The sequence below is a fragment of the Leiobunum rupestre genome, chromosome 6 (assembly GCF_980474605.1).
Source record: "Leiobunum rupestre chromosome 6, qqLeiRupe1.1.hap1, whole genome shotgun sequence".
In the NCBI taxonomy this organism is placed as follows: domain Eukaryota; kingdom Metazoa; phylum Arthropoda; class Arachnida; order Opiliones; family Sclerosomatidae; genus Leiobunum; species Leiobunum rupestre.
In genome coordinates, this window is record NC_143389.1 from 47,407,676 (window position 1) to 47,550,616 (window position 142,941).

Below are 142,941 nucleotides of genomic sequence, written 5' to 3' on the forward strand. Positions count from 1 at the left end.
CGGGTCCCAGGACTTATACAGTGGATGGCCTCCACCCGTCCCGCCCGCACCGCCCGTCCCGCCCGCGAGTACAGTGGTGGTGAACAGCCAAACGTAGGGTGAACTAGCAAAGTTATGTTTAACGAAAGAGTGACGTAATACTTAGGTGGTGAACGTACAAAGGCAGAGCGGTGTCGGCAGTGAACAGCCAAAGCTACAGTTGAGTGGTGAACGTGTAAAGGCAGCAGCCTTTTGTGTATTAATGGTTGACGCTCATCCCTTTACCCCCTCGTCGAAAAGAAGGGTTATAATCCTGACTGACAGACTCCGCTTGCGTTGGGTGGTGAACTTGTAACGCTATAGAGAGTGGTGCATAAGAAAACGTACAGACTGTACCCCGCTAAAATGAAAGGTTTATAGAAGGTAGCAGCCTTTCTCTGTATTATTGAATTCCTACCGAAAAGAAGGGTTTTAATCCTGATTGACAGTCCCCGCTTTTCGTTGGGTGGAGAACGAGTAAAGATAAGACATCAGAGGTGGTGAACGTGTAAAGCTATAGAGAGTCCCAAAGTGTCTGGAAGAAACCCATTATCCTAACTGGACACCTTAATTTGGAATACCTCACTTTCAGCCAATAGGGAAAAAGAGAGATGCTCCTCAAAAATTGCTCAATATTGTGTTTGGGGTAAACATAGAATTCACCGCCCTCTCGGACACCGTTTAGGCATACGTCATTTTTAACTAATGAGAATCTTGGTGGCGAACTGGTGGTGAACGCGCAAAGGCGGGGTGAGGGTGAAGTTTTCAAATCTAAAAAGGGTATAAAAAGTCCTGGTACGAGGTGAAAAAGGTATATTCAAGATGTATTCGTGTAGTATCTGTTCAACCGTTTTCTCCCAAAAGGGTAAAATCAACCCTCATATGATATCAGTTCATGGTAATACCAGGTTAAAATGTCCCGTGTATGATAAGTCATTTTCGAGACGAGACGTTTTAAATCGTCACCAACGTAATTTTAATCACGGGGCGGTCCCCGTTACGGTACCGAATTCTCCGCATCCACCGCCGCCGATGACGTTTCTCCAACCCGGACCGAGATCCGAAACGTTTTCCCGGCTCGAGCCGCCCCCGAAGCTAGAGACGTTTTTACGGTCCGATCTGACACCTCGTATCGTTGCCAGCCCATCATTCACTCGTTCAGGCGCACCACATGAATTACCACCACCAAACTCGCCTGTAAAAAGGGTCTCATCACCAGACTCTTTTTATCGTAAACGAGTTAAAAATGGTAAGTTTCTTCAAGAAAATTTTATTATTTGTTACATAAAGTTTTTTTTTCTATAAATGGTCAAGAAGACAAAGTGATTCAACAATCGGATCCCTTAAACAATCTATTAGAGTCTCAAGCGGATGACGAGTGGCTTGGTGAGCATTGGGATAATATTCAAGCCCAACACCAACAACCAATCGCAGTTGGTTCAGCCGTTGTTGACCAGCAAGCCGTCGACGCTCCTAACCCATTCACTAACCCATCCACTAACCCACCCGCTAACCCATCCGCTAACCCATCCACTAACCCATCCGCTAACCCACCCGTTAACTTACCCGTTGCCCTTCCAGTTGGTCAACAACCACCAGTGCTACCAGCTAATCCACCAGCAGTGCTACCAGCCATCCATCCATTTCAAATAGAGGAGGTTAACGCGCTTGGTGACGCAATTTTTTCAGCTAGGATAACGGCACCAGATGGGGTTACCGACCCTGTGTTATTTATAAATGAACACCATGCTAAGGTAGAAACGTATCTTCAAAACAAACTAAATACCAATAAAGGTATAAAATGGTATATGGTGGTGCGGGCACGATATACCCGTGAACTTGGCAACACTGGTACGGACGTTGAGGCAATGCCGTATTTCAGGGGATTTACACACGCGACGCTGTCACCCGAGGTAATACCCGAACAAATAAACTCTAGTCGAAACAAAATTGCCAACTCTATGAACAATTATGAAGGGTTAGGAAGTGGTTGGGTTTTGGATAAAATTTTGTATTTACAAATTAACATTATCCAATATTTACCTCTGGTAGGCGGTACATATTTTCAATTACCACCTGTAATTGAAAATAAACGTGCCACAGTAAATGTTGACCCTGAAGACCCAAGTGACAATAAATGTTTTATTTGGTCAATTTTATCCAAACTTCACCCAGCTAAAATCCACCCTAGCCGTATTTTTCATATAGGCGATTTGCCAATGAACTTGATTTGTGCGGTATTACTTTCCCCTTCGAACTGGATGCTTATAAACTTAAAAAGCTCGAAGAGGCGAACAATTTATCAATTAACATTTTCGCATATGAAAAGGGTTATTTCCCGCGTTATGTAAGTGAAAAACGTGTACCCGAGTCTAGGGCAATTGATTTACTTTTGGTGACAAACGGTAAAAATAAACATTACGTCTTGATCCGCCACCTAAGTCGTTTGTTCAGCGGATTCTCCAAACATAATGGCAAGACGTTTTATTGTCGACGGTGTCTAAAGAGGAGTAATTCCGAAGACATTATCAAAAACCACATGCGTGACTGTAATGTTCACCAACCACAACGCGTGGAGATGCCAACCAAAGAACCAATTTTAAAATTCAAAAATTTTGGTTGGAGTCAAATGGTAAATAATTTAATACTTCTTTTAAATTCGAAATATTTATTTATTTGTTTCATATAGGTTCCTTACACCATTTTCGCCGATTTCGAGTCGATAATGTCAAAAATAGCGACATGTTTGCCAGACGCAACATTGTCATCGACCACGACCCTAGCCGTACATGTCACGTGTGGATTTTCATACGCAATTGTCAGTCCCACTGGTACGTTTGATCACTTGAAATTCTTTTAATTCTTTATCTAATATTTATTTACTATGTAGGAAATCTCGTAAAGCACGAGACCTACAGGGGCCAAGACGGTGCGTTGAAGTTTTTGAATATGCTTTTGGACGAGTCTACGGCTATATCGGAAGCGTTGAAGGAAAGCATCCCTATGCAACTTTCCGAAGCTGAAGAAATATCCTACCAAACCGCAACACATTGTTACGTCTGCGAAGAAACATTCACGAAAACTTCAATTAAAACACGTGACCATGACCATTATACAGGAGCGTATAGGGGCTGTGCGTGTCAGAACTGCAATTTGAAAATGAAGGCGCCAAAATTCATCCCGGTTTTCCTTCATAATCTGAGCAGGTAAATTAATTGACTATATTTTTTAAAGGTATTTTTACTTATGATATAAAGCATTTGTAGATATGACGGCCACCTCATTATGCAACAAATTGCAAAGATCAAAAATAAGAATATAGACTGTATCGCTACCAACAGCGAAACATACATTTCTTTCACCTTGGGTAAACTACGGTTTGTTGACAGCATCCGATTCTTGCCAGCTTCTCTCGAGACCCTCGTTGGAAATTTATCGAAAGGTGGGACTGACAAGTTTCCGCTCTTAAACTCGGTTTTCACGTCGGAAGAGGTTAATTTACTCCTGCGAAAAGGAGTTTATCCGTACTCATATATGGATTCGGAAGATCGAGTGTTTCTTCAACGATTTAACCGATGAGCCTCTGAGTGAAGCCGACTACGTGCATGCGCGAAACGTCTGGAAAACTTTCAACATCGGAAATTTGGGTATGAACACTATTAAAATAATAAATACGAATAATCTTTAATTGGAACTTTTATTTTTAAAGGACGTTATCACGATATTTATGTTTTGTCTGACACATTACTTCTGGCAGACGTCTTTCAAAGTTTCCGTCGTATGTGCATGACGTATTACCGACTAGACCCCGCACATTCGTACACAGGCCCGGGTTTCGCGTGGCAGGCGGCCCTATGTATGACTAAGGTGCGTCTTGACCTTTTTCTGGATGAGGACATGCATCTTTTCATAGAAAAAGGGATACGAGGTGGGGTTTCAATGATCAGCCATCGTCTCGCACAGGGTAATAACAAGTACCTGGAAACACACGACCGTTCCAAACCAGATAGTTACATCTGTTATCTCGGTAAGAATAATCAAAATTTTAATAATAAATTTAATTATACAAAAAAAATATATTATAATAAATTAAAAAAAAAAATATATATATATTTTAAAAATTGTATAATTTTTTTTAAATTTTATAAAAAAAAATATTTTAAAAATTTTATTAAAAAAATATTTTAAAAAATATTAAAAAAAAAATTAAAAAATGTTATTAAAAAAAATTATTTAAAAATTAATTTTAACGATGTTATTTTAAACAGATTGTAACAATTTGTACGGTACTGTCATGTGCGACGCGTTACCAATGAAAGGGCTTGAGTGGATTGAACCCACCCCTGACTGTCAACGCGAAATTCTAAGTTGCCCCGACGACGCCTCTGAGGGATTTATTTTGGAAGTGGATTTGGAATATCCGGACGCATTACACGACGAGCATAACTGCTACCCGTTAGCTCCAGAGTCCATGTCCATTAAACCGGAAATGCTTTCCGAGTATTCCAAAACCCAGATGACTGAACTGAAAATCCCTGTTAAAGAGAGTCTACCGAAACTGGTGCCCAACCTAAACAACAAAGAACGATACGTTGTACACTATCGCAATCTCAAGTATTACCTAGAAAAAGGGCTAAAAATCACGAAAATCCACCGAATTATGAAATTCGAACAAGGTGCCTGGTTAAAGTCATATATTGACTTTAATACGGATAAAAGGAAGATGGCCGCCAAAGATTTTGAAAAGGACTTTTTCAAATTAATGAACAACGCTGTCTTCGGTAAATAATTAAAAATTAAAATTGAAAATTTAAGTTTAAATTAATTTTTTTTTCAGGTAAAACCATGGAAAACTTACGTTTACGTAAGGATTTTAAATTGGTTACGACACCAGAAAAGGCTGTTAAAAAAGCTAGCTCGCCCGCGTTCGAAAAGTTCACCATCTTCCAAAACGACCTTGTTGGAATTCATTCCGCCAAGAAAAAGCTTATTCTAAACCGGCCCATCTATACAGGTTTCGCCATTTTGGATCTATCGAAACTTTTAATGTATAGATTTCACTATGACGTCATAAAGCCGCAGTACGGAGAAAAGGTCAAACTTCTTTTTACCGATACTGGTACGTATACCCTCTTGTATATAGTATAGCTCATTTCTAATGATTGTTTGTAATTTACAGACAGTCTCACGTATCAAATCCAAACACCGGATTTATACGAGGATTTCGCCCAACAGAAAGAAATGTATCATCCACTGTTTGACGAAACCAATAAAAAGAGACTCGGAAAGTTTAAAGATGAAATGGACGGTACACCTATTGAAGAATTTGGCGGACTGAGACCCAAAATGTACTCTATATTGTCCGCCAAAGGTGAGAAAAAGACTTGCAAGGGTGTGTGTAAACGTGTTGTGCAAAAGCGCGTCCGTCACGCGGAATATCGCGAGTGTCTTCTGAACCGTAAGTTAACTATCGCGGAGATGAAGCGCATAGTGAGTAATAAGCATATTGTGACGACTGTGCGACAAAACAAATTGTGTTTAAACCCGTGCGATGATAAACGTTATATTTTAGACCATGGTATATCAACGCTCGCGCACGGACATTATAAAACGAAACAATAAAATATTTTTATGACAAATTTATTGAGTATTTCTTATACATAAATTCTACAATCATACGATCATTAACATTTTTGTTTTTTGAAAATCTTCGCAATACGTTAAACATTTTTATTCCCTGACACAAATTAATTGCAAAATATATACAGTAACCACCGCAAGCTTTACTAGAATTTCCTTGCAATTGAACAGAATTATACGTGACAGTTAAGCTGTTTTTCTCTATAAAATAGTTAAATTTAAACAAATCAGGGCTGTTCCCGAAACTCTCGAAGAATGTACAATTTAGTGACCTTGAGAGATATATCAAACACCAATGTTCTCCTACCCCATTGGACGTATCAGTGTCCACGATGTAAAGTGAAGGATACGTTTTCACATTCTTGGGAAGTTTGTCGGCAGGGAAGACTCCTCTGAACAAATATTTGGTATACGGGTCATTCTTAAGTATGATTTCAAGTTGTTGCGAGTCCATTATGAACTTTGATCATATAAAACTGCTCTGTTCTTGTCGATCTCGACCAAAGATTGATATTCGGAATAGTAAATCACGCTTACTGTTGACGGCAACGATTCTCCAAATATTAATTCGAGACGAACGCTCCCGCTCTTTACCAGGTTGAAACAGTCAGTTGAACTTCCGTTGAGATCGGGAGTTAAATCGAATACGAATAGTGCATTTCCATTGGCGAATTCATCACGGTCGATAAAATTTCCTTCGTCAATATTCCATTGACCAGTTTGAAGAAAGAGAGTTTAAATTTAACGTTCTAATTTCCTTCCCAGGATAATACAAATTTTGCATGAGTACAAAAACCGACGTGTTTTTATGATGAGAACCTCTTATAAACAAATTCGTGACATCCTTGTTATTTGATATTTCACAAAGTAAATCATCAAGAATAACAAAATTCTTGACATTTAAGTCTAAAATTTTAACGTCTAATAACCCTTCGTGAAATTCAACGGTGGGTGTATCATCTAATACCGAATTAAACAGTTTGGGCTGATATTCCGTATAGCACCATATAATTATCTCTGGCGGCGGAGAAATACACGTATCTTTATATTTGATTAGACTAGCCACGAAAAAGGATTTTCCTGACTGAGTAGCACCTGCGATGAGCCCGTTAAAAGGATGTTGCAACCTGAAATCCATTTTAAAGAATGACACATTTTCCCTAAATCAAAGTTTTTATTCATAAAAGTTGTTTAGCGTTACAGACTAGCTCTGCCTTTGTACGTTCACCACTCAACTGTAGCTTTGGCTGTTCACTGCCGACACCGCTCTGCCTTTGTACGTTAACCACCTAAGTATTACGTCACTCTTTCGTTAAACATAACTTTGCTAGTTCACCCTACCTTTGGCTGTTCACCACCACTGTACTCGCGGGCGGGATGGCGGGACGGGTGGAGGCCTTCAACTGTATAAGTCCTGGGACCCGCTCGAAGACCCTACTATTTCACATTTAACCTCATTTTATCTGGTGATTTAGTGCTTTTCCCTCTATTTGGCATTATCCCGACTTATATTAAGGCAGCAGACGAAACAACCGATGACGTTTTGAGAAAGTCGTTCAGTGGCGGATCCATGGGGGGTGGGCAAGGGGGGCGAAAAATTAATTGTAGAAACTTTTCAAGTTATAAAAATATATTTATTTGATGAAGACTACATAGTTTAGTTGTTAGTCTAGTAAAGCATCTAAACCTTGATTGGTTGTAGTTGAATATTTTGACAATTTATAACACAAATTCTAGTTAGCTTGCCATTTTCCCATACCCTACAAACATTTCTGCTGGCGCCCATGATCGCCCCTTCCCTTACTGGATGGTCTGGATCCGCCCCCGAAGTCGTTACAATAATGACAGATGCCGACTAAGACTACTCCCTTAAATTAGCTCCGCCTACTAAATTTTAAAAAGAGTATGTCTTGGAAACGTACGATACCCGCAGGGCCGTGCTTACGGGTTGGTGAGCGGGGCAGCCGCCCAGGGTCGCTAAACTTTTATCATTGAAAAGTACATATACGAGGGTCACTAAAATATGTTCGCCCATAGAAAAAGACCGCTTCGCCCAAGACCGCTGAACACCTAAGCACGGCCCTGGATACCCGTTTGGTCGTTCTCAGTCGCGTCGATCGGTTCTTGAATGTACTTATTGAGGGGAAACTGCTAAGTACGTGGTTTAATTCTTAGTACTGAGTTACGTGGTTTTAATTCTTAGTAATGAGTTACGTGGTCTTAACTCTATGTAATGAGTTACATGGTTTTGACTATGTAATGAGTGGTTTTACTTCTTGCGGTCTTTCAGCTAGTATATACGGCATCGATAAGTTTCACACTTTTTTCAGACTTTTGGGTTCATTATGACTTTAGGTTGAAAGTGTCACACGCATATCTTTACTTTTGGCCATACGTTGGATGTGATGCGAAATTCAAATGCATCTTCAGTGCGTAATAAATTTTGGTTTGACGCAAAATGGCTAATTAACCCAATTAAAAATTTAGTTTTCTACGTTACTGCAAAGCAACTAAAGCCTGGTTTTCATGGTCGAAATTTAGCGGAACAGTTGAGCGTCGATAACTCGAAGACGTCTATTGTTGAAAAAAATCAACGTGTAGCCCCTGTGGCGAAAAAACTATATACGAAAAGATACTACTTTACGTCGCGCTATTGGGTGATTGCTGCACACGTGACAAGACAAGAGAAGCCAAAAAATAAAATTCCGCGTCGGCTTCTGCCGTTTGATTTCCGCTAAAAATCGACCATGAAAACCTGGCTTAACATTTTGATTTTAATTCAAATCGACCTAAATAGAAGATAAGTATGTAGATTTCAAACCGAATATAGCCATTGAAATGGAAATATGCCAAACTTCTTGTAAAAAAGAATGTAACCAAGGCTAAGTCTTAAACGTTACCGTAGGTTGTTAAAAAAACCAGCACCGCCCAGAACGATGTTCACTAAGCCGCGACTCGCGTATAGCGCCGCTCATAGGGGTGAAAATACTAACGCCCCCCACTTAAGCGGTACCACAAGCGGGTAGTCGCTTAGCAAACTTCGTTCTAGGTGGTACTGTAGTATTCAAGTACTGTGATATCGGTCACAATGGTTAATATTTTAAATTGGAAATGAAATATTTATTTCAATACCTATTATACTGCGTTTCGATTAAATTTAACTAAGTGAAACTTAGGAATTGTGTATGTTTGTCAGCGAACTAAGAAAAACGAGCGGGGATTCTTTAATATCTGGGACAACAATAGTAGAACTGATGAAGACGAGGTTTCATTGTTTAATCTATACTAAGTAAAAAAGAATATTGATACATTTTGATATTCCGTAGGGTATACGAAGATACAATTATTATTTGTAGAAGAAACTAATGAGTTTTGTCAATATTCATATTATTAATACCTGAATATTATTGGTTTTTGGCGTTTTGAGCACGTATAGCACGTGATGCACGTGCAAATTTTGACCATTTTTTAGATTGTAGGCCAAAGTAGACGAATATTGGGAGATACCGTAGGCCTCGTAGGGTTTTGGCCTAAAAAATTGAATTCGACTACGGTGCTTTATCAATCTGTGGCTGGTTGTGTATTATATATAAAAAAAAATTCCCACGGAAACCCGTAGCTTCTCTCGGCCTTATGGCTAAGAATACTGTTATAACTGTTACGCTCTCGAGCACCTTGTGGGGCGTTCGGCTAAGCGAAAAGTATAGTATCTGCTAAGTTGCAGAACTTGCTTATTCGAATTACTGATAACAAACATAGGTGGATTTCTAGCTTCTTTTCGGGTAAGTCTTCAGTTGCTTATCCGGTAAGTCTTAAGCTTCTTTTCGGGTAGGTCACTAACGTTTTTATAACTGGAATATTGCGGCCTACAAAAGCCTTAGCGTTTAAAGTGTATTTTAAAAAATTAAGTCACTTAAAATCTAAGATAAAACGGTAATAATAAATATAATCCAAACAAACGTGAGAACAAAAATTAAAAAAATTGGAAACTAAAACTTCGTTGTTATTAAGGAAAACCTTATATAATACAGATTTTTAACCTAACCTAACGGTGCCTACGCGCCTTCGGCGCGCGTATGTAACCTAACCTAACCTAACCTAACTTAACGGTGCCTACGCGCCGAAAACGTAAAATCGTATATTCAGGTGTCCCCCCACCCTTAAAATCCCCTAATTCACCCAGTCCCGTATACTTGGATAGCCTATATGGTGCGAAATTGTACGACTAATTCTGTTCGCTATCAGCAATACGAATAAGCAAGTTCTTTTCGCTTAGCCGAACACCCCACAAGGTGCTCGAGAGCGTATCAAAAACAACAATACTCTTAGCAATAAAGCCGAGAGAAGCTACGAGTTTTTTTATATAATAATACACAACCAGCCACAGATTGATAAAGCACCGTAGTCGAATTCAATTTTTTAGGCCAAAACCCTACGAGGCCTACGGTATCTCCCAATATTCGTCTACTTTGGCCTACAATCTAAAAAATTGTCAAAATATTGCCCGTGCATCACGTGCTCTACGTGCTCAAAACGCCAAAAACCAATAATATTGAGGTAGTAATAATATGAATATTGACAAAACTCATTAGTTTCTTCTACAAATAATAATTGTATCTTCGTATACCCTACGGAATATCAAAATGTATCAATATTCTTTTTTTACTTAGTATAGATTAAACAATAAAACCTCGTCTTCATCAGTTCTACTATTGTTGTCCCAGATATTAAAGAATAGCCAAACGAGCAAAGAACAAGCAATTTTGATAAAAATGTTTTCGATTTTAAGTGGAAAGAAGAAATTGAAACAGTAAAGATCACAAAACAAATTTTAACATGGGTTTCCTAACTAATGTTTAGTTCATACTATAGAATTAAACGTGCTATGTCAGATTTAAATCGTTCAATTACTTGAGAAAAAATGTTATCTAGTTTAAATTCAAGACCTAAAACGCTCATGTGGCAAACAAGATGTCATGGACATTTTGGTGCACATAATCCGATGGTGTGTTAAGAAAAAAGTTAAAACATACATCCTGTACAAAATTTTGTTAGTAATTGGTTAATAAAATTTTCGTTTTCCTGAAAATTCTAATATTTTTACACACACGTAATTTAAATCATGTAAGCTTAACACCTACTTTCACCATTGTCTCCTAGATATTACTGTGCTGTTTATTGAATTGAACAAAAGGTTTCCACCTTGTGACTGTTAAAAAAAATTATCCAACTTTACTTATTATTATGGAAATTGATAAAATTTCTTTTAGCTTGCCCAACTCATCGCTTTTTCAAGTCGCGTTTTTTCGATGAAAAATTTGGTTTTTTTTTGGGTTTTTTTCTTAGCACCAGCGATATTTCTACGTTTTCGATGACACTCTAAAAGTTTCTCATTGACTATTTTCATGTAACACCCAGTGTTGGGCACCGCTCATCTCATTGTGAGCGGATTTGTTATTATGAGCAAAAATGAGCGGTAAAATATCTTTTTAAAAGAGCGCAAAACAAAAATGAGAGGAGCGAAAAAAAGAGCGAAAATTATACCGCTCAAAAAAGAGCGGAAAAAAGAGCGAAAATTTTACCACTCAAAAAAGAGCCAAAATTTTACCGCTCAAAAAAGAGCGAAAAAAAGAGCGAAAATTTTTCTGCTCAAAAAAGAGCGGAAAGAGAGGAGCGCCGATTTTACCGCTCAAAAAAGAGCGGAAAGAGAGGAGTGCCGATTTTACCGCTCAAAAAAGAGCGGAAAAATGAGAGCGAAAATTTTACTGCTCAAAAAAGAGCGGAAAGAGAGGAGCGAAAATTTTCCACTTAAACTTCTGTCTTCTGAGTGTCCGATTTCAAAATAATTAGCAATGGCGACGAAGGTTTTTGATACGTGAAACTAGTATACGACAATCGCTATACAGTACTAAACTTACGTTCGCCCGGGGAGGAAGACAAAACATTAGCCCCCTCTCATACAATTAATATTAATTAATTAATAATAATTTGAATGACTTCAAGTATTGATTAATTAATTGACGAATTAATTCATTATTATGGCAAATGAACTACAAATATTATTTGCTTTGGTAATAAACATTGAAATTAAACCTAAGACTTTACTGAAAGTCTGAAATACAAGGAATAAAAATGTACACGTGATAATCTGCGACCGACCATTCAAAACGCGCCCTCCGCTCTTATAAGTTTGCACCTGGGGCCACTTTCACCCTCCTGGTAGATACGCTACTGCCCCTACATACCTAGGGATTGTGTGTAGAAAGTAGATGAAGATGTAGTTAAAGCTTCATAAGTTAATTGTATGCTAGAAATGAGCGCAATTATTATCGCTCAAAAAGAGCGAAGAGAGGAGCAAAAATTTTACCGCTCAAAAAAGAGCTGAAAGAGAGGAGCGAAAATTTTACCGCTCAAAAAAGAGCTGAAAGAGAGGAGCGAAAATTTTACCGCTCAAAAAAGAGCTGAAAGAGAGGAGCGAAAATTTTACCGCTCAAAAAAGAGCTGAAAGAGAGGAGCGAAAATTTTACCGCTCAAAAAAGAGCGGAAAGAGAGGAGCGAAAATTTTACCGCTCAAAAAAGAGCGGAAAGAGAGGAGCGAAAATTTTACCGCTCAATAAGACGTGAGCGTGAGCGGCTCTTTGATGAAAATGCCCAACAATGTTAACACCAATCGATGAAAATAACATTTTCAAAAAACGTGAAAATGTTTTACAACTTCGATGAAATTTCGTTACTGAGTGTCCCCCGGTATAGAGAGCGTACACTGAAAGTTTCATCTTTCTAGAAAACATAGATTTTGAAATAAGCCAATTTTCCAAGCAACAAAAGCCCTGTATAAGGAAATTGTATCTGCTCAAGTGTTGCACCTGAATCGTAAAAAAAATTGATTAACCCTTCTAGCCCCAGTAGCTGCAAAGTGTAATAGAATTCTGCCAAAATCATTGAAATGGGCAAATGACCAACCAGTGGCGTAGCCAGAAATTCCTCAAGGGGAGGGTCAAAGTATGTAAATGTTAAGGAAGGGGATGAGAAGGGGGTGAAAATTTAGTACAGTCAAAGGTAGGCCCAAGGGGGGGGGGGTGGACACGGAAACCCTCCCCTTGTCTACGCCACTGTGACCAACTTCTTAAACTCCAATTTCATAATGATTAACAATGGCGACATTATGTCTAGATTATCTTTGGTCTTATCGATTGACGTATCGTTTGATTTGTAACGCAAACAGTTCGAGAGTAACAGAACGATCGGTAGTGGAGGCTACGTACGTCGTATTAGTACATTTAAATTCCATAGGGTTGTGGTCCATGACAAATAAGCGTCTATGATCTAGAAATTAATATTATAGCAGTATACTTAGAATCACCCATTTTTTATTTTGTTAGATTCTACGTAATGTTTCCATGGTATTTATACAGGGTGTCCACTAAAAAATGAACCAGGGCGAATATCTTAAATTTGTTTTAGGTACGATTTTGAAATTTTCAGGTCTCATAGAAGATGTACGGGGAAACCTGCTATGAAAATGTCGATGACCTTGAACGATGTCTTCAAGGTCATCCAGAACCGTTAGTGTTAGAAACTTGGTTCCAATTAGAAACGTATTTCACGTGACGTTTTAGGTATTAATAACTTTGACCGGATCAGATTTGACCAATAAGAAGCCGAGAAATGTTAGACGAAAAACAAGAAGGTCGTTAAGTTGATAATGTGTCGAAGACGAGATTCGGGAGCTGATAGCTCTAAAGATACTCAAGTTAGAGTACTGAAATTTGCTAGGCAAATCAACTTAATGACCTTGTTTTCCGTCTAACATTTCTCGGCTTCCTATTGGTCAAATTTGACTTAAAACAACACGTGGAACACTTTTCCAAGTGGAACCAAGTTTCTAACACTAAAGGAGGATTCACACTATACCACTTAATTGTATCCAACTAATTGTAAACAAGAAAATTGTATAGTGTGAACAGAAAAAATTGTAACCAATGCTACAATTTTTCTGTTCACACTATACAATTTTCTTGTTTACAATTAGTTGTAGACAATTAAGTGGTCCAATTAAGTGGTATAGTGTGAATCCTCCTTAACGGTTCTCGAGGTAATTTTTAGATGACCTTGAAGACATGGTTCAAGGTAACCGAAATTTCATAGTAGGTTCCCCCTGCATCCTCAATGTGACCTGAAAATTTCAAAATCGTACCTAAAACAGATTTTGAGATATTCGCCCTGGTTCTTTTTAGTGGACACCCTGTATATACTGTTTCGATTGAAACATCGTATTCGCAATTTTCCAGAGAACATAAAGTTTGAAGAAATTTAGTACACGACGATTTATTATAACATACGAACGGAAGCGTTGCGACCTCTGGCGGCAAAACTAGCTTCTGGAAAGGAATATCGGGGAAAAACGCCCATGGAAATTGATATTTACCACACGGAATTCGAGGTTTTTATTTTTTTTACTTTTTTTCCAACGAACAAACCAATACGGTGCCCCCCAAAAAAGTTCGTCTGGAGACACCCCTGGGAAATGAATAGTACGCCATCAGATTTCATTTAAGGCAACATACATTTTCATTTAAATTAACGTACATTTTCATTTAAAGCAACGTACACTCGTACAGTTCGATTTAAAGCAACGTACACTCGAACAGTACGATTTAAAGCAACGTACACTCGTACAGTTCCATTAAAGCAACGTACAGTTTCATTTAAAGCAACTTAATGTTTTATGAAATGTAACGCACGGTTTAATTTAAAGCAACGTGCTGTTTTCTGACAAGCAATGTACTGTTTTACGAAAAACAACGTGCTGTCTAATGTCAAGCAAAGTACGGTTTTACGAAACGCAACGCACAGTTTTATGGACAGTAACGTAGAATTTTTCTGACAAGCAACGCACTGTTTTATTAAAAGCAACGTACCGTTTTATTCAAAGCAACGTACCGTTTTATTCAAAGCAACGTACCATTTTATTAAGATCAACGTACCGTTTTATTAAAAACAACGTACTATTTTATTACAAACAACGTACCGTATTAATAAAGGCGACGTACCGTTTTATGAAAAGCAACGTGCCGTTTTAAGAAAAGCAACGTGCTGTTTATATCACAGCGGTAAAAAGATTTCCCTGAAAACAGCGACATTCTGGTTTTTTTTTAATTGCAAGATAAAATAAAATGCGAAAAACAGCGTCTTACTGTTTTTAAACAGTATTGAACCTTTACATATACAGTAATTACAGATACTTTGAATCTAAATTGCCGTTATTCCGAAAAACGGTATGCTCTTGTTTACATTACAGAAAAATGTTGTTTTTTTTACAGGAAACTGCAGCTAACTGTCAAATAAACCGCAAAAACTACTGTATTTTTGACATTATGTTACGAGAGTGCAGCATTAATCAAGTGGAAAGCTGAGGTTCGGCAAAAGAAAAGCCTAAATTATTACAAGGCAAAAAAACAGCCAGCTAAAGAGGAATGCTATAATGGTTCTTGGGGTAGTGGCTTGGTTTTCCAGGCTCGTACAGGAGCCCTCCTCACAGGAGTCCGTCAGACTGAATTGCTGGGTCTTCCTTCTCGTTCTCCGCTTTGCAAACTTTGTGGCCAGGTCGACGAAGATATTTATCATGTGCTGTTAGAATGCCCCGAAACATGCGATAGTCAATCTAGTCATGACTGGCGGGCAGAATATTTTGGGGAGCCAATCGAAAAGGTGCTAGGTCTTACTGGTGAACAGTGGAGTATCGATGATGCTAGGAAAACCCTTGAAACTTGGCAAATAAAGAAACAGCGGTGCAATATTACCTAGTCTGGACCACTCTGCTGTTGCGAAAAGATCAAACTATTTTGTACCTGAGAACTTATAATTAGTACATGAGAACTTATAATTAGTACCTGAGAACTTATAATTCGTATCTGAGAACTTATAATTCGCACCTGAGAACTTATAATTTGTACCGGAGAACTTCTAATTTGTTCCGGAGAACTTAGTATTTTAACACAAAAAGGAATTATTTTATCTAAAGTGTCTTGTCAAAGTTACTTTATAATTTGTGTGTTTTTTATTTTATTTTATTTTATTTTATTCTATTTTTTGAGTAAGAACTCGTTTGAACACTGGAAATTTATTACCTGCTGTGCGCCAATTTTGGAGCCGCCCTGTTACAAAAGGGTGTACATTTGTACGGCTAAATAAAAAAACCTTTAAACCTTTAAACCGTAGTTTTTCTATCGAAATCTAAAAATCTGTTTACATCTTTCGGATAATGTAATGTAGAAATTTTAAGATTTATCGGCGAAAATATATGGCAGTTATCACGGCATAAGTTTTACAAATATTTTGTATTATACCTAAAATTTCGACCTATTTATTCAAATTAGCTCGAGTTCACCCAAAATGGTTTTTATTCCCCCCTATTTGTCCAAAGCATAGAAATCTCATAGGTAACTAGAATGCTGCCGCCTACGGCCGAGCTTGACGAAAGTTCGCCTTGAACCTTCAGCCAATGAGAGGCCGTAGAGTGGTTCCGACAAGGAGGATTATTATCCTCCTTGGATCGGCTACTATAGCGGGAGATAGGTGACGTCATTCTCTCTAGTGACATTAAATTCTTGGCAGAACCACTCTTTGAGCTCTGATTGGCTGAGATCTGGCTATCGTCTGCCACGGCGTTTGGCCCATTTGCCAGTTACACGGCAGCATTCTAGTTACCTATGAGATTTCTATGGTCCAAAGTAATCCCAAAATGTAAAATTTACTATTTTTTTAATTTTAATTTTTTTTTTATTTATTGAAGTTTTGCAAAGGGGAGACCCTTAGAATTTGTCATTTTCACATGCTATTTTACGTAGACTTTTTCTCATTTTATGTTATCAAAAATATTTTTGGTTGTTATCGCAAAACGGAAGCCCAGCGTAACTTTTCCCTTTAACGGGTTTCATGTTACATCTAGGTCTAACAATCACCCAACTTTGAACAAAATCGGTGAGAACCACCTCGGGTCGTCTCCTCGTTAGTCTTCGTTCTTCACTTAAAGGGCCCCACCGCCGCCACCGGTGTTTGAAAAATTCAACTAGAAAATCACGTAGCAGACGACGTGCGGGAAACTGACGAATTTCAAACGCCGGTGGGCCCCTTTAAGTGGCTGAGAAAAATCGACGCCAGAAATCGATTTACTGTGGGTTATAATGTGTAATGGTCACACAAAGCATACTCGTAACCTCCGCCGTAAATATGATAATACTCTTACTCATCTAATTTCCAGTAACCCCAAATCTTTTTACTCTCATATCAATAAGTTTCGGACAACTAGATATAAACTGACTGAAATACAGAAACCTAATGGTTCCTTTACATCTTGTGCCTTAGAGGCGGCCAACGTCTTCAATGACTATTTCTAAAATGCCAATTCCCCCCTCTCCACTCACTGTCGACCCGCCACATACATTTACCTCATTCACCGGTAAACCTACCGATATTGTTCGCTTGCTTGGCAGACTTAAAATGAATAAGCCTCCAGGATCAGATGGTCTTCATCACCTCTTATTATGTAATTGTGCTCAATCTCTTGCTGCCCCCCTGTATTTAATTATTTCCCTCTCTTTTGAACAATGTGTTTTACCCCAGTCATGGAAAACAGCGAATGTAACCCCTATCCATAAAAAAGGGTCACGTACTCGTGCACCTAATTTCTGTCCCAATAGTGTTCCCAATCAAGTGCCTAAACTATCTGAATATCTTGTACATGACGAGTTGACTGACTTCCTGCACTCCACTAATTTTTTCTCGAGAGCCCAACACGGTTTTTTAGCTAAACGCTCTTGCCTTACCAATCTTTTATCCGTCACCAATAATTAGTCCCTATGGCTCGATCAGGGCCTTGGAGTTGATGTCATTTTTCTTGACTTTGCTAAGGCCTTCGACTCGCTTCCACCTTGGCTCCAAGCTTCCACATGCTGTCATTATTGACGGCTTTTAAAATTCATTTTGCGCGTGAAAATACCTCTACATGTTATGGTCAAAAAAGCACGATCAAGAGATGTATCTGTAGTGTCGCGCGCTAAAACGTCATTTCAAAATCCGCGATGCTGGCGTTTCCGGAGATGCGCTTGCGTGGTTGACTAACTATCTCTCTGGCCGTAAACAACGTGTGGTAGTGCATGGGAAGGCAGCTGCTTGGTAAAATGTGCATTGTGGTGTACCACAAGGTTCGGTCCTTGGCCCATTATTGTTTAACGTCGTTATAAACTCCCTTCCCGATTCTGTACGTGACTGCTTTGTAGCCCTGTTTGCTAATGATACCAAACTGTATCAGCCTATACGTTCAATCCCTGATTGTCAAAAATTACAGTCTGATCTTACTGCTGTTGTCGCGTGGGCTACATCAAAGGGCCTTAGTTTCAATGCTGAAAAATGTTCAGTCTTACACTTAGGAAACAAAAACCCCAACTCTGTTTATACTATATCTGGTTGCCCTATCAAAACAACTCTCTCTGAGAGAGATTTAGGCGTCATGGTCGATCCGGGGTTAAAGTTTTCCAGTCATGCTAACAAAGTCACTAAGAAAATACGATCCACTGCTGGTATAATCCGTCGTAATCTCCTCTTTCGCTCTCCTAAATTAATCCAAACGCTCTATAATTCCCTTTTTCTCCCCCACATAGATTACTGTTCTCCGGTCTGGAAACCTCATTTACAAACTTACATTTTAGCCCTTCAAAAGGCGCAGAATTCCTTCTACAAACTTTCATATAAACTATCTAAACTCCCAGCCCCTACTCGTCTGCAAAAGCTGCACATCGATCCTGTTAATATTCGTCATCGCCTCAATAACCTTTGTTTACTTCATGACTTCTTTTACAATGATTTACGTCTTAACTTCGCTGATTTTTTTACTGTTAACTCCTCCCATACCCGTGGCCATTCCCTTAAAGTAAAGAAACCGCGTGTTCTCACCTCCCACCGTCTCAACCATTTTGCATATGATGTTATCCACGACTGGAATTCGTTGCCCCCGGAACTCGTCACAATTTCTAATAAAAATACTTTTCGCAATAAAGTTGCTAGTTACCTCCGTGGTTAAAAACAAACCCTAAAATTCCACGTTCACTGTTAAAATTCGAATTTCATTTTTATTTTTATAGTTCAAAATTGTCTGTTTTATTTAAGTATGACGTGAGTAAGGGAAGAATGACAGTCATATACCAATTATATACCATATGATGGTATTTTTGGTGGTATGATGGTATAATCGTATTTCATTAATTTGGTGGTATGATGGTATAATCGTATTTCATTAATTTGGTGGTATGGTGGTATATCGTATTTTCATTACTTCCGGTTTTCGGTGGTATATTTAAATTATTGAAGAATATAAAGTTTATCTTTTATAAAAATACTTAAAGCTTACACTTGAATTATCTTAGAATGAAATCTTAAATAAACAATGATACTGTATATAAAGGATTTCACGAACGGGGAATTTATTATTCACGTCAATTCCGCCACTCTTTCAATATCGGAACGAGACGCCACTCCCGGGGTCGGGGTCAGGTTCGGGATCGGGGTCCGGGATTTAAGGGGTGAAATGAGGGTAAAATCGCCGAAAAGTCAATGTATTTATGATATTTCTCGCGACGATTTGTTTTCTCATATATCAACATATTGTGTCCAGACCAGCTTGTTCATTTATCTCTGCTTATCGCGAAAGACACTTGAACGTATATCTTATCAAGCTTTATCGTACGGAATAAGTTGAAATGATGTAAAAATTGATAACCTAGGCGGCGCGTGCGCAGATTACCCCGGGGGACGCGGTTAATTTGAATTTAAGAGTGTTTTGACGTCATGGAATATTCGTTGTTAAAGTAGAATGGAAATATTTTTAAACTTCATTTTAATATCATTGTAGTACGCTTGGCACTTGAACCTATCTCACGAGTATTTCTTAAAACGAATATCTCGATCGCGTTTTATCGTACGAAATAAGTTGAAATTATGTAAGTTGTATGATACTTGATAACCTAGGCAGGAAGATAGCGCGCGCGTGCGCGGATTACCTGGGAGGCGCGGATTGCCCGGGCGCGCGGTTAATTTGAATTTAAAACACGGATTCCCTCTCCGAAATAATTCATGTAACCAAAATTGGACCGCAAGTTTTTTTCTTTACTAAGTTACGTTTAAAAGAACCTTTTGTAACAATTCCAATATGTAAATATAGGTATAAGGATTGAAAAAATACTTAAAGTAAGTGGTTTTACTGATAAACTCTAAAGGAATTTAACTTTAAAGGGTATCTTAGATTATTGTTTTTAATTTTATTCAAGTTGAAAACGTATTAAGAGTCCTTCAAAGTACTATAAAAGGATTTTATTTACGAACTAAATTCATATTTTCTTCAAACTTTCAATTCGCTTTTTTTTTTACTATTTAAATACGGTAAAATATAATTCTTATACACAAATATAGTCAGAAAGATACTATAAAACACTAAAATTAAAATTAAATTAAATTTGTGTGGATAAGATTTGTAAATATCATTTTGAAACTAATAACTTTCACGCTTTATTTAAGTCAAGCCAATAAAAACAATTACCTATATTTTAAACACGGTAAAATATAAATACATTTCCGATATGTAAATAGGTAGAATAACACTATGAAAAATTCCTTTTTCTACTTTTAATACGACAACACACAACTCTGATACGCAAATATATACAGAAAATATAAAAAAAATTACTCTACGTTCGATACGTTAAAATACATTTCCGATACCCAAATATAGATAAAGAAATACTATAAAATATAAAAAGGTAGAAAAATACTACACATTAACCATTATGAATTTAAGCTTACAACATCCTTCACGTATAGAGCATAAAAAAATACTACAACAATCTCTATACTCTACATTCATCACGTTAAAATATATTTCCGAAATGCCAATATAGGTAGTAAATACTACAAAATCTCTATACTCTACCTTCAATACGTTAAATTACATTCCAATATGTAAATATAGGATGAAATATACTACAAAAGCCTCTTTTCTTGGCGTTCAATATGTTAAAATAGATTTCTGAAATGCAAATATAGGTAGTAAATACTACAAAAGCCTCTTTTCTTGGCGTTAGAATTGCTTCTAGTGTTCGGCAGTCGATTAACTTTTATCTATGAATAAAATAAGCTCGGCTATATTTAAATAACATTTATTTAAATAATCAATAGTTAAATAAAAATTGTTAAATGTTTAAATAATCGAAAGTGAATAAGCCTATTTTTTAAATAAAACAAACAATTATTTAAATAAATACCACTTTTATTCAAATAAATGCTTGGTTGCGTAAAAACACAATTAAATAAGTTAAAATGATATTCTTTTTACCAACGTTTTTTAAATAAATCGGAAAATTTGTGGATAATGAATAAACAATTTCGAACACTAATTGCTTCATTAAATTATGCATTTGTTCTTTAAACAATACCTGAATTTGAAATTATATAACATAAAAAAAATAGTTTAAAAATAAAACTATATCAAGGTATTACACTCGGGTAAAAAAAATAGTTGCATTATGTTTTTATATTTCTTTCTTAATTACAGTGATGCTTAAAAGCAAACCTCAAATCTATAAAACAAAGAGTTTTTTTTAACAAGGGATAAAATTATTTTAATAGATGCTTTGGTGACATCTAACGGCGGCAATGGACAATAATAAACAAAATACTAAAAGTATCATGTGTTATTAAAATTTTAATTGCTATATTATATTTATGGTATGTACTTGAACCCATTATGGTATTTGAAATAGCTTAATATATGAAGAGAGTAAACATATTTCTTAACACATAGAAAGCGTTATTATTTTTATAATTTATTAATTAACTATTAATATGGTTACATTATTTGCATAGGGTTCTTAGTTAAAAAGATTCGAGTACCTTTAAAGCTCACCAATACATAAATGTAATATTTAGATGCATAATCTTATCGGTATTTATATTATCAATAAACACAAAAATACAAAACCTGATACATTAAATTATGCAGAGTCCTTCGAAGTACTTTAAAAGGATTTTATTTACGAACTAAATCCATATTTTTTTTTTCAAACTTAGAAGTTAGTTTGTATGAAATACTTTCTAATACCTGAAAAATGGACTTTAGAGTGGATAATTAAGTATTTTTTCAATCCTTATACCTATATTTACATATTGGAATTGTTGCAAAAGGTTCTTTTAAACGTAACTTAGTACATTAATTTATTTTGGAAGTTCAAAACGTATTAAGAGCCCTTCAGAGTACTATAAAAGGATTTCATTTACAAACTAAATTAATATTTTCTTCAAACTTTCAATTCGTTATAATTTGAATTTAAATGAAAACATCATGGATTATAGGTGCGTAATCTACTATTAGACCGAACGGATTAAAAAATACTTAAAGTAAGTGGTTTTACTGATAAACCCTAAAGGAATTTAACTTTTAAGGGTATCTTAGATTATTGTTTTTAATTTTATTCGAGTTCAAAACGTATAAAGAGTCCTTCAAAGTACTTTAAAAGAATTTTATTTACGAACTAAATCCATATTTTAGAAGTTAGTTTGTATGAAATACTTACTAATACCTGAAAAATGGACTTTAGAGTTGATAAGATTTGTAAATATCATTTGAAACTAATAATTTTCACGCTTTATTTAAGTCAAGCAATTACATTTTTAAAAATGAAAGAAGTTAAACAATATAAAAATTTGTAAATATTGTAAATATTTTTAGGTAATAAAGAAATTAAGAAATGTTTTAATTAAAATATCTTTCATTTTCTACTACATTTTTAAAAATGAAAGAAGTTTAACAATATAATTATTCTAATATAATTTCAAATTCAGGTATTATTTAAAGTACAAATGCATAATTTAGTGAAGCAATTCTTATTTAAATACTTTTATTTAATTAATTTGTGTATCTGAAATGTATTTATTGAAAAATAAGTGGGTTTTACTATTTATCACGGTTATTTTTATATATATATATATTGGAATTGTTACAAAAGGTTCTTTAAAACGTAACTTAGTACATTAATTTATTTTAGAAGTTCAAAACGTTCAAAACGTATAAAGAGTCCTTCAAAGAACTTTAAAAGGATTTTTTATTCACTATATAATCAATTTTTGTTTTTCAAACTTAGAAGTTAGTTTGTATGAAATACTTACTAATACCTGAAAAATGGACTTTAGAGTGGATAATTAAGTACTTTTTCAATCCTTTTACCTATATTTACGTATAGGAATTGTTACAAAAGGTTCTTTTAAACCTAACTTAGTACATTAATTTATTTTGGAAGTTCAAAACGTATTAAGAGCCCTTCAGAGTACTATAAAAGGATTTCATTTACAAACTAAATTAATATTTTCTTCAAACTTTCAATTCGTTATAATTTGAATTTAAATGAAAACATCATGGATTATAGGCGCGTAATCTACTATTAGACCGAACGGAGTAAAATAAAAATACTTAAAGTAAGTGGTTTTACTGATAAACTCTAAAGGAATTTTGGAATTTTCTAGAATAGCAAAGTAAAACTAAAACGTAAACCAAGTTTAAAACGAAACTAATAACTGGGAGAAAGGTTGAAGTAACTTTTTTGATTTTTCGTTTTTTAATTTTTGAGTTCCCTATATTATTATAAACTAAATTAAATATAATTTTTGAAAATTTGTGATAAAAGATCTGCTCCTTCGTGTTTTACATATATTTAAAAACTCGAGATTTTAATGAATTGTTTTCAAAGCATGAAAAATATAGCAGATCCTTTGATTTTAATTGTAGTTAGTAGTTACTTAAAAAAAGAAAAGTCGCTAGCTGACTTGGAGCTGGTGTAGTTAAATTTTAAAAATGTGTATTTTAAATTTTGTTTGTAAACGTTTTTTTTGAAAAAGTTTAGTATTATAGTTTAAATTTATTAAATAAAATAAAATATAAATTATACATTTGGTTTAGCATTTTACTATTGCATGTAAAAGTAACAGTAATTTCAATTACTTTTTTAGTTTTTTTTTTGACAAATATGCAAACTATTTAGTTATTTCAAAAACAAATACGTCGAATTATTTGGTATTCGAAATACTATTGGTTAGTTTTTATATCTTTAATTTTATTTTTCAGAACAATTTCTCTTTGTCTAGCTACTTCTAACTTTAATTTAGATGGCCTTAAAGCCAAGTATTTAACAAATTTTGTAACCAAGTAGATGGACCTTTAAACAATTTTTCAGTCATGTAGTCAAGGAAATGTTCAAATATACGTGTATTTGGTCATTTTGATGGTCAAATAGCCCAGTATGGAACTGCCAGATGATAGTCAGACGTTGAGACGCGGGTGGCGCCCGTGCCCCAGCGCCGTCGACGTCTGAAATGTGAAATGGGGCACCGACGGGGCTGGCGCGGACGCTGGGGCACGGGCGCCACCCGCGTCTCAACGTCTGACTATCATCTGGCAGTTTCATACTGGGCTATTTGACCATCAAAATGACCAAATACACGTATATTTGAACATTTCCTTGACTACATGACTGAAAAATTGTTTAAAATTCCATCTACTTGGTTACAAAATTTGTTAAATACTTGGCTTTAAGGTATCTTTCTGACTATATTTGTGTATAAGAATTATATTTTACCGTATTTAAATAGTAAAAAAAAAAGCGAATTGAAAGTTTGAAGAAAATATGGATTTAGTTCGTAAATAAAATCCTTTTAAAGTACTTTGAAGGACTCTGCATAATTTAATGTATCAGGTTTTGTATTTTTGTGTTTATTGATAATATAAATACCGATAAGATTATGCATCTAAATATTACATTTATGTATTGGTGAGCTTTAAAGGTACTCGAATCTTTTTAACTAAGAACCCTATGCAAATAATGTAACCATATTAATAGTTAATTAATAAATTATAAAAATAATAACGCTTTCTATGTGTTAAGAAATATGTTTACTCTCTTCATATATTAAGCTATTTCAAATACCATAATGGGTTCAAGTACATACCATAAATATAATATAGCAATTAAAATTTTAATAACACATGATACTTTTAGTATTTTGTTTATTATTGTCCATTGCCGCCGTTAGATGTCACCAAAGCATCTATTAAAATAATTTTATCCCTTGTTAAAAAAACTCTTTGTTTTATAGATTTGAGGTTTGCTTTTAAGCATCACTGTAATTAAGAAAGAAATATAAAAACATAATGCAACTATTTTTTTTTACCCGAGTGTAATACCTTGATATAGTTTTATTTTTAAACTATTTTTTTTATGTTATATAATTTCAAATTCAGGTATTGTTTAAAGAACAAATGCATAATTTAATGAAGCACTTAGTGTTCGGAATTGTTTATTCATTATCCACAAATTTTCCGATTTATTTAAAAAACGTTGGTAAAAAGAATATCATTTTAACTTATTTAATTGTGTTTTTACGCAACCAAGCATTTATTTGAATAAAAGTGGTATTTATTTAAATAATTGTTTGTTTTATTTAAAAAATAGGCTTATTCACTTTCGATTATTTAAACATTTAACAATTTTTATTTAACTATTGATTATTTAAATAAATGTTATTTAAATATAGCCGAGCTTATTTTATTCATAGATAAAAGTTAATCGACTGCCGAACACTAGAAGCAATTCTAACGCCAAGAAAAGAGGCTTTTGTAGTATTTACTACCTATATTTGCATTTCAGAAATCTATTTTAACATATTGAACGCCAAGAAAAGAGGCTTTTGTAGTATATTTCATCCTATATTTACATATTGGAATGTAATTTAACGTATTGAAGGTAGAGTATAGAGATTTTGTAGTATTTACTACCTATATTGGAATTTCGGAAATATATTTTAACGTGATGAATGTAGAGTATAGAGATTGTTGTAGTATTTTTTTATGCTCTATACGTGAAGGATGTTGTAAGCTTAAATTCATAATGGTTAATGTGTAGTATTTTTCTACCTTTTTATATTTTATAGTAATTCTTTATCTATATTTGGGTATCGGAAATGTATTTTAACGTATCGAACGTAGAGTAATTTTTTTTATATTTTCTGTATATATTTGCGTATCAGAGTTGTGTGTTGTCGTATTAAAAGTAGAAAAAGGAATTTTTCATAGTGTTATTCTACCTATTTACATATCGGAAATGTATTTATATTTTACCGTGTTTAAAATATAGGTAATTGTTTTTATTGGCTTGACTTAAATAAAGCGTGAAAGTTATTAGTTTCAAAATGATATTTGAACAAAATGAAGTTTAAAAATATTTCCATTCTACTTTAACAACGAATATTCCATGACGTCAAAACACTCTTAAATTCAAATTAACCGCGTCCCCCGGGGTAATCTGCGCACGCGCCGCCTAGGTTATCAATTTTTACATCATTTCAACTTATTCCGTACGATAAAGCTTGATAAGATATACGTTCAAGTGTCTTTCGCGATAAGCAGAGATAAATGAACAAGCTGGTCTGGACACAATATGTTGATATATGAGAAAACAAATCGTCGCGAGAAATATCATAAATACATTGACTTTTCGGCGATTTTACCCTCATTTCACCCCTTAAATCCCGGACCCCGATCCCGAACCTGACCCCGACCCCGGGAGTGGCGTCTCGTTCCGATATTGAAAGAGTGGCGGAATTGACGTGAATAATAAATTCCCCGTTCGTGAAATCCTTTATATACAGTATCATTGTTTATTTAAGATTTCATTCTAAGATAATTCAAGTGTAAGCTTTAAGTATTTTTATAAAAGATAAACTTTATATTCTTCAATAATTTAAATATACCACCGAAAACCGGAAGTAATGAAAATACGATATACCACCATACCACCAAATTAATGAAATACGATTATACCATCATACCACCAAATTAATGAAATACGATTATACCATCATACCACCAAAAATACCATCATATGGTATATAATTGGTATATGACTGTCATTCTTCCCCTACTGACGTGTACACCTGCTATGTATTATTCTTTTTGTTTTATGTACCTGTTCCTGCCATTGTTACCGATGCTCTACTACAAGCCTATTTTTGGCTTTTTGAGCAGCTCTCTCTTGAATAAATAAATAAGATGTGTGGCCATTGTTACTAAAAGTCCACTTTTTTCCAAAAAAGTCCAGGCCAGGGGAAAAACGTGACAATGGTGAATGATAAATGAATATTGCACATAAAAAGTTTTATTTAAATTTTCAAACTATTCCTTTTAGAATAGTAACATTATACTTAAATTTTCCATAATACAACAAACAAGTCAGCCCAGCCGTAATATTAGTTCTACATCTGCCAAATTTAAGGACAGCAATTTCATGCCTCATGAATCAACGTATCGTAAACATTTGTGGCCTCAGCGGTGGCCGATAAATAAAATGACTTTTTCTTTTGATCCCTGAGGATATCGTGATTCAGAGAAACTTTAAAGGGTAACTATTCAATGTTCATACCACATAATCCAAACTTGTGACCGCCGCTTTAGGCACGGACATTCAATATACAGGACGAGTCACCAGAAATACATGAACCAAAATTATCAGCGTCCTATTTCTCTAACATGGGAGGCAAGTTCCCCGTTTTCCCCCACCTTAGTGGCCACGTGCCACCTTCCCCTCTTCGAAAAGAGAACCTCCTCACCTCCGCGGCGAAGGTTTGAATACGCTACCTGGCGACGGCCGAGCGAATCTTTCACGAAAAACAAATAAATAAATAAAATATGATGCTGGGGAAAAATTACAAGTGCATCATGTGTCACAGTGTCAGTGGAAGAAAGGCTGTCACCATTAGAAGAAACGTCCAAGGAAAAAATAGTTCAAACAAATATCATCGTAATCAGTTGTTATTAATTAATGAAGCCCAGTTAACGACTAATAAAAACTAGACTAACTTGACTACGTTAAGAATTATAAACAATAAATATTTGTATTATTTTGTTAAAATAATTGTACTTGTTTTATTTGAAATATAAAACTGAATAGCAACGTAAAGGTAGCCTTACTCGTAAACGAAATCATCAATTTTATTTCTTATTTCTACTAGCTCATTTATCGTGGTTTATTTCAGTTTCTTCTTCTTCTTCTGTAGCCTTCTGTTTCTTTGGTCTACCCATATTCTTTGCTACTGCAGGCCTAAATATTTTTATCTGGGTTTCATATATCTTAAGTAGCTCCATTAAGTAATTGGTATATTTTCTAATTCTAATAAAACTAATTATTTTTATGATCTTTCAGACATAAATGGTCTGGTAAGAATAATTAATAAGGTTTTAATTTATCTACTTTTAGCTGCAGCTACCGCGTTCCACAGTTCCACTGACCTCTATCAAAAACAAAACACGGCTAAGCCTAGGTTTGCAGACCACGTTTCTCACGATTTTCTTCGATGAAATAATTTCTCTTAGCCTCACTAGATGGCGGTCTAGTTACCCGTGGTGCATTCGAAATTTTCTCTGGAGTCGCGGGAGGCGGAAAATTAACAAGGCCTCCCTATTTAACCCTCCCCTGTCGCACGGGGAATTGCCGCCCGAGAAAAATTTGTTCGCTGATAATTTCGGTTCATGTATTTCTGGAGTCACTTAATGGAGTCGCCCATGTTTTTTATTCTCGCCTTACTTGTCCCAAAATCTGGCAGTACTGAAACAAAATTTATCAGTTAAAAGGAGAGACGATGTAAACAAACAAAATGGCGGAGCCGAGTGTTATTTAGGCGAGCTTTAGCCTTTTACTATTGTCTTGAAAATGTTTCATTATTTTGTTGATAAGTTAATCCCAGATACGTTTAACAATGGGAAAAGCTAAAAAATGTGTTAATGGGAGCTGTAAAAATGACTCGCTTTTTATGAAGAGCAAGGAAAAAGTTTTTTTGTACCATTTTCAAATACGGAATTGACACCTAGCAGACACCGAGGACGGCACGTGACCAAGAGCGCGAGCTCTCTTAGCATTTTAGTACTAAGTGCTTGACCTTTCCGCAGGCGGAAGTCTTTAGACACCATCTGTTGGTGACTTTTAGTATAATTTCTAAGCAGGAGACATTGGCTCTCGCGACGATAGCACGAGCTTTCTTACCGATAGATAGCGCGTTATAAGGATAGCCTGCAGAAATTACGCGTTTCTGCTAGCTGTCACCTCCGTATTCACTCCCTTTGAAATATTTTATCTAGACCTTTATATACGTTTCCTATATCTATGGCCCTCTCCGACTGGCGTCGCCCTCCCAGAGGAAATCGTGTCGCCTCCATGATTCTTCCGGGCTTCCGACTCTCTGTGCGCAAGCATTCATTTCTTCCCTCTTCCGTTCAGGAGTGGAATTCCCTTCCTGATTATCTCAAAGATATCCCCAACAGGGCCCAATTCCGAAAGGCCCTTGCTGCGTACCTGAACCTGTACGACTAGCTCCTCCTTGTCTCGACGTGGTAGGTTTATAACCCTTTGTCGGGCGTAAACTGAACTAAAGAACTAAAGAAGAGCGCGAGCTCTCTTAGAATTTTAGTACGAAGTGCTTGACCTTTCCGCAGGCCGTAGTCTTTAGACACCATCTGTTGGTGACTTTTAGTATAATTTTTAAACAGGAGACAATGGCTCTGGCGACGATAGCACGAGCTTTCTTTCCGATAGATAGCGCCTTATAAGGATAGCCTGCAGAAATTACGCGTTTCTGCTTGCTGTCACCATAGATATAAGAAATGTATATAAAGGTCTAGATAAATTTCGGGGCGTCTAAGCCTAACATAAAATACGGAATTGACACCTAGCAGACACCGAGGACGGCACGGGACCAAGAGCGCGAGCTCTCTTAGCATTTTAGTACTAAGTGCTTGACCTTTCCGCAGGCGGAAGTCTTAGACACCATCTGTTGGTGACTTTTAGTATAATTTTTAAGCAGGAGACCCTGGCTCTCGCGACGATAGCACGAGCTTTCATACCGATAGATAGCGCGTTATAATTATAGCCTGCAGAAATTACGCGTTTCTGCTAGCTGTCGCCTCCGTATTCACTCCCTTTGAAATATTTTATCTAGACCTTTATATACGTTTCCTATATCTATGGCTGTCACCTCCGTATTCTTTAGTCTATGGTATTCACTCCCTTTGAAATATTTTATCTAGACCTTTATATACGTTTCCTATATGTTACCTATTGCTGTCGGGATTCTTGCGATCCCTTCAGCGCTTCTAACTGTGGTGCCGCTATAATAATAATTATTGTCTGTGACGTTTCGTTGTTGTGTTGGTGTCTAAGGCTCTAGCCGACACCATACCGTGTGACTCTAAAAAAAAAAAAATGTTACATATTAGATTTTTTAATAGTTTTTAGAGAACTGTGGGATTTTCGAGTCTCGAAGAGAGACATTCAGTACAGCCGCAACTCAATGGTCTGAAACCCATCAGAGAAAATGTTTCATTTTTATAGATAGTTTTAAAGGTCGTCAGGTTATAATATCATAGACTTCTACAATGTATCCTATCAACAAACCACCCCCTAAAAAGGACTTTAACTTGCATAGAATACGAAGCATAGAGTGTAAACAAGGCGCTGTTAGAAGCGTACGCTATAATGGTAAAACTTACATTATCAAGCTCTTAACAAATTTTATGGTTAAATGTTTCTTGAACGAATACTTTTTTCTTTTAGTTGATGGGAATTATTGTATGACATGTGGAAGTGATAAATCTTTAAAGTTATGGAATCCATCTAAAGGGTCCATTCTGCAATCGTATACAGGGCATGGGTATGAAGTTCTTGATGCCTGCGGTTCCTCGGACAGTGCCCAGATTGCATCTTCAGGCATGGACAAAGTTATATTTGTATGGGATGTTAGCACAGCAGTGGCTGTTAGAAAGTTCAGAGGTCACGCTGCTCAAGTAAACGCTGTGAAATTTAATGAAGAATCCACCATTGTGTTATCTGGTTCTCTTGACGGAACAGTAAGAGCTTGGGACTTGAAAAGTAGAAATAGAGACCCTATTCAAGTTCTTAATGAAGCTAAGGATAGTGTAACATCGATACAAGTATCTGCTCAAGAAATATTAACTGGTTCTCTGGATGGGAATGTTAGAAGATATGATATTCGAATGGGACAAATGTCATCTGATGACATAGGAAGTGAGAACCTAAATAAAATTTAATAGTGTTATCCATTTGGTGCTCTAAATCGTTTCTTAAATCAGCCCAATCAGCATTTTATGTTCTATTTATGTGTTCAGAAATATCTATAGCAGTGTGTAGGTGTTCCATTTACTGGTATGGATCACGACCACACTCTGAGAAAGTTTTTACATTGTTCCTTTTTCGACCAGGAATTATAGTTCCATTTCTGTTTGGTTAAGATAGCTAATGTTGAAAATGCATTTCTAGAGAATCTTAAGCAATCAAATGGAAAACACAATAAGTTTCTTTAATGCCAAACATTTATTGTATATAATTCCATTAATAGAACCAATATCATGCGTTTCATTTACTCATGATGGACAGTGTATTTTAGCAAGTTGTATGGATAGCTCCATTCGATTAATAGACAAAGAATCTGGAGATGTCCTAAATCAGTAAGTCAATGGCTTTTGTCTTTAAATTCGTTGAGCCAGCTAAACTAGTGATTCTACCAATAATGGGAATATAACCTACAACTATTTTCATCACAACAAACCATTAAGCAAAGCCAAAATTGTCAAAACCAAAGGAGGAAGTAGCCAATATTCATCAGAAATAGTAGAGGTTATATTCCCTTTAAAATATCAATTAAAAAATAAAATCTTGAATCATGGTTTGAAAGTATTTTTTTTTCTAGGTATAAAGGGCATAAAAATGACAACTATAGAATTGAAAGTTGTCTCAGCTCAACTGACGCACAAGTGCTTTCTGGTTCCGAAGATGGTGCCATTTACTGTTGGGATTTAGTTGAGGTGCTTAAAATTATACTTTCAATACTTTTTGAACAATAAGATATAATCTCATTTCAGGGAAAATTACTGAAGACATTTCAACATGGGAGTCACAAAGTGGTCCATTCATTGGTTTTTCACCCTACTGAAATATCATTGTTAACAGCGGCTGAAGGAAATGTGTATTTGTGGAATGAAGAAAAATAGAATACATATTTCTTAAATTTTACTGATGAAATGATTTAATGCATTTCACACATACATGTAAATAATTTAAACAATATAAATTTTTTAAATTGTATTAAAAACCTTCCCTTCATCAACTAAATAATCATTCAAAACTTACTTTCTTTACAAAATCATTGTTTAATTGAGAGCTATAACAGAACAATATCCATCAAGCTCACTTATATAGCTTAAATATTTTGTTACACTAAAATATTTCGCACTGATGATAATTGATTCAAATAATATATTTACCTCTTTACATAAAAATTCCACTCTACTTCATTAACTTAATTCAAACCCTGCTCCTGATTCAATTGCATAAAGTAATTTTGACCTCAAAGTTTTCTCGTCTTGAAATTCTGGCAATTTTAGTAAATTCATACAAGTTGAGGCGGTTGGTAATCTATCAGGTTCACTACCAGCATTTTGAATGCAGAAAGCTGGTGCCAATTCCTTAAATAAAAGTTTGAGGGTATTAAAAATGTTTGACTTAAAAAAAATAATAATTATTCACCTTAAAACCTAATAGTGGAGGTCTGGAACAACTAGTTACAAATTTTAGTAACTGCCTTCGTTGTGTTTCTGTGAAATTCTCCACAACTTTCCAAAACATTTTTATTACAGCGTGATCAACGGAATAACCACCTTCAAAACGGAAGAAGTTCTAAACATACCAGTATATAAAGATTTTTTCATTATTTTACCAGAGTAGTTAGTATGTTGTTTAAGATCAGAAACATCAACTGGACAGTAAGCACCCGAAATGAGAACTTGGAGCTCTTTTGGGTCGAACATACGAAGCCATTCTAAATTGATGATATTTGCCAAGCCTTGCTTAAAAGCATTACATTGGGCTCGAATTTGTTTATTTAATTTGTAATCGGCTATGAGATGAATGTATTCTATCCTGTTTGAAGCCGTGACAGTAATAGAGGAGCCACTGGGTTTTAAATCAACAGTCCTATTTTCTCCTAATTCACTATTCATCACCGTGAAGTCTAGCCCCAATTCCGAAACATCTCCTTCGTAATTCTTCAAATACAACAAGTTTCTGTAATAATATTTTTTTTTAACAAAAAATGGTACTGTATGAATAAAAAATATATTACCTATACATAACCGGATCTAAAGAAGCCAAATGATGAATATCAACATCCCCCGAGCTTTTTCCTAGCATTTTGGCCAAAAAAAATGCAGCAAAGGGCAGCTCAACCAACATATTTTCATAAATAGCCTAAAAGAAAATATCAAATCAATTGTCCTAAGTAACAATTGAGATCAATCTTACTTTTCCTAGCATTCGACCAATGAAATAATAATGTTTCAAGTAATTGTCAAACAAAAGTGAAACGCCAGGATTAGGATATAGGAGTCTATCGTGAGTGGTTTTGAAAAACCCTCGATTGGGATCAAAAGCGGTTTTCAATAATTCACTCAAAAACTCTCTAAAAATTCCTCCTCCATCAATTCCAGCTTCATCCAAGCCTACTACATTCACAAGTTGAACTCTCATTCTGAGCTTTAAGTTTGGTTCTGTGTAAAATATTATTTAACATTTTGAACTTTAACGGGCGAAACTCAATATTAATTATATTACCATTATCGAAAGAGAGCTTTTCCCAAGCATCTTCGTAAATATAGTTGCGGCGAATCAAAACTTGAATTTGGGGACCCACCATAAAGTTATACATTTCACCCTGATTGTCCCGTTTATCTTTCGCAACTAAAGCTTGAAAAATCTTTGGAAGCAAAGAAAGAAATGCAAAAACTACAAGGATTCCTTTTTTTTAACCACAGAGCTTACTTTAACTCTATGTGGGAAGGAAACCACAAAGGGCAATTCTTGGAGTATTTTGATGTATCTGACAGCCATTATAGAAATTGGTGGACCTTCTTCTTCTATAATGAAATGGAAAATTAGACCAAAAACAGAGAAAGATAATTATTAAAACTTTTACCTAATTGTTCCCTAGTCATTGATTTTACACCGATAAACGGTTTAAAGTTTTTCACTCTGGAACTGCCAAGTTGAAGATCACAAGCCTAACATTGTTATGTAAAAATAGAAATTTGTACTTTAGCCAAAGACAGCGCATCAATAATTAAATAGTCAAACCTTATCAACAGGCATAGAGATATGATGAGCAATCCAATGTTCGCCTGGGCAAAACTGTCTCCGAGAGTCGCGCACGTATAATTGATGAAGGAGACCGGTAACTTCTTTAAAAACTCTAAGCCAGGTGTTTATCTCTAAAGGCTGGCTCGTGGGTTGGTTACTTCCATACAGATGCCTACTAGTTAATTGCACCGCATTTTTATAATCCGCATTTAAAATTGGCCTTGAGTCTGGATAAGCGAGTTCAATCCAACCAAGGCAAACATCTCGAAGAGCCAAACACATTTTGGCCAATTCTCTTAAGGTAAAAGGCATGATGCTCAATTTAGGGTCAATGGGTAATCCGCCACCGGGATCTATGCCGTAAAACTCGTCATCGTGTTGAGTAGGCAAAAGATGACCAAACAGAGCGCAAAATACGATTAACTGGGGTAAAAACCAGTCCCGATCTTCAGAATTTAATTGCATACCGCTAGATAATACTTGGAGCAAAGGAACAGGTGTGCTGAAAGAGGTAATTACTTTATAAATTTCCTGTAAGATATTTTTGTTCTTCATTACTTACCCCAGAATAGAAACTGTGGAGGCATTTTGTATGGACTGCCACAGTAGTCTTAAGAAACTGGATTTGAAAGCTAAGGTGTATAAAAGCCTAAAAAAAATTATTCATAAAAAAATTTTAATTTTAGATATTTTTTTCCTATAATTACCTATATCGATGTAAAGCTAATCTATGATTTGCTAGAAGCGAGTAGCAAATAGAGCAGAGAGATATTAGGTTTTGATTGCACAACGACGAATCCTCTATAGCTAAGGTAAACGCATTCACAACAGATACTTCATTTAAGAAATTAACAGACTCATCCACAGCATATTTCAAATCACTGTCCGTCTCCATCTAATTTAAAATATTGAAAGATGAAATTTAAAACAAAATTATCTTAAATCTATTCAACTGAGTACCATTTCAGAAGCATCATCTTCAGTATCAGATTCATCAGAAAGAGTAGATGAGACATTACTCTCGTTGGCAATTAGAATTGTAGGTACTAAGGATTGCAGGGCTTGAAGATAATCAACCACTAACTCCCCATTTAGCAGACTTATTTGCCCTTTAGTCAGGGTTAAAAAGGAATAGAGTAACCAAATGGTTGGCCTAATGGCTAATTGGCATGTCTGATGTCTGTTGTAAGAACCAGAATCATTTAAAGCACCAAGCAGGTGGGACACAGGTAGCAGGTCATTTCTTGTAGATAGTGCGGGCAAAAGAAAATTGAAAATTTGCTGCGAGAGTGGTTCAGAGAAAACATCCGAAAATAAGGCACGCAGAATAGTCACCCTTGAAAGAAAAACTCTTTAGATAAACAATATTTGGTTAAGCCTAAAATTATGTACCTAAACATAACGCTTCCATTTAATGTTAAAGGTCTAATCAGGAGATTTAAAAGGGACTGTGCTAACGCAGTTGGAGGTCTCGGAGATGGATCAACCGGATCAGGAACTTTTTGCTCCAAAACCGTTCTTATATGTCTATAGTAACCTGTTAAGTACAATAACTTCAAACATTTTCTCGAAAATTATACATGCTTAAATGAGAGAAATGTTAACCTTTTCTAATCAAACACAGCCAAAGGTTTTCTAACATCATAGTGACCCTATTTGTTGGGCAAGAAGTTTTAGAATAAGTCTCCAGGTCAGTGAAAACTTCTAAAAGCCTCAAAGGAACTGCTATTGGAATGGTTTCAACTGCTGCCACTAAAGAATCAATATTCAAATGCAAAAGCTTGATGACACGTAGCCACTGCTCATTTGTTTTTGAAGACACCATAGTCGCTATGATGTGGCTTTTCCTCAGATAGGTTTGACTGAGCCAACTCTGAAACATTGATGTAAAGCATTTGGTTAATGGAACTAGGAAAAATTTAATATTAGAATATTTAACTTACCAATCGCTTAGCATCTTCAAAAGGGCAATAGAAAAACAATAGTTTTTGAAGCAATTTACTTAATATTTCTAAATCCTCCGTGAAATCATCAGATCTTTCTAGTTTTAATTGGATTTGATCAAATATATGTCTTTCCGCTGATTTCTGTTTAAAAATTTAACATCAATAATTTAATAAATGATGTATCTAATCATTAACAATAATAATCTAATCAAAATAAATTTATCATACAGCGTGAATCCTAACAAGGGTTCCCCGAACAAATGATTGAATAGTTATAACTGATTGTAATTTTTTTTTCGAGTCTTCACGATTGCGTCTTTGCTCAGCTAGTTGTTTCAAAAGATCATCTCGAGCAACTTTTCTACTAGCACCTCCCAAGGACTGTTGCGGTCTAGTACGAAAATCGCCTTCAAAGCTATACATTTTTCTTCATGAATAACAAAATGATTGTATTATAAATACTGGGTAATATTTTTGGTGTCATTACATTCCCTTCTCTGGCCATCGAAAAATAATAGATTAGGAAAAGTATATTCAAAAACCTTAATAAAGAAGGTTACTTTGTGATATAAAAGTTTCATTTCATATTCATAAAGCAAATTAAGCAATTTTCTAACTTTTCTATACTTGGCTTTCAGAAGTTTTTAAACTTCTGAAAGCCAAGGCTAACTGTCTATGATTTTCTAAACCTTCAAAATCTTTTTATACAAAACATTTTCCTTACTTTAGCTGATGTGTAACATATATATTTAATATAACTATACCGTTTAAGACTCAAAATTTACAGATAATTTTATTTCACGTAAAAGAAAAGAAAATCAGATACTAATAAAATGTACTACACAAATTAAAACGCATAATCATCCTGTCTCCTGAGTTCTGACACGAGAACGTGCTATGCAGTGAAGCTTAGCTGGATTTCGAATCGGATGTTGTGGAAGATGAAAGATCGAAATTTGAATGTCTACAGCAAATCGACACATAAACAATACCAAAATTATTTACAAAAGAAATAAAGCCTACATACAAAAACCTCGTTTGTTTGGTGGCTAGGCATTATTTGATACTTTTCCTCACATGCTGGTAAATCCCTAATTAAAGTTTATTTGATATTTTTTTCTTAAAATCATCTATAGTTTCACAGTTATCAACTCTAAACTGAAATATTTTATTTTATTTGCGGGCATCTATTCGGTTTCTCAAATGAAAATCATAATCAAAGTGAGCCGCGATTTCATTACCATAGTCGATACGTTAATGTTAAAGAAGATGAATTAACAAAAGTATGCTGCTAACAAAACCCCAATTCATTATTGTTATTTTAAAACGCTATAAGCAAAAGTTATATTAATATCCACTTTTGCTATAAGTATTTTAAAAATACTGGACCTAAATTATGCGCATCGAAATATTTAACATAAGAGAAGACACGCAACGATAGCGGTATTATCAGACTGCATTAGGAAAGTACGCCAGGGGTAGAAGTGCACTTTGTTTTATCCCCTTTATGGAACGGTAATGAAAAAGCTAATCCTTGAAAGGAAACTATGGCAGAGATGTTCTAGGTAGAGTCGAATCAACATCACTGATCCACTTCAGTCTATCTAGTGAAAAAAACCACGCGCAGTTTACGTAATACGTCAGAATTCCAGAGCTTGATGCGACGTTTTACCTTTCTTAACAACCGAGTAATTTATTTTCTCTGAAAGACACGATAGTAGTGGCAACTGGCAAGATGGAAACAAATGAAATTAACTCAGGTAAATTTAACTTTTCCACTTTGTTTTTAAAATTCACTTCATTTAATCGGTTCATTCTCTCTAATTAAAAGTTTGAAGAAATAAAATAAATTTTTGGCGTATACCTAAATATAAGGCGCTTCATTATGATAAAACTCAGTTAAATGTTTTGGCGAACATAGTATAAGTAAACGTAATTAGGCGAGCAAATAAGATTTAGTAGATTTTTCCTATCAACGTTTGATGGCACGTAAGAGCGCATTTCCAATGAAAATTCGTCTAGATTGGCCGTATTGTAACCAAATCTAGACTACTATCAGGTGTAATCCCCCTAGTGACCCTCTTTACGGGCATTTCGTCGAAATATTTACAGCCGCGCCGGAAACGTAAATATTTTCCGTAAGTCTGAAGTCACGGTTGAACTAAGAAGAGATTGAGATATTTCCCTTTTTTGAGCGCACCGGTATACATTTCAAAATTGAAATGGGTCTCCCTTCCACCTAATACTCCCAGGCGGAAAGACACGGCACACTTTTTTCCCCAAAGAACCAAATTCCTTAAAATAATAAACATTAAGATTTATGAAAAAACTACGATAAAAAAGTAACGCCAACGTAAAAGCGATGATCCGTGGGAATTTGTGTTTCAGTAAATTCGTCATGATTATACGAATCATTCCAGCGAAGGAAACATCACTGATGTTCCCTTTATAGCACTATTATTAGAATTTCCACCCCCGCGTTCCGCTACTTTTCGAAAAATATGACAACAGCGTGGAATTACCTTACGGGACATCGCTTATTTAAAGTCGTAGGCGAAAACTTTACCTTCTCACTGACTGTAACGCGAATACGGGGTTAGACTCCGAACTTAGCGGGAGGTACGCGCTAAAAACAAAACAATGCTGGGGAAAAGTTTTAGGGGTCATGGCCAATTGCGTTTATAGGACTACTTATGTAGTATCGAGATTTTTCCCCATTTATATTGGCAATCCAAATTACGTGTCTTTCGTCAAAACAAAACTTTTTCATTCCATCGTCGAGGATGCTACGCCACGCGCGAGGTACGTAACCGCTCGAATTATTAATCCAGAAACTTGGGTGATTTAGTGAGGGGTCCGACATTCGTACAAATCCCGTAAACTCTAGAGAAAAACGATTTTAAAAATCTTGAAATCCACTTTAAAATCCCGAAATCTGGGCGAATATTAGTTACAAAATCTCGAAATCAACCTAAAAAACCAGAAATCAACACGAAAGTCGTGCTCTGAAATCTCAAAATCCGTTTTTGATTTCTGAAATCACTTTGAGATTTAAAATACCGTACACAAACTTTGAAAATGTCGGTCCCCTCGATCCCACCCGTGTACGGTGATAAAAGGACAAGGTCGAACAGTAGCCTTCCAGAAATACGAAACCATTCGCTATTAAAATTAAAATTGGAAAATGCTCCGAAAGACTGGATGTCTCGATCTCCTTCTCGAGTTTAAAAGTTTCGAAAGTTCAAAAAACACGGTTATTACCACGCGATTTCCCCGTTAATTATAAATTCGTCGTCGTTCGTAATCTTTCAATAAATAATGACGATCCTAATTATCGTAATTTACGTTGTTGATCTAATTCGAGGCGAATAAAAGGAGGATCCACTTTTTTTGAGAGTTTTCTAGCCACGGGTTATCATTTGCATTATCCAATAGTTTCCGTATTAAAAAGATCATTAAACGATGGGAGCAAAATATCGAACGATTTAAATGTTGCCGATCAAGTTTTTATAAAGTTGTTGTCGACTTTACATTTTTATTGGCAGAAGTCTATTGTACCCTTCGTACGTATCTCTAGCTCAATAAATAAATAAATAAAAAACAATTGCGTGGCTTTTTCGATTTTTAAAATTTCCGATATGGTTTGGCGTTAAATCATAGTTAAATAAATAGAACGAGTTTATCTTTTGGAAGTAAACAAACTAAACGAAATTATTTGCGTAAGTAAAACACTTATTTCTAATAAGAACAGCCGACTAGTTTCGGAGTAGCTTTGCGCCGTTGGCAACTTGGCAAGGCGCTAAAGAAACGAGTTTCTCTTTCGTACTCATCTAATGGTTCATAAAAAGGTCTTTTAACCCACCATAAGAGATTGATACTTCAAATAACGGTATAATAGACTTTTGATTATACGTAATTTTTTATTCGAATACGTGCTTTGAAAATGCCGAGAAAGTTTGATTGGAAATATTTCCCTGTCTCACGCAATTAATGTTATCTACAGGAACATCAAGGCGAAATATGTTTTATCGTCCTTATTAAATCAAGCGCCTAGTTTACCAACGCGTCAAAACCCATTAAACCGTAAATCACATTTATATTACGTGTTTGGGCGCGTCTTATCACTAATCAAAAGATAAGAGGCGCGGATCCAATAGTTTATTTATAACAAGAGAATACGTTGCAGGTGTCAACTTGTCCAAATAACCAACTGTTCTAAAAATATAAAGGGTGCCCTTAGCAGTAACCCCTTGTGACATAGCCCAATGTAGGAACGATGGCTTCCCAAAATAGTCAGTGAATCTCCCGTCGAACTCTCTATATGTCGGCTCTGTTGGCTTTTGATAGAAAGGCGAGGTTCGGTCTACTTTGATGATTTTTACCCCTCCTGAATTCCATTATTAACTCGTAATTACTTTTCGACCCAAATCTGATAAACATAAAAAAATACTGTTGGCGATATTACCAGAGAAGGTGGGCTCTACGAAAAATACCGGTATTTTGCCGGTAATAAATTAACTTAATTATAATGGACAAGATTACTATCGCTGTTATAAGCTTTTAAAACGCAATTTTAGTTTCAGGATCAAATATGTACGCAAATCAGGGGCCCACGATAAGTAACGGATCTACAAATTTCGAGATTGCTACCAAGAAACTAATGGGTAGCTTCGAAAACGTGCTGGAACCACTTCCATCAGACGCTAATTCCGAATCATCAAACACCAATAGTAAACGCTATAAAATTAATTTAAATATTTTGCCGATTTTCTTCATGGAACTCGTTGCTTTGGCTTGTTTGGGGGCTCTGGCTTATATTCTAAGGTAAGGATATTCTAATAAGAATTAAAAAAGTACTAAAAATACGCCTTTTTCTTAGGTTTACGAAAACGTTTCCAGTATTAATACGAGGATTAAATTGCGATGAAATAAGCGCCTATTCATATCCTTTAAACGGATCGACGGATTTTTACGACTCACCCGCGAATATCGAACCCATAACGCTATATTCCGTAACGATGGCAGTTCCTGTAGTATTGGTAAGGGCTCAAAAAACGCAATAAATGGCGTTTTCCGTTTAACGCTCTCAGAGGGATGCGGTATCGATTCTATATCGATCACGTAACGCAAACCCAATCCGAGAGCGTAAAAGAAATTCGCTCATAGAATAAACTTCTGATTGTATTCTCATCTTCAGTTACTAGTTGGCGAAATCGGCTACTTAATATTTTCTGGTAAAAAGAAAACAATTCGCGGAGGATGCGTCGGGTGCAAATTGCATCTTCCTGTCAGAAGAATCATTCGGTTTTGCGGTGAGATTTTGATCCTGACGTTTTTTCACATTTAAAATAGAAAGACACCTGTCACATTACAAAACCATTACAGGAATATTTATATTCGGCTTTTTTGCGTTGGGAATTGTGGTTGATAGCTTGAAATTATGCACTGGTCGATTCAGACCGTACTTTCTGGAAATTTGTAGATCTACAAATTTAGGCGTCAAATCTTGCTACGGACAATACATATATCCGGAATGTATGGATAACGACGATGATCAACTACGGCAAGCTAGGTTTGTCTTTGTGTTCTTACGGTTCGAGACGAAGGTGATAATTATATCTATGTATTTGTTTATAGAATGTCCTTTCCGTCGTATTATTCGGCCATGAGCGCTTATTCGGCTTTGTTTTGCACGGTAGGCGGAGAAACAGGCAATACATAAGTTTATAATTATCTTTCGCAAAAGTGTTTCAGATTACGCGTTCAATTTTTACTGAGAGACAATTCTAAAATGACCTCACATTTTGGTCTACTTCAGGTAACTTCACACGTAAGCGGAAGAAAACGGTTTAGCCTGATTCACCCAACTCCTTCGAAAAGTTTTGAATCGATATCAAGGAAGTGTGAACGCGGCTTAAGTTATTCTTTGCTACCTTATATTAGTAATATGTAACCGTAACCCAAGTAGCCGCCGCCGATAAATTTTGATCCCGCCGCCGAAATCTTTTTCCTTCAAAAACATATTGGAATTTTTTTTTCCAAATTTTCAAAAGGGGGATAAACTTTTATGAAAAAAATTAACTCCGTCGACGATTTTTTAAAAATCGGCGCGCCTCGACGCTGCCGACCCAAATAAAATCGGCGCGATGCTCTGAAATTCATAGTGAGCACGTGCTGAGATCCGTGTCTTGACCGTCGGATGTTAATTTGTTTACAATTTGCGTATTTTTCTCACTACAGGTGCTTATGTTTTTGGGTATGACGTCAATTCTACTTAACTTCAAACCAAGCACGTAGATATAGAAAGTCTAAAGGGGGGGGACGGGTTATAAGACAACCAGATTAAATCGCGAGCGTAACGAGCGCGAAATTTTTCGTTAGCAATAACGCATATTTAAAGTACTGGCTAGACTCGGGACGAGTGACAATGACATTTCCGAACGTGTATCAAACGAAGTTTTTTTAATACATTTAATGTTGCGCTCCTTTCGTAAGAAAGGAATCGACTCCTAAGGGGGGGGGGGGGGGGGTTGAACCCCCTAACCCCCCCCCTTATATACGTGCTTGCTTCAAACGTAGCTATTCGTAATTATTTCGACTATCTGACACACTTACGGAACTTTATTATAGACTTATGGTCAATATCAATTTTAAAAAATGCGTTTTACTTGAATCGCGTATTTTTTTTGGCATTTTTAAGGTTTATCTGGAATTTATCTTGTCCTTGCAATCTTCAAGCCGTTTATTGCGACCGTCAACTTCGTTGGTTTTGTGTACGTTAGCAATTTTATGCGGAACTCTGAGAGCATCCTTGCATTTCAATCATTGGGAAGATGTTGCCGTTGGGTTTCTTTTGGGAATCGTCGTCGCGCTCTACCTGGTAAAAAATAACAACACCATTAAAACTACGCCGATACACTGGCGCATTTAATTAGTCTTCTCTTAACTTTTGCGTAGACATTTTTCACCTTGCACGGTTTTAGAGAATCGGACTGGGCGGAGAGAGAGAACGAAACCGACGTAGAAAAGAAAGAGGATAAGCCACTGTTCTTTAAATACTTCCGTATTCCTCACGTTTCTTATCAAAATAAAACGGGAAACGAATACACGCAAGCACCCGATTCGTATTCAAATAACAGCAATTACAACAATAGGCCTTCTCTTAAAAGCGACGATTTTCAAAGGGATTTACATCAAAGAATCGAAGATTTTACCAAAAGGCAAAGTTTAAACTCTCAGTAGATCTAATTCAAAACCTCTTGGAATTTGTCACCAAAACATTCAACAACAACACCTCGGACGCGTAAATGACGGTTTAAATTTTTCTCTACCAATGTAAAAAGAATTTATAATTTTTCTGGAATATACGTAACAAGCGTATCACATCCGAAAGTCTTTTATTTTCTTAAGATTATTAGTTTTTATTACATTACGAATCATTTTTATATGGAATGCATTTACCATGCTCATTTTGTTGTTTTTAACCCAAAGTTTTAATAAATAAAAAATTAGCTTATTTACACTTTGTCTCTATATAATTAGGTGTCTTCATTTATTTTTTCCTCCACAGATTAAAAAGTAGAATACTGGGAGATGATTCTGTTTCTGGTTTTACTGATTAGTTACATATCCGTATTACATATATATTAAACATTTCCATCCTAGTGAAATCTTTTTAACATTAACAATGGTACACCTTTATTTACATGTAGGTCTGACTAGATGATGTCCCTACTACATTATGAAATTTTTAGTCACATATACAGATTTACGTCTCAAGTTTCTCAAAAAACATCTAATAACAGAATATCTACACCCTATTGCTGCCACCCATTTTAACCTTGGCAGTCTGAAAAAATTAAATATAAATCAGTTAGTATTGTAGGAGGCTTGTGAGTGAATACTACTTGCTAGAATATAATGATATTATGACCAAAAGAGCAAAAATTAAATAATAAAAAAATTAATTTATGCAACTCTTGACAAGATTCTTACACCCTGACAGTGGCGTAAATAGCGCCCCGCAGACCCCCAAACGTTTATGATTAAAATTGGTGCTATTTAAAAGCACCCCCCCCAATCATTTTTCGCGGTGGGGGGGGGGGGGGGGCGGAGTACCTAGTTACGCCACTGCACCCTGATAATGAATTATGAAAAACCCAGTCTATTCTGGACAACAAGTATGACCAATTCCTCAAACATTCACTTTAAGGTGTTGGATAGAAAGTTAATTCCTTAAAAAAGGATTTTATCCGCACTCAAGAACATTCACATCACGTAGTATGTTCTTGATCTTTGATATGCCTCACCTAATAGGTCCCTACAATAGTGAAGTATAAATGTTTTTTTACCATGATGATGGCTACGATAAGACCAAAGAGGCCAATGGCACTGGCAAAGATTTCAACAATAAGAATCTTGACGAATAAAACTGGATTGGCTGCATCTGCAAGAGCCGCTCCTGATCCTACTACGCCCACTGCAACACCGCATACCAAATTGCTAAACCCCACAGTTAATCCAGCAGCAAACATGATATAGCCTATTAGGAAATCAAAGTCTTTTACCTTGTTCTGCCAAAGTGAGTAAGAAAATAATTATATAAAATGTATCTTAGAGAGAAGTGACCTTCTTTCAAAACCTCTAAATGTTATTTGCTTGAAACATGTACCTCCAGTTGATTTTTCAGAAGAAAAAAAATGTGCGTGGAAAATAAATGATTATAGTGATTTTCCCAAACTATTTCATTGGAAAAATATAAATGGTAAAATAAGTAAATTTACTCCTACACAGTAATTTTAACATTTCACGTAATTAGGCGGATTAATAAATTCAGTGCATACATCAGCATTTTTTCAGGCGAATCTTGCCCATTAAAAACTCACCCAGCCTGTGAAGGAACATGTTTATTTTTTTACATTCTAACTGGATACTTCTCTCATAAGAGATATATTGCATAATTCTGGTAGGAATAAAAGCACTCTCACCAGCTAAATAGTTCGTAGCTCGCAACTGATCATTTGTTTCCAATTCAACCGGATCAAAGCTCTACAACAATTTTTTGTATTTATAAATTAACCACTAGCTTAGTGTTTTAGATTTATTACAGCTAACCTCTAGTTGATTTACGAGAACAATTGCCATAATAATTCCATAAATAGCAACAGCTTCACAGAAAATGATGCTAACCAGATTTTTGGTTCTAATACGAGGTGCTTTAACGCCACCACCAACAATGCTTGAACCAGTTGTGTATATTCCCCTAAACCCGGAAAAATTATTGCTAATTCTTAAGTGAAAATGTTAAAAACATACAAGGCAGCTCCAACAACGGATAACGCAATTGCCAACCCTATGCCTGTCCCACACCACATGTATGGAGTTACACCTTCTAAAAACCTAACATACAAAACAATGATAGCATCAATGGGGATAATATTCCATTATTTAGCTCTCTTACCATGCAAAATCAAATCGCTGACCTCTGCCAGTTAAACAGTAATATAAACCTGAAATTAAATTAAATTTCACTCAATCAATATTCAATAAAAATTTTAAGGGATCTCTTTTCCATATAGCAAATTATTGTCAAAGGCTTAGAAGTAACCAAAACTCATCTCCTTACCTATAAACGTTATTATGGCTAAAGTTGAACTATATACCACATATTGCGTGTAAGCTAAGAGTCCCATTTTTTTGTATTAAGTTAACTAATATGTATTTAGAGCTATAACTATGATTTCTTAAGAATAAAACGAGAGAAGATAACCGGCAGGCAAACACTAACGATAAAATGGTGCCAATCACATGATTCGCGAATCGCGATTCTCTTACCGTCGGTAGCGCGACTATCGGTGGCAGCAAGAAGGATTAATCGTTCTTGGTGGCAGCTAGGACAAACCACGGCCAACTTTGATCACGCGCTGTTCGCGCTACTACGGCCAACACATTCGTCGAAATTCCGCGAGCAAGGATTTTCCCCCTATAAACTGTACTATAATGTGTAGGAGTTCAGCGCCACACTCGGTGATTATATTGTCCCCAATGTAAAAACTATACTGAAAGACTATATAATATAAATTTGCGATCTTCCAACATATGCTCAAGCTGTTCTTATGATAAGGTGCAGTCTGTGGATCATCTTCTTTTCACTTGTGAGAGTGGTAAAAAAATTCGACCTAGGCTCCTGGGTTCTCTAGTCACCGGCAAATATGATACAAATACAAATGGTGTAAAAAAATCAGTTCAGCATGGAGACCTGGCGATTATTAACGATCTTTGTGACATTTTTAAAGTGGCGAAAATCAATTAATGTTAAGTTCCTACCTTTGTTTTGCCTAGTTTTTTAATTGGCTGTCATTAGATTTCGTCTGTTGTCAGTTTTTTCTATTTTCGTTTGTTATTTTGTAGCTGGTACTTTTTTTTTTTTTTAATTTTTCCTCTTCTTTGTTCTGGTGCTAAGACCTTTTATGTAATTTTGGAGTGTGTGGTGCGAAGACCCCGCTGTCACTGGCACCAAATAAATATCTTTCTTATTTTGAAAAAAAAAAAGTAAAAACTATACTAAAAATAATAATCCGCTAGGGGCGCTGACGTCAAACGTGATCCCAACTTATTTGAAGCGTACAAAAAGGCCTTAAAAGAATACGAAGATTGCGGAATTATCGAAAGGGTCGCGAGAGAGACAAATGAGATTGACCCCCTCTATTAACTCCCTCATCAACCGGTTATAAGAGAAGAAAGAGCGACCACAAAAGTACGTCTTGTGTTTGACGCGTCGAGCCATAAGAAGAACGAGAATTCGCTAAACGACTGTTTGATGTCCGGTCCAAACCTCAATCCTGACATATTTGAAATGCTCGTGAAATTTCGAACAAAGAAAGTAGCAATTGTTGCCGATATTAAGCGAGCCTTCCTTCAGATCGACTTACACGAAACGCTGTAAGATTTCTGTGGATTGAAAACACTGAAGACCCAAATAAAAAATACATAATATTTAGATTCACCAAAGTTTTATTTGGAGTTAGCAGCAGTCCATACCACCTAGCGGCCGTTCTAAATAAACATCTAGAACAATTTAGAAATGAATTTCCGGAAACGTGTAAGATACTAAAGGAAGATCGATACGTCGATGATTTTGTCTCGGGAGCTGATAACGCTCTATTGGCCTATGACAGAGTTAAGGAAGCGAAGGAGATCCTTAAAAGGGGACATTTTGATCTATGTAAATGGCATACTAATGACAAGGGTCTACGAGAGCGTATCGAAAAGGAAAAGTTCAACGAGGCATTGACGTCGAGCGCAAATCAAGAAACCCTGATTTTACCTAGCGCTTCGTTGTCATCTAAGATTCTAGGAATGGCCTGGAATTAAGAAACAGACAACTTCTCCTTTGAAGTAGAGGCCTTGCTACCCCTTGTACAACAGTTGAACAGTACGAAAAGATGCGTTTTTCAGCTGTCCGCTCGAATATTTGATCCCTTGGGGTTAATAACGCCATTCTAAATCAGAGCGAAGACGCTTTTCCAAAGGCTGTGGCTGGATAAACAGAGATCTTGGGACGACGAATTACCTCAGGATCTTGCCAAAATTTGGAACTCATGGTGCTCAGAGCTACCCAATTTACGACTTATATCAACACCCCGACTCTGTTTTTTCAATGAGGAAGACATATCTGTGGTAGAGATGCAACTACACTGTTTTTCAGATGCTAGTGAGGCCGCCTTTGGAGCGGTCGTTTCAGCGCCGGCCCTAGCCCTTGGTCAGGGTAGAGCGAGATTGTTTTTCGATTGATGCCACGCCGCCCCGCGCCTCTCAAAAGGAATTTTGGCGCCCCTTTCCACCTGGCCGCTGTCCTGGCGCCTAGAGCGACCGCTCCACTTGCTTTACCCTAGGGCCGGCGCTGGGTCGTTTATTTACACTCTTAAAAATGAAGAGTTAAAAAAATTGGGTTGTCTCACTGCAACCCAAATTTGGGTTAATAACAACCCAACATTAGTTATTTTTTTAAAATTTGTTAATTTTTTATGGGTTGTTTTATTAAACCAAAATTAGGTTAAAAATTTGGATTAAATCCATATAGAATCTTTTCAAATGTCATTTGGTTTCAAAATTTTCAACAATGGTTAGCTTATTCCTACCGATTCTCATATTTGTTGAAAAGTACATATTTTGTTACTTTAATAATTAAAAATAAAATGTGTTGAAAATAAATAACCCCTCCTAGGTGACTTTGTCCCGTCGGAGAGGTAAAAAATGCATAAAAATAATACAACGAAACGGACAAATAGAAATTTTCAGTATGTACTCTCTCGGGGCAGATCGTTATTATTTGTAAATTTCAGAAAAATCGTGAAATGTTTCGCGGTTTTAGAAATGTTAGTTTTTGACGCTACGTGGTAGACGAAAAGTTTCAAGAAGAAAGTTGTAGAGCATACTCGAAAACCTTAAATGGAATTGGTCTGGTGGAAATCGGACATGAAAAACAAACACGCTCGTACTACCACGTAGCGTTCAAAACCTAACACTTCTAAAGTCGTGAAAAATTTCATGATGTTTCTGAAATTTACAAAAAAATAACGATCTCCCCCGAGAGCGTACATACTGAATATTTCAAATTTCTAGAAAGTATAGATTTTGAGAAAAATTCCTGGGCCGATAAAATGATGACACCCTGTTTACGACAAATTAAACGTCCCTCTTAGATATGAAGGTTTTTCATGAAACCAATTTTCTTATATATATCGTATCGTAAAAAACCTAAAAAGTTATCAATCGTTAAAAAAAATGTATTTTTATTTTTAACAATTGATAACTTTGTAGGTTTTTTACGAAACGATATATATAAGAAAATTGGTTTCTTTCAGTTTAGTTTAACAAAGACCTGCGGGTCGAAAGTTCAAGAGTAATTTTCTTGAGGAATAGTAATCCATGTGTAGCCTCCGTTGAAATTTTATTCCTGTAATTTCTCCATGGATACTTTAAATGATTCATATCTAAGAGGGACATTAATTTGGTCTTATATAGGCACACGAAAATTTTCAGGTCTAAAATTTACCTACCTAGCTGCACGGCAAATCACGCGATTAAAATTCAACCCAAGGAGGGGTTGTTTTCAACGCAAGGCGGGGTTGTTTTCAACGCAAGGCGGGGTTGTTTTCAACGCAAGGCGGGGTTGTTTTCAACGCAAGGCGGGGTAGATTTCCACCCAAGGCGGGGTAGATTTCCACCCAAGGCGGGGTAGATTTCCACCCAAGGCGGGGTAGATTTCCACCCAAGGCGGGGTAGATTTCCACCCAAGGCGGGGTAGATTTCCACCCAAGGCGGGGTAGATTTCCACCCAAGGCGGGGTAGATTTCAAGCCAAAATCAAGTTGAATTTTTAACCTTTAATGGGTTGAGTCTAAACAACCCAAATTTTGGGCTGGGAAAATACGGACCCAGGTTTGGGCTGAATTTTAACCCATTTTGGGTTGAAAACAACCCAACCTTTTTAAGAGTGTAAGAGCCACATTAAGTAACGGAAAGGTATCAAGTCGTCTTGTAACTTCAAAATCCTGCGTTGCACCGCCGAAGAAGATAAATTTACCCAGGCTGGAGCTAATGGGAGCTCTAGTAGGAGCCCGACTGACAAACAGAGTTAGTAAGTGTATGAATATCAACAACGAAAAGATCCATTTTTGGTCAGATTCGAAAATCGTCATTCATTGGATAAGAGGTTCACCCAGAAAATGGAAACCTTTCGTGGGAAACAGAGTAGAAGAAATACAAGAGATAGCCGAACCAGGCTCATGGAATCATTGTCCAGGTTCTCAGAATCCTGCGGACTTGTTAACGAGAGGAAAAACCTTAAAAGATCTACAAGGCAGCGAGATTTTTTGGAACGGACCTGCTTGGCTTGTAGACAAAGAAAAGAATTGGGGTAACAAGAACTACGAACCAAAGAAATTAGGCGAAGATGAGATTTCAAAGGTTGAAGAAGAAACCAGAAGGAAGTATGAAGAGGTCGCTCTCACGGTGTGCGAGGCAAAGCAAGTTACCGAACCACTGTTGGATATTAAGCAACGCAGTCAGTGGCGTAGCCAGGGGGGCACAGGGGGCACATGCCCCCCCCCGAAACGTATGGTCATACGTACAAATATTTTTATTTTTTTACTTTTTTTTTCAATGGTGTGCCCCCCCCCCCCGAAACAAAATCCTGGCTACGCCATTGAACGCAGTAGACTGTCAAGAGTCCTAAGAGTAACAGGATGGGTACTGAGGTTTCTCCAAAACTTGCGCAAACACTAAAAAAGAGATTCGTTAGTAAAAGTGGACGAGATAATCCCTCTGAACGCCGAAGAAATAAGGAACGCTGAAGAATTCTGGATTCGCCGAGTTCAAACTGAAAGTTTTCAGGAAGAACAAAAGGACTTGAAGGCCGGAACTGAGCTAAAAAGAAATTCGCCGATTCGTAATCTCAAACCATTCTTGGATGAAGCTGGTTTAATTAGGGTTGGCGGTAGACTCCAATTTTCAGAGTTTGATTACACTGAGAAACATCCTGTAATTCTACCGTGTGATCATTACTTCTCCAGTTTAATAGTCGACCGCGAGCATGAGATTGTCCATCACTCTGGAACGGCTAATACCTTAGCGCAAGTCAGAGAAAAGTATTGGATTATACGTAACAGGCAATTAGTAAAGAAAAGAATTACGGCGTGCTTGAAATGTAGAAAATGGAGAGCAAAATCAGCTAAGCAAGTTACTGCGCCTCTGCCTCGAGACAGAATTACGGAGTCTAGCGCGTTCGAAACACCAGGGTTGGACTTTGCGGGCCCATTATATATCCGAAGCGAAGATAACGCGAGAGAGGAAGCGTATATCTGTCTCCTGACTTGCGCAGTTACTAGAGCCGTACATCTGGAGCTGGTGAGCGAAATGAGTACGGAAAAATTACTTTTAGCACTCCAGAGATTTATAGCTAGAAGAGGTCTGTGCAAGACTATCTACTCTGACAACGCGAAAAGTTTCAAGAGAGCGGACAAATAGTTAACTTCCATTTAACATCTTTTCATACCGGGAAACCAGTATTGGGTTTTCAGCTTTACCAAAGTTTTATCGAGAGTGAAATGCCTGATGTCATCGTGACATGATTTGACAATTCTCCATCTGGCGCGTTTTGGAACAACCCACAGTAACTCGGATTCAAGGTCACTGACGTTGGGGTTTTTCTTGAATAGTCGTCCGTGTATTAATGCATACGCCTTCGTGTTTTACGTAATTGGTCCTTGATCTTACGTATTTGTTCATCTTCTTGTTGGGCGGTTATGAGCCAATCCTCCGTAGTTAGGGTAACGCTGAGAACCTGAACAATGTCCATTTCTTCCGCGTGGTTGACGGGAGTGCAGCTCAGGGCATCGACGTATGCCATTTTTGTGCCTTCGCGATGAATGATTTTGAGCGTGTAATGCTGTAAGCGTAGCCACCACCTGCCAATCCGTGGTATTAAATCTCGATTAACTAGCGTGTTTCGTACGGCGTTGCAGTCCGTGATCACTTCAAATTGACGACCCCAAAGGTAAGAACGAAATTTTTCGAAACCCCATACAATAGCGAGGGTTCCTCGTCTCGAGTAGTCTGTCGACTCCCGTAATGAACGGGATGCCAGGTCTTGTCGTGTCCGCACTGTTAAAAATAAAGGTTTATAAAACGACCAAAATTGGTCTTTTAATTTATTTCAAACCATTTGGTTACTGAAAACGGTCTAATCAATTATTTTAGACCCATTTTACTCTTTCATGTTTAATACAATACCTTTTGGGGTATTGAAAAGGAACGAGCCCTAAGAATAAACCTTTTCCAGTCCTGGTGGTAAAGGTATAAAAATGTTATGTTCTAACATTTAGTCCTTTTGAATACCCATTTAATTCCCTTAAACGAAAAAAAAATTATATGGACCAATTTCGAGACTAGTATTTGAATACTACGTTATTTCTTTTTTAATATTTTCTTTAAAATAACATAATGCGAAGAAATTAAAACCACCAGGAATATTTAACTAGTAAGGTTAAGTCTTTAAAAATTTGATAACAGATTTAAATAAACTGGATATTGATTATGGTTTCAAACTATTATAACCCAAATATCGGCACCACAGAATTCTTGCTACGTGTTTATCAAAAACTGAAAGTATTAAATGATACTTTACGTGATCAACTCCCTTCGTTCAACGACTATTTCCCCCTAGCGAAAACCAGCGTAATCTGGCCATGTTAATGGTTAATATATTGAGTCGTATATATTGAATAATAATAAAAAAGTATTAAATAAGAGCCTGTAATGGACTGAAAATAAAGTTAAAAAGGATTAACTTCTTACTGTTTATGAAGTAAAATGGATAAAAGAGTGTAAAATAAGTACTTAAACACTCCACAAAAGGACTGAATTTGGGAAGCAGAAGGTTTAAATATGTTCTATGATAAAACCCTGAATGGTCTTAAATATTAGAAAATGTTTTAAGCACTTTAGAGGTCTAAAATAAGACCTTTATTTTTAACAGTGCGAGTTGAACCAAAATCGCCGGTATGCCCACCTTGCTGGCGTCCGTGTGTACTTGAGTCGTCGGAGCGTCATGGTGATATAATGCGATGACTGGTTGTTCACCGAGCTGATTACGTAATGTGTTGAACGACTGTTCATGGCCATCGGTCCACTCGAAATTGGCATCCTTCTTAAGTAAACGCGTTAACGGTTCTGCGATGATTTTAAATTTTTCGCGCGGTCTAGGATCAGCTTTCTAATTTCAAACCGCCACCCGCGCTAAAAGACCTTGAAGGACAGTAGGTTTAATCAGTCAACCATCCGAGAATTGGTTACTAGTCATATCGCGCGAGACGAGAATAGCTTTCAGTCACGACACAGTTCACTAGAGATTCAAGGATTCGATTTCACGGAAGCCAGCACAAACTCCACGTTAATGGACTGAATCTCGTTGATTGAACTTAAAGCCACTGTGAAGGTCCAGCCGCAAGGGAAAGCAGCTAGAGAAGATGAAATCCCAATGAATTACTAAAAAGTCCCGGTAATGTGGCTTTAACGAGGGGTCGGTCACTTGCCATTATTTCGGGATTTCGTAGAGATTTTGGCGATTTTATTATTACTTTTTGAAGTGATTTTGGGATTTCAATGTTAATTTACCATAGAGAGAGTTGAAAGATTTTGCGATTTTAGACAAAGTGTAAATGTCTGACCCCTCGGGCTTTAGAGGCTCTATGCATTTTATTTAATGCTGTACTCGAGGAAAATTCCGTCCCAAATACGTGGAATCTAAATGAAGTAAAACTAATTTTTAAAGGCGGTGATAAAGATGATCAAGATTTTACCTCGTACCACCAAATAGCTATCTTCCAATGCTTGAGCAAACTATACATGGTCATTTTGAAAGCTAAGCTCGAACGCTTCATCAACGAACGCTTCATCAACGAACGCTTGATATTAGGAGAACTACCAAATGGTTCCCGTCAAGACAGAAGAACGACGGATAACCTCTATGTTCTGACGCAAATAATAGAAATTAGGAGCTTGGAAAAAATATTACTCTATGTGGCGTTTCTGGATCTAAGTAAACAGTGAAGAATTTCGGTTTATTTCTTCCCGTAACAATTTTAATTTTAGGAGAGCGTTGGATTTTAGCGAATCGGACTGAAAAAATCCACTAAACTATCGTTTGATCGAATCGGTGAAATAACTAGTGAAACAGAATCTATTTAAAACCGAGAAAAGGAACTTTATTTTTTAAAGACCATTATTTTTTACAAGGTGAACGCTTTGGCGTCCGAAAAGCCAATGCCTTAGTTTTCTCCGTTTTACAGTGGTTCTTTTTCATTGAATGCCAGAAGATACCGTTTAAACACCGCTCGTTCGCTTTCCGCTCCCCCAAGACACTTAGCACGTGTCTTGGGCCTTATTTCTAGAAAAGGAGCATCCGCGAACAATGCGGGGTCCCCGGTCTCATCTGGCAGCCATTACAAAGGCTTGTCTTATTAACGACAGAAAAACAAGTTTAAAATACAAAATACTTTTTTAAGAAAACCTTTTATTTTTATCTTTTTAACATTTAGTTTTAAAACATTTAATTCTTATTTTTAACATTCCACATAGTTTTACCAGTTTCTTAACACTCCCCCCTGAGTATTACCAAAGGACAATTATTATTATTATTATTATTTCGCTAACAAGGCCGAGTTTCCACATGTGTGCAAGTTCTAGCTAGTTGGCGACCCACTGGGATCCAATATCGTTCTCTAATTGGCGTTATTGTATCATTTATTCCCCCGTGAAGCACTTGGTTATGGCTTCTTATCATTAATTGCTTGGTAAAGAGTATATTTTTACTTAATATAATTGGGTGTTTCTCGGCATAGGATAAAGAATTTGATTCGCCTAACCACCCGCCTAAGCAAACTAGTCCATTTTCACTTAGCATCGGTTTTAATGTCGCTATTTGTGTTTTGGCGTTTACAGTTTTGTTAATTTGTAACGATTCTAATTCTTTCCCAAACTCTTGTTTTTATAAGTCTCTTACCCAAAGTAACTCCGAACGCTGCATTTCGTCCGAAATTATAGACCCTAGTATTTTATTTTGTTTGTTTTTTGGTTTAGAATTGTGAGCGAACCTAAATAAGTAGGCGGTTATTCTCAAGTGTTTTTTTTAACGAACCATGTCTTTTTATTTTACTACGTACTGGACCCCCGTTTGTTTAGTGACGTTTACGGTTAGCGCGAATTTTTTTTCTTTCCGCTTCAACTATATATTTGTATCCGCCGGAGGCCTTTCCCTGGGCCATTTCTCTCTCGTTTCTTTTAAAAATGGGTCCCGAAGTACTCTTAATTCTGGGGAATTTGTTTCCCATTTTCGTAGCCGCATTCCGTCTTTGTTTAGAGTTGTAGCCGCGCCTACTGATATTTCGTAGGCTTCGGTGGTAGTTTTTCCCCCACTCAAAAAATCGTCTACGTATAATTCGTTTTCAAGCTTTTCTTTAACTCTTGGGTGAAATTTAATCGTACAGGCTAGTAGAAAAGGAGAGACTGAAATTCCAAAGGGTACCCTAGCCATCCGTAAAACTAAAAAGTTTTTTAGATCTAATTTTTTGTTTTCTTCCCGTACCCATAGAAACCTGACCGCGTCTCTATCTGAAGAGCTCAAACGGACTTGCCTTTTCAATGTCGGGCACCACTGCTAATTTATTCGTTCTAAATTTTAAAATTAACGAAATCAGCTCAGGGTTCAAATTGGGTCCGGGCGCGATGCAATCATTCAGTGAGGGGCATCCCGTTGCGTGCCAAGACGCGTCGAATACTACACGTAGTTTTGTTGTGGCTGCGTTTTCGCGCACAACCCCTTGGTGGTGAAGGTAGAAAGTGCCTGGGTGGTTAGCTTATTTTTCTTTCGTTGGCACTATCTCAGCGATACCCGCTACTAAATGGTCATCAACAACCCTTTTATACTCTTTATAGTAAGCCGGGTCCCTTAGAAACTTTCTGACTAACCCCTGCATCCTTTTTTTGCGACGGATAAATTATCTGGGAGGGCTTTCCTATCCACACGCCACGGAAGTTTACTTAGTTTACAGTATATCTGCCTGCCTCGAATTTTGAATTTTTATAAAAAGTATTGACTATTGAGTCACCGGGTCTTTCATTCAACTCCTGGCTATTAATACCAAAGCTTTCTAGATCACAAAACGACTTTAGCGTTTCGATTACCATTTTGGGTTCTAACGAAACTAACATTGAGGATACTGACGTGACATTATTGTCATATAGTTGATTTCCTACTACCCCCTGTAGTGTCCATCCTAATTTGGTTTCGACGTTAATTTCCAATGAAAATCGCTCCCCACTAGTATGTCTAAAACGTCACCGGAGTTCCCTTTCCCATCCGCTATTTGCAGCCCTTTTGACTTCATCAACCTTTTTACTTCCGCACAATCCATTCTTTCTATTGCGTGGCAAATAAGGGAACCTCAACTGCCCTAATGTCCACACTCACGTCGGGGTTTTCGCGATTCTCTAACCTTAATTTTACGATTTTGCAAGTGCGCTTTTCTGGGACTTTACTACCAAAGGCGTATACGTATAATTCTCTTTTTCCTAAAACTGGAAGGTTCAACCTTTTGGAAACACTCTCTTTTACGAATGTCCCCTGACTCCCCCCATCGAGAAGACACCTCACCACGTCATTATTCTCTAGTTTGAAGGGGTTTTTTTGCCACCGCCTATGCCGTTTGAAGATAAACTACCGCTTAGGCATCTCTCGCGCTTTCCCCGCCTATTGCTGTCGCTATAGATGCTACATTAGTTTCGCCACCGGTCCCCTTTTTAGCATTCACTGGATTTTTGTGACAAACAGCATAAGTATGTTTTTGCCGACATTTTTTTGCACGCCGTAAACTTTGACCGGCATGCTCTACCCGCGTGGCCAAAGCGCAAACAATTATAACAATTATTGCTTTCTCTAACCATTGACCTTTTTTGTTCTAAAGTGTGGTTTGTACAGTTTATACTTTTGTGGGTCTCACCCGTAGTCTAGATTATCTTTGTTCTCACTTTAGCAAAATATGCAATACTAATTTTCGCTCGTCCTAATGACTTGATTAGCGAGCGCCATCGCGTTGCGGGTTGCGTCTCTTTTCCTATTTTTTTTTCATATCATTCCCGCGGTTATCCGCCTTCGACCTTTTTACGTGGGTCGCGAGTGCCATCGCGGATGGCGTTGCGTTTCTCTTTCTGTTTTGATGTCGGTCGGTCTCGTGATTGTCCACCTCTTACCCTGCAGCATCACTGCCATATCTCTACTCTCAATTTGACCTCGCAAAACGTTTATTAGCTCATCCGCGTCCCAATGTTCACCTGGAATAACGGGTTTTCTCTGTAAACAGTAAGCCGTTCTGATTTCTATGGGCAAACATTTTAATAATTCAGGAACGAGGAACGACGCTCTATCGGCGATCTTAATACCCAAAACCTTTAAGCTTCTTAAATTGGTTTGACAAGTTCTTAGCATGCGGCGTAACCCTTTAATATCATTTGAATCTTTAACTGGCTGAATTTGTTTTAACTTATCCATGTGGGTATGGATAACTATCTGATTTTTATTGAACGTTTCTTTTAAAATCTGAACGGCTTCATCATATGAAGCTTCATTGTAACTAACTGCTCTAACAATTCTAAGAGCTTCCCCTTCTACATAAGAAGTCAGATAGATACATTTTTCTATTTTACTTAACCTTGGATGATTCCCGATGATAGCGCTGAATCGGCTCCAGAAGTTATTCCATTTTGTATATTCTCCGTTGTATTTCGAGATGATTAGTGGTGGAAGCCTAACTTCCGGAAACGGAATGTTCGGCGCGTAGTTTGTGGAAATGTTCTGCTGATGATTATTTGGACTGTTCATAGATAAAAAGTTTTGTATTTGAGCTGCGGACGTGTTTTGCGTTCCCTCGTTGGATGTAGATCCACCGTGATTTACGAAAATATTCAAGGTAGATTGAGATCCCTCGCTGCTTGCGACGGGGGGGGGGGGGGGGGGGGTCCTCTTTCCTGCGGCAATAGTCCTCTGTTTGACGGCCGGAGGGATAGGTAACTTGACGAGAGTTCCGCATTTGGGGGCTCTGGTAACCCATTGCTTATTGGGTCCAGAGCGTGGTTTCGGGGTGACTCTGGTAACCCATTTTTTATTGGGACCAGAGCATTGTTTTGAGGCGGCTCTGGCTATTGTTTATTGGGACCAGAGCGTTGTTTTGAGGCGGTTCTGGCCATTGTTTATTGGGACCAGAGCGTTGTTTTGAGGCGGCTCTGGCCCATTGTTTATTGGGACCAGAGCATTGTTTTGAGGCGCCTCTGGCCCATTGTTTATTGGGACCAGAGCGTTGTTTTGAGGTGGCTCTGGCCATTGTTTATTGGGACCAGAGCGTTGTTTTGAGGCGGCTCTGGCCATTGTTTATTGGGACCAGAACGTTGTTTTGAGGCGGCTCTGGACCATTGTTTATTGGGACCAGAGCGTTGTTTTGAGGCGGCTCTGGCCCATTGTTTATTGGGACCAGAGCGTTGTTTTGAGGCGGCTCTGGCCCATTGTTTATTGGGATCAGAGCGTTGTTTTGGGGCGGCTCTGGCCATTGTTTATTGGGACCAGAGCGTTGTTTTGAGGCGGCTCTGGCCATTGTTTATTGGGACCAGAGCGTTGTTTTGAGCCGGCTGCGGTAACCCATTGTTTATTGGGATACCATTATTTTGGACGTCTAGTTTGCGGAAGGCAGACGTTAGCCACTGCTGCTCTTTTGTTTCGGAGCACCCTGTTGAGTTTCAGCTTCATTGCATGGATGTTTTCCATGTATATGATCACGTCATCGGTTTCCTTTTCGAGTTCATCTTCATCGTCGATGAGCGGCTCCAACGTTTCGTCGCAGGTTTTCAATTCCTTCTCCTTTTCCAATAAAAGGATTAATTCATCCTCAAACACTTCTATTGGTGTTGCGTCTTCATTATTTAAGAGATCATCTAGCTTTGTAATTTTTCTCGCCACAGCTGATCGTGCACTTCTTCGTAAAGCCTTGGCTATCTTTACTGGATCTTTCAATATTTTCCATGAAGCTTTACCTTGGTTGCCGGCGTTTTTTAAAACATTGTCGGAGTTATTGAAGTCTCTTGCCTGGTATATTTGATCGCTGGTGTGTCCTCGTCGTTTCCCTTTTCAGCAGGTTCATCTTCGGAACTCGAAGAAGACATCTGCTTTCACTAACTTATTTAAACACAATTACCGTTTCGTATTCCCGGGTTTCGGCACCATATGAAGAATTTCGGTTTATTTCTTCCCGTAACAATTTTAATTTAGGAGAGCGTTTGATTTTAGCAAATCGGACTGAAACAATCCACTAAACTATCGTTTGATCGAATTGATGAAATAAAATAACTAGTGAAACCGAGAAAAGGAACTTTATTTTTTGAGGACCTTTAGTTTTTTACAAGGTGAACGCTTTAGCGTCCGAAAAGCCAATGAATTAGTTTTCTCCGTTTTACGGTGGTTCTTTTTCGTTGAATGCCAGAAGATTCCGTTTAAACCCCGCTCGTTCGCTTTCCGCTCCCCCCAAGAGATAACAATACGGGGGTCCCCGGTCTCATCTGGCAGCTATTACAAAAGGCTTGGTTCGAAACTCGGCAACGTGTACGAATACATCATTAACGACGGAGAAACAAGTTTAAAATACCAAATACTTTTTAAGAAAACCTTTTATTTTTATCTTTTTAACATTTAGTTTTAAAACATTTAATTCTTATTTTTAACATTCCACATAGTTTTAACAGTTTCTTGTTCTGAGGCCTCTTAAAAATCAACTCCACTTTACATTACACGTACTCAAACATCGACGTGACAATTCCGGCCCTCTTTTTCGCGACATATTTACCACAGCCGAATCCGACAATGAATTTCAAGATCTACTGAACATAATTATTGCGAGCAGTACTCTCTTGACTACGGTCTTGTATTAACGCAAAGTGTGGAACAATGTAATTTCACAAAATAAAGGAAGCCCAGTCGCTGGAGGTAAATATACACCCCAGTAGCAATTGTCGCCTGCCTGACGGCGCCGATTTTCGGTTGGGCTGACTGTCTGACGGCGACTATTTCGTAGCCAAAATACAGTCGGGAAACTACTCTTTTGACTGGTACTATGTCCGCCCGAATTAGAGTCGGGGAAACTATTTTTACGGCAAAGAAATTACTTTCCGACTAACAATGGGTAGGTATTACGACTCAATATTGCAATGATACCCAACTTCATTTCGGATTCGTAACCGACCCCGTTTCGGATTCATAACCGACCCCGTTTCGGATTCATACCTGACCCCGTTTCGGATTAATACCCGACCGCGTTTCGGATTCATACCCGACCCTGTTTCGGATACCCACCCGACCCCGTTTCGGATTCACACCCGACCCCGTTACGGAGTCATACCCAACACGAGCTCTTTGGAATATTAAGATGTCTCTAGACGTATAATTCTGGTATGAACCTATAAAAACGTATTATATTAATACATCCAGAATTTAAACAGTGCAATATAATCAAAATTCAAAATTTTAGCCAGAGATTCCAACAGTAGACCGCTTTCGCTTTTTTGGGGCCCATCAGTACTGTGTAGGAACTCGGAAATCTGCCGATATCAGTAAAACTAATATACATTCAGAGTGCCCTATATGTGAGCAGTCCATTGCAATTTATAGTGAAATTCTTCACCAATTATTGCATGGCGGTCGCTATTCAGCAGACATATTTTACGCTCGGGCTTCCGTTGAATTCCAACGTTAAGATATTTATATCAAAATTAAAAAAAATTTAATTTTTTAATTATGTTCAGATTTCCAACATTTCGGTAATCAGGCCCGAACCAAGTATAAGACCGACAGTTATTTGAACAGTCGGCCAATTGTAATTTTTACCGTCTACAAAGAGACCTTTAATGCAATGGTCGGCCGACTGTCGGTAATCAGGCCCGAAACAAGTATACCACCGACAGTTATTTGAACAGTCGGCCAATTGTAATTTTTACCGTCTACATAAAATAACCTTGACTTTGATTATTTTAACTTAACTCTGGTTCGGATAAATTAAAGATACGGTTTTTTGTGAATATTGTTTAATTGGTAAAATGGAAGAGATAAATTTCGCCAAACTTGCCCTAACAGAATTCCTTTTCGTTCTGTTCTTTCTTCGGAGAGAAGATTCGCTTGGGCCCGTCGCTGTGACCACATGCAGCGCCCGCACGTTCCCCTGGTTTTCCCCGATTCTCGGAAAAGTTCCACTATCTCCTGACAGTCTTATACTATAGCCCGGGGAAGTGGATTCTTCCGATTCCAAAGAAGGGTTTTTCCCCAAAATCCGCTTCCTTTAGGACAAGTTTGACTATACATATAACACTAACAAAAGAACAAACAAAAATTTGGTTCAACCTTGAAAACCCAACACTACAAAGAGACCTTTAATGCAACGGTCGGCCGACTGTCGGTAATCAGGCCCGAAACAAGTATATCACCGACAGTTATTTGAACAGTCGGCCAATTGTAATTTTTACCGTCCACAAAGAGACCTTTACTGCAACGGTCGGCCGACTGTCGGTAATCAGGCCCGAAACAAGTATACCACCGACAGTTATTTAAACAGTCGGCCAATGGTTATTTTTACCGTCTACAAAGAGAACTTTAATGCAACGGTCGGCCGACTGTCGGTAATCAGGCCCGAAACAAGTATACCACCGACAGTTATTTGAACAGTCGGACAATTGTAATTTTTACTGTCTACAAAGAGACCTTTAATGCAACGGTCGGCCGACTGTCGGTAATCAGGCCCGAAACAAGTATACCACCGACAGTTATTTGAACAGTCGGCCAATTGTAATTTTTACCGTCTACAAAGAGACCTTTAATGCAACGGTCGGCCAACCGTCGGTAATCAGGCCCGAAACAAGTATACCACCGACAGTTATTGGAACAGTCGGCCAATTGTAATTTTTACCGTCTACAAAGAGAACTTTAATGCAACGGTCGGCCGACTGTCGGTAATCAGGCCCGAAACAAGTATACCACCGACAGTTATTTGAACAGTCGGACAATTGTAATTTTTACCGTCTACAAACTTTGGACTCTTACCCGACACATGGACTCTTAACCAACTGTATTTCGAAACTATTGACTACTTGGGAATAACAATATTGAGAGAAGACCAATATCTCCGGAGACACGAAGATAAAGTGCGAAGAAGCACCGCGACTTTAGTAGGAGCCGTGAAACACAAAGGAGTGCGCTCCTACAACAAGTACGTATACAGTGAAGCGAACCCTTTGGAAGTCGATAACCATCCCCAGTTCTACCCAGACATCCTGAAAGCGTGTAACCAAGCCCAAAATACAGTTGGACAATTAGGATTGGGTGGTAACTTACTGACGGCTAACGCTGCCATAGTAGGTGAAATGACATGGTTAACCTTTCAAGAAAGGGAAGCGAAGAGCAAATTTCGGTTTCACGGACGACTTCGCTACAGGGGTAGTTCTTGGGTGGCGCACGGTGTCTAGCAATATGTTCGTATGACGGGTCTTCACGCAAAGTGGGTAACACCAAGAGACATAGAAGAAAAAGAGTCTGCCTCTTGAGCTCTTCCCTAGCTTCCACCACAGGTTTCCTGAAAACTTCCAACTTCACCAACCTCCCTCTTACGCCCAATACTAGCGAGCCAATCATATTGTTAGAATTCAAATATTTTTTTGGGGAAAAAATAGTATCGCGACATTAGCGACCCTATTAGTAATTCGGCCGAATTCACGAAACTTCGTCTGCTTTAGTCAACGAGTTTCCAAACATAGGCTTATTACGTTATAATCGTTTTTTATTATATTTTTACGTGAAATAAATTTTAAAATGTCGGGAAAGAAAAGTAGGGTGAAGTTGACCAATAATTCAACGCAGTACAATGCTTTTGCAAAGCTTAAAGATGTTCGTTAAATTGGTGTTCAGTGCCTTAAGTTATACTGAGAACTCATATTTTCTAATATTTCTTTTAGGCATCCGTTATCTCTCATGCAATTTATTTCCTGTTTTCTTAATCCAGTTTCATCAGTTGTAAAGAAATCATCCTTCTCATAATCTTTCAATATGATTTCCCAGCCAATTTCCCTAGTTTCCATTTCAATTGGTTTTTAAAATTTTCAGTACTTATAATATTAAATAATACACTAAGCCTTGGTAAAAACGTGTTTGGTTACTTGGTAAATTGCAACTAAGCCTTGGTAAAAACGTGTTCGGTAAGTTGCAACTATGCAAGGAGTATAATTTCAGCAGCACTATTTTTCTCAGTCGAATAACCCATTTTCAAAGGGCTACGCCCGTCAAATTTCTAGTAATCTAGCACCCCCCCCAATGGGGAAAAGAACTGAGCGAGTAGTTGGAAGTTTTCACGGCACACGGGGACAGCGCTGAGGCAGACTCTTTTTCTTCTATGTCTCTTGGTAACACGCACCACCTATCTAGACGGGCTGTTTGGCTCAGCCGTTTCAAGAATGGGCATCATAACCTTGGAGGTTGGCAACAGGCGGTGGACGATGCGGTTCGGGAAAGATTCGACTCCTTTTGGAAAAACGAGGTGGCCTCCGATAATAGTTGGAAATGGTACGCAGGGAAACCTCTCCCGTCTCTCAAACCGTTTTATCAGTATGACCGTCGGAGCCACTTCTTCTTCTTAGCGAGGACAGGCGCAATTCCAACGGCTAGTCGTTGCGTGGATGTTTTTGGAGAAACTCCAGAGTGTCCCCTCTGCGGCTACCCGGTTGAAGATGTCGCTCACATCATAGTGTCTTGTGCGAATTTAAAGGGCAACGCAAGCTCTGTGGCAAAAAAAAAAAGAAAAAGCATGGTGCTTTTTAACCCCCTCCACCCCCACTCGGTACTGGCGAGACCATGCAGAGTTTACCGTAAATTTCGCACTTTGCATACATAGGCACCCAAATGCCAGCTCACTTGCGTTGCCCTTTAAGCCAATGCCGCGATCCGAGAGACTTCTGATGAGGACTTCCTCATACGTATATTAGCCCTAAGCCCCGAGCGTGATTTCCAATACGAACTCATAGACCATACGAAAAACTTACTTATCAATTGGGGCAATCTACGCCTTTCAAAATAGATCTCTTCAAATATTTCGTGCTTCCTTTGTGCATTTATGTATATAATGTAATTATAATTTTTGTAGTTTTATCCTTTTTTTCTTTCTATATCATTTTATTTCTTTTGAATGTAATATTTTGTATCATAATATTATGTATACACACATACTTTGTACCTGTGAGACATTTAAAATGTACTCCTCCCAGTTTAAAAAAGGAACAATTGTTTGTAAGGTAAACAAGTTGGCAAGCCAAAATATACCTCTCCTCGGAAGAATGGTCCCTAGTGGTATTAATTTATCGACACGACCCCCAAAGATATCTCCGCAATTCAGAGTTATTTACGAAAAACGTATTCTCGGTTCAAACCCTGCCCGGTATAAAATTTTAATTTTAATTTAAATAATTGAGTCGAAACAATCGAGTTCAATTTATTCAGAATATTATAAATTAAGTAGTTACAACAGCGAGTTAGACTTACTAAAACAATGCACAACTGAATTTAACCCTTTTTACAATACATGTTTATCAGTTGAATATAATACTAAGCAAATTTTAATGAAAGAAATATCTACAGATGGTATTTGTATTTTTCTCGCTTACGAAATACTTGCCGCATCTTTAACGCTCATTTTATTTCAACACTCGTACATGTAGACTTCCAGTTGACGTTGTCACATACCGCATGAAAAAGACCAATGCCGTCCAATTTCCAATATCATATAATGACTCGCACACCCAGGAAATCATTGACTGCGTTAGAAATCGTAGATATCCAAATATCCACACCAAATATATTTACAAGAAGCAAAAACCTTACAGAGAGCCACTTGACTAACCGCCAGCTCTTAAAGCAATAAACGTTAAATTATCAACTTTGAATTAACACAACTATATATAGGTCGTTAATAATACCCGTAAATAAATAACAAAAAGTAACAAAGTGGACCACCCACAGGGTCTACCCTTTAACCCTCTTATCTCGGCTGACTGCGCTAAAACAAGATTTAACCTTTAAAATTTCATTCGTAAAAAAACCAGATTAGGCCTTCATAAATTCATTAATAAAAAAAGACTTTATTACCTATTATGCTTACGATGCGTGTCTTAATTTCAGTGAACCTAAGCAGCTATCGGTGGTTCTGTGGTAGAGCGCTCGACTACCAAGCCGAATGGCCTGGGTTCGAAACCTGGGTGGCGCATTTGTTTTTAATCAATAGCGAAACGCTAAATTAGAATTTCTTCGATGCAAAAATTTCAATTTCAATTCTATTTCAATTAAACCAAAATTTCGTAATATTAAATAAGCTTCCGATAAAGCTGAAGGTCTAATTTTCAATAAAGCGTAACAAGTGTCGGTGGTTCTGTGGTAGAACGTCCGCCTGTTCAAATCCCGCCCGATGCGATCGCAAATTGATACTAAGACGAATACCGTGTACAACTGGTGGAAACCCTGCCATTGGACGTTGAGAGGTAGCAATACACTCAGCACTCGGTCCGTCCCAAAGTCATTAAGAAGAAGTTGGAGAGAAAACGCCCATACAAACACAACAGACTCAACATGCACAACCATCAGAACACAAACTCAACACTCACAACCTACGCATAAACAACAAAAACGTAACACACCAACCGTCACGACGGTGAGCGAAAAAACACCATCCAAATGAATCCGTTAACGCTCACCGTCACACGGTGGTTTTGCCAACCCTTCGAAAAACTGCGAACGCAGAGGTCTCGAGAAACTGCGTACGCAGTGATTACCCTTTGCCCCGAAAATGCGAACGCGTTCGCAGGCCTGACAGACCCACAGACAGACACGGTGATTGTATAACCCCTCCTAGGGGAGAGGTAATAAAACATTCATTCATAAATCCAATTCCTTATTTTTGACTCACTACAAATGTAGCTCTTGCGTGTTGGTTTCCCCTCAAGACCCGGTATGATTAAGTTTTTATTTACTCCTGCTCGCGGTTCCAGGAATTGGATTCGATCCTCTCTGATTTAAAAGGGATTTGTACAAAAAACATACGAGCAAATAAATATTAATTAATTAATTAATTAATTAATTCATTCGGATATTTGGCGCCCAGGGCAAAACACCCAAATTTGCGCCCTAACCCCCTTTACTTTTGAAGTTTCAACAATAATGAGTTTAATATATAATCCAACAAATCCATTTTAATACTCTGGGCACCACTTTGGCGTCCCCCCCCCCCTCCTAGCCACCGGATTGGCTGCAACAGCTGCCCCCCTCGCTACGCTACTGGTTTCCCCTCAAGCCCCGGTGATAAAAATTCCTTTTTATTTGACTCGCTGGCCAGTCCCTGCGTGTTGGTTTTTTCTCAAGACCCGGTGAGAAAAATTATATTCCGTTCTCATTGCCTTTTGTGTACAAACCCGGTACATGATTTTCGGGGGAAAGAATAATAGTGAGCACAGTTAGAAAAAGGAGTCATTTAGATAAGACGTATTTTCCTTTTGTTGATAACTAAGATGAGGAAATTGAAGAAAGCGATGAAAGGTTAATGATCTTAAAAATAATTCGCCAATCTCCATAAGAAATTTTAAATTTTGCGCAGCCTGTACGATAATTAAAAAAAAAACTTTTTTAGTTTTTAGTTTTTCCACTAGGGTTTATAATACGTTAGAAATGAATTCGCGGCCATTTTGTTTTTTCATTTTCAAAACTTGTTAAAACTTATAAAACAAAGGGCTCGGCCTACGATATTTTTATTTAAATAAGTTTAATTTATGAATTTTGTAGACTAATTTGAGAAAAAACAGTAAGTATTATAATCTCTTATATAAATAACTATCGTTTATAGAATTAATTATTCCATTTAGTCGATTAATTTGATTTATTTTTTGGTTGAAGCCTTGGCCTAATCATGGTCAAAAGAAAGAAGAATAGAGTAATTGATACAAGCAGCGACTCTGGAAGTGAAAGTAATGAGGATTTGGATGAAGAACTGCTTTCTTTAGCAAATAAACGACAGCGTAATGATACAGAGAATAGTGAAAACAGTGCAACTAACTCTACGGCTGGCGCTTCCAACAATACAAGTCAGAACTCTCCTGTCAAGGATATCGGAATGAAAAACTCAAATTCAGATTCAGAGACCTCCGAAAGTGATGATGATTGGACTATGGACAGCAAAAATAACAAAAACAAGAAAAAATCAAAAATAAAATCAAATACAGTAACTCCGGTTAAAAAGCCTGATCCAGTTGTTAATGAGCAGGAAATTGTCCCTGAAAATAGCTCCGAACCTGAAGAAGGAGAAGTATCAGACTCTGGCAGTGAAGCTAGCTCTGGAGAAGATAACTCTTCATTAGAGGATGAAGAGTTTAATGACGGATATGATGAAAACCTTATGGGAGATGAGGAGGATAAAGCTAGACTGGCTCAAATGACAGAAAAAGAACGGGAACAAGAGTTGTTCAATAGGATTGAAAAGAGAGAAGTTTTAAAAACCAGATTTGAAATTGAGAAAAAATTACGTATAGCCAAAAAGAAGGAGCAAAAGAGAAAAGACAAAAAGGAAGATGTTAAACCCACTAAAGTTGAAACTGTCAGCGTGAGGAGTAAAGAAAGAAGGAGAAATATTGAAGAGAAAAAAGATAAAACAGATAAGAAATTTCAAGCCATTAAAGATTTGAGAGCGGAAAGAGAAAAGAAAAAGAAAATTTTTGAGCAACAACAAGCGAAAGCAGAAATGGAACAAGATCAGAGTAAAGACAAAGAGGAAGATGAAAACTCTGATGGACAACAAACTGTAACTAATAAACTCAAAGCCAGTGATATATACTCTGATGAATCTGATGATAATGGTAGTGTATCAGACCAAGAGGATGAAGCTCCCTACCGATCGAGAAGTGACGATGAAGATGATGATGCTCCTAAAAAGCCCATTTACATCACTTTGAAAGAAGAAGTATCCAAAATCAGAATTTCAAGATTTAAATTAGAACGCTGGGTACATTTACCATTTTTTGGAAAAACAGTAGTTGGCTGTTTTGCGCGTGTTGGAATTGGTCTGAATAATGGGAGACCAATATACAGGGTTGCAGAGATAATGGAGGTTGTTGAAACTGCCAAAATATATCAATTAGGAACTACTCGAACCAATAAAGGGCTACGATTGAGACATGGAAAGCAAGAAAGGGTTTTCCGTCTTGAGTTTGTATCTAATCAAGATTTCACGGAAAGTGAATTTACCAAATGGAAAGATGTGCTGATTAATGATTCAATTAACTTGCCAACAGTAGAAGACGTAAACAAAAAATTCAAAGACATTCAAGATGCTTTGAATTATCAGTACAAAGAAGATGACATTGAAACTATAGTCAAAGAAAAAGAGCGCTTCAAGAAAAATCCTCACAACTATGCCATGAAGAAAACGGAACTTCTAAAACAAAAAGAAATGGCTGAGCAAACTGGCAATGAGGAAGAGAAGAAACGCTTAATAATACAATTGGAAAACCTAGAGGAGAGGGCAAAAGAACTGGATAAATTGCGAACTAGTAGCATTAGCGCAATTAGTTACATTAACGAAAGAAATAGGCAAAAGAATATTGAAGAATCTGAAAAAGCTATTCTAGAAGAAGCAAAATTGAATAAGGAAAAAGGGGACGATCCTTTCACAAGACGAAAATGCGCCCCCACTTTAGTTACCAAAACTAGGGAACAGCTTAATAATGCAGAAATACTAAAAAAACTCGCTCAACAACAGAAAGCTACAGCTGAGAAACTAGCAGCCCCAAAAGAACAAGAACCTATTGGTGGCCCAGATCTTTTTGCTAAAGAGAAAGATCAAGAAAAGAAACTTGTAAGCTCAACAAACAAGAGAGTGGAAGATGATTTGTTCTCGGCTCATGATTTTGACATCAAAATAGATCTAAATGTCTCTGTCAACAATGTTAATGCAACCACCGTAAGAGCATCTACCACTGTAAGAGACAATGTGCCGCGAAGATCTCTGAATTTGGAAGAGTATAAAAAACTCAGAGGACTCATTTGACAAATAATTGTTTACTTTGACCTAGTTCATGGTTTATCTTAAGTTATACATCATTCAATAACAAGTAGAGTTAGAGAATTCAGTTAGAAAATTTTATAGTTACCACATTGTACCTAAGGAGCCATACCATCTCAAGTGTTTGATAGAGTCATTTGGAAAGTGTAGATCTTTTCAAATTCATCATACTCAGAATTCATGAATCAGGTTTTAACTTTTAATTCACTATCCTTCACTGTACTGGTACTCTGTGAAAATAAAAAAGCAAATAAGTGGAAATGTTTGGCTATTCATGCTGTAGTGTTTCCTACCTGCTTTATATGGATCATCCACGTGTAACAATTGAAATAGTTTATGTTGTGTTATAAACTAATTGTGTACAGCACTTTGTATTATGTATCGTATCCTTTTAAACTCCAAATTAGTGTTGTCAGTTATTTTCTTTCAAAAAAATCTACAAATAAGTCTAAATGTGGTAATAAATTTTTACTTGACTTTGGGTAAAATAAATATTTGCAAGTATGGTAATGTAAAATTGATTAACTACTTTAGTAAATTAATGAAATTATTTTGTTAAATGTTTTAGTTCAGTATTTACTACTGACAGAAAAGGTGCATATGAAAAAAATAATTTGTCTGAGCTTTTATAGTCAGGTGGGTTCTATATGGAATCAGTCATGAATCAAAATCTTGGTCAGTGGACTTAGCAAGAGACCACCCACCCATCTTGTGTGTGATGTGATGAAAGTATATGGCACAGCAATATTTTTTTTTTACAAATCCTAAATATAGATTAAGATTTTTTTTTTACAAATCCTAAATATAGAAGAATTTTTTTTACAAATCCTAAATATAGAATTAAGGGTGCCATTCATTTTTTACTTTACTGTTTACCCAAAATCGAATAAAAACTGGCTAGTTTTACATAAACATTCTTAACATCATATCCAAAAATGGAAAATACTATATCCGCTGTTCATCATATACATTAGCAAGGTAACCATTTGAAGTAATGTAGAAGTCAAAATAAAACCTTTTACCAAAGATTTCATAGACCGACTACAGATTTAAAAAAAAATATCTATTATCTTGAGACTCCAGACTAGTGTAATAGGTATTTACTAATATCACCATAAATAGTAATTATTATGTGACTAAAAACTTTAATAAAAAAAATATGTAGGTAAAAATATTGTAAATTGTTTTTTAATAAGCCTTATGTAGGGTTACGTTGCCACCCGGATTGACGTACATATAAGAAAACCTTCATTGCGACAGCTTAAGCAGTTAGTACTAAATAGGCGAGGTCGCTATTCTGAGTTTTTGACCTCCAGAAGATAGGGTTTTGCCTGCAATGGCGGATAATAAAGTGAAAGAATATAAGCTCCCCGTTTCTACGGAATCTAAGAGCGGAGGAGTTTCAGTCTTTTCGATCGAAGGAAGATTTAAAGATCCAAAATCTAGAGTAAGTTCAGAATTCACGGATGCAGACAGGGCTTGGCGTGCAAAATGGTAATTTAACATTATTTCAAAGGAAGCCTTGGCCTTTAACGAGCTATCTAAATCCCACTCTTTAGGCTGAAAGATCAAGTTTTATCTCCCAATGAGCCTAGAAAGGTTCCAGAACTATTCATCGAATTGAACAATCCAATCCGAAGATTCTATCGTAAACCTGGTGATCTGTTTTACCAAAGAATGGCCCCCATTATAGTAAGAGAAGAAAGTATTTTTGGTCATAAACAATTGATAAATTATTGGATCTTCTTACAGGGGCATACTCCAGCTTTCATGATTCGTCATTGTACCACAAAAATTACGGCTGTTATGATTGTAATATGGTCTGGAGTGTATTACATGAAATATAACAAAAGTGTACTGAAAATTATTTTAAAAATTTGAGACATTCATTTGAAATACTTATTTTCCTATTTTATAGGATTGGACTAAAGCTTTTTATTGGAAGAAATGGGAAAATAATCCCCCACTGCTTCCCGTAATTTCCATGAATTTTTCAGTGTTGTACAGAAACTAAGTATTAATGTTTGATTATCGTCTTAGGGTGACACTGGATATCCTCACGCATCTAGAAACAAGACCGAACCGTTTGAATATTATAATCAAGGATTTAAAGACCGTAAAGTTTTCCGGGATTAAATTAATATAAGTTCTGTACAGTTTAGTTTGGATTAAAATATGCTAGACACAACAACCAACAACTCAATGTTAATTGAAATATATTTAAGAGAAATTTATGCACATGCCAACTTCCCTGTGAACAAAATTAGCATATAATAGTAAATTTAAAGTTATTTTTTACGGGTTTCCTTGCACTGAATGACATATCGTTGTGCTACACTTAAAGGAGGTGAAAATCCATCCGCATAAGAAGAGTCCTCAAAAAGGACTTGATATTCATCTTGGGCACTCAAAGGTGGTTCATGAACAACTGCCCTATAAAGGTAATTGATTTTAACATAGCAGTTCTTTAAAATTTCATATTTTCACCTAATACCTGTAAAAACACGTCGTTTGGGGATAGAGGGCCATCACCAATGTCCCTTTTGAAAATAATGCATCAGGATCAGTTTCAGGGTTAGCCCTCATCAGGGGTAAAGGAACAACTCTTCTTCTGCTTAAAATATGTCTTTCTTTCTGTTCTTCATCAATGTCATCTACTTCATATTTACTTGTATTATGATTATAATGGATAACTTCCGCTAGAATCCAATTTTCATCATCATCTTCCGGAGCTTTGAAAATATTGTAAATTTAAATACACTTTTTAATGAAATATAAATCAATGTGTAACACAAACCTCTAACTAACGCAGCCACCATATCACCAGACTGAATAAAATTTGTTCATTAATATAAAATGATTTTCAGTTTAAACAGCTTATTACTTTGGCAACATAATTGTTTTCAGCAGGAATGGCGCCGCATAAAGGTGTTGGTTTTTCATCCACCTTGGATGAAATGAACAAAGGCAATGTTAGGGCATTTTGTTGCAGCATTTTCATCAATGCTCCTCTACGAATAGTTTCTTTTGGTCTATCTATATTTTAAAGTTGACAATACATTCGTCTTATTATGTGGAAGATTCTGTGAAATCTTTTTAACTACCAACCAGAATTTTTCGCTGCTATCCTTCTCTCATTTTTTATAGCCCGAATATCTGATAATACATCGAGACACTTTCTTAAAAGTTCAGATTCACTGTCAGCATCTTGCATGGCTGTTTTGTATAATCCACGAAGTTTGGTCTTATAATATGGAGACAATTTCTGTTCCAGTTGCATTCTTTCATGGGTTTTGGCAATATTTGTCAAGTTATGTTCACTACGGTTTCTTTCCTCCTTGATTTAAGAATATGTGATAAGAACATAATCACAAGAATGCACCAATGATTACCAAATATTACCTGGCATTGATTTATTAAGTGATATAACTCTTTCAATTTTTCTTGAATCATTGTTGTTTCAGTATCTTTAGATGACATGATTGAGTTTGTTTAAGTTAATACTGAAACTCCAGCCGATATGACAAATGCCCAAGAGATAACAACCAAAGAAACAATTACCTGAGGATAACAAAAAAAGAGCTGCAGTACAGATGTAAAAAGTTTATAATCAAAATTTACATCCAATGCTTTAAAAGCACCGCTTTCATCTACTTAAACCCAATGCTAAATCTAATTAGGTAAAACTCAAATTTGTTAAGGACTTTCATGGATGGAACCTTGGATTAATAAGAGAACTATTATTAAAATTAATAGAACTATAATTAATAGAACTATTATTAATCCTCTATCGAACTAACACGTTACGTACGTGTCATGTATGATGTTTCATGGTTATTTTGAGAAAATCCCTACAATGAATTTATTTTAGAATAGGACTTTCTAACCTGACATTTCCGTAACATTTTTTTTAAATTACCAAGTTCAAAATTTCGTTTTTATGTTTTTCACTAATTAGCTCAGAGTTAAACATATGTAACTGTACTGCGGAAAATACTTTATTTATGACATTTAGCAGGAATGATGAATCGTCCACAATCCGAAGAATAGAGAAGAATACTGAGCAGACTACGCAATAACTTTCGTCCCAACTCTCAAGAGCCGAACTTCAAAATAGATGGCGAACATTTCAAACAAGTCAAAACATATGGCGCAAAATTTGAAATAAAGTACAGAGGTGATAAAAAATTACATTTATTTATTTAACCACATTTTTATAAAACAATCACTGGTTTTTCAAAAATCTTGATTTTTCTCCTTTAGTTTTTGACTAGGTGATATCAGTGACTAAAATAATCTTAGTTACTACAAATCATTACACAATATCAGATGTTAATAATATATCTCTTACGAGAAAATATTCAGAATTCCAGATCTCTAGTCTGCTAATGTTATTCACTTGGAACATGATTATTCGAAAGCAAAAATAGTGCGAGGTGAAATACCTTATAAAAGGATTTTCTAAGACTATTACTTCATGAAAATATTATTTAAAATAAGTAAACAAACCTAGGCAGCGTAGGTTTTACACATGGTGCGTTTTCAGCAGTGATGTATTGAAGACGGTACCTGTTTTTCCAAGACGGTTATGAGAAATTGAGAACTGTGAGGGAGTTGACGTACACATGTGTTTCCTTTCTATGGTTTAGGTAGATGCTTTTCTCGTAAGAAATATATTATAAATGTGTGACATTAATATCCAGTAAGGATTTCCCACCCCCTCCTCTTCGCAAGAGAAGCAATGCCACGAAGCCACGTCTGATATGCTTTTCCATTGGGCTGCTCCGAACGCCCTAACCTTTTATTCTTTTCATTTGGGAGAACAGAGCAGCTGCTGGGAGTCAGATTTTCGTCCTCCACGGATTTTTTAAGCTTCTCCATTTTGACTTACATTTTTCGTCCAATCGGATCACCAGTGGAATACGAACTTATCACATATTTGGTTCTTATTTAGGAAAGTAGGTTTTACACATGGTGCGTTTTCAGCAGTGATGTATTGAAGACGGTACCTGTTTTTCCAAGACGGTTATGAGAAATTGAGAACTGTGAGGGAGTTGACGTACACATGTGTTTCCTTTCTATGGTTTAGGTAGATGCTTTTCTCGTAAGAAATATATTATAAATGTGTGACATTAATATCCAGTAAGGATTTCCCACCCCCTCCTCTTCGCAAGAGAAGCAATGCCACGAAGCCACGTCTGATATGCTTTTCCATTGGGCTGCTCCGAACGCCCTAACCTTTTATTCTTTTCATTTGGGAGAACAGAGCAGCTGCTGGGAGTCAGATTTTCGTCCTCCACGGATTTTTTAAGCTTCTCCATTTTGACTTACATTTTTCGTCCAATCGGATCACCAGTGGAATACGAACTTATCACATATTTGGTTCTTATTTAGGAAAGTAGGTAAACGAGACGCTGCTCTGTAAAAATTTCGAATTTCATTGAAAGCGGAACCAGAGACTTGTAACAGTCAAAGTTAATGTAATCTTTGGGCACTGTGAGAGGTTAATCCAAAAATTCGAATTTATTCGCGACCGAAACTAGTCTAGGTGGCCGATAGGGTTTGCCACCACCCTCCTACGCATTGTAACCCGGCCACCAGTTTAAAGGCATTAAAAGTCGCTAGATTACTTGGGCCTAAGGTGGTGCCTTGGATATTAGCCTAGTTGATTATTATTTTTAACGGTGCTAGCTTCTCTGAGGTAGCGCCTATGATAAGAGCGTCTGCTACAGGCAAATTAAAAAATCAAAAGAACGTTTTTTCTTCAATAAACTTATCAAAATATAAGCAAACGATGCAAAAATTATATTAAAATGCAAGTATCATTATTTATAAAGTCCAATTTACGAATAACGATGAGGAAAAACTAATAACGTCTGCTTTAGCCGCTACCATAGCGAACCGAAGAGGGCGTAGTGATAGTTTTCGGTCACGAATAGCGAAACTATCTGTCTCTATTACCGGGTAGTGCCATTGATTAAGGAAGGTGTAAACACATGGACAGTCTACCTTAGTCTACGGTTCATGTTAATATCAACATAGACTAAGAAATGTTACGCAAAGACATCCAGCGAGTAAGATTTGTTCCGTGAAATTTCTCAACACTAGATGGAACCAGGTGTTTTAAAATACCCGGGTGAGCCAAAAACTTACTAAAATTTTGTTTTTAAACCTAATTTTACAATATCACTATTTTCATTTTACTAATTTGGATAATTTTTCCAGCTTTTTAACGGTATGTACTAAATTTTAAAAATTAGCTTTCCATAGGTGAATAATTATACCATTAACTTATTAATTCCTACGCTTGAATATCTTCCGAAAATCATTTCATAATTACCTTCTGCGTTGGTATCTGGCTATATGTCTAGCTAGCCCAGACCTGAAACTTGAGCAAAAAACTATCCCTTGGCCCACAAACTTCTTTGAAGAATGTCTTTTCTCTTTGCCGTGAATAATTATTTTATTATTCTTGTCTTTTATAAATAAATACAGTACCCTAATGGACAGGGAAAGGGCGGGATGTCCTTGTGAAACATTTCTTAGTCTACGATATCAAGACTCTTTGATTAGTGACGTTTAGGCAGATCATCTAGATCTAAGTTTGTTGTTATCTTCTTTAGCTAGTTTAATTCTACAAATAAATTTATTGGACATGACGGCCCTGTGGCGCCTTCTCAAGTCCCAAGACGGGTGCGAATGACTGGTAATAGTCTCGTTGAAATTACAAGGGTTAAAACTGTCGCGATTATTTTTCATCCCTTTCTGATCGATCCTCGGAATCCCGGCAACGATGGCCGCAAAACCACTGACGAAGACATCTTCCAGGAAGAAGGGCTTCATATGATTAGCCACGTGAAAAAGGCGAGGGACCGCCTTCCCGTTTATTAAGTAGGCGGGTCCTGAAATGAAAACTATATTTGAGATATCTGCTATATTTGTATTTAAGAGATTTAATCGAATACCTGCTAAAAATGTTGGATAATGCGCCCAAGGATACGTCCGGAATGGAACGTACCATTTACTTTTTTTGTGGCGGATAGGTCTCCATCGGGTCGCTACTAATCCGTACATGGCCGCTGTGTCGTTATAAGTTTCAAGATGTTGATATAAGGTCGGCACGTTGACATATATATCGTCATCCGTTTTTAATACAAATTTCACTTGAAAATTTATAAAATAATTATTTTGAATCAATGTTTAAGAGATCATCAACCAACACATCTACCTACCTCTGGGACAATTGGTGGTTACCCATTTAAGCATACTAATCGTTTTGGTTGATAAGTTGTAGTAGCTATCGACGAAAGACTCCTGGACGATATCTCTATGATCGGTTCTCTCTCGTACGACCATAGCTTGGACGGCGGGGGAAGAGGTTGAACCCAGGAAAAAGACTATCTTGGCTCCCCTGCGCTTGAGTTCTTTGCCCCAAGTGTCCCGGATGGCCACCCGTTGCGCCATGTTCTGGACGGAAGTCAAAACTGTTACCAAAAGAGTCAAATTCTCGCCCATCCCGGGACAGGAATCGGGAGAATCCAGTAGATTTTGGTATACGTAAACGCTGCCGTTTATCGTTTGGCGGTCGAGCCAGCCGGACGTTTTCAAGAAAAGGTTCATATCCATATTATGCCGAGGCCTTCTTCGTTGGTGGTACAGCAGAGTGGCTAGAGTTTCGTTCACCAATTTGACCGTCTCGGCCGACGTAATTTCACTCGGGTTACTTTTGTTCGAAGACGCGGTAGTTTTTGACCAGCCGTTGTTGACGGTCGTTGTGGTGGCGACACTCTTGTTGGGGCGTTTGAGTGGGCGAACTCGTCGAACGACGTCGGCACCCCCATCGAACGAACCCACCAAATGATTGTTGGAAAAAGGTTCCGGTTGACGCGATGCCCGAGATTGTTTCGTACCGACGTCGTGGGATAACGAGTAGCGAAATTTCGGGGCTTCATTCTTCACGTGGGGGGCGGCGAATTCCGCCGATTCACTCAAGTGATGGACGGATGGCTTCCGGAAACTTTTATAGCGGTCACCGTGACGATAATCGTAAATGAAGAAGAAGACGATGTTGACCAAACCCACCAGCAACAAAACTAACTTTCTACGTTTGGTCCAACAAGATAGAGAGAAGAAATTCATAGTCTCGCATTTTCTGAGAGGTGAGAATGGCAATCCCGTCCCTTTGAGTTACCTGAAACGACAAATTAGGAACATCAACCCCTTTTATTTTCTTACAGGGATTATCCTTCATTTTGAAGGACAGAAATTTCACATTGCGGAATTAGTTAGGCGAATTAAAATGGGTAAATAAATTGGCCCGCGAAAGTTGTATAATATGTGAACGAAGCATTACAATGTTTTGGCTTGCGTAAAATCAAGGGGGTCAGTTTCGGCAGAAGACCCAGAAATAATAAATAGTACATTTACAATAATATTACGAATTTTACTAGTACCATGAGTTACTTAGTTATTTAATTAATAATTTATAAGTTGAAAGCGGAAAAGTAGTTTTATGGCACCAGCCAGTGGCAGCGCTACTCCCAGAGCTATAGCCTATTGTTTATTTGATTAGGGGCCTCCCAAATCAATTTTAAGGGGTTCCAGAATCGCCTCCTCAAACTAGCTTGTGGGGCCCCAAACCAGGCGACTTACTTTCTGTAAAAATTGTAAAAGTCTAAAAGAAGGCCAACTTTTGTGAGAAAAAATGAAACCAAATTTAAAATATCCCTTCAGAAATCGATTTTTAGTTTTTATTGGTGACTTCACAATTGAAGTATTAAACGCTACTACTCTCAAAACCAATGTGCTAAATCGTGATGGTTTCAGCAGAAAGGTACGAAACAACTACTCTCAAACATAGGTTGTTGTTATAGCTAGGAGCAACAAACACAAGGAGAACGCAGCTAGCCTTTAAACACGCTAACGCAGTGTTGTGTACAAACTTCATTAGACGAACCTTTACGCTGAACGTTTTACGGGCGGGGGGGGGGGAAGACAATTTCCGAATTTTCCCCTTCCGACGGCAGCAGGCGCTAAAGCGTCTAACCAATGAGAAATGTACGCGAGAAAATAAACGACTTTTGACGGGTTGCGTTCTCCTTCTGTGGGGTGCTGTGTTTGTTGCTCCTAGGTTATAGTAACAGAAAACCAAAGAATCAATTGGTTTTTGATTTATTAAGGATAAAGATAACGCCGTTATTTGGAAGACTTTTTGAAGTTAATTGGGTTACAAATTATGGCACAAAAAAGGCTAAACACGAGGTTCATATATTTGGTATACACTACAGTAAATGAAAATTATTTTAAAATTGGCTTGACCTAACAATTCAATAATAATTAATTAAAATTGCTTATTTTACCGTCGATTAAAGTTTCATTTAAAAACAAAAACATTTAATAAATATCAATTACGTTATTATTTAAAACTTCCAACATTTATGTCATTAATATTATTTTTGGTCCAATTTAAATAACAAATATCTCAAAAACATTTATCGTACATCAAAAATAACTTAATAATAAATTGGCTCACAAAATAACCCGTAGTATCAAATTTTTATAAAATCTAAAACTTTTTTAAGCATTTGGTCGTGGTATTTCAAAACACGCGGAACGTTTTAACGCAGTTTTAAAAATATAGTAAAACGTAAAACTAAAAATAAATAACTAAATAAATATAAATTCAAAATTTATGTTTAAATCCGCTTACGTAATTCTATATAATTCTAAGTTATAACAATATTTATGAATATTTTAGCCATTTAATAGCATGGTTTTCAAATTAAAGCTCACTGTGGGTGACATAATCATTTTATTGTAAGCAATTTATAAGGTCCTGAAAATAAATTTAAAATTTCTTAAATTATCAATTAATTAATGTCAATTTTAAAATTATCAATTTACATAATAAATGAATTATTTAAGGCTACTTGTGCATACAAAACAAATTAAAGTTTAAAAATCAACGGAATTTATTGCACAATATTAAAATATTTTAAAATCCTACTATAGTTTAGTAAGCCGAAACAATAGTTGGATTTTAAAATGTCTTAATATTGTGCAATAAATTCCTTTAATTTTTAAAGTTTAATTAGTGATCAATATACAGTTATTGCCACCTAGCGGTCATTAATTTGGAAAATTGCTTCTTCTGCTAAAGTGCTTTCTCCCTTCGAGCATGAAGTGGTAAATGTTTGGCCAGATTTTAAATATTTATAGAGTGCGAAATGTTTATCGATTCAAGTCTGAGGCCATTGGGGATACTGTGAAAAAGCCATATCTTATTGTTGTATTAATGCTCGAATTATAATATTCGTATATTTTGAAAAAGTCTATCGACGGAGCTCACCTTAGTTATATCTAAAAATCGACCTTCTGGCTGGTGATTTAGAAAATACTAAATGAAAGAAGGAAATAGTACTTTCGGCACCCACATTTCGTCTATATTTAATTTGGAAATATATTAAAATTAAAAAAATAACAAAACTCAATAAAATTACATTAACAAGGTGGCACGGACATTAAAGTACACACAATCCCCCCCCCCCGATGTATTAAATATATTTTAGATATTCAATTTCAATTTGAATTTTTTTTTAATTATCTTGTATATTAACTTAATAAACCCAAGAGGAATTTGATAGAAAATGAATTTTTCCAGTTATCTAGTTTTAGAAATAAGGTAGCGAAACGGGAACTAGTTAGATGGCGCCTGTAACTATTGGCACGAAATTCAAATATCACAATAGTGCGTACGTCGGTTGTTGGGTCCCCCGAGTTGGCCAGAAATCTCGCTTAAAATTAAAATTTAAACGTAGAAATGATCAGTACTATATAGAAATATAATTTTCAACCAAGTCGGTCTTAGTTTAAAAAATTATGTACATGTAAAGTCGAATATCGCAAAAAATCACTAAAATGTAAAATGATGAACTTTAAAAAAAAAATTATAACGGGCTACATATCACTGACCCTTCTAGACCTAATTGTTGATGAGTTATTTGGAATACGGTAGCGGCGCAGTACACACAAATCTCTTGTGTGTAAAAATTGCTTATAGAATTAAAAAAAAACAATTCTGAAACAATAAACCAAATGTAATTTTTCAAAAATGCAATCGGTTAAGTAGATGATTTATCGGTTACCACTAATGATCACGATTAAAGTACGCAATCGATTACGTTATAAATTTACGGTTATCAAATACCAACCCAAATTTATACATAAAATAGCTTAAATCATATAATAATCAATCAATATTTCCAGTTACGTAAATTTATTTTATAAATATATTTGAAAACATGAAAAATTTCAATAAACATCAACAAAGAAAATTTGTTTAAACAGCGTTTCTCATGGGGAAATCGCTTTCTTAGGGAACGACGACGTTACGCCTAACATTTACTTGATAGCGGCGGAAGTAGTTTGAGTTTTGGAGCAGACTAAAGAAAACGTATTTAATTTGCCCCATAAAGACCACTCAACGAAAGCAACAATTTAATTTTTATTTTCTGAAGAATTCCCCTTTTCATTACTTTTACGAAACAAATATAGGCTTTTCTTTTTCCACGGAAAATTAGCAAACGAAATTAAAAGTAAAAAAGTTTCCACTTACGGGTTTTTTACCTTTATAACATAATCGTCTAGTTCTTTAGGTTATGGCCTCCAACATATAATCGAAAGATTTGTTTATACGATCCACTTTTAATTGATCAATACGCTAGTGTTACTTAATTTAGCAATTACTTTAACCATTTCCGTCAATCATAATTATTCGTAGGAAATTAATTATTCAAATCGATCTCGCGGAATATTCAAATCAAGGTAAAAGCCAGATTAGTCTACCACGAAAAAAGCAAGGCTTTAACGTTTTTGGCGAGAATAAAGCGTATGAAAAGGAAATACCGCTCTTTCTAACAAACCTAAAAAATTATAATTTATAATTTATTTAAGATAGAGTGTAAAATCAGTACTATTAAGTGTTTTCAATAGTAAATATAAGATTAGGTACCTCTCATGATTTTATAGTAGCCTATCAGTTAGGCTAATACCCAAGGCACCACCGTAGCGACTTTTATTTCCTTTTAATTCGGGTTTAATTGCGTAGGTGGGTTCATGCCACGCGAGCCAACAGCTCCTTACACTCACCCAGTGCCACAAGTCGGGATCGAACCCGGTTATTCTGGCTGCGCGGCGAAAGGGCTAAACACCACAGCAACACTAACGACAACAATTCCGCTCCCTTAAATGCAATTAAAGGTAAATTTATTATTTTTACAAATTTCGGAAACAATTCGCTTAGTGTAGCTTAAATTGTTTTCTTGATATTAGCAAGAACTGATTTCACCGCTCGATATACTCGCTTCATTACCTTTATCTCGTTTATTAATGAAAAACTAATTGATTTTCTCAAAAACCACAAACATTTCAGATCCAAATAATCCAATATGTTAGGTTTAAAGGTATAGGCGTTCTAAGTTCATCTATCCCGCTTTGTTGTAAATATTATATGTCGCGTAAGCTTCGACATTAATTTGTAGCTATTCCCGGGATTCGCCACGTACGGGACTCACGTTTTATGATTAAATTTTAATATCGAACGGATCCCGTTACAAACTGAAATAAAAAACGAAAACGTCCAACTCGGCGAGCTCTCTGAAATTGGAGAGCTTCTCTTTTTTTTTGAATTTTTTTAAATGAAAAAGTAAGGAAAATGTCTAACGTTCGGTAATGAAATTTTTAGTCGCTTTAAATAGCTATTTGGCGGAATTAACCTCGGACCCTAGTAGAAATATTAGTTTCTGGAATGGGCACTTTGTAGGGATATTATATTACGAGCAGGTACGCGAAGGGGAGTCCGAAACGCCAGAAGCTAGATTTCTGAACCGGGGCATTATATTAAAGAGCGGTTGTTTGTATAGAAAGCCGTAACTTTAATAATAATGCCGTTAAGACTAACTAGTAGAGACCCCCCCCCCCGCTATATCGACCCTTTAAGGTTGGCGAGGCGAGTTGCAACCGGGGCCGCCTTGTCACCCGAATTTCCTTTTCTATAAACAAAAGTGGGGCTGAAAAGGCTCCGTTGGGTTTCGGACACGCAACCACCTTCTCATTATTTATACAGTTTCGATTTTTCATTCCATACCGCGCGGTTTCGCTTTTTATTTCGAACAGAGAAAGAGAGACCAGCTTTTTTTTACTCCAGCACGTTATTTCGCAATAATAACAATAATGATAGGAAAAGGAAATTTATATTTCAATACGGCGTTATCTATATATTTACCTTCCTCGACAATTTTCGTACGTTATCGGCCGAGTAAACCGCCCAATGAAGTATAATTATAAGACAATTTCTCACTAATGATGTCCATATTGACTAAAAAGCGGAATGAAAACGAAAAATACACTCGAAAACGTTTCCATAAAATGGTATGGGTCAAATTTAACTTTGGAGTACTTAACAATCGTAAGAGGTGGCGAATTTCACGAGCGAATGATGAGAGTAGTCGAATGACGCGTATCTCCGTAGGGAGGACACCCTGGGATGGCAAATTGTTTCGACTACTCGACGCGAAATGGACGCGTTAAGAACAAACACGCGGGCTGATTTGGTGTCGCAATCGTAAGAGGTGGCGAATTTCACGAGCGAATGATGAGAGTAGTCGAATGACGCGTATCTTCGTAGGGAGGACACCCTGGGATGGCAAATTGTTTCGACTACTCGACGCGAAATGGACGCGTTAAGAACAAACACGCGGGCTGATTTGGTGTCGCAATCGTAAGAGGTGGCGAATTTCACGAGCGAATGATGAGAGTAGTCGAATGACGCGTATCTCCGTAGGGAGGACACCCTGGGATGGCAAATTGTTTCGACTACTCGACGCGAAATGGACGCGTTAAGAACAAACACGCGGGCTGATTTGGTGTCGCAATCGTAAGAGGTGGCGAATTTCACGAGCGAATGATGAGAGTAGTCGAATGACGCGTATCTCCGTAGGGAGGACACCCTGGGATGGCAAATTGTTTCGACTACTCGACGCGAAATGGACGCGTTAAGAACAAACACGCGGGCTGATTTGGTGTCGCAATCGTGAGAGGTGGCGAATTTCACGAGCGAATGATGAGAGTAGTCGAATGACGCGTATCTCCGTAGGGAGGACACCCTGGGATGGCAAATTGTTTCGACTACTCGACGCGAAATGGACGCGTTAAGAACAAACACGCGGGCTGATTTGGTGTCGCAATCGTAAGAGGTGGCGAATTTCACGAGCGAATGATGAGAGTAGTCGAATGACGCGTATCTTCGTAGGGAGGACACCCTGGGATGGCAAATTGTTTCGACTACTCGACGCGAAATGGACGCGTTAAGAACAAACACGCGGGCTGATTTGGTGTCGCAATCGTAAGAGGTGGCGAATTTCACGAGCGAATGATGAGAGTAGTCGAATGACGCGTATCTCCGTAGGGAGGACACCCTGGGATGGCAAATTGTTTCGACTACTCGACGCGAAATGGACGCGTTAAGAACAAACACGCGGGCTGATTTGGTGTCGCAATCGTAAGAGGTGGCGAATTTCACGAGCGAATGATGAGAGTAGTCGAATGACGCGTATCTCCGTAGGGAGGACACCCTGGGATGGCAAATTGTTTCGACTACTCGACGCGAAATGGACGCGTTAAGAACAAACACGCGGGCTGATTTGGTGTCGCAATCGTAAGAGGTGGCGAATTTCACGAGCGAATGATGAGAGTAGTCGAATGACGCGTATCTCCGTAGGGAGGACACCCTGGGATGGCAAATTGTTTCGACTACTCGACGCGAAATGGACGCGTTAAGAACAAACACGCGGGCTGATTTGGTGTCGCAATCGTAAGAGGTGGCGAATTTCACGAGCGAATGATGAGAGTAGTCGAATGACGCGTATCTCCGTAGGGAGGACACCCTGGGATGGCAAATTGTTTCGACTACTCGACGCGAAATGGACGCGTTAAGAACAAACACGCGGGCTGATTTGGTGTCGCAATCGTAAGAGGTGGCGAATTTCACGAGCGAATGATGAGAGTAGTCGAATGACGCGTATCTCCGTAGGGAGGACACCCTGGGATGGCAAATTGTTTCGACTACTCGACGCGAAATGGACGCGTTAAGAACAAACACGCGGGCTGATTTGGTGTCGCAATCGTAAGAGGTGGCGAATTTCACGAGCGAATGATGAGAGTAGTCGAATGACGCGTATCTTCGTAGGGAGGACACCCTGGGATGGCAAATTGTTTCGACTACTCGACGCGAAATGGACGCGTTAAGAACAAACACGCGGGCTGATTTGGTGTCGCAATCGTAAGAGGTGGCGAATTTCACGAGCGAATGATGAGAGTAGTCGAATGACGCGTATCTTCGTAGGGAGGACACCCTGGGATGGCAAATTGTTTCGACTACTCGACGCGAAATGGACGCGTTAAGAACAAACACGCGGGCTGATTTGGTGTCGCAATCGTAAGAGGTGGCGAATTTCACGAGCGAATGATGAGAGTAGTCGAATGACGCGTATCTTCGTAGGGAGGACACCCTGGGATGGCAAATTGTTTCGACTACTCGACGCGAAATGGACGCGTTAAGAACAAACACGCGGGCTGATTTGGTGTCGCAATCGTAAGAGGTGGCGAATTTCACGAGCGAATGATGAGAGTAGTCGAATGACGCGTATCTCCGTAGGGAGGACACCCTGGGATGGCAAATTGTTTCGACTACTCGACGCGAAATGGACGCGTTAAGAACAAACACGCGGGCTGATTTGGTGTCGCAATCGTAAGAGGTGGCGAATTTCACGAGCGAATGATGAGAGTAGTCGAATGACGCGTATCTTCGTAGGGAGGACACCCTGGGATGGCAAATTGTTTCGACTACTCGACGCGAAATGGACGCGTTAAGAACAAACACGCGGGCTGATTTGGTGTCGCAATCGTAAGAGGTGGCGAATTTCACGAGCGAATGATGAGAGTAGTCGAATGACGCGTATCTCCGTAGGGAGGACACCCTGGGATGGCAAATTGTTTCGACTACTCGACGCGAAATGGACGCGTTAAGAACAAACACGCGGGCTGATTTGGTGTCGCAATCGTAAGAGGTGGCGAATTTCACGAGCGAATGATGAGAGTAGTCGAATGACGCGTATCTCCGTAGGGAGGACACCCTGGGATGGCAAATTGTTTCGACTACTCGACGCGAAATGGACGCGTTAAGAACAAACACGCGGGCTGATTTGGTGTCGCAATCGTAAGAGGTGGCGAATTTCACGAGCGAATGATGAGAGTAGTCGAATGACGCGTATCTCCGTAGGGAGGACACCCTGGGATGGCAAATTGTTTCGACTACTCGACGCGAAATGGACGCGTTAAGAACAAACACGCGGGCTGATTTGGTGTCGCAATCGTAAGAGGTGGCGAATTTCACGAGCGAATGATGAGAGTAGTCGAATGACGCGTATCTCCGTAGGGAGGACACCCTGGGATGGCAAATTGTTTCGACTACTCGACGCGAAATGGACGCGTTAAGAACAAACACGCGGGCTGATTTGGTGTCGCAATCGTAAGAGGTGGCGAATTTCACGAGCGAATGATGAGAGTAGTCGAATGACGCGTATCTCCGTAGGGAGGACACCCTGGGATGGCAAATTGTTTCGACTACTCGACGCGAAATGGACGCGTTAAGAACAAACACGCGGGCTGATTTGGTGTCGCAATCGTAAGAGGTGGCGAATTTCACGAGCGAATGATGAGAGTAGTCGAATGACGCGTATCTCCGTAGGGAGGACACCCTGGGATGGCAAATTGTTTCGACTACTCGACGCGAAATGGACGCGTTAAGAACAAACACGCGGGCTGATTTGGTGTCGCAATCGTGAGAGGTGGCGAATTTCACGAGCGAATGATGAGAGTAGTCGAATGACGCGTATCTCCGTAGGGAGGACACCCTGGGATGGCAAATTGTTTCGACTACTCGACGCGAAATGGACGCGTTAAGAACAAACACGCGGGCTGATTTGGTGTCGCAATCGTAAGAGGTGGCGAATTTCACGAGCGAATGATGAGAGTAGTCGAATGACGCGTATCTTCGTAGGGAGGACACCCTGGGATGGCAAATTGTTTCGACTACTCGACGCGAAATGGACGCGTTAAGAACAAACACGCGGGCTGATTTGGTGTCGCAATCGTAAGAGGTGGCGAATTTCACGAGCGAATGATGAGAGTAGTCGAATGACGCGTATCTCCGTAGGGAGGACACCCTGGGATGGCAAATTGTTTCGACTACTCGACGCGAAATGGACGCGTTAAGAACAAACACGCGGGCTGATTTGGTGTCGCAATCGTAAGAGGTGGCGAATTTCACGAGCGAATGATGAGAGTAGTCGAATGACGCGTATCTCCGTAGGGAGGACACCCTGGGATGGCAAATTGTTTCGACTACTCGACGCGAAATGGACGCGTTAAGAACAAACACGCGGGCTGATTTGGTGTCGCAATCGTAAGAGGTGGCGAATTTCACGAGCGAATGATGAGAGTAGTCGAATGACGCGTATCTCCGTAGGGAGGACACCCTGGGATGGCAAATTGTTTCGACTACTCGACGCGAAATGGACGCGTTAAGAACAAACACGCGGGCTGATTTGGTGTCGCAATCGTAAGAGGTGGCGAATTTCACGAGCGAATGATGAGAGTAGTCGAATGACGCGTATCTCCGTAGGGAGGACACCCTGGGATGGCAAATTGTTTCGACTACTCGACGCGAAATGGACGCGTTAAGAACAAACACGCGGGCTGATTTGGTGTCGCAATCGTAAGAGGTGGCGAATTTCACGAGCGAATGATGAGAGTAGTCGAATGACGCGTATCTCCGTAGGGAGGACACCCTGGGATGGCAAATTGTTTCGACTACTCGACGCGAAATGGACGCGTTAAGAACAAACACGCGGGCTGATTTGGTGTCGCAATCGTAAGAGGTGGCGAATTTCACGAGCGAATGATGAGAGTAGTCGAATGACGCGTATCTTCGTAGGGAGGACACCCTGGGATGGCAAATTGTTTCGACTACTCGACGCGAAATGGACGCGTTAAGAACAAACACGCGGGCTGATTTGGTGTCGCAATCGTAAGAGGTGGCGAATTTCACGAGCGAATGATGAGAGTAGTCGAATGACGCGTATCTTCGTAGGGAGGACACCCTGGGATGGCAAATTGTTTCGACTACTCGACGCGAAATGGACGCGTTAAGAACAAACACGCGGGCTGATTTGGTGTCGCAATCGTAAGAGGTGGCGAATTTCACGAGCGAATGATGAGAGTAGTCGAATGACGCGTATCTTCGTAGGGAGGACACCCTGGGATGGCAAATTGTTTCGACTACTCGACGCGAAATGGACGCGTTAAGAACAAACACGCGGGCTGATTTGGTGTCGCAATCGTAAGAGGTGGCGAATTTCACGAGCGAATGATGAGAGTAGTCGAATGACGCGTATCTCCGTAGGGAGGACACCCTGGGATGGCAAATTGTTTCGACTACTCGACGCGAAATGGACGCGTTAAGAACAAACACGCGGGCTGATTTGGTGTCGCAATCGTAAGAGGTGGCGAATTTCACGAGCGAATGATGAGAGTAGTCGAATGACGCGTATCTTCGTAGGGAGGACACCCTGGGATGGCAAATTGTTTCGACTACTCGACGCGAAATGGACGCGTTAAGAACAAACACGCGGGCTGATTTGGTGTCGCAATCGTAAGAGGTGGCGAATTTCACGAGCGAATGATGAGAGTAGTCGAATGACGCGTATCTCCGTAGGGAGGACACCCTGGGATGGCAAATTGTTTCGACTACTCGACGCGAAATGGACGCGTTAAGAACAAACACGCGGGCTGATTTGGTGTCGCAATCGTAAGAGGTGGCGAATTTCACGAGCGAATGATGAGAGTAGTCGAATGACGCGTATCTCCGTAGGGAGGACACCCTGGGATGGCAAATTGTTTCGACTACTCGACGCGAAATGGACGCGTTAAGAACAAACACGCGGGCTGATTTGGTGTCGCAATCGTAAGAGGTGGCGAATTTCACGAGCGAATGATGAGAGTAGTCGAATGACGCGTATCTCCGTAGGGAGGACACCCTGGGATGGCAAATTGTTTCGACTACTCGACGCGAAATGGACGCGTTAAGAACAAACACGCGGGCTGATTTGGTGTCGCAATCGTAAGAGGTGGCGAATTTCACGAGCGAATGATGAGAGTAGTCGAATGACGCGTATCTTCGTAGGGAGGACACCCTGGGATGGCAAATTGTTTCGACTACTCGACGCGAAATGGACGCGTTAAGAACAAACACGCGGGCTGATTTGGTGTCGCAATCGTAAGAGGTGGCGAATTTCACGAGCGAATGATGAGAGTAGTCGAATGACGCGTATCTCCGTAGGGAGGACACCCTGGGATGGCAAATTGTTTCGACTACTCGACGCGAAATGGACGCGTTAAGAACAAACACGCGGGCTGATTTGGTGTCGCAATCGTAAGAGGTGGCGAATTTCACGAGCGAATGATGAGAGTAGTCGAATGACGCGTATCTCCGTAGGGAGGACACCCTGGGATGGCAAATTGTTTCGACTACTCGACGCGAAATGGACGCGTTAAGAACAAACACGCGGGCTGATTTGGTGTCGCAATCGTAAGAGGTGGCGAATTTCACGAGCGAATGATGAGAGTAGTCGAATGACGCGTATCTCCGTAGGGAGGACACCCTGGGATGGCAAATTGTTTCGACTACTCGACGCGAAATGGACGCGTTAAGAACAAACACGCGGGCTGATTTGGTGTCGCAATCGTAAGAGGTGGCGAATTTCACGAGCGAATGATGAGAGTAGTCGAATGACGCGTATCTCCGTAGGGAGGACACCCTGGGATGGCAAATTGTTTCGACTACTCGACGCGAAATGGACGCGTTAAGAACAAACACGCGGGCTGATTTGGTGTCGCAATCGTAAGAGGTGGCGAATTTCACGAGCGAATGATGAGAGTAGTCGAATGACGCGTATCTTCGTAGGGAGGACACCCTGGGATGGCAAATTGTTTCGACTACTCGACGCGAAATGGACGCGTTAAGAACAAACACGCGGGCTGATTTGGTGTCGCAATCGTAAGAGGTGGCGAATTTCACGAGCGAATGATGAGAGTAGTCGAATGACGCGTATCTCCGTAGGGTGGACACCCTGGGATGGCAAATTGTTTCGACTACTCGACGCGAAATGGACGCGTTAAGAACAAACACGCGGGCTGATTTGGTGTCGCAATCGTAAGAGGTGGCGAATTTCACGAGCGAATGATGAGAGTAGTCGAATGACGCGTATCTTCGTAGGGAGGACACCCTGGGATGGCAAATTGTTTCGACTACTCGACGCGAAATGGACGCGTTAAGAACAAACACGCGGGCTGATTTGGTGTCGCAATCGTAAGAGGTGGCGAATTTCACGAGCGAATGATGAGAGTAGTCGAATGACGCGTATCTCCGTAGGGAGGACACCCTGGGATGGCAAATTGTTTCGACTACTCGACGCGAAATGGACGCGTTAAGAACAAACACGCGGGCTGATTTGGTGTCGCAATCGTAAGAGGTGGCGAATTTCACGAGCGAATGATGAGAGTAGTCGAATGACGCGTATCTCCGTAGGGAGGACACCCTGGGATGGCAAATTGTTTCGACTACTCGACGCGAAATGGACGCGTTAAGAACAAACACGCGGGCTGATTTGGTGTCGCAATCGTAAGAGGTGGCGAATTTCACGAGCGAATGATGAGAGTAGTCGAATGACGCGTATCTCCGTAGGGAGGACACCCTGGGATGGCAAATTGTTTCGACTACTCGACGCGAAATGGACGCGTTAAGAACAAACACGCGGGCTGATTTGGTGTCGCAATCGTAAGAGGTGGCGAATTTCACGAGCGAATGATGAGAGTAGTCGAATGATGCGTATCTCCGTAGGGAGGACACCCTGGGATGGCAAATTGTTTCGACTACTCGACGCGAAATGGACGCGTTAAGAACAAACACGCGGGCTGATTTGGTGTCGCAATCGTAAGAGGTGGCGAATTTCACGAGCGAATGATGAGAGTAGTCGAATGACGCGTATCTCCGTAGGGAGGACACCCTGGGATGGCAAATTGTTTCGACTACTCGACGCGAAATGGACGCGTTAAGAACAAACACGCGGGCTGATTTGGTGTCGCAATCGTAAGAGGTGGCGAATTTCACGAGCGAATGATGAGAGTAGTCGAATGATGCGTATCTCCGTAGGGAGGACACCCTGGGATGGCAAATTGTTTCGACTACTCGACGCGAAATGGACGCGTTAAGAACAAACACGCGGGCTGATTTGGTGTCGCAATCGTAAGAGGTGGCGAATTTCACGAGCGAATGATGAGAGTAGTCGAATGACGCGTATCTCCGTAGGGAGGACACCCTGGGATGGCAAATTGTTTCGACTACTCGACGCGAAATGGACGCGTTAAGAACAAACACGCGGGCTGATTTGGTGTCGCAATCGTAAGAGGTGGCGAATTTCACGAGCGAATGATGAGAGTAGTCGAATGACGCGTATCTCCGTAGGGAGGACACCCTGGGATGGCAAATTGTTTCGACTACTCGACGCGAAATGGACGCGTTAAGAACAAACACGCGGGCTGATTTGGTGTCGCAATCGTAAGAGGTGGCGAATTTCACGAGCGAATGATGAGAGTAGTCGAATGACGCGTATCTCCGTAGGGAGGACACCCTGGGATGGCAAATTGTTTCGACTACTCGACGCGAAATGGACGCGTTAAGAACAAACACGCGGGCTGATTTGGTGTCGCAATCGTAAGAGGTGGCGAATTTCACGAGCGAATGATGAGAGTAGTCGAATGACGCGTATCTCCGTAGGGAGGACACCCTGGGATGGCAAATTGTTTCGACTACTCGACGCGAAATGGACGCGTTAAGAACAAACACGCGGGCTGATTTGGTGTCGCAATCGTAAGAGGTGGCGAATTTCACGAGCGAATGATGAGAGTAGTCGAATGACGCGTATCTCCGTAGGGAGGACACCCTGGGATGGCAAATTGTTTCGACTACTCGACGCGAAATGGACGCGTTAAGAACAAACACGCGGGCTGATTTGGTGTCGCAATCGTAAGAGGTGGCGAATTTCACGAGCGAATGATGAGAGTAGTCGAATGACGCGTATCTCCGTAGGGAGGACACCCTGGGATGGCAAATTGTTTCGACTACTCGACGCGAAATGGACGCGTTAAGAACAAACACGCGGGCTGATTTGGTGTCGCAATCGTAAGAGGTGGCGAATTTCACGAGCGAATGATGAGAGTAGTCGAATGACGCGTATCTCCGTAGGGAGGACACCCTGGGATGGCAAATTGTTTCGACTACTCGACGCGAAATGGACGCGTTAAGAACAAACACGCGGGCTGATTTGGTGTCGCAATCGTAAGAGGTGGCGAATTTCACGAGCGAATGATGAGAGTAGTCGAATGACGCGTATCTCCGTAGGGAGGACACCCTGGGATGGCAAATTGTTTCGACTACTCGACGCGAAATGGACGCGTTAAGAACAAACACGCGGGCTGATTTGGTGTCGCAATCGTAAGAGGTGGCGAATTTCACGAGCGAATGATGAGAGTAGTCGAATGACGCGTATCTCCGTAGGGAGGACACCCTGGGATGGCAAATTGTTTCGACTACTCGACGCGAAATGGACGCGTTAAGAACAAACACGCGGGCTGATTTGGTGTCGCAATCGTAAGAGGTGGCGAATTTCACGAGCGAATGATGAGAGTAGTCGAATGACGCGTATCTCCGTAGGGAGGACACCCTGGGATGGCAAATTGTTTCGACTACTCGACGCGAAATGGACGCGTTAAGAACAAACACGCGGGCTGATTTGGTGTCGCAATCGTAAGAGGTGGCGAATTTCACGAGCGAATGATGAGAGTAGTCGAATGACGCGTATCTCCGTAGGGAGGACACCCTGGGATGGCAAATTGTTTCGACTACTCGACGCGAAATGGACGCGTTAAGAACAAACACGCGGGCTGATTTGGTGTCGCAATCGTAAGAGGTGGCGAATTTCACGAGCGAATGATGAGAGTAGTCGAATGACGCGTATCTCCGTAGGGAGGACACCCTGGGATGGCAAATTGTTTCGACTACTCGACGCGAAATGGACGCGTTAAGAACAAACACGCGGGCTGATTTGGTGTCGCAATCGTAAGAGGTGGCGAATTTCACGAGCGAATGATGAGAGTAGTCGAATGACGCGTATCTCCGTAGGGAGGACACCCTGGGATGGCAAATTGTTTCGACTACTCGACGCGAAATGGACGCGTTAAGAACAAACACGCGGGCTGATTTGGTGTCGCAATCGTAAGAGGTGGCGAATTTCACGAGCGAATGATGAGAGTAGTCGAATGACGCGTATCTCCGTAGGGAGGACACCCTGGGATGGCAAATTGTTTCGACTACTCGACGCGAAATGGACGCGTTAAGAACAAACACGCGGGCTGATTTGGTGTCGCAATCGTAAGAGGTGGCGAATTTCACGAGCGAATGATGAGAGTAGTCGAATGACGCGTATCTCCGTAGGGAGGACACCCTGGGATGGCAAATTGTTTCGACTACTCGACGCGAAATGGACGCGTTAAGAACAAACACGCGGGCTGATTTGGTGTCGCAATCGTAAGAGGTGGCGAATTTCACGAGCGAATGATGAGAGTAGTCGAATGACGCGTATCTCCGTAGGGAGGACACCCTGGGATGGCAAATTGTTTCGACTACTCGACGCGAAATGGACGCGTTAAGAACAAACACGCGGGCTGATTTGGTGTCGCAATCGTAAGAGGTGGCGAATTTCACGAGCGAATGATGAGAGTAGTCGAATGACGCGTATCTCCGTAGGGAGGACACCCTGGGATGGCAAATTGTTTCGACTACTCGACGCGAAATGGACGCGTTAAGAACAAACACGCGGGCTGATTTGGTGTCGCAATCGTAAGAGGTGGCGAATTTCACGAGCGAATGATGAGAGTAGTCGAATGACGCGTATCTCCGTAGGGAGGACACCCTGGGATGGCAAATTGTTTCGACTACTCGACGCGAAATGGACGCGTTAAGAACAAACACGCGGGCTGATTTGGTGTCGCAATCGTAAGAGGTGGCGAATTTCACGAGCGAATGATGAGAGTAGTCGAATGACGCGTATCTCCGTAGGGTGGACACCCTGGGATGGCAAATTGTTTCGACTACTCGACGCGAAATGGACGCGTTAAGAACAAACACGCGGGCTGATTTGGTGTCGCAATCGTAAGAGGTGGCGAATTTCACGAGCGAATGATGAGAGTAGTCGAATGACGCGTATCTCCGTAGGGAGGACACCCTGGGATGGCAAATTGTTTCGACTACTCGACGCGAAATGGACGCGTTAAGAACAAACACGCGGGCTGATTTGGTGTCGCAATCGTAAGAGGTGGCGAATTTCACGAGCGAATGATGAGAGTAGTCGAATGACGCGTATCTCCGTAGGGAGGACACCCTGGGATGGCAAATTGTTTCGACTACTCGACGCGAAATGGACGCGTTAAGAACAAACACGCGGGCTGATTTGGTGTCGCAATCGTAAGAGGTGGCGAATTTCACGAGCGAATGATGAGAGTAGTCGAATGACGCGTATCTCCGTAGGGTGGACACCCTGGGATGGCAAATTGTTTCGACTACTCGACGCGAAATGGACGCGTTAAGAACAAACACGCGGGCTGATTTGGTGTCGCAATCGTAAGAGGTGGCGAATTTCACGAGCGAATGATGAGAGTAGTCGAATGACGCGTATCTCCGTAGGGAGGACACCCTGGGATGGCAAATTGTTTCGACTACTCGACGCGAAATGGACGCGTTAAGAACAAACACGCGGGCTGATTTGGTGTCGCAATCGTAAGAGGTGGCGAATTTCACGAGCGAATGATGAGAGTAGTCGAATGACGCGTATCTCCGTAGGGAGGACACCCTGGGATGGCAAATTGTTTCGACTACTCGACGCGAAATGGACGCGTTAAGAACAAACACGCGGGCTGATTTGGTGTCGCAATCGTAAGAGGTGGCGAATTTCACGAGCGAATGATGAGAGTAGTCGAATGACGCGTATCTCCGTAGGGAGGACACCCTGGGATGGCAAATTGTTTCGACTACTCGACGCGAAATGGACGCGTTAAGAACAAACACGCGGGCTGATTTGGTGTCGCAATCGTAAGAGGTGGCGAATTTCACGAGCGAATGATGAGAGTAGTCGAATGACGCGTATCTCCGTAGGGAGGACACCCTGGGATGGCAAATTGTTTCGACTACTCGACGCGAAATGGACGCGTTAAGAACAAACACGCGGGCTGATTTGGTGTCGCAATCGTAAGAGGTGGCGAATTTCACGAGCGAATGATGAGAGTAGTCGAATGACGCGTATCTCCGTAGGGAGGACACCCTGGGATGGCAAATTGTTTCGACTACTCGACGCGAAATGGACGCGTTAAGAACAAACACGCGGGCTGATTTGGTGTCGCAATCGTAAGAGGTGGCGAATTTCACGAGCGAATGATGAGAGTAGTCGAATGACGCGTATCTCCGTAGGGAGGACACCCTGGGATGGCAAATTGTTTCGACTACTCGACGCGAAATGGACGCGTTAAGAACAAACACGCGGGCTGATTTGGTGTCGCAATCGTAAGAGGTGGCGAATTTCACGAGCGAATGATGAGAGTAGTCGAATGACGCGTATCTCCGTAGGGAGGACACCCTGGGATGGCAAATTGTTTCGACTACTCGACGCGAAATGGACGCGTTAAGAACAAACACGCGGGCTGATTTGGTGTCGCAATCGTAAGAGGTGGCGAATTTCACGAGCGAATGATGAGAGTAGTCGAATGACGCGTATCTCCGTAGGGAGGACACCCTGGGATGGCAAATTGTTTCGACTACTCGACGCGAAATGGACGCGTTAAGAACAAACACGCGGGCTGATTTGGTGTCGCAATCGTAAGAGGTGGCGAATTTCACGAGCGAATGATGAGAGTAGTCGAATGACGCGTATCTCCGTAGGGAGGACACCCTGGGATGGCAAATTGTTTCGACTACTCGACGCGAAATGGACGCGTTAAGAACAAACACGCGGGCTGATTTGGTGTCGCAATCGTAAGAGGTGGCGAATTTCACGAGCGAATGATGAGAGTAGTCGAATGACGCGTATCTCCGTAGGGAGGACACCCTGGGATGGCAAATTGTTTCGACTACTCGACGCGAAATGGACGCGTTAAGAACAAACACGCGGGCTGATTTGGTGTCGCAATCGTAAGAGGTGGCGAATTTCACGAGCGAATGATGAGAGTAGTCGAATGACGCGTATCTCCGTAGGGAGGACACCCTGGGATGGCAAATTGTTTCGACTACTCGACGCGAAATGGACGCGTTAAGAACAAACACGCGGGCTGATTTGGTGTCGCAATCGTAAGAGGTGGCGAATTTCACGAGCGAATGATGAGAGTAGTCGAATGACGCGTATCTCCGTAGGGAGGACACCCTGGGATGGCAAATTGTTTCGACTACTCGACGCGAAATGGACGCGTTAAGAACAAACACGCGGGCTGATTTGGTGTCGCAATCGTAAGAGGTGGCGAATTTCACGAGCGAATGATGAGAGTAGTCGAATGACGCGTATCTCCGTAGGGAGGACACCCTGGGATGGCAAATTGTTTCGACTACTCGACGCGAAATGGACGCGTTAAGAACAAACACGCGGGCTGATTTGGTGTCGCAATCGTAAGAGGTGGCGAATTTCACGAGCGAATGATGAGAGTAGTCGAATGACGCGTATCTCCGTAGGGAGGACACCCTGGGATGGCAAATTGTTTCGACTACTCGACGCGAAATGGACGCGTTAAGAACAAACACGCGGGCTGATTTGGTGTCGCAATCGTAAGAGGTGGCGAATTTCACGAGCGAATGATGAGAGTAGTCGAATGACGCGTATCTCCGTAGGGAGGACACCCTGGGATGGCAAATTGTTTCGACTACTCGACGCGAAATGGACGCGTTAAGAACAAACACGCGGGCTGATTTGGTGTCGCAATCGTAAGAGGTGGCGAATTTCACGAGCGAATGATGAGAGTAGTCGAATGACGCGTATCTCCGTAGGGAGGACACCCTGGGATGGCAAATTGTTTCGACTACTCGACGCGAAATGGACGCGTTAAGAACAAACACGCGGGCTGATTTGGTGTCGCAATCGTAAGAGGTGGCGAATTTCACGAGCGAATGATGAGAGTAGTCGAATGACGCGTATCTCCGTAGGGAGGACACCCTGGGATGGCAAATTGTTTCGACTACTCGACGCGAAATGGACGCGTTAAGAACAAACACGCGGGCTGATTTGGTGTCGCAATCGTAAGAGGTGGCGAATTTCACGAGCGAATGATGAGAGTAGTCGAATGACGCGTATCTCCGTAGGGAGGACACCCTGGGATGGCAAATTGTTTCGACTACTCGACGCGAAATGGACGCGTTAAGAACAAACACGCGGGCTGATTTGGTGTCGCAATCGTAAGAGGTGGCGAATTTCACGAGCGAATGATGAGAGTAGTCGAATGACGCGTATCTCCGTAGGGAGGACACCCTGGGATGGCAAATTGTTTCGACTACTCGACGCGAAATGGACGCGTTAAGAACAAACACGCGGGCTGATTTGGTGTCGCAATCGTAAGAGGTGGCGAATTTCACGAGCGAATGATGAGAGTAGTCGAATGACGCGTATCTCCGTAGGGAGGACACCCTGGGATGGCAAATTGTTTCGACTACTCGACGCGAAATGGACGCGTTAAGAACAAACACGCGGGCTGATTTGGTGTCGCAAATTGCTCCCCGGAGAAAAAGCGCCAAGAAGAGCGAGAAAGTCCGAAGCGCCAATTAATTTTTCGCGTGTTCTTTATTAATTAAAATCCGTTCAATTATCCTCGCCGCACGCGTCATTAAGGAGTCAAATGGGGCTCACCAGGGCGTAAAACGAGCCTCTTAAAAGGATCGAGGACGGCGACCAAAATAAAAAGCCGATTATCGCCGGCGGACGATAAACTTACGCCCTTTTAAATACAAAATGGTGACGCGATGAATCCTCCTTTTCACCTCAACGTCTTTTTAAAACCCTTTTAGCGGTGGCCCGGGTGCCGAGTTACCGCGGGGGCCGGACCACGCGCCGAACGACGAGCTTCGGAAAAGAGTTCAGTTTAATCCGTTCGCGGAGGAACCGCCCCGAATGGCGCTGTCAGCCGAGCCACCGACCGACTATAAGAGCGAAAGGGTGAAGAAACTCGCCAAAGGACTCGTACGCGTCCAACGCGCGAAAACTTTCCGAGAGTCGGACGCGAAAAAAGGAGTAAAAAGGATCATCTAATGGGCCTTAATTTCTTCTTAGCACGAAAACTTTATCTTCCGGCGAAAATGTCCTATAGTCGAGTCCGCCCGACGCGATTGAGTTCGTCTTTTCCAGCGCTTTAAAGGGAGTATAACCCATCTGGTTTGGTAGGGTGTGCTTAGACTATACTGAGTAGCTTCCACAAGCCTTCCTTTGCGAGGGGCGGCAAGGAGTTAGTTTAATCGGGTTTTACCCCCAAATTCCGACAAAGGTTAAACAACCATAACTAAACTAACTCCTTGCCGGCCCTCGCTAGGAAGGCTTGTGGAAGATACTCGGTATAGGCTAAGCACACCCTACCAAACCAGAGGGGTTATACTCCCTTTAAAGCCAAGAACGAGTCGACTATAAAACTATTAGCGGCGTTGTAGGCGCTCGGAAGAGTACGAGTTTTCGAAGAGCGCCTCGCCCCTCTAAAACAAAGAAAACAAGGCCAATACGGATGGAAAGATTAGATCCATTTCTTTTTCCAACTGTCTTTGTTCGTCGAGTCTCTCTTACGTCCGTGTCTGGCTCGTATCACTTATAAAAATGGACAAAAATAAGTTATTACAAGTCGTGGAAAGGGTATCTTTTGGGTATTTCGGAATAGAACTCTACGTCTTTCCGATAATATCAAGTTATTTAATGCAGTTTCCGAATTTGAAGTTCGGTTTTCACCATTGAGTTGGGAATAAATAGAGGTACAACTAAATCTGGCTGGCGCGGGACCAATTTCGTTCCATAAGGAGACTTAATCAACTTTATCGTATACCGTGGCGGCATCGGTCTCATAGTGGCAGTGCCGTCTTTCCCATTGGGCCCGTTGGGCCAGGGCCCAGGGCCCCGAGTTCGAAAAGGGCCCCCTCAGGCTCAAAACAAAACCATTCAACATTAAAATTTCACATTTGCAATAATGGCTAAGCGAAGGAAAGGTTTATCTTGGCCCCACTTTTTTATTTAACGGAGACATTTTATTGAAATCGGCGGGCATATTTAGTCGGAACTGATTTCTACCTTCGATAAATTGTTTTCTCTCACCAGGGCCGGCGTTAGGGCTTGCGGGGCTCCTTACCCCCCATAACAAATTTGCCGAGGAAATGTTCGAAACAAATAGGGTTCGCTCGCTCGGTGAGCAAATTCATAAAATTGCTATACACCTGATTCCCATAAATCAAATCACAGGAATCTGACCGAGAATCTTATTTTTTTTCGGAGCCAAAGAATAATCTTCGAATCTGGAATCGAATTCGAATCATAAAAGCTTACCCGGAATCAAATTCGAATCATTGAATCGTCTCAGGGCCCCTGAAAGCAGCGCTTACCGCGGGACCCGAGGCGGTTGCCTCGTTCGCCTTGCCCTAATACCGGCTTTGTCTCTCACCAACAGTTTTCCGGATACAGCCAAATTTTTAGGTTGACTATGTTTAGAGTGCGAAGTTGACGTCAAACGAGCTTGAAGTAGGTCCGGTAAGATATTGCCACTATTTGATACGACTAAATTATGACGTTAAATTTCGGGTTTACTATTCCCACCGGCGCGGCGGATCCAAGTTTTGTTATTAATTTTCTGAAATAGCAAATAATGAATTTCAGAAAACCGAGTATTTTATTGAAACATTTTACTATTTGATTTTGTAAAATTTACAAAATTATTTGACATTCCCATAAAATTTTCGCCCGTAAGCCCGGAAACGTTTGCAGTGTTTGAGATAAGGCGCTAAAATGTTTCATGACGCATTATCTTGAAGTGTTTCCCTCTTTAAGGAATGTGTATGAAATAATTATAGCAAAAAGAAAATATACTGTATCCTAACAAAAAACTTTTAGCTTCTGTATCTTTGCCTTTGTTTTGTGTGAAATTTCCTTAGCTCACCATATTATTTATAGCATAAATCACATAGTACGAATAAGTATGACGCTGAACGATTTCTGCGAAGGAAAATCTGTGACAGTGATTGTGTAATCGAAAGTTTTGGACGGGGAGACTCTTCCCTTCCTAAACTCTTCGCCGGTAAATGCCAGGTTAGTTTGATGGCGATAGTAACTATCGTAAACGCATTTAAGTTTCAAATTAAAAAAGAAGTACTCTAAAGGGAATATAACCTGCAACGCGATATGTATGGAAGACCCCACAATTTTAAGGATTAACTCTCAAAAAAACCACTAAGCAGCTCCGATGCCTCGAAAGCCATAGGAGGAAGCGGCCAACAGCGAAACCGTTGGAGGGCGACCAAAATACCAGAGGTTATATTCCCTTAAAGAATGAAGCGAGTGTTCATAATTCTGATATTTCACTTCCGATTCAATAAGACATCATTATTTTCCCAAAGCAAGCGTTATTTATATTTGCAGAAGTTAATTTTCTTCTGATACTTGTGAAAGTGTTTTAATTTTCAAAGGGTCTGGCCTCGTTCATCAAAAGTTGAAAATGGCTAACAGCAACGATTTCCCGCGCGTTGTTACCTGCAACTTACAAAGACTAAGTAATTCTAAGACCGGTGTCAGTTTTTAGCAACATAATGATTTAGGTTGTCATTTCAAACCTGGCGGTATTTGTTCGAATATTTCGGTTATTTTCGAAATCAAATTTGACAAATGATTTCTAAAAACCGAAATATTTTGTTTTTGACAAATAGCCAACATGGGCGCCAGCAGACATTCTATGGGAGTGCCATGATATAGAAACCTCACTCGCTTCGCTCGCTCGGCGGTCACACAGAACGGTTTGATAAATGATAATGAACGAGCTTTCCGTAAGTGATATAAGACACATTTGAAGTAAATACTCTACTGCAGTGTTTTCCCCAAAACGAAGAACGACAGTTCAAGTAATACGTTGGTGCGGACGGGCCGCGGTTCATTTTTCGGTATTAGCCTAGTCCCCTTTAATCGAAAACAAATTCGGGAAAACCTAGACCCAAGAAGGGGCAACGGGGCATAGCTCATTGAATGGGGGGAGCGGCAATTACTCCCACGCTGTGTCCGTACATGATACCAAAAATAAATGATAATTTTCTACTCGCCCTGCCCTACCTTGAAGAGTACTCGGCTACAGCCCATACTTGCTATCTCGTCGCCACTTTGGTGCCCCCAATTCGTACGCCACCATAGGGGGCCCCCAAAATAAAAAGTGCCAGGGCCTCACAATATGTAAAGACGGCCCTATATATTGAATTGCAATTGAATTTTTTCGCGAATCTGATGCGAAATTGAGATGTATGATTACTCGTAACAAACAAACCTTTGAAGTTGTTTAAAAATAATATTATTCTGTCAACACGATCCTTTTTAACCCAAGTTACGGTGAGTTAGCTAATAATTGTTTATTTTTAGCCATATAACTTTACAAAATATAGATGGGGCTACCGCCTAATTATAAAGATGAATTTCATACAGTCTTATCAGAACAGGTCCCACGTAACCATGGCAACCGAAATCGTAATTGTAATTCTAGCAGTATTATTCCCAATTCAATGGTTTTCACCAACACCACAAATGACGCGTTTCTCGTAACGAGCTTTAAACGCGCGAATGTTACGAAAGCGAAAGCATTCTCGGTATTAACGCGATTTAACCGAAATTTCGGATTTAACGAACCACCTTAATTCTTACTTTTTAATAAAATATCTCATTGTAAACAAATTAATATTATAAAGTTGTTAGACTTAAGCTTAGCCGGGTTAGATACTACAGTAACCCGTAGCGCGTTACTAATTGCGTGGTAAACTAATTAGTAAATTTTACCTTATTTTTGGACCAATTAGCAACTATCGTAAGGGCTTTAAGACTGCGGTCCATAAGGTTGTATCAGCAACAACTCGGGGCCGATAGAGACATTCCCGCGAACGAACTGAGACATAAAGGAATTAGTCATTCTAAAGTAGATACGAACGAGTGACTAACTCGTCTTTAAGATTGAAGCGAACTAACTGGAGCGAATAACCACTTTACAGGTGTACCGAAGCTATATATACTCGCTCGCGTCCAATTTCAAATTCAAATCGAATCCACTCCAATTATATTCTGGGAAGAGAAAGGGGGAGGGTGGCGCGTTCGGGGACTAAATACCGACAGTTATTAGAAGGGGGAGGGGAGAGAACGCTTCAACTTTTGGAAGAGACGATTTCGGCCCACGCCAATAGTAAACGAGTTAAATAGTTTAATTGTCATTCCGAGCCACTCCATCTCTTTAATTAATGTTTGATTACTAATGAACGCGCCAAATGAGGTTCTTCCGTAAAGGTAGAGGGAGGGGGGGGGGGGCTTCCGAGGATCGGGTTTCCAAAAGAGGAGGAGATCTTTCCCGATTCTATCTTGAAATCGCGAAGTAGACGCGCGATCGAGAAGGCCAGAGGAATTCGTGGTTTCTTCAAAAATTCACAGTTTTCGGGGTCCTAAAGAATTCCAGGCGCCGTCCGCGTCCGACCGGGCCCGTCCGCCCAGAAGGAGGAGTTCTTTTTCGGGCCCATTTGGCCTCGCAGCGCCAGTCTGCCGGAACGGACGAGCCGAAAGGGTGTGTTGGGCAAATAACCGGCCCTATATTATTTGGCCCCGCGATTCGCCCTTATTTGTGAACGTGGCGTTTCGTATTTGGGGCGTGTAATGCGAACGGTAAATGCTGGAATTTCCTCAACGAAAATGCGAAGAGCAAACACGACGATGTTTTCAGTCCGAGTCGTTATGTTCACTGCGTGGCCGAAACCGTTTAGCCGTTAATACAGTTTGACGACTTTTCCTCGCTACAAATCATTATATTTATTCAAAATAGATTAATATTTATTTTTCAAATTTGAATGCGTTTTTCGAAATGTAAATGTTAATGATATTTGCTTATGCCAAATCATTTCGCTCGATTTTGAATAACAGTTTCGTAAAACGCGGGGAGTCTAGCGAATGGGAAAGTATCATATTTACATCAAGTAAACCAACCACTCTAATTAAATTTCTATCGTCTTCAATATTTTAAGAGTGTATTTTATAATTGCGCCGTAAATTATTTATACGAAAGTGGGGGTCGGGCTAAGCCTGAATTGTCAAAACGTTATTTTGACTCAAACTTGAGCGGATAAATAAATTAACAAAAACGTGAAAGTATAAAATAGAGAGAATAAGCAAAAGAGCTTTTGAAGTTTTAATGATAAATTCCAGCGAATATTTTTAATTTAATTTATTATTAAAACTTTATTTCTATCAATTTTGTGGCATTCTTCGACTAAAATCACCAAGGCGAATATTACGAAAGCGTTAATAATCTTTCATCCGAAGAAATAAAGAGATAATTATTATACAAGTCGTTTTGCTCATTAGCTCGACCAACGTTTGTACTCTACGCCATAAAAATGAAATACGAACCTTCAATATTTCTGTGGTATTCCAAAAATGCCACTATTTTCAAATATAGTGCATACCACTGGCAAATAATGGTAAATAAGGTAAATAGTGGTAAATAAGGTACTGGTTAATAATGGTAAATGATGGTAAATATGGTTTTATATTGTATAATAATATGTGAAATCAAGAAAATTATTCAAAAAACGGAATATATCAACTTTAGATCTTAATCTTTATTTTAATTACTCTACTAAGACGAATACCGTGAACATTTGGTGGAAGCCCTGCCATTTGGACGCTGAGACGTTTAACGTAACCCTCAGCACTCGGTCCGTACCAAAATCAGTACCTTGAAGTTAGAGAGTAGAGACCCCGTACATACAAAACACAAACACCACCTTCATACACACTACACGTAAGCATTACACACACGTCACAAACATACACCGCATGTAAACATTACAATAACCAAATTTCTGAGAAGACCGATTTGTGCTAAGTCAAAACCGTCGCGACGGTGAGCGTTAACAAACAAAAAAAAAAACCCGACTCAACGACGACTTTATCCGTTGATGCTCACCATAACGGCGGTTTTACCCTAATGACCTTTTTTCAAAATTCAAGAAACTGCGAACGCGGTTCTTGACACTTTGCCCACCATACTGTAAATACTATACATACATACATACATACAAACATACTCTCCCACAGACACAGTGATTGTAATACCCCTCCTAGATTACATAGTCCCCCCGGAGAGGTAAAAACGTAAAAGGTTTTTGGAAAACGCGATTTCACGCGGCCGTTTACACTATTTCGCGAGACAGACAGACAGACAGACAGTCAGACGAGACACTAATTTTTGCTATAAAGTCGCCGCAGTAAGGGTTACGTTCAACGATTTAAATCAATTTGAATGATATGAAAATGAGCGAAAGGAGGTGGAGGGAGGGCGGTAACGAGGTTTCCGGAATAGCTTCGAAAGAGATTGGAAATTAACAAAATGTTTTGGAACGGATTTGGCCCGCCGATTGCCTCCAATATTTTAATTTTCCTCTAGTACGGTGGAGTTCCGCCGCTGTTGTACTACAGAGAGTATAGCTATAAGCTACCGCTAGGGGGGTTCTTTAGTCGGCCGGTTCGCTTCCTCGCAGCTGCGACCATACTCTTATTAGGCTTGTTTCTCTCCGGCTCCCGAATTACCACCCATGAAAAAAAGAAGCCGCCAAGAAGCAAATCGCTAGTTTCTTAACTTTTCAAGAGGATTGGAAAGCCGCCTTGGACGGTTGGGAAAAGGCTATACAAAAAAGGAAGGGGGGGGATAATCCCTTTTTTCGCTGACTTGGGAAGAATTCCCGAATTCCGAGTTTAAGAAACATTGCTGGAGTGTCCGCGATGCGATAGTCAGCGAATGCGCGACTATCTAGTTATATCTTCCCTAATTGGGAAAACGAAAAAAAAACTTCCCGCAGTCGGTTCTTTTTGAAATCATACCTGGGAGAATTTTGAATCTCAGCCGATTTTTTAATGGAAACTATGCTAAAATATTTTTGATACGACTGCTAAGCGAATAAATAAGATATAGCGGAATCGAGCGGTCAAACATTTGCCAAAAAAACCGTGTAAGATTATGATAAATATCTAAAATCGCAGAATTTCCCGGCCATAACCTGTATATGGAAAATACTAACTTGAAAATTTTCTAAATTCCGTACGCGACTAAAAGGAAAAACATATTCCAAAATATATCTGGAAAGAAATCAGATATTTCGCGGAATTTCGTTTCAAAATGAATTTAGATTTCACGGAATTTCTATAAAATCGAACCTTTTTATACCGAATCTCTCTACAAAGTCGAAAACACAAAAAAGGGTGATAAGAAATCTAATAGAAAGCGGCGAGGGCACTCGAAGAAAACAAAATTTAAAGCAAATTTAACTCGCGATAAGTAGAGAGCAAAGAAACCTCTTCAACATCCAAAACGCGAAAAGACCTACCATTTAAACGGGAAATCCAAGCTGCCGATGGAACATGCCGCCGCCTCCCTTTTTTCAATGTCGAAACACTCCTCTTTCGGGACAACAGCCTCTCTGTAATTAAATTTACAAATTAGCTTTTGAAATCCTCGTCAGTTCTTAAAGAGGGAGAGAGCCCCTCTATCCTGGTATTCTCTTTCCGCGTGTCGGCATCCTTTTCTTCGCTTTGGATCGGCGCTATTCGCAACTGGCTTTTCTTCGGGGTCGCAGCCACCAAAAGCGTAAATAATTGAAAGAGAGAGTCAGCCGGAAAATTGACTTTCGCGAAGAACCGAAAGGAAATAACGAAAGAGAGAGGGTGCCAAAGATTGATAAAAACGATAGCTTACCTTTGGTCAAAGGGGGCTCTTTTTCCTTCGCGAGCCCGGGCTCGGGAGGGCGGGAAAGCCACCCGGAGAGAGGGAGAGAAAGAGGAATTTCCCGAAAGGTTCGAATTAGCCAGTGACCATCGGCCGTCGATACGTTTTAATTCCGTGGCTCAGCGCGGCCAGCTCCGGCGGCTCGAATGAAGGGACCACGTGCTAGGAGAGAAACAGCCAGCGCCGACACGATCTGGTCGTCATAGCGACCGATCGCGCCTTCAGTACACAATACGCGCCAGCGGAGACGCGCGGGTCCGAGTGGAGCGAGTCACTGCACCCGGGGTGCGCGCGTTATAGACTAGCCAGCGCTTCGAGGACTAGTGGCTAAAGGCGCTTAGGCGCGAAACCCAATACACCCTTCCTCGGCAGTCGCGGGCGCCCCTTGACGGTTTGAGGGGGAACTAACGGTCCGTACGAGAACTCGGCACCAGCACCTCCTGTTACGCTTAATTGGTAGACATTACCGCGATCAATAGCTTTTCGATAGAGTACCCGCGCGGTAAATGTACGCTAACTAGAAACGACTGTATTTGCTTCAGAGGCGAAAAATTCCCTGGGTTTGGGTATAATTACTTTCCGCAGTACCCCGTTTTTGTATAGCGGGCGCCGCTATACTAGCGCCGAATGGCTATTATTATAACTTTCGCGAACAGTTCTCCGCCCCCATCAACACGCCAGCGATATTTGCATTTTTATAAGAGAGAGTCAGAGGGAGAACCCGAGTAAGGGCATCTAATTTCGGGCTTTGATTTCCGGCCAGAATTTCGGAAGGAAGTGCGGCTGTGGGCGGACGACGTGAATTAACAGGCTTCGCGGTAAACTAAACCCAACCCTTAAAAAGTTAATGACATCGACCGAGCTCGAAGACGATATTTAAACGGGACTTTTCATTTCTGCGCTAACTACGACCGCTTTTAATCATAGAATCGTAGAAGGTGATCGAGCATACACACTCAAAACTTACTGTTGAAAAAACAGCAAACACGGTTTATAATTTACAGCAAAGGTGCAGTTGAAGTGGGTTAACAGCAGTTTGTCGTAAAATTTACAGCTTTCTGCTGTATTTTGAAGAAAACAGTAGCGACTGTAAAAATTCATATTCGTACTGTTTTTAAAATGGCAGTTATATTAAAATTAACAATATGAAACCGTGGTTGACGTCTTACTTCAAAAATGTGTAAAATTTACCACACATTGCTGTTTTTTTCTGTTATAAACGGCAAGTGCTAGTATATAAAACAACTAATTGTTATTTAGTTGTCAAAACATTTTTAAAATCGCACAAGATTCCTTTTAGTTTTAAATATAATAATATCCGATAAAAATATTTTTATATAATCTTTGGTATAAGTATTAATATTAATTACAACCCTTGTTCATCGTGTGCTTAAGAATTTGAAACCAAGTTAATAGTTTACTTTACTTTGGTTTTCCCTATAACTCTAAAGTACAAAGGCTCGAGCTAAACATGTATAATTAGAGTTGTTGTTATTTCTGACAGTTTCAATTAAGTTTCACTATTGAATTATGAAAATATTTTGTCAAAGTTTTTTTCATAGTATTTCTATCATGAATTGATTAATAAAATATTTGAAAATATTAGGTTAGGCCTAAGCCAATGTGATAATGTTTTGATACGTAAAATGTTTGATGAAATTTTAAGGTTGTGAATAGGTTCTGTACTAAATAAGTTTGATAACTAGAACTACGGCAAACACTGGAATTTTACCGTATTAAATACGTCTGGAATTAAGGTTAAATAAACAGCATTACTCCTTAAATATAACTTAATCTTGCTGTATTTTTAAACAGCAGAGTGTCCCGTAAATTTTACAGGAAGCATGACAATAAAGAAAACAGTCAGAGTTGGTTGTGAAGTTAACAGCATTCTGCTGGCATCTATGCTGACCGCAGATTACTGTAAAATTTACAATAATATTTTTCTGTGTGTAGTCAGCTAGCAAGACCATTGGAATATAGGTTTATATATTTTTTTATTTTCAATGTATTCTTTTTTGTTTATCTTTCTTCTTTTGTTTCTGTTACCTACATAGAGAAATAAGTAGTATTGCTAAGTCTGTGCTCCCTGAATAAATAGGTCGCCCATTAAAATCCTTAATCCTTAATCCTTTAATATGACTGGGAATTGGTAATATATAGCCACACTATAATGTTACATATATGAAATACAAGTTCTTTTGGTGTTATAAGGAGAGTTTTGTCAATTTTTTTATCAGATTTTGCTCTTTGCGTGATAGCTATGGCGCTTTATCTGAGTCGACTTAATGGTTTCTCATCACGATAAGATAAAGTATTTTTGTAAAACCTAAGTAAACGTTTTTTCGCACTTTTTCTAACTTTCTCAAAATGGCCGCTTCCCTAAAACTACCAATTAGCCTTTGCGGGATATTTCTTATAGAGATTTTGGCGATTTTATCATTACTTTTTGAAGTGATTTTGGGATTTCAATGTTAATTTACCATAGAGAGAGTTGAAAGATTTTGCGATTTTAGACAAAGTGTATACGGGATTTTGGTAAATGTCCGACCCCTCGGCGAAAAAGGTACGTATCGAAGTTTATCCATTAATGGTGATTTTGATAATTCAACATTCCGCATTTTCATCAATGGCATTTTGATCGTAATGTAATTAGGCCTATCCAAACGAAATGATGACTCGATTACGAGCTCGAGCTTGATTTCCCCGTTCAGGCTCTGGTTCAGGCGGCGGCCTTACCCCGCCCTTTACGACGAAATAACCTTTAGAATGAACGCGAGCCCAAATATCCCGGGATGAAAGCTCGCGGGGAGGAGCGTATATCGAATGGGGAGAATCTCTCTTTAATGCTCAATATAAGCGTAAAAAAATTAGTCTCCGGCTAACGACTCTGTTCTCTTCGCAATCACACGCAGCCATAAAGATGAAACAAAAATCGAGATAAGAGAGCGCTTTTATGACTCAAAATGGTCATCTCGGAAAAGGAGGGAAACGAAAAGAGATTTTGCGGTACGGTTCGAATAACCAAACCCATTACGTAAATACACCCGGCATATATCTCCCAATTTCATCAAACCATTACTAATTAACGGTAATTAACTTTTCGTATTAAATGTGTCCATATACATATCCAAGATCTCAATTCGGATAAACAGTTTCCCTAAAGCTTTAAAGATTAAATCAGGAAATTATATACGAACTCACTCGGAATTTGCGAGGAGAACCGCGGTGGTGTCGATAATTATCATAGATACGGGCGTGGTAAGCTATACGACGTTAAGCCTTGGCTCGTTACGGAAGTTAATTTACCTTCCGCGCTCTTTTTTTTAACTATATATCGAGTACGCGAATTTACGCGAAACAAGACCATTTAAGCCGCGAACATTATTAATTATTTCTTAAGTTTGCTAGCGACCAATCAATTTCAAAATACCCGTTACGTCTTACATCGGGGGCTAACCAGTAAGAATGTTTCTGTACATCGAGTACAGTTGAGTACACATGATTACGCAATGAGTACGCATGATTACTCAATGAGTACGCATGATTACGCAATGAGTACACATGATTACTCAATGAGTACGCATGATTAGGAAAATGAGTACACATGATTACGCAATGAGTACAGAATTATTACGATGAGTACACAGGCAACCCAAAACTTTAAAAATTGTTACAGGTGAGTAATTGAGTACGGGAGAATTCCAACGAATACGCGTGATTACAGATGATTACGCACTATTACAAATGATTACACGTGATTACAGATGAGTACGCGTGATTTTATAATGATTACGGGTGATTACAGATGAGTACGCGTGATTTTATAATGATTACGGGTGATTACAGATGAGCACGAAGATTACAAATGATTACGGGATTACGAATGAGTACAAAAGATTACGTAATCATTACAGTTAGGGTGTACAGCGATTACGGGAAGTGGTTACGGGACACGGTGGCGATGGAGGCTTATAAATATAAATATCATTTCCCGGTTAGATTCGTATATCTTCATGTATTTTTAAATATTTATAAAATCTACAAAGATGCCGAAGTCGTCAGCTATAAATGGTATAATGATAACTATTTGGACAAATTTAGAGGGTATTTCCAAATGATATACGAGGTAAATTAGTGATCGAATAGCCGAAATTGCTGGTCCTTCTGGCTCTTTTCCGAACAGGAGTAGAAGCAACGTGATTTTTGACACTATCCGTAACCTCCGCCATTTCTCGCAGAAAATCATTTGTTTTTTATCAACGTGTTTCCGAAGCCTTCACTATCGAGAAATAGAGTCTACGCTAGTCCAAAATAGATTTTGTACCCGGGGCCGGAAATGTCGACCCTGACAACCGTATATTACGTCGTCCCATCTCTCTCTCACCCCCTGGCCCCCCTGCCCCCCCCAAACAGAAAACACCGGTAGTCGGTAGGGCCCCGATAAAAATCGAGAAGATCGTCAGATCGGTGATAAATTCTGCGGACTTTTTTCTTTATAGTGGCGACCCTTTCTTTGGCCTCATCTCTCCACTAATAACAATCTAGCAACAAATTCCCGGACACTTTAGCAAGTTTTTTTGGGCTTCCAAGTGCGAGGCTCCGAACGGTTTACGATCAAGAAGCTTCCTCAAGTCGCCAAAGTCACGTAAAAGCGCGCCAAGAGCGTTTCTTAGCCTTCAAGCCGCCTTCCAACGTAGTGTCGGATTAGTGTATGGAAACGGGTAACGAATAGCGGGCTCGCGGCAGTTGCGCTGCTCGGAAATTTGTTTCATTTCCGAAGTAAAACTAAAGGTATAGACGTTAAAAGCGACTTCGCGTCGTAAAAAATAGTACTTTGAAAGCGCCTCGTAGACTCCTAAAAATGGCGAGGTTAGAAGTTAAGAAACGTAGGGAATACGGCGGCCGTATAAGGACGAAACGGAAACTTTCGGTCGGAGGGAGATCATCTTGAAACGGCGGGGAACTTTTTAAAGGTCCTAAAACCCGGACGGTAACTCGCCTCCTCCCGTAAAAGTATCTAGTCTGTTATAGTCGCTCTTCCTACGCCGAAAGCTAACCGCGCTTATAACCTCCAATTTAGTCGTAGATCCGTTCCCATAGTTACCTAGACGGGCACGCGCTAGGACACTCTTAGAATGCGTCGGAGAGCTTCACGGCCGTACTGGCTTAATCTCATTACGATGGCTAACAGCCGACATAATTGCCGGCCACAGTTGCCTCTTCCTTTATACTCTATCCGGCCAGACTCTCGTTTGTCTATCGAGTTACTTCGTATTTATACATTCGACGCGTACGCAGCTTGCTTTTTTGTACACTGGATCGAGTCTAAACCCGCCATTCCGTACCAATCGAATGTCTAAAAAGCCTAAAATTGGAAACGTACTATTCCTCCATGGTACAGGTAACAGCGCTCATAAATTTCAAAACTATATATTTAATTTATATTCCACCCCATTGTACACGCCAGATTTTATAAATAATTTTATAAATAAAAACTCTTAATGAATGAATGAATGAATATTTATTTTATCTTTGTATACACAAATCTCTTTTATAACAGAGAACAACTTATTAATAATTGGGTCCGCTAATGGCCAGTAGCGGCGCCAGCAACAGGCCGGGGTAGGAGTGGGCCTACTTGAAATTTTGGTAGGGGCCTCCAAAGGTCGTCTTAAGGGGCCTCCAAAATTTAATATATGGGCCTCCAAATTATTTAATATGAAAAAATTCTGTAATTTGTTTGCGAAATAATTTATTTATTTATTAATTTTCCAATATTCAACGCGAGTGATTGGCTTAACGACACTGTTTCAAACTTCAAAGGTACGAGTAACTTTTCTTTGACAGTAGTTTATTTTTAGTGTTAATTTTTCGCGAGCGCTACTATATCGAAATTGTATCTTTAATCTTATCTTTACAAATTAATGGTTCTTAAACTTACTTTACTTACGACGTTAGTGTACCTACGTACATTCATTTTCGTAAAGTTGTAAGTTCTGACGTAAGGGATGTACACGCGAAGTACCGAAGGAATGAATGTAAATTGATAGACTGGAATTCAGTGGTAGAAATAATTAAATAACCACTCATTTGTTAAGTGTTATCGGTACACAAAAAAGGATCAACACACACTCAGTTTTTAGTAATGTTTAAATTCATAATTAACTCTAATTTTTTCGTCGCGTACCCATTTTACCCAAACATTTCACCACTTGCTTCAAAAAAATTAAATAATCCACGTAAACGGATTTGAAAAAATTGTGGTGCGGGGGGCCTCCATAATTTTGGTGGGGCCTCCCAATGGTTGGCTAGAGCAGCGGTTCCCAAAAGGTGTTCCGCGGAACCCTGAGGTTCCGTAAAAGGGTCACAGGGGTTCCGAGAATTCGCAGCGCGGCCATCTTTGTTTGTGCCAAGAGTTTAAGATGAGTAAAAAAAATTAGTTGGGGTTCCGCCAGAATTAGGTGGATAATTTAGGGTTCCATAGCAAAATAAAATTGGGAACCGCTGGGCTAGAGCATTGAAATTATAATTAAAAACATAGTAAAAATAACGTCTGCGAATGAAAATAAATACATGTACAAAACAAAATAGATAAAAAAGTTACATATGGTACTAAATTATTTACACTACAATCTTAAAGCACCCCGACGGTCATTCGCGGGAGGAAGTTAATTTCATAATTTTCATCTATAAACTAAATATGTTAAATATGGTAATTTGATTGTCGCTTTTCACAAATAATAAATTTTTACCGATTTTTACTCGTTAATCGAGTACGAAAACAAAAAGAATGGTTAAATGAAAAGCCTGAACCATTGAATATATACCGAATAGGTGGCTCAAAATAACGTTTAATTTAATTACCGATACATATTTGAATCAATAACGTATCTAACTAATGTTTGAAACAAGGGAAAGCTATCTTTACGCGCGATAGCTTCCATTTTCTCATTTATCACGCTCCTAAGCCGAGATTGGGTTACTGAGTAAGGTAATTTCGGCAGGCGCTCGTAAAGTAGTACGAAGTCGGAGGTGTACAAACGCGAAGGCGCCTTCTTCGGCGGCTCTGTTCTCGGAGAATGGGAAAAGACAAAGCGTTATGCCGCGTCACGTTGTTCATAGATCAAAGCGGGAGGAGCGATTGTTTCTTTATATAGCAGGCGCGAAGGGGGCCCCGATGAAATAGGGGTTTCCGCCCCCGCTAACGGCTGAAGAGACCAAACGGCCCTCTCGCTTATCTACTACACTAACTCGAAAACTCGATGATGGGCTCTTAGCCTACGCGCGACATATTTGAACCCTTCGTCCTGGTTAGCTGTCAGAGAAGACGGTTGATGGAGAGCCGACGCGCTTTTTGCACCCGCCCACTCCTCGAAAGACTGACGCGATCGACTAATATTCTATTTTTCTTCGCCCTCTTAACTCGGCACGCCCGTTGCATTTTCTCACCGCGTAGGTCATTTCGTAACGGCGGCGAAGAACCTTCGAAGGCTGGATCGGAAGCGTTCGGTAGTCGCCGTCTTAAGCTAGCTTTAAGCGGACGCCAGTCTATGTTCGAAGACCAATAGATTGTAAAATTTCCCGACTGGCGAGCGAGAATTTTGAGTCCACCCACTCGGAGGAGAAAAAGAGAAGGGACGGAATAAAACGAAGGGAATCTCGCGCCAACAAAAAAGCGGGAGATGAAATAGTGCTTTGTTTACATCAAAAAGCATTAAAAGACTCGCGGCGAAAATACAGAGGGGGTGCGTGACATCAATCAAGACGCTCAGCCACAACGCCTTCCTAGTTTCACTCTCACGCGCAAATTCACTATCGATTAATTTCGTCATTACTTAACGTTACGTTTTTGATCATTATTACCTTAATTCCATATTTCTTTACTCTAATATTATTACGGTTTTAATACCGAAAATTAAAAATAGGCTAAAACGCCTGTAAAGGCGTTCCGACCTCGTCACATCCGTGTACCGGGGGAAGTTCATTTACGGAGTTTGGCCTGTAATGACGCTTTTCGCGTTGAAACCGGTTGAAACGGCCGTAGAAGCTGTTACTAAACTGATAAACGGAGTGCGCGTTGTTGACACTAGGGGCGCTGTTAATTGACCTTCAGGGTGGAAAGTCAGTAGGAGCTTCTCATAAGGTGATTTATAAGAAATTGGAATTGAGCTTCCCACGCCTACAACAACACCCCGACCAACAACATACGGTTCAACACGGATAATGGAAAAAGTCCAAGTAGTGGTCTTAAGGTGTGAAAACTAAAATAAAAAAAATCGAATTTTCGGCGTCAAAAATATTTTAAGGGACTTATTTCGAGGCCTGGCTCCCCCCCCCCCCCGCATCCCATTCCCCGGCGGGCCTCCTTCCGTTATGTATAGCCTATCATAAAAAGGCGATTTAGTAGTAGGTACGATTACAATACACGCGGTGAATTTTCAGGCGCCTTCCGCCAGAAACTACAACACACGCGAGGACGATATGTTCAAAGAAATCTCCCGCCTCAGAACGCCGCTAAAATCTCCGAGAGCGAGAGGTACGTTACTCCGAACGGGGAAGAAGCGAAGACAAACTCCGGACGCGTACGTATCGCGGTTAAAGCCGCCCACCGAGGCGTTAGAAAGGCGCCCGAAACGACTGGAAGGTGGAATGGCAGGATCTATATCGTGGATGGGATCTGCCCGAAACAACTCCGTCGGCTTCATTCTCGCGCTTGGAAAAATCCGGAATTCGCCTGAAAGACAGTTGTAAACACGATCCGATTTTGAAATTGGATTCTTTCTCGAAAAGAGAGAGAAAAAAAATAATAAATTTAAATTATTTCAATTTCTTTACTATTTTTTTGTTGAATATCGCATATAGTTGGGTTAAAGGTTGCGATGTGGTAAAGTTTACGCTGAGGTGGTATGTATTGTTCGGGGGGGGGGGGGGGCAGAGGTTTACCCGCGGGCTAAAAGGCGACATATCACTCGGAAGAAGACTATTTTTTTTTGATATTGTTTCCAAGGTGTTTCTATAAAGCCCTACTTTGAAAGTCCTTTATTTTCTATACAGGGTGACCGCGTGTAGCTATTTATATAGGCATGCTGTAAAATTTCTGCAATGACCTTCAACGTCGAACAATAGTGACGTACGATATGACGCAACTTTGATTCGGTGTTGAGGCTGAGTTATACAGGGTGTTTCAAAGGGTTATGGATACATTTTAAGGAGTTGTAGGGGGTGAGTTGAGAAGTATGCCTGTTTTTCTCCCATTTACCTACGATGTGTTAAAAAAGCGCCAGAGAGCTTCAAAGTGTGGCCTACTAGCCCCTGGAAGTAGGCGCCAAACCAAGCAGCGGGGAAATGCGAACATTAAGGTTTGGGTTCGTGCGATAGGTAAAAAAGGACTTTGTAAAGAAATCGAGGTAACCAGCGCAAAAAGGTAAACTTAAACAATATTTAAAGTCCTGGCTGCTTGGTTTGGCGCTTGTTGCAGCCTACTTCCAGGGGCTAGTAGGCCACACTTTGAAGCTTTCTAACTCATCGTAGGAAAATGGGAAAAAACAGGCATACTTCTTAACTCTTTAAAACTTTTGCATAACCTTTTGAAGCACCCTGTATTTTGGAATTTCTATTTATGATTGTTACGACAAGCATCTAATAATAATAATAATTATTATTATTATCTAGGCTAATAGAAAAAGCACCATCTTGGGCCCAAGTTAACTAGCGACGTTTAAATCAGGTGACCGGGTTACAATGCGTCGACATTTGGTCATTTTCAGTGGAAATCCATGGGATCTAGTAAAGCAAACACCCTGTAAGGCCCGTTAAGTAGTAAGTAGGCGTAGAGCCAATTCGAGGGAGAAGAAGGGCCTTAGACAATATACGGTACTACACGAGCCTACTTTGGTTAAAGGGGTCTTTTGGGAAATCATACCTTCCGCAGTTTTTAGAGGTATCGTACAAACTATTTAAGGAATACCAGATACCGGTATCAACTACGACGAAGTAACAAATTTACGTCGCTAATGGAACGGAAAAACGATATTCGTTCCCAAAACTATTCGGCTCGCGTATTGTTCGCTCTATACGAGGAATTTTCCTAATTTATATTTCACTGGCAAGAAGACCAAATTGGATTGGCTTCCAGCGGCGCTTTCCTATTACAATGGCGTCCAATTGTTGGCGAGTGCATTTTCGGCCGTGTTAGCCAGCTAAAGTTAATTTCCAATTCAAACTTTGTTTTCGGAGCGAAGAGAGACCAATTTCGACTATACGCGAAAATTAGTTTCATAATTTCATAGCGGTAATTAAACTCGCAGACTGTTACCGTTTTTACTTACGATACAGCGTCGTTGTAAAGAGGGCGATTCAATTTAATATAAAGCTTTTTTTGTAAAAAAGTTTACTAAAGTTCGAAATACTTGGGACACTTGCCATTGATTTACCTAATTTGTAGATTTTTACCCTTTTTCAAATAAAACGTCTCTAACCTCAAGCCCAAATATAACGAGAAAATTCATATTTTTAATAGGATAAAGATCTTAAGTCTCTTTCTCTCCCATCAGACGAAAAAACAAAGATTAGCCGAACTTTTAAACTTTTAAAAATAACAAATTTTATCAATCCGAAAAAAATCTTCAACCACTCCAACATCATCATTAAAATAAATCATTTGGGGGGGGGGGAGTTAAGAGAAATAGATAAAGTATTCAAAAAAGGAGTGACACTTTTCCCTTAATGTTCTTTATTACACATCTTTCCCATTTCGACTAATTGCACTTGGGGGAATATTCGTGTATTCAGACCAGATATATTTCTTCGAGTATGACGAATTTTAAAGGCCGTCGGGGGCGCGCAACATCTACAGTTTGCGCAATTAACCGCGAACCCCCCCCCCCTCGAGCGAAATCTAGTGGCAAAGCCGCGACTCTTATAGTAATTTATTCGCTACCGCGTATAAACGTGTGGACCCTTTTAATGGGCTTTTCCTCGAGGCTCCGTAATCCCCGCGTTAATGTTTTAAGCCGCTCCTCCCGCCAGAGCGCGCTCGCTCGCTTCCCGTGATTGGAGAAAAAGAAAAATGGCGGATTTGCTTTTAGGGGAGCCGACGCGATTTTCCTTTCCTTCTTTATTTTTGGCTTTTCTCTCGATCCGCGACTCCGTCCGCTTCTTTTTCGCCACCGTTCTTCTTCCACGCCAAAGCTCCCCGTCCTCTCTATTAAGCTTATTATACCAATTAAACGGACACTATCGATTATATTTGGTGCGGAGGTTTTTATATAGTCTGAGGAAAAATTGGACGCGAAAGACAGTCCTGGAGATCAGACCATATAGATTTCACTCGGACCCCACTTTATGAAATAATGGTTTGCGCATCCTTATATATCGTTGGCGATTGTATCTTTATTGGAGTGGATAACGTTGCCAGGGAAATAACTCCGAGGGTCCCGGAATTATACGATAAGCTATTGGAAAATATAAGTTGTTTACATCAAAGACTCGCGGTATAGCAGCAACCGACTCCTTACATGATTTGGTTTCATCGCGTGGTACTTATTAACTTTCCAGTAGCGTCACTCGCTTGGTGCAATGGGTTTTGGACCTTGTCGGGTGTCACCTACCTTCGGAGGGTGTGTGAAAGTCTCGTTGTAGGCTTTTTCAAATGGTTAGGCGACTTCTCCTCGATATGCCTATCCGTTTGTGTGTACTTATTTTTTGATTATAGACACACAACTCTGACGTATTATTTCCAGTCAACAAATATTGATCGTCCACTTAATCGTAAAATAGCTTAGTAGAACTATTAGTCGTATTCGCCTATATTAAAAGGTGGGTTAAAATGTAGACCCACCCGGTGAAATTTGAATTTATATGAAGACGAATTTCCTGTCTCGCGTAGTTTCGTGTTTTCGGTATAAAATCATCTGCGTTTCAGACGACATGTAACGAAATAGCAGTTTCTTATTGGTCTTTCATATAAATTCAAATTTTGCAGTACGGGTCGGCATTTTTACACACCTTTTAATATAGGTGTATACTTACAACTGTACAAGTACTATATTATTCGGTGAAATATATCTTCAATATCCGGAATAGTTAGCTATTATTTACAAATTTCAAGTAATATAAATATAGACAATGGCGCACCAATAAATGATTAGTTATCTGAGGATGCTGGAAAGCACGGTTAAAAATAAATAATGCAAGAGTCAGTTCTTTGAACAACAAACGCCAGTTCTTTGAACAGAAAAAAGCCAGTTCTTTGAACAACAAACGCCAGTTCTTTGAACAGAAAAAAGCCAGTTCTTTGAACAACAAACGCCAGTTCTTTGAACAGAAAAAAGCCAGTTCTTTGAACAACAAACGCCAGTTCTTTGAACAGAAAAAAGCCAGTTCTTTGAACAACAAACGCCAGTTCTTTGAACAAAAAAAACCACAAAGTGATGGGCATTTTAGAAAATTTGGTGATAACTCTCACTCCATCTCATTTCCGTTTCTAAAATTTTAAACTCAAACTCATCTCTTCTCACCAACGTTAACTAATTTCTTAGCTCATCTCCTCTCATCGAATTTCGCTAATTAAACTAACCTCGTGCACACTGCAGCTAGTTTGGTTGAAAAATCTGATCTCATCTGACGCTCTTTTCTGTTTATGGAAGTTAATAAAATTTATCCTCTCACTGAAATTCATATTTTGGAGTTTTGCGCATCTCACCTCCTCTCAAATTCTCTTACAGGGGTAGAACAACAACCACAACTGGCCGGTGGCCACGTTAGATTTACTGTTTTAACTACTTTATAACCTTCTAACGTCAGCATATTATGTTATTTTCGTTAATTGTACGTTTTGGCTTCTATATTGGCCAAAGTCATGTTTTTATATTTCCTTTGTTTTGGTTTCGTACATCTAAACTCCAACTCACCTCCTTTCACCACCGTAAATAAACTTTTTAGCTGGACTCCTCTCATCGCATTTCACTAGTTAAACTAACCTCACTCACACTCCAAATACTTCCTTTGAAAAATCTTATTTGCTCTCACTCTGCTCTCACTTAAATGCGTAGCCTGGAAACTCATCTCACGATCCTCTCCATTGAAAACTTAGAGCATCTCACCTCCTCTCAATTGCTCTCACTGATCTCACGGTGAGAGGAGAGTGCCCATCACTTGTTCTTTGAGCAAAAAAATCAATTTCTTTGAACAAAAAAAAGCCAATTCTTTGAACAAACAAAAAGCCAGTTCTTTGAGAAAAAAAAGCCCCGTGTTTATACGTAAATTCGACTTAACAAAACAACAATTTATGTTTAACATTTAAAATCACAATTTATGTTACACATTGAAAACAACAATTTATGTTACACATTGAAAACAACAATTTATGTTAGACATTGAAAACAATTTATGTTAGACATTGAAAACAATTTATGTTAGACATTGAAAACAACAATTTATGATAGACATTAAAAACAACAATTTATGGTAGACATTGAAAACAGCAATTTATGATATAATGATAGACATTGAAAACAGCAATTTATGATATAATGATAAACATTGAAAACAGCAATTTATGATAGACATTGAAAACAACAATTTATGTTAGACTTTGAAAACAACAATTTATGTTAGACATTGTTGCAGTCAGATATTAATGAAGAAAGTGCAGGTCCAAACGGAGTGCACGGAAAACGACCACATTTAAAGGGCTCTGAATTGGAAACTCCTTGTTTGACGTGTCTACGTCACTAGTGATCGGAATTACTGTACGTGATATTTTCATTTCACGAGGAGTTTCCACAAGTCACAGTCAAGACTTAAACTGATTAATATTTACTTTTTATGTTCGTTCTTTTTAGGTTGATAAAACATTATTTTTCTTTTTTATTGGTGAAACAACCTTTTCTTTTAGTTTCTTTATTTTGTTTACTTAAGTCACAACAACTTCATAATTTGCGCCCACCCACATCTCTTAAAGTAAATAAGGTATTTTTATTCACAGTCTGGTACGTTGAGTTGGTTGAGTAGGGTAATTGAAATATAATATAGTTTTAAACTTAATGACATTAGTACATTACCTTCAAAAGGTTCCAAAAAGCATTTGGAAGGTATATCCAATATATTTTCTGAATTTCCTAAATATTAAATAACAAAAATACTTACATGTATTATATCATTCCCAAAATTTAATAAAGGTGTAAGTGTTGACGACAGTGACGAGCTAAGAACACTAGGCCTAACGTCGTCCGATAATAATCGGCACGTGGTTAGTATTTGGATACTTGACACTACGGCGCTACAAGCGGCGCTGCCGTAAAAGCACCAATCGTGCCATTTGGTTTCGAGTCCCGTAATTATTCATCCAAGCTTCTATGGTAGACTCAATTTCTGTCTGAATATTGAACTTTATAATATTTGATGTCACCTTTATTGCATCGTTTACATATTAAAAATGGTCTACCATCTTCTGCGGTTAGAGCTCGGCGTTTGGATAAGAAATAATAACTTTATTTATTTTTATCCACAAATAAAAATTATCCGAAAAAAACCCGATTATTTTACATGTTAAATTGCTATATAGTCGTGGATAATATCCATGGATAAACAGTTAATCGTAATTTTTATGGGTAATCAAAACTTTAGCGGTTAATTTATCTGTTTCGCCGAGCTCTATCTGCGGTTTTAGATTAGGTCATAATGCTATGTCCTCAGTAAAATGTTATATTTCAAAACTTTGATTGGAATCCTTGCACGCTTATTTCCATCATTAATACGAGTTCTCATTTAAATGCAGATATTTTCCTATGTACACCATTGATCTAAAACCTCTGCTGTGCGCATTTTCTCAGGAAGGTGTTCAGATTCTTTTTCAAACTGGGGCTCCAGAGCCCCAGGTAATTCAGGTCTCGGTACATTTTTTCTCTTCTAAGGAAACCAGAGAGGAAGTTTTTTTTCTTTTGAGCACATTTTTCATTTTCTTTTCTCTGCTTCATTTTAATACGCTCCTATTTTTAATGACAATTTCACAATCTCGCAATTTTTTTAGATTTAGGTGAAACCCTGGGAATGTTAAACTCCTTGCCACCCCTCGCTAGGGATGGTTGTGGAAGCTACTCGGTATAGTCTAAGCGCACCATACCAAACAAGAGGGGTTATACTCCCTTTAAGTAACATTTTATGCCACCATTTGAAGTAAAACCTCCTTCAGCATCGCGCTGAATAATCAGAGACAGGTAAGAATCTGGGCTCTTCCTAACATCGACATTTAATTAAATTATATTATATTTAATATTAAAAGTTATTAAATGGAAATTGTCACATATTTTTAGGAACCAAATTTAGTACGAAACATAAGTACCGAGAATGATTGCTGAAATAGGTCAATTTTTAAATAATTTTTATATGGCTCACTCCTGTAATCCCAGGCGTCCGGGAGGCAGAGTTTGTGGATGGCCGTGTGAGGACGACCACCAATCCCCAAAACAGGGGGTCGGAATACTTCCGCCACGGGTGTCCCCACGTATCCCCCCGTTGGCGTGGCCGTTACACATATCTCGCCCTGATTAATCAGCTATTGTGTGCCTGTGTCTAAGGCCTTGGGTCGACACCAATGTGTGGATGTCAACAAAAAAAAAAAACAAATTGTATATAAGGTCTAACTTGGATTATTCTCATAAAAATGCGAGGGGCTAGTCACTCTACGTAATCGGTGTACAAGCCCGCACCTTTGAACTTGGACGAATAATTACGGGACTCGAAACCAAATGGCACGCTTGGTGCTTTTACGGCAGCGCCGCTTGTAGCGCCGTAGTGTCAAGTATCCAAATACTAACCACGTGCCGATTATTAGCGGACGACGTTAGGCCTAGTGTTCTTAGCTCGTCACTGTCGTCGAAACGTACACCTTTATTAAATTTTGGGAATGATATAATAAATGTAAGTATTTTTGTTATTGAATGTTTAGGAAATTCAGAAAATATAATGGTTATACCTTCCAAATGCTTTTAGGAACCGGTTGAAGGTAATGGGCTAATGTCATTAAGTTTAAAACAATATTATATTTCAAATACTTTACTCAACCAACTCAACGTACCAGACTGTGACGTGTTTTGTATTTGGATAGAAATATTAAGCGATTCTCTCGGTAGAGGCGCTGACTGGCGATGCAAATTGTGGAACCGGTGATTTTGGTTAGTTTCGAGTCCAGCAATTATTCGTCCAAGCTTTGACTGTACTAATGAGATTACGCGAGCCCTTTAGAGTCTGTACCTTTATCGGTGTTGAGTTCGCGTCAGACAGTTTTTTAACCCCTCAAAAAAATTTACTTAAAAATAAGCAAAATGTATGATTGTGAATTGGCTGAAGTTGGTTAAAAAGAAAAGGGTTAATAAAAATATTATCTATCCCATTTCGAGAATATGTATCATAGGCTTTGTAAAAAACCTTTCTACTATAAACCAAACGGTCGGAAAACTGATCCAAATATGAACAAAATAGTCACATACATTGGGTTTTCCCTCATGGGCCGGTTTTCACCAGAGCAAAAACAATGCCACGAGGAGCGTCAGTTCCCGTCGGGACATTAATATGCCTTAAAGAGTGTTTTTTAAGCCAAGGCCCACTGTCGTGCGACCAGCCTTAGCTGACACAGAGAAACGTGAATTTGTGAAATTTAGTTAACTTCCAACGGTTTCTTCCAAATGTTTTATTTTCAAGTCAGCCCAGTCGTAATATTAGTTCAACATCGGCCAATTGTATGGGCCACCAAGGGCCTCAATGGGCATCGCTATCGATAAAATGTTATACCTCATGAATCGACATATCCTTTACATATGTGGACTTAGCGGTTTCCATGAAACAATTTCCCAAATTTAAAGGGCAACGCAAGCTCTGTGGCTAAATAAAGAAAAAGCAACGTGCTTTTTAACCCCCTACACCCCCCCTCAGTACTGGCGAGACCACGCAGAGTTTACCGTAAATTTCACACTTTGCATACATATTCGCACAAATGCCAGCTCACTTGCATTGCCCTTTAAGGGCCCCCGAGAGCCCCAATGGGTATCGCGATCGAGATAAAATTGAATCACCCATAAATTATCGTACCGTTTATGAACTCAGCGGTTGCCGATAAATTACGGCCCCCGAGGGCTCAAACGGGCAGGGCCGTCTTTACATATTGTGAGGCCCTGGCACTTTTTATTTTGGGGGGCCCCTATGGTGGCGTTCGAATTGGGGGCACCAAAGTGGCGACGAGATAGCAAGTAAATTTGACAAAATCAAATAGTAAAAATGTTTAAATAAAATACTCGGTTTTCTGAAACTCATTATTTGGTATTTCAGAAAATTAATAACAAAACTTCGATCAACCGGTGAGAATACTAAACCCGAAATTTAACGTCATAATTTAGTCGTGGCAATATCTTATACGGACCTACTTTAACGAGGTGTGCAAATACCATTTTTTGGGGATCGAATCGAATATCAAATATTTTTTTCAAAGACGGCAAATACCAAATCGAATATTTATAACGTCAAATAATTTGGTCGAATATTTTTAGGGCAAAAATGTAGACCAGTTAACTGATCAAATACCAAATAGTATTTCGAATATCAAATTATTCGACGTATTTGGTTTTCAAATAGCCAAATAGTTTGCATATTTGTCAAAAAAAGTAATTGAAATCACTGTTCGTTTTACTTGAAAATAGTAAAATATTAAACCAAATACAGTATAGCCTAGAACAAAGTTCCCTGGGCGAACTTAGTAAATTAGTGGTATAATGACGGGCCCGTCCCAAAAGATGGTCTTTTAAATTTTTAATTATACTATTTACTTAGCCTTCTCTAAGGTTCGAACAATTTTTTCGATTTGATCAAAATGAGTTAATCGTAACCTACAAAAATATACTGCATATCAACTTATCAATTATCATACATATTTTAATTGGGTACCATGGCAAAATAATAATAATAATAATTAACTAGGCTAAATTAAAAAATAGCATTTATTTAATTTTAAATGTGTGTGTGTGTGTGTGTGTGTGTGTGTGTGTGTGTGTGTGTGTGTGTGTGTGTGTGTGTGTGTGTGTGTGTGTGTGTGTGTGTGTGTGTGTGTGTGTGTGTGTGTGTGTGTTATTTATTTACGGGTTTTATTATCAACCTATATATAGTTGTGTTAATGCAAAGCCAATAATTTAACGTTTATTACTTTAAGAGCTGTCGGTTAGTCAAGTGGCTTTCTGTGCTTTGTTGATGGTAAGGTTTTTGCTTCTTGTAAATATATTTGGTGTGGATATTTGGATATCTACGATTTCTAACGCAGTCAATGATTTCCTGGGTGCGCGAGTCATTATATGATATTGGAAATTGGATGGTATTGGTCTTTTTCATGCGGTATGTGTCACAACGTCAACTGGAAGTCTAAGAGTGTTGAAATAAAATGAGCGTTAAAGATGCGGCAAGTATTTCGTAAGCGAGAAAAATACATATACCATCTGTAGATATTTATTTCATTAAAATTTCCTTCGTATTATATTCAACTGATAAACTTGTACTGTAAAAAGGGGTTAAATTCAATTGTGCATAGTTTTAGTACGTCTAACTCACTGTTGTAACTACTTAATTTATAATATTCTGAATAAATTAAAATCGGTTGTTTCGTCTCAATTATTTTAATCATAATTACAATTTTCTACCAAGAGGGATAGTACCAGGATTACGTTTTTAGTAAATATATCTCTGAAATGCGGAAATATATCTTTAAAGGTCATCTCGAGAAATTAATACCACTAGGGACAATTCTTCCGAGGAGAGGTATATTTTGGCAAGCTTGCCAACTTGTTAGTTTTGTTTTGGACTTGGTTTACGTTTTAGACTCAATTTTAGGTTTACTTTGCTATTCTAGAAAATTCCATAGCAAAAGAGAACACGCGAGTAATTTAGCCAATAGGCGCTAGAATACACAGCTTCTGCCTTTCGCTAAGAAGTTTTAATACAAACGGTATGGATAACGGACGTGCAAGCTACTATTTATATGGTCCCTGGCGCTGCGGCCTAAAGAGAGGTGCCTGAAATAAGGACTAGTTCGGAAATTTCACTACGCTCTCCTGGGATGGCCTTGAACTTCAACAAATTATAAAAAGACCCGCGGTTATTCGACCAGTTTGCAAACTATTTGAAAATACCAAATACAAGCTCGTTTGACGTCAACTTCGCACTCTAAACATAGTCACCCTAAAAATTTGGCTGTGTCCGGAAAACTGTTGGTGAAAGACAAAACCGGTTTTAGGGCAAGGCGAACGAGGCGACCGCCTAGGGTCCCGCGGTAAGCGCTGCCTTCAGGGGCCCTGAGACGATTCAATGATTCGAATTTGATTCCGGCATAGACAGTATATATCCCTAAGGGATATATACTGTCTATGATTCCGGGTAAGCTTTTATGATTCGAAGACGATTCTTTGATTCCGAATAAAATTAAGATTCTCGGTCAGATTTCTGTGATTTGGAATATGGGAATCAGGTGTATAGCAATTTTATGAATTTGTTCACCGAGCTAGCAAACACTATTTTTTTAGAACATTTCCTCGGCAAATTTGTTATGTTGGGAAAGGGGCCCCGCACGCCCTAACGCCGGCCCTGGTATGATAAAACATTTTATGACAGGCGAATGTTCTACCACAGAACCACCGATAGATGTTACGCTTCTTTGAAAATTATAAACTCAGCTTAGCGGAAGAGTATATTAATGGTTTTTAAAGTCTAAATTTTTGACGTATGCAATTTTAAAGGTCAAATCTTGTTTTAGCGCAGTCAGCCGAGATAAGAGGGTTAACTTTGTTAGTTTTTTGTTATTTATTTACGGGTTTTATTATCGACCTATATATATGAATTTGTTCACCGAGCGAGCAAACACTATTTGTTTAGAACATTTCCTCGACAAATTTGTTATGTTGGGAAAGGGGCCCCGCACGCCCTAACGCCGGCCCTGGTATGATAAAACATTTTATCGAGGGTAGAAATCAGCTCCGATTAAATATGCCCGCCGATTGCAATAAAATGCCTCAGTGAAATAAAAAAAGTGGGGCCAAGATAAACCTTTTCTTCGCTTAGCCATTATTGCAATGTTGAATGGTTTTGTTTTAAGCCCAAGGGGGCCCTTTTCGAACTCGGGGCCCTGGCCCAACGGGCCCAATGGGAAAGACGGCACTGCAAACGGGTATCACGCCCCCTAGTTTTTCATGCTATTAATGGACGTATCGTTCTTATTTGTTGTGTCAGTGGTCGCTGAGAAATCAAGGGCACCAGATATATCGATGTGGAACTAAAAAGAAGTAGTCGAGTCCCGAAAGGGTCTTTTTTATTATAGCTCTTAATGACATGAAGTAGAACTCATGATGAAGCTTCTTCATTGTTTGGACAATAGTAAACAAAAAACCAGCACCTTTTTTAACGATGTAGTAGGGCCTGTTTATGATTAAATTATTTTAGGTTGTTTTGAGTAAATATAGGTTAGGTTAGATTTCGATAGTAAAACTTTAAGGTATGTGAAGACTACATTTCCTAAGTTAGAAAAAGGAAATACAAAGGGTTAGATTGTCCAAACACGAATTAAGCTTCGTCATGTGTGCTACTTGACCTCATTAAGGTTAAATGTTAAACTTTGATATAGATGGAAATATATAAATTTTAACCTGCGAACTGTTGATAAAATATAATACGAATAATAAAACGTCATGGCGTACTCACGATGAACTAATATATTATGTTTAAAGCAAACTTAGTATTGATAATAGAAGTCAGGGTTCGAATTAACTTTTAAAAAACCCAAATAAGGAAATAAATCTTATTTGTTGCATATTCAAGCGATAAAATTTGTGAAAATGAGTGTCAAGAAGTAATATTTTAAGTTTAAAAATATTTTAGACTTAAGAAATTTTTAGCCCCTTCCATTAGATGAAAACTATTCGCTAGATTTGGAGTAATTTTTAGGAAATAGCGAGCAACTTCAAATTACAGTTTGGCTGTTATTGTATGGAAGAAGTTGGTAGTTTGGGGTAAAAGGTGTATTCTTTTCGTCCCAATGCGAGCGAATAGTTTTGGCCTAGAAATTCAAAATTCAGCAAAGTAGTCAAAAACCTTCAGACGTGCAGCCTAGCAGTCGTTCAGACGGCTGGTATAATGACTTTGAAAATTCCCTCGATAAAGTCAATGGTTCAGAAATTCTAAATTCAGCCGTTCAGGCGGTTCGAAATTCAGCAAAATAATCCAGCCCTGTTTTGTCCTTGGAGGAGGGAAATACTGGAGGGGAAATATGGGATTCATAGGCCTGGCAATGTGGGGAATTCGGACATAAGATACTAGAGACACCTAGCGGACACCGTAGTCAAAATTTCGTGCGCGTGTTCGTTAGAAATGCGGACCGGTTTTAAAATCGTGTTAAAGATTTATTTATTTTGACTTCAAATTAAATAAACATCTCCGAAATTAGTTTCGCAGAATCCAGGTAGAATATTCGTGTTTCAACTTGTACAAAAAATCCTTGTGAATAGAATGAAAAGTAGTCAAAATTTATAGAGAAAAAATTTCCGCCTATTTGTACGTAATCGATTACAGATTTAGCACTGCCAAACGCTGTGGGTCCTCGCTGTAATCGGTGTACAGAATTTAAGGAAGTGGTTATAGCGATATAGCCCCTCGATTTCGCCAGTTGTACCGAATTTGGGATTATAAATAAAATAAGCCATAAATAAATATATAAGCCATGGGAAACCCATTCCCCGCTACAACAACAATAATTTCCGGGTTTTGCCGATGCTTTCGCAATTGCGGACTGCGATAATAATTATACCTAAAATAAATATAAGAGGGTGTAAACGAGTATGAGGTAAGATAATGATTAAATTTAAAAATTAGCCAATAAAAGTTCTAACTCTATGGTGTAACCATTATTAACTATTGATTTGCTACCAATAAACTTTGATTTGATTTGATTTAATTTAAGAACTACATGTAACAAAACATTAACACGCCAACTGAAAACTATTGTCATTTTACCGACGAACCGCAGGCAATTTTCGTGCGCTTCACATTGCTCAAGAATTAATTTTATCTTGTGTTGTTATAGGTTAAGTAATCGGTTTTTATTGTGTTTACTTTTATATACTATGCGATCTCTGCGTGTGTAATTAAGCGTATTATGACAAGACAAGAGAAACTAGATCACAATCGCAAACATCGAATAGTTCAATTATCGAGAATGTAATTGCTAGACTGAAATCCTTTGAAACGAACTTTAATACTAAATTTGAGGATTTAAATAAAAAATTAGACGATATTAGTACTCTCTCGAAGGCAAACGGAGACCAAATTGCAAATATTGAATTATGGCAATTACAAATGAAAACAACCAGTATTGAAAACAGCCTTCAGGACATTCCTGATATAAAATTTAGACTTACAAGGAGACTACCCGAGGTGATTATCACCGATTTTGTTGTATGTAGACCTTATAGTAACATGAAATTTCACCAAGGGAAAAGTTGCAATGGGCATTAGTTTTGCCATGGCAACCAAAAATGTTTTTGACAACACAGTATGTATATTTCCCCATTGAAAATAACATGGGAATCTGAGCACTTCTGTGAAAAATTTCAAAAAAATTTAAAATTTCAAAACCAAAAAAAATAGATAAAAATTGACAAATGAAATGAATTTTATGATATTTTGATGAATTTTGGTCAATTTGATAAAAATATGTTAAAATTGATCAGAATCGGTAACAATGAAGAAAAGCGAAATATAAAGATAAAAAAAAGTTTTATTTGACAACTAATCGCCAAATCGACGATATTAAATGAATTTTATCAAAATTAATAAAATGGAATTTAGTTGTTTGAATTTGATCAAAATTAATAATTTTTAATCAAAATTGGTAAAAATTAATTAAACATGATTATATTGCCTAAAATCGGGTATAACTTGGTAAAACCGATATAGTTTATCAAATTTTGGATAAAATTTGATCAATTTGATCAGTGTTATTAAAAATTGATCAGAATCGATAACATGGAGAAAGGCGAAAAATAACGTTTAAAAAAATGTAATATTGACCATTTTATCACCAAATTGATTTTAATAAATTATTTTTATCAAAATTGATAAAATGGAAATTATTTGATCAAAATTGATAAAATTAGTTAATTAACGTCTTAAGTAAAGGTGAACATTTTTAATGATATTCTGTAATCATGATAATTAGTGGAACTAACCCTATTCATTTAAACTATATATTAAAAACAAACCAACACTTGGTATTACATACCTGATGATGATACCGAGCAGCGAAACTTGTCGTGTAAAATATTTTGAATAAAATATTTAAAATTTTTTATCACTTTTATTAAACGTTGTTAGATCTATTCACCCAATTTAATTACATTTCGCAAACATTGAAAGTACTATTAACAAATGTACCCAATTTTCATTGAATTTAATCAAGATTAACCAATTACAGTTAAATTTAAACACAGTTACCCAATTTAATCTAAATATTATTACATTTACCCAGTGGCGTCACCAGGATTTCAAAACTGGTGGCGCTTAAGCCATAAGCACTGGTCAGGGGCGTCCTAGTGAGTGATATGGGGGAGAGGGGGGGGGAGCTCCCAAAAAGGTTTGTAAAGTTGAAACATTGAGGCCGAATAGGAAAAATTAAATTTTCTATGCCCATTTTTCAGTTCGAAGAAACGTTTCGACAAGTGAATTGGAAAAATTGGGAATTTTAGGAGGCGCTTTTCGGAAATTTTACCCTAGCGACGCCACTGCATTTACCCAATTTAATCTAAATTTTATTACATTTACCCAGTTTAATCTAAATTTTATTATATTTACCCAGTTTAATCAAAATATATTGTAAAAGTTTTGATCGAAATGAGCAAATTCGATTTAAAATGATCTACGGGCCCTAATCAATCCCTCAAGGCCTTTTACTGCTGGGCCCCCGTATACCGCATTTTGTCTCCCTCCTTTGCACGGCTCTGTATAGCACTTGAAACCATTTAAAACGCGTGTACCATTCAAACAAAGGTTTACGTTTACGTGACTATTCGAACACAGCCCTCAACTGCCTTGATAGTATAACTCCTAAAACCCCGTACACGTACACGTATTAAAACCCATTGTATCTCTATAAAAATAAACGGTGTACTACTATCACAAACCCATTAAAAATCAAAACGCCTGTATCCTGATTTCGCGCAGAGCGAGATATACACTGAGAGAAATTTCTGTACTTTCTACAGAGTTTTTGTACAGTATTAATGTGTGCGAAATTTTTGCAGTACGTTTCTGTAAGCAAGTAAAACAGTTCAGTCATTTTATTGTTGTACAATATCCTTATGTATATTTTAGTTACAGAACTGTTATTTGTACTAAGAACTGTAGAGATTACAGAACTATTTCTGTAATCCACGATCAACGATTTTGGCTGTTAAAATGACCAAATATTTTTAGTTGTGGCACTGTAATTTTCACCAAAAACTGCAAAAATTACAGATCTCGTCTTGTAATTTGCGCTACAATTATCTAATGTAAGTGTTACATGTATATCCGTAGTTGTAATAGAAATATTTTATAGAAACGAAATTTTCTAAATTTCTGGCGTTATTACCATAAGCTTATGATAGCCACTCTCGCACCTAACGGAACGCGCCTCTTGCGACTGCGATAAAACTCGGCTCCTATCTGTCGTTTCAAAGGAATCGAGCGCCTGGCTGAACGCGCTTCCTTCTCCGTCTCTGGGTACTCATCTCGACGATGATTCTTTTAGAATCGCCATCGGTCTTCGCTTTAGTGCCCATATCTGCGTTCCACGCATCTGCAACTGCGGTGCCCATGTCGACTCGTTCGGGACCCATGGTTAAGTTGCAAAAAAGCACTGGTCGTCTGTCCCGCCACGCCGCCGTCAACGACATCGTACGGCGCGCTCTCGTGACATGTCCGCCTGTGTGCCCTCCGTCCTCGAGCCCCCGCAGTTTGTCGAGGGACGACGGCAAACGCCCAGATGGCATGACCCTTGTCCCTTGGTCCGGTGGTAAATCATTCGTATGGGATTTCACACGCTCCGACCCCATAACTCCTTCGTATTTGATTTCGTCTTCCAGGCTGAATTGAAGAAAAAAGGCCAAATATATGTGGTCCTCGGTCATCGCTTCCAGTTCTGTGCTTTGGCTGTTGAAACTCTTGGCTTGGCCCTGGAACACGCGACTGGCCGGATAATTCGCGAAGTAACCGGGTAGCCGCGTTCCGTGGAATACATCAGCCAACGCATATTCATTGCCGTGCAGCTGGACAACGCGGCCGCCGTCTTGAACACGTTCCCACCAGGCGAATTTTTCTAGTGCACAAGATTTATTTAAAACATAAATATTTAATTTGTGTAATTAAATATTTATGTGTATGATTTGAGCACCCCTAGCGGATTTTTTAAAATAGTTTTTACATTGAAGCCATTATAAAAACGAGCGTGGCGCTGAACACGTTATAGTACATTTTATAGGGGGAAGATCCTTGCTCGCGGAATTTCTACGAATGTGTTGGCCACTGTAGCGTGAACAGCGCGTGATCAAAGTTGACCGTGGTTCACCAGTGCGGCGCTGATGGCGTAACTTTCGTTACCAGCCAAATGAAAAGCATGGACCAAAGGCAAGGTTCTTTAAAAGTTCTAATCGGACCACACGACAAAATTTCAAAACCCGTTCTAGTTTGTTATCCGATTTCTATATTGGCTTCACGAAATGCAGTTGCAGAGTCAGCTGTCAGTTATTTCTTTGTATTATTCTAACCCATAAGTTAACTTTGTATTTACATTAGAATAAGATATAACAGGTTCAAATCTTTTGTTAAAAAAATCTGAGCATGTGGGAATTTTTGTTTTAAAATCTGTACATGGTACACTTTAAAAATCTTCGATCAGGGGTGAAATAATTTTCGGGTTTTTGACATGGCAACGCTGCTCATGAGTCATGACTCCTGACTGAAGTTAGTGTCGAAAATTTGGAGCGCTTCCGACCACGGCCAACTTAGATATACTCGCGTATTCGCACATAGAGGCCAGCTAGCTTTATTTAGCGCCCATGTTAACGAGCGTATAAAAAATTTACGATTTACCTCGCTTATCGCCGCTTGGAGCGCTAGTAAGAGGGAATGCCTCTCCAATGCTATTCTATGGGGAAATATTTTTTAAAGTGGCTTACCTATTAAATAACTTTTTGTAATTTTCGCGTTGTTTTCCGAAGCTGAATTTTAAATATAATTAAAAGTGAGTTTCAAAGATTATTTTAAAACCAATTTCATAATTTTAGACCAGTTTGTTCACTCACAATCTTTTTCTAAAATCGGTACAAATTTTAAAGCGGAGAAAATCACCAGAAGAGAGTTAAGCCTTGTAAGGGGAGTCAAAAAATCCATGAATGTCGTCAACTTGCAGAAATCTTGGATTAATAATAACATATTATTATGAATCCAAGGCTATTCCGAACTGAAATTAAAAAAAACTTCTGTAAGTGTTGAAGTTGTTAATTTAAACTTGTTTAAATTTGTTTTAATAAGTCCCTTTGGTTTTCAGTTTTACAGTTTCAAATATTGCATCATTATTCGCGCTAAAATACAGATATTAGGCTTAACTCTCTTCTGGTGAATTTCTCCGCCTTAAAATTTGTACCGATTTTAGAAAAAGATTGTGAGTGAACAAACCGGTCTAAAATTATGAAATTGGTTTTAAAATAATCTTTGAAAATCACTTTTAATTATATTTAAAATTCAGCTTCGGAAAACAACGCGAAAATTACAAAAAGTTATTTAATAGGTAAGCCACTTTAAAAAATATTTCCCCATAGAATAGCATTGGAGAGGCATTCCCTCTTACTAGCGCTCCAAGCGGCGATAAGCGAGGTAAATCGTAAATTTTGTATACGCTAGTTAACATGGGCGCTAAATAAAGCTAGCTGGCCTCTATGTGCGAGTACGCGAGTATATCTAAGTTGGCCGTGTTCCGACACAAAGACGAGGCAAGCCTTGGGCATTTTGTTCCATTCTTAGGCTTAGCGAAATCATGGCGAAATCATCAATTTATTCCGAAGATTATTATTATTGTTAATAGTTAGTATTATTTATTTATTTTGATTAACATAAAAGTAGTATTAAAGGTAATATACCGTAGTGTCTGTTTTAAACGGTGTCCGTTTGAAAATAGTCCTCGGCTATTTAGGTCCGTTTGCGGAAAGGCCTGGTAACGGCTATTTTGGATCGGCAAACGGGTACGGGCTTAAATAGCCGAGGACTATTTTCGCACGGAAACGGTTCAAAAATAGACACGGCTGTAATACGCGGTAATGAATGAGAACAGAAAATGTTTCGATGCGAGTTTACAAAGCCCTGAAATTCCCGCGACCTGGGGCGCCAGCAGCGTAAGTTAAAGTTATACGATTTTAATGTTCCAGTTTTGATGTTAAGGAATGTAAATAGTGACGTAGACTGGAGCTTAGGTTGTGAGGCTCTAATTTAAAACCAAGCTTAATTAATTATTATTTATTATTTTATTGAAACACCTATTGTATTAAGTAAAACCGTTGACTAAAATTTACTATATGGGAATGGTTGCAGTAGAACACGTGACGGACATAGACGCAAAGAGTGTTCAAACCGTACTAAGCTTTCTGGGGACCATAGTTCAACTGTAGTAGAACTCGTGAAGATGACATAGTTTGAATTATTTCTTTTGGACTGTACTACAATAATATTGAATTATATTCTAATATTTTGGACAAATAATTTTCGAGTTCTTCCAACATACTTCGGGATCCGGGGAAAAAGTGGGGATTTATTGAAAGAACAAGTTGTGCCGTGAATTATATGAAATTATTAAGTTATTATTATTATTATTCTTCCTATATTTTAGGCTGGAACTCCTATTAGTGACATAGAAAAAAAGCTGCCGCCTCACCCATGTCTGATAATTATAGGTAATAACAAAAGTGAGATAATTACTTAAAAGTGTGACACTCCCTGTACTTTCCTACGCTAAAGGTCTAATGAATGTTCGACTCGAGATCGACCACATATAAATGGAAAAACGGGAAATATCAAGGAAATCGGTTTGCCTATGGTTATATGAACCCTGCGTCAATTTTAGGCAGTGATGGGCATTTTTCAAAATATCGTGATAACTCTCACTCCACCTCATTCCCGTTTCTAAAATTTTAAACTCAAACTCATCTCCTCTAACCACCGTAGTAGAAGGAAAGTAAGGGCGAGACATCGATCCCAGGTTCAGGTTTAGGTTCGGGATCGAGATCCGGGATTTAAGGGGTGAAATAGGGGTAAAATCGTCGAAAAGTCAATGTATTTATGGTATTCCTCGCGACGATTTGTTTTCCCGTATATCAACATATTGTGTTCAGGCCAACTTGTTCATATATCTCCGCTTATCTCGAAAGATACTTGAACGTATATCTTATCGCGTTTTATCGTACGGAATAAGTTGAAATGATGTAAAAAGTGATAACCTGAGTGGGAGATAGCGCGCGTGCCCGGATTTCCTGGGGCGCGGATTACCCGGGAGGCGCGGTTAATTTGAATTTAAGAGTGTTTTGACGTTATGGAATATGGGACGCGGTTAACGTGCGCGGATTGGGGCGCGGTTAATTTGAATTTAAAACATGGATTTGAGTGTTTTGACGTCATGGAATATTCGTTGTTAAAGTAGAATGGAAACATTTTTAAACTTCATTTTAATATCATTGTAGTATGCTTGACACTTGAACCTATCTCACGAGTATGTAACCAAAATTGGACCGCAAGTTTTTTTCTTTACTAAGTTACGTTTAAAATAACCTTTTGTAACAATTCCAATATGTAAATTATAGGTATAAGGATTGAAAAAATACTTAAAGTAAGTGGTTTTACTGATAAACTCTAAAGGAATTTAACTTTAAAGGGTATCTTAGATTATTGTTTTTAATTTTATTCAAGTTGAAAACGTATTAAGAGTCCTTCAAAGTACTATAAAAGGATTTTATTTACGAACTAAATTCATATTTTCTTCAAACTTTCAATTCGCTTTTTTTACTATTTAAATACGGTAAAATATAATTCTTATACACAAATATAGTCAGAAAGATACTATAAAACACTAAAATTAAAATTAAATTAAATTTGTGTGGATAAGATTTGTAAATATCATTTTGAAACTAATAACTTTCACGCTTTATTTAAGTCAAGCCAATAAAAACAATTACCTATATTTTAAATACGGTAAAATATAAATACATTTCCGATATGTAAATAGGTAGAATAACACTATGAAAAATTCCTTTTTCTACTTTTAATACGACAACACACAACTCTGATACGCAAATATATACAGAAAATATTTAAAAAAATTACTCTACGTTCGATACGTTAAAATACATTTCCGATACCCAAATATAGATAAAGAAATACTATAAAATATAAAAAGGTAGAAAAATACTACACATTAACCATTATGAATTTAAGCTTACAACATCCATAACGTATAGAGCATAAAAAAAAATACTACAACAATCTCTATACTCTACATTCATCACGTTAAAATATATTTCCGAAATGCCAATATAGGTAGTAAATACTACAAAATCTCTATACTCTACCTTCAATACGTTAAATTACATTCCAATATGTAAATATAGGATGAAATATACTACAAAAGCCTCTTTTCTTGACGTTCAATATGAAAAATAGATTTCTGAAATGCAAATATAGGTAGTAAATACTACAAAAGCCTCTTACTCTACGTTCAATACGTTAAATTAATGATATGCCTCCGATCGAATCGTTCATTTTTTCCTATTTATTTAAATATACGTTTTTAAATTAGAATTGCTTCTAGTGTTCGGCAGTCGATTAACTTTTATCTATGAATAAAATAAGCTCGACTATATTTAAATAACATTTATTTAAATAATCAATAGTTAAATAAAAATTGTTAAATGTTTAAATAATCGAAAGTGAATAAGCCTATTTTTTAAATAAAACAAACAATTATTTAAATAAATACCACTTTTATTCAAATAAATGCTTGGTTGCGTAAAAACACAATTAAATAAGTTAAAATGATATTCTTTTTACCAACGTTTTTTAAATAAATCGGAAAATTTGTGGATAATGAATAAACAATTCCGAACACTAATTGCTTCATTAAATTATGCATTTGTTCTTTAAACAATACCTGAATTTGAAATTATATAACACAAAATAAAATAGTTTAAAAATAAAACTATATCAAGGTATTACACTCGGGTAAAAAAAAATAGTTGCATTATGTTTTTATATTTCTTTCTTAATTACAGTGATGCTTAAAAGCAAACCTCAAATCTATAAAACAAAGAGTTTTTTAACAAGGGATAAATTTATTTTAAAAGATGCTTTGGTGACATCTAACGGCGGCAATGGACAATAATAAACAAAATACTAAAAGTATCATGTGTTATTAAAATTTTAATTGCTATATTATATTTATGGTATGTACTTGAACCCATTATGGTATTTGAAATAGCCTAATATATGAAGAGAGTAAACATATTTCTTAACACCTAGAAAGCGTTATTATTTTTATAATTTATTAATTAACTATTAATATGGTTACATTATTTGCATAGGGTTCTTAGTTAAAAAGATTCGAGTACCTTTAAAGCTCACCAATACATAAATGTAATATTTAGATGCATAATCTTATCGGTATTTATATTATCAATAAACACAAAAATACAAAACCTGATACATTAAATTATGCAGAGTCCTTCAAAGTACTTTAAAAGGATTTTATTTACGAACTAAATCCATATTTTTTTTTTCAAACTTAGAAGTAAGTTTGTATGAAATACTTTCTAATACCTGAAAAATGGACTTTAGAGTGGATAATTAAGTATTTTTTCAATCCTTATACCTATATTTGCATATTGGAATTGTTACAAAAGGTTCTTTTAAACGTAACTTAGTACATTAATTTATTTTGGAAGTTCAAAACGTATTAAGAGCCCTTCAGAGTACTATAAAAGGATTTAATTTACAAACTAAATTAATATTTTCTTCAAACTTTCAATTCGTTATAATTTGAATTTAAATGAAAACATCATGGATTATAGGTGCGTAATCTACTATTAAACCCAACGGATTAAAAAATACTTAAAGTAAGTGGTTTTACTGATAAACTCTAAAGGAATTTAACTTTTAAGGGTATCTTAGATTATTGTTTTTAATTTTATTCAAGTTCAAAACGTATAAAGAGTCCTTCAAAGTACTTTAAAATAATTTTATTTACGAACTAAATCCATATTTTAGAAGTTAGTTTGTATGAAATACTTACTAATACCTGAAAAATGGACTTTAGAGTTGATAAGATTTGTAAATATCATTTGAAACTAATAATTTTCACGCTTTATTTAAGTCAAGCAATTACATTTTTAAAAATGAAAGAAGTTAAACAATATAACAATTTGTAAATATTGTAAATATTTTTAGGTAATAAAGAAATTAAGAAATGTTTTAATTAAAATATCTTTCATTTTCTACTACATTTTTAAAAATGAAAGAAGTTTAACAATATAATTATTCTAATATAATTTCAAATTCAGGTATTATTTAAAGTACAAATGCATAATTTAGTGAAGCAATTCTTATTTAAATACTTTTATTTAATTAATTTATGTATCTGAAATGTATTTATTGAAAAATAAGTGGGTTTTACTATTTATCACGGTTATTTTTATATATATATATATATTGGAATTGTTACAAAAGGTTCTTTAAAACGTAACTTAGTACATTAATTTATTTTTGAAGTTCAAAACGTTCAAAACGTATAAAGAGTCCTTCAAAGAACTTTAAAAGGATTTTTTATTCACTATATAATCAATTTTTTTTCAAACTTAGAAGTTAGTTTGTATGAAATACTTACTAATACCTGAAAAATGGACTTTAGAGTGGATAATTAAGTACTTTTTCAATCCTTTTACCTATATTTACATATTGGAATTGTTACAAAAGGTTCTTTTAAACCTAACTTAGTACATTAATTTATTTTGGAAGTTCAAAACGTATTAAGAGCCCTTCAGAGTACTATAAAAGGATTTCATTTACAAACTAAATTAATATTTTCTTCAACTTTCAATTCGTTATAATTTGAATTTAAATGAAAACATCATGGATTATAGGTGCGTAATCTACTATTAGACCGAACGGAGTAAAAAAAAATACTTAAAGTAAGTGGTTTTACTGATAAACTCTAAAGGAATTTTGGAATTTTCTAGAATAGCAAAGTAAAACTAAAACGTAAACCAAGTTTAAAACGAAACTAATAACTGGGAGAAAGGTTGAAGTAACTTTTTTGATTTTTCGTTTTTTAATTTTTGAGTTCCCTATATTATTATAAACTAAATTAAATATAATTTTTGAAAATTTGTGATAAAAGATCTGCTCCTTCGTGTTTTACATATATTTAAAAACTCGAGATTTTAATGAATTGTTTTCAAAGCATGAAAAATATAGCAGATCCTTTGATTTTAATTGTAGTTAGTAGTTACTTAAAAAAAAAGTCGCTAGCTGACCTGGAGCTGGTGTAGTTAAATTTTAAAAATGTGTATTTTAAATTTTGTTTGTAAAAGTTTTTTTTGAAAAAGTTTAGTATTATAGTTTAAATTTATTAAATAAAATAAAATATAAATTATACATTTGGTTTAGTATTTTACTATTGCAAGTAAAATTAATAGTATTTTCAATTACTTTTTTAGTTTTTTTTTTGACAAATATGCAAACTATTTAGTTATTTCAAAAACCTATACGTCGAATTATTTGGTATTCGAAATACTATTGGTTAGTTTTTATATCTTTAATTTTATTTTTCAGAACAATTTCTCTTTGTCTAGCTACTTCTAACTTTAATTTAGATGGCCTTAAAGCCAAGTATTTAACAAATTTTGTAACCAAGTAGATGGACCTTTAAACAATTTTTCAGTCATGTAGTCAAGGAAATGTTCAAATATACGTGTATTTGGTCATTTTGATGGTCAAATAGCCCAGTATGGAACTGCCAGATGATAGTCAGACGTTGAGACGCGGTTGGCGCCCGTGCCCCAGCGTCCGCGCCATCCCCGTCGGTGCCCCATTTCACATTTCAGACGTCGACGGGGGCTCGGGGCATCATCAGGGTGAGGGCGCGGACGCTGGGGCACGGGCGCCACCCGCGTCTCAACGTCTGACTATCATCTGGCAGTTCCATACTGGGCTATTTGACCATCAAAATGACCAAATACACGTATATTTGAACATTTCCTTGACTACATGACTGAAAAATTGTTTAAAGGTCCATCTACTTGGTTACAAAATTTGTTAAATACTTGGCTTTAAGGCCATCTAAATTAAAGTTAGAAGTAGCTAGACAAAGAGAAATTGTTCTGAAAAATAAAATTAAAGATATAAAAACTAACCAATAGTATTTCGAATACCAAATAATTCGACGTATTTGTTTTTGAAATAACTAAATAGTTTGCATATTTGCAAAAAAAAACTAAAAAAGTAATTGAAATTACTGTTACTTTTACTTGCAATAGTAAAATGCTAAACCAAATGTATAATTTATATTTTATTTTATTTAATAAATTTAAACTATAATACTAAAATTTTTCAAAAAAACTTTTACAAACAAAATTTAAAATACACATTTTTAAAATTTAACTACACCAGCTCCAAGTCAGCTAGCGACTTTTTTTTAAGTAACTACTAACTACAATTAAAATCAAAGGATCTGCTATATTTTTCATGCTTTGAAAACAATTCATTAAAATCTCGAGTTTTTAAATATATGTAAAACACGAAGGAGCAGATCTTTTATCACAAATTTTCAAAAATTATATTTAATTTAGTTTATAATAATATAGGGAACTCAAAAATTAAAAAACGAAAAATCAAAAAAGTTACTTCAACCTTTCTCCCAGTTATTAGTTTCGTTTTAAACTTGGTTTACGTTTTAGTTTTACTTTGCTATTCTAGAAAATTCCAAAATTCCTTTAGAGTTTATCAGTAAAACCACTTACTTTAAGTATTTTTTTTTACTCCGTTCGGTCTAATAGTAGATTACGCACCTATAATCCATGATGTTTTCATTTAAATTCAAATTATAACGAATTGAAAGTTTGAAGAAAATATTAATTTAGTTTGTAAATGAAATCCTTTTATAGTACTCTGAAGGGCTCTTAATACGTTTTGAACTTCCAAAATAAATTAATGTACTAAGTTAGGTTTAAAAGAACCTTTTGTAACAATTCCAATATGTAAATATAGGTAAAAGGATTGAAAAAGTACTTAATTATCCACTCTAAAGTCCATTTTTCAGGTATTAGTAAGTATTTCATACTAACTAACTTCTAAGTTTGAAAAAAAAATGGATTATATAGTGAATAAAAAATCCTTTTAAAGTTCTTTGAAGGACTCTTTATACGTTTTGAACGTTTTGAACTTCTAAAATAAATTAATGTACTAAGTTACGTTTTAAAGAACCTTTTGTAACAATTCCAATATATATATATATATATAAAAATAACCGTGGTAAATAGTAAAACCCACTTATTTTTCAATAAATACATTTCAGATACACAAATTAATTAAATAAAAGTATTTAAATAAGAATTGCTTCACTAAATTATGCATTTGTACTTTAAATAATACCTGAATTTGAAATTATATTAGAATAATTATATTGTTAAACTTCTTTCATTTTTAAAAATGTAGTAGAAAATGAAAGATATTTTAATTAAAACATTTCTTAATTTCTTTATTACCTAAAAATATTTACAATATTTACAAATTGTTATATTGTTTAACTTCTTTCATTTTTAAAAATGTAATTGCTTGACTTAAATAAAGCGTGAAAATTATTAGTTTCAAATGATATTTACAAATCTTATCAACTCTAAAGTCCATTTTTCAGGTATTAGTAAGTATTTCATACAAACTAACTTCTAAAATATGGATTTAGTTCGTAAATAAAATTATTTTAAAGTACTTTGAAGGACTCTTTATACGTTTTGAACTTGAATAAAATTAAAAACAATAATCTAAGATACCCTTAAAAGTTAAATTCCTTTAGAGTTTATCAGTAAAACCACTTACTTTAAGTATTTTTTAATCCGTTCGGTCTAATAGTAGATTACGCACCTATAATCCATGATGTTTTCATTTAAATTCAAATTATAACGAATTGAAAGTTTGAAGAAAATATTAATTTAGTTTGTAAATGAAATCCTTTTATAGTACTCTGAAGGGCTCTTAATACGTTTTGAACTTCCAAAATAAATTAATGTACTAAGTTACGTTTAAAAGAACCTTTTGTAACAATTCCAATATGCAAATATAGGTATAAGGATTGAAAAAATACTTAATTATCCACTCTAAAGTCCATTTTTCAGGTATTAGAAAGTATTTCATACAAACTTACTTCTAAGTTTGAAAAAAAAATATGGATTTAGTTCGTAAATAAAATCCTTTTAAAGTACTTTGAAGGACTCTGCATAATTTAATGTATCAGGTTTTGTATTTTTGTGTTTATTGATAATATAAATACCGATAAGATTATGCATCTAAATATTACATTTATGTATTGGTGAGCTTTAAAGGTACTCGAATCTTTTTAACTAAGAACCCTATGCAAATAATGTAACCATATTAATAGTTAATTAATAAATTATAAAAATAATAACGCTTTCTATGTGTTAAGAAATATGTTTACTCTCTTCATATATTAAGCTATTTCAAATACCATAATGGGTTCAAGTACATACCATAAATATAATATAGCAATTAAAATTTTAATAACACATGATACTTTTAGTATTTTGTTTATTATTGTCCATTGCCGCCGTTAGATGTCACCAAAGCATCTTTTAAAATAAATTTATCCCTTGTTAAAAAACTCTTTGTTTTATAGATTTGAGGTTTGCTTTTAAGCATCACTGTAATTAAGAAAGAAGTATAAAAACATAATGCAACTATTTTTTTTTACCCGAGTGTAATACCTTGATATAGTTTTATTTTTAAACTATTTTATTTTATGTTATATAATTTCAAATTCAGGTATTATTTAAAGAACAAATGCATAATTTAATGAAGCAATTAGTGTTCGGAATTGTTTATTCATTATCCACAAATTTTCCGATTTATTTAAAAAACGTTGGTAAAAAGAATATCATTTTAACTTATTTAATTGTGTTTTTACGCAACCAAGCATTTATTTGAATAAAAGTGGTATTTATTTAAATAATTGTTTGTTTTATTTAAAAAATAGGCTTATTCACTTTCGATTATTTAAACATTTAACAATTTTTATTTAACTATTGATTATTTAAATAAATGTTATTTAAATATAGCCGAGCTTATTTTATTCATAGATAAAAGTTAATCGACTGCCGAACACTAGAAGCAATTCAAATTTAAAAACGTATATTTAAATAAATAGGAAAAAATGAACGATTCGATCGGAGGCATATCATTAATTTAACGTATTGAACGTAGAGTAAGAGGCTTTTGTAGTAATTACTAACTATATTTGCATTTCAGAAATCTATTTTAACATATTGAACGCCAAGAAAAGAGGCTTTTGTAGTATTTACTACCTATATTTGCATTTCAGAAATCTATTTTTCATATTGAACGTCAAGAAAAGAGGCTTTTGTAGTATATTTCATCCTATATTTACATATTGGAATGTAATTTAACGTATTGAAGGTAGAGTATAGAGATTTTGTAGTATTTACTACCTATATTGGCATTTCGGAAATATATTTTAACGTGATGAATGTAGAGTATAGAGATTGTTGTAGTATTTTTTTTTATGCTCTATACGTGAAGGATGTTGTAAGCTTAAATTCATAATGGTTAATGTGTAGTATTTTTCTACCTTTTTATATTTTATAGTATTTCTTTATCTATATTTGGGTATCGGAAATGTATTTTAACGTATCGAACGTAGAGTAATTTTTTTAAATATTTTCTGTATATATTTGCGTATCAGAGTTGTGTGTTGTCGTATTAAAAGTAGAAAAAGGAATTTTTCATAGTGTTATTCTACCTATTTACATATCGGAAATGTATTTATATTTTACCGTATTTAAAATATAGGTAATTGTTTTTATTGGCTTGACTTAAATAAAGCGTGAAAGTTATTAGTTTCAAAATGATATTTACAAATCTTATCCACACAAATTTAATTTAATTTTAATTTTAGTGTTTTATAGTATCTTTCTGACTATATTTGTGTATAAGAATTATATTTTACCGTATTTAAATAGTAAAAAAAGCGAATTGAAAGTTTGAAGAAAATATGAATTTAGTTCGTAAATAAAATCCTTTTATAGTACTTTGAAGGACTCTTAATACGTTTTCAACTTGAATAAAATTAAAAACAATAATCTAAGATACCCTTTAAAGTTAAATTCCTTTAGAGTTTATCAGTAAAACCACTTACTTTAAGTATTTTTTCAATCCTTATACCTATATTTACATATTGGAATTGTTACAAAAGGTTCTTTTAAACGTAAATTAGTAAAGAAAAAAACTTGCGGTCCAATTTTGGTTACATACTCGTGAGATAGGTTCAAGTGTCAAGCATACTACAATGATATTAAAATGAAGTTTAAAAATGTTTCCATTCTACTTTAACAACGAATATTCCATGACGTCAAAACACTCAAATCCATGTTTTAAATTCAAATTAACCGCGCCCCAATCCGCGCACGTTAACCGCGTCCCATATTCCATAACGTCAAAACACTCTTAAATTCAAATTAACCGCGCCTCCCGGGTAATCCGCGCCCCAGGAAATCCGCGCACGCGCGCTATCTCCCACTCAGGTTATCACTTTTTACATCATTTCAACTTATTCCGTACGATAAAACGCGATAAGATATATGTTCAAGTATCTTTCGAGATAAGCGGAGATATATGAACAAGTTGGCCTGAACACAATATGTTGATATACGGGAAAACAAATCGTCGCGAGGAA

General features: G+C 38.0%; 11 protein-coding genes and 1 long non-coding RNA gene across 15 annotated transcripts in view; 7 read left to right on the plus strand and 5 right to left on the minus strand.

Annotated features, from left to right (window-relative positions):
- The first annotated feature begins 2,967 nt into the window (after positions 1-2,967).
- On the plus strand, positions 2,968-7,517 carry LOC149941234 (uncharacterized). The gene is made up of 8 exons (XM_090179437.1): positions 2,968-3,224; positions 3,285-3,510; positions 3,566-3,665; positions 3,728-4,045; positions 4,287-4,799; positions 4,856-5,137; positions 5,198-5,389; positions 7,396-7,517. The coding sequence occupies exons 1-8, from the start codon at positions 2,968-2,970 to the stop codon at positions 7,515-7,517; spliced, it is 2,010 nt and encodes a 669-aa protein (XP_090035563.1).
- Positions 7,518-30,031: 22,514 nt separating this feature from the next.
- Positions 30,032-31,934, plus strand: LOC149941235 (WD repeat domain-containing protein 83). The gene is made up of 5 exons (XM_090177260.1): positions 30,032-30,281; positions 30,357-30,827; positions 31,159-31,267; positions 31,510-31,624; positions 31,682-31,934. Exons 1-5 carry the CDS (start codon positions 30,179-30,181, stop codon positions 31,808-31,810), a joined length of 927 nt encoding a protein of 308 aa, XP_090033386.1. The 5' UTR covers positions 30,032-30,178; the 3' UTR covers positions 31,811-31,934.
- On the minus strand, positions 31,832-36,782 carry LOC149941236 (ubiquitin-protein ligase E3C). Of its 2 annotated transcripts, XM_090177259.1 has the most exons (18): positions 36,621-36,782; positions 36,125-36,323; positions 35,894-36,037; positions 35,556-35,823; positions 35,343-35,487; positions 34,911-35,286; positions 34,658-34,845; positions 34,513-34,599; positions 33,948-34,452; positions 33,790-33,874; positions 33,636-33,730; positions 33,429-33,570; positions 33,120-33,364; positions 32,941-33,065; positions 32,536-32,882; positions 32,346-32,476; positions 32,084-32,284; positions 31,832-31,980 (listed from the first exon to the last, which is right to left on the minus strand). In XM_090177259.1, exons 2-17 carry the CDS (start codon positions 36,317-36,319, stop codon positions 32,114-32,116), a joined length of 3,249 nt encoding a protein of 1,082 aa, XP_090033385.1. In that variant the 5' UTR covers positions 36,320-36,323; positions 36,621-36,782; the 3' UTR covers positions 31,832-31,980; positions 32,084-32,113. The 2 variants fall into 2 exon arrangements, with proteins under 2 accessions (XP_090033385.1, XP_090033384.1); XM_090177258.1 differs by having other exon boundaries at positions 31,832-32,284.
- A 780-nt stretch (positions 36,783-37,562) lies between these two features.
- On the plus strand, positions 37,563-43,416 carry LOC149941237 (phospholipid phosphatase-related protein type 5-like). 3 transcript variants are annotated; one of them, XM_090178241.1, is made up of 8 exons: positions 37,563-37,656; positions 40,474-40,720; positions 40,776-40,935; positions 41,094-41,208; positions 41,282-41,468; positions 41,534-41,591; positions 42,597-42,776; positions 42,854-43,416. In XM_090178241.1, the coding sequence occupies exons 1-8, from the start codon at positions 37,632-37,634 to the stop codon at positions 43,136-43,138; spliced, it is 1,257 nt and encodes a 418-aa protein (XP_090034367.1). In that variant the 5' UTR covers positions 37,563-37,631; the 3' UTR covers positions 43,139-43,416. The 3 variants fall into 3 exon arrangements, with proteins under 3 accessions (XP_090034367.1, XP_090034368.1, XP_090034369.1); XM_090178242.1 differs by having other exon boundaries at positions 37,575-37,656; positions 40,480-40,720; XM_090178243.1 differs by lacking the exon at positions 37,563-37,656 and adding an exon at positions 40,112-40,402.
- On the minus strand, positions 43,277-45,746 carry LOC149941238 (V-type proton ATPase 21 kDa proteolipid subunit c''-like). The gene is made up of 7 exons (XM_090178244.1): positions 45,522-45,746; positions 45,357-45,405; positions 45,212-45,295; positions 45,011-45,158; positions 44,884-44,944; positions 44,248-44,438; positions 43,277-43,745 (listed from the first exon to the last, which is right to left on the minus strand). The coding sequence occupies exons 1-7, from the start codon at positions 45,586-45,588 to the stop codon at positions 43,707-43,709; spliced, it is 639 nt and encodes a 212-aa protein (XP_090034370.1). The 5' UTR covers positions 45,589-45,746; the 3' UTR covers positions 43,277-43,706.
- Positions 45,747-49,497: 3,751 nt separating this feature from the next.
- On the plus strand, positions 49,498-53,508 carry LOC149941239 (uncharacterized). Its single transcript, XM_090179438.1, has 3 exons — positions 49,498-49,963; positions 50,201-50,866; positions 53,231-53,508. Exons 1-3 carry the CDS (start codon positions 49,498-49,500, stop codon positions 53,506-53,508), a joined length of 1,410 nt encoding a protein of 469 aa, XP_090035564.1.
- Positions 53,509-56,617: 3,109 nt separating this feature from the next.
- LOC149941240 (uncharacterized) lies at positions 56,618-57,334 on the minus strand. The gene has a single exon (XM_090179439.1). It carries the CDS (start codon positions 57,332-57,334, stop codon positions 56,618-56,620), a length of 717 nt encoding a protein of 238 aa, XP_090035565.1.
- Positions 57,335-66,217: 8,883 nt separating this feature from the next.
- On the plus strand, positions 66,218-68,788 carry Rtf1 (RNA polymerase-associated protein Rtf1). The gene is made up of 2 exons (XM_090177568.1): positions 66,218-66,374; positions 66,467-68,788. Exon 2 carries the CDS (start codon positions 66,480-66,482, stop codon positions 68,610-68,612), a length of 2,133 nt encoding a protein of 710 aa, XP_090033694.1. The 5' UTR covers positions 66,218-66,374; positions 66,467-66,479; the 3' UTR covers positions 68,613-68,788.
- A 1,101-nt stretch (positions 68,789-69,889) lies between these two features.
- On the plus strand, positions 69,890-70,825 carry ND-B17 (NADH dehydrogenase (ubiquinone) B17 subunit). The gene is made up of 5 exons (XM_090178572.1): positions 69,890-70,121; positions 70,187-70,319; positions 70,380-70,481; positions 70,546-70,602; positions 70,668-70,825. Exons 1-5 carry the CDS (start codon positions 69,964-69,966, stop codon positions 70,761-70,763), a joined length of 546 nt encoding a protein of 181 aa, XP_090034698.1. The 5' UTR covers positions 69,890-69,963; the 3' UTR covers positions 70,764-70,825.
- Positions 70,517-72,665, minus strand: Sgf29 (SAGA-associated factor 29). The gene is made up of 7 exons (XM_090178570.1): positions 72,547-72,665; positions 72,030-72,188; positions 71,736-71,964; positions 71,512-71,663; positions 71,425-71,455; positions 71,122-71,359; positions 70,517-71,060 (listed from the first exon to the last, which is right to left on the minus strand). The coding sequence occupies exons 2-7, from the start codon at positions 72,105-72,107 to the stop codon at positions 70,916-70,918; spliced, it is 873 nt and encodes a 290-aa protein (XP_090034696.1). The 5' UTR covers positions 72,108-72,188; positions 72,547-72,665; the 3' UTR covers positions 70,517-70,915.
- A 2,281-nt stretch (positions 72,666-74,946) lies between these two features.
- On the minus strand, positions 74,947-104,966 carry LOC149941244 (beta-1,3-galactosyltransferase 1-like). Its single transcript, XM_090178171.1, has 5 exons — positions 104,835-104,966; positions 104,467-104,559; positions 75,860-76,818; positions 75,593-75,790; positions 74,947-75,529 (listed from the first exon to the last, which is right to left on the minus strand). Exons 3-5 carry the CDS (start codon positions 76,764-76,766, stop codon positions 75,216-75,218), a joined length of 1,419 nt encoding a protein of 472 aa, XP_090034297.1. The 5' UTR covers positions 76,767-76,818; positions 104,467-104,559; positions 104,835-104,966; the 3' UTR covers positions 74,947-75,215.
- A 26,998-nt stretch (positions 104,967-131,964) lies between these two features.
- Positions 131,965-142,941, plus strand: part of LOC149941245 (uncharacterized) — an 11,956-nt gene continuing 979 nt past the window's right edge. The window contains exons 1-2 of the long non-coding RNA XR_016481282.1: positions 131,965-132,001; positions 132,808-132,871. This is a non-coding gene — a long non-coding RNA (uncharacterized LOC149941245). The remainder of the gene's footprint in view (positions 132,002-132,807; positions 132,872-142,941) is intronic.

What these genes read in the sequence shown, in the direction of transcription:
- LOC149941244 (XM_090178171.1), bottom strand. Translation starts at nt 76,766, where the DNA reads ATGAATTTCTTCTCTCTATCTTGTTGGACCAAACGTAGAAAGTTAGTT. An exon ending in AACCACCAATTGTCCCAGAG is followed by an intron (nt 75,791 to 75,859) that starts GTAGGTAGATGT and finishes TAAATTTTCAAG; the next exon opens with TGAAATTTGTATTAAAAACG. An exon ending in TTATCCAACATTTTTAGCAG is followed by an intron (nt 75,530 to 75,592) that starts GTATTCGATTAA and finishes TTTTCATTTCAG; the next exon opens with GACCCGCCTACTTAATAAAC.
- LOC149941237 (XM_090178241.1), top strand. Translation starts at nt 37,632, where the DNA reads ATGGAAACAAATGAAATTAACTCAG. An exon ending in GCTCTGGCTTATATTCTAAG is followed by an intron (nt 40,721 to 40,775) that starts GTAAGGATATTC and finishes CCTTTTTCTTAG; the next exon opens with GTTTACGAAAACGTTTCCAG. An exon ending in GATCAACTACGGCAAGCTAG is followed by an intron (nt 41,469 to 41,533) that starts GTTTGTCTTTGT and finishes ATTTGTTTATAG; the next exon opens with AATGTCCTTTCCGTCGTATT.
- LOC149941236 (XM_090177259.1), bottom strand. Translation starts at nt 36,319, where the DNA reads ATGTATAGCTTTGAAGGCGATTTTCGTACTAGACCGCAACAGTCCTTG. An exon ending in TCTCTATGCCTGTTGATAAG is followed by an intron (nt 33,875 to 33,947) that starts GTTTGACTATTT and finishes TAACAATGTTAG; the next exon opens with GCTTGTGATCTTCAACTTGG. An exon ending in TTAGATCCGGTTATGTATAG is followed by an intron (nt 32,883 to 32,940) that starts GTAATATATTTT and finishes ATATTATTACAG; the next exon opens with AAACTTGTTGTATTTGAAGA.
- LOC149941238 (XM_090178244.1), bottom strand. Translation starts at nt 45,588, where the DNA reads ATGGGACTCTTAGCTTACACGCAATATGTGGTATATAGTTCAACTTTA. An exon ending in CAGCGATTTGATTTTGCATG is followed by an intron (nt 45,296 to 45,356) that starts GTAAGAGAGCTA and finishes TTTGTATGTTAG; the next exon opens with GTTTTTAGAAGGTGTAACTC. An exon ending in TTATCGTAGCCATCATCATG is followed by an intron (nt 43,746 to 44,247) that starts GTAAAAAAACAT and finishes TAATTTTTTCAG; the next exon opens with ACTGCCAAGGTTAAAATGGG.
- LOC149941240 (XM_090179439.1), bottom strand. Translation starts at nt 57,334, where the DNA reads ATGAACAGTCCAAATAATCATCAGCAGAACATTTCCACAAACTACGCG.
- Rtf1 (XM_090177568.1), top strand. Translation starts at nt 66,480, where the DNA reads ATGGTCAAAAGAAAGAAGAATAGAGTAATTGATACAAGCAGCGACTCT.
- Sgf29 (XM_090178570.1), bottom strand. Translation starts at nt 72,107, where the DNA reads ATGTCATCTAAAGATACTGAAACAACAATGATTCAAGAAAAATTGAAA. An exon ending in AAAACAATTATGTTGCCAAA is followed by an intron (nt 71,456 to 71,511) that starts GTAATAAGCTGT and finishes AATTTTATTCAG; the next exon opens with TCTGGTGATATGGTGGCTGC. An exon ending in GGTGGCTGCGTTAGTTAGAG is followed by an intron (nt 71,360 to 71,424) that starts GTTTGTGTTACA and finishes ATATTTTCAAAG; the next exon opens with CTCCGGAAGATGATGATGAA.
- ND-B17 (XM_090178572.1), top strand. Translation starts at nt 69,964, where the DNA reads ATGGCGGATAATAAAGTGAAAGAATATAAGCTCCCCGTTTCTACGGAA. An exon ending in ACATGAAATATAACAAAAGT is followed by an intron (nt 70,482 to 70,545) that starts GTACTGAAAATT and finishes CCTATTTTATAG; the next exon opens with GATTGGACTAAAGCTTTTTA. An exon ending in ATAATCCCCCACTGCTTCCC is followed by an intron (nt 70,603 to 70,667) that starts GTAATTTCCATG and finishes TTATCGTCTTAG; the next exon opens with GGTGACACTGGATATCCTCA.
- LOC149941234 (XM_090179437.1), top strand. Translation starts at nt 2,968, where the DNA reads ATGCTTTTGGACGAGTCTACGGCTATATCGGAAGCGTTGAAGGAAAGC. An exon ending in TTTCAACATCGGAAATTTGG is followed by an intron (nt 3,666 to 3,727) that starts GTATGAACACTA and finishes TTATTTTTAAAG; the next exon opens with GACGTTATCACGATATTTAT. An exon ending in AATGAACAACGCTGTCTTCG is followed by an intron (nt 4,800 to 4,855) that starts GTAAATAATTAA and finishes TTTTTTTTTCAG; the next exon opens with GTAAAACCATGGAAAACTTA.
- LOC149941235 (XM_090177260.1), top strand. Translation starts at nt 30,179, where the DNA reads ATGTATCCTATCAACAAACCACCCCCTAAAAAGGACTTTAACTTGCAT. An exon ending in TCTGGAGATGTCCTAAATCA is followed by an intron (nt 31,268 to 31,509) that starts GTAAGTCAATGG and finishes TTTTTTTTCTAG; the next exon opens with GTATAAAGGGCATAAAAATG. An exon ending in ACTGTTGGGATTTAGTTGAG is followed by an intron (nt 31,625 to 31,681) that starts GTGCTTAAAATT and finishes ATCTCATTTCAG; the next exon opens with GGAAAATTACTGAAGACATT.
- LOC149941239 (XM_090179438.1), top strand. Translation starts at nt 49,498, where the DNA reads ATGGGAGCTCTAGTAGGAGCCCGACTGACAAACAGAGTTAGTAAGTGT. An exon ending in GTTGGATATTAAGCAACGCA is followed by an intron (nt 49,964 to 50,200) that starts GTCAGTGGCGTA and finishes GAGATTCGTTAG; the next exon opens with TAAAAGTGGACGAGATAATC. An exon ending in GAGATTTATAGCTAGAAGAG is followed by an intron (nt 50,867 to 53,230) that starts GTCTGTGCAAGA and finishes TAATTTTTAAAG; the next exon opens with GCGGTGATAAAGATGATCAA.